Source organism: Dioscorea cayenensis, chromosome 15 (assembly GCF_009730915.1).
Source record: "Dioscorea cayenensis subsp. rotundata cultivar TDr96_F1 chromosome 15, TDr96_F1_v2_PseudoChromosome.rev07_lg8_w22 25.fasta, whole genome shotgun sequence".
NCBI lineage: Eukaryota > Viridiplantae > Streptophyta > Magnoliopsida > Dioscoreales > Dioscoreaceae > Dioscorea > Dioscorea cayenensis.
Genome location: NC_052485.1, coordinates 6577552 through 6721730, shown reverse-complemented (window position 1 = coordinate 6721730; position 144179 = coordinate 6577552). Strand labels below are relative to the sequence as shown.

General features: G+C 35.7%; 4 protein-coding genes and 1 pseudogene across 8 annotated transcripts; 1 reads left to right on the top strand and 4 right to left on the bottom strand.

Moving 5' to 3' along the window:
• Positions 1-48092: 48092 nt before the first annotated feature.
• LOC120277029 (UPF0481 protein At3g47200-like) lies at positions 48093-52288 on the bottom strand. Its single transcript, XM_039283774.1, has 2 exons — positions 52212-52288; positions 48093-49769 (listed from the first exon to the last, which is right to left on the bottom strand). The coding sequence occupies exon 2, from the start codon at positions 49709-49711 to the stop codon at positions 48224-48226; it is 1488 nt and encodes a 495-aa protein (XP_039139708.1). The 5' UTR covers positions 49712-49769; positions 52212-52288; the 3' UTR covers positions 48093-48223.
• Positions 52289-77786: 25498 nt separating this feature from the next.
• On the bottom strand, positions 77787-79564 carry LOC120276946 (probable disease resistance protein At1g61310). Its single transcript, XM_039283687.1, has 2 exons — positions 79359-79564; positions 77787-79209 (listed from the first exon to the last, which is right to left on the bottom strand). Exon 2 carries the CDS (start codon positions 78998-79000, stop codon positions 77975-77977), a length of 1026 nt encoding a protein of 341 aa, XP_039139621.1. The 5' UTR covers positions 79001-79209; positions 79359-79564; the 3' UTR covers positions 77787-77974.
• LOC120277646 (probable disease resistance protein At1g15890) lies at positions 79404-93812 on the bottom strand. The gene is made up of 3 exons (XM_039284503.1): positions 93717-93812; positions 79757-80494; positions 79404-79541 (listed from the first exon to the last, which is right to left on the bottom strand). The coding sequence occupies exons 1-3, from the start codon at positions 93810-93812 to the stop codon at positions 79404-79406; spliced, it is 972 nt and encodes a 323-aa protein (XP_039140437.1).
• Positions 93813-96477: 2665 nt separating this feature from the next.
• Positions 96478-103300, top strand: LOC120276715 (DNA-directed RNA polymerase I subunit 1-like). 5 transcript variants are annotated; one of them, XM_039283392.1, is made up of 10 exons: positions 96478-97012; positions 97087-97144; positions 97252-97319; positions 100573-100787; positions 100922-101188; positions 101304-101439; positions 101921-102118; positions 102230-102312; positions 102401-102506; positions 102627-103300. In XM_039283392.1, the coding sequence occupies exons 5-10, from the start codon at positions 101156-101158 to the stop codon at positions 102698-102700; spliced, it is 630 nt and encodes a 209-aa protein (XP_039139326.1). In that variant the 5' UTR covers positions 96478-97012; positions 97087-97144; positions 97252-97319; positions 100573-100787; positions 100922-101155; the 3' UTR covers positions 102701-103300. The 5 variants fall into 5 exon arrangements, 2 of the variants coding, with proteins under 2 accessions (XP_039139326.1, XP_039139327.1); XM_039283393.1 differs by lacking the exon at positions 102230-102312 and having other exon boundaries at positions 96480-97012; positions 101921-102126; positions 102627-103298; XR_005541362.1 differs by lacking the exon at positions 102230-102312 and having other exon boundaries at positions 96483-97012; positions 102627-102941.
• Positions 103301-105540: 2240 nt separating this feature from the next.
• On the bottom strand, positions 105541-109567 carry LOC120277645 (annotated as a pseudogene).
• Between the last annotated feature and the right edge of the window lie 34612 nt (positions 109568-144179).

Here is a 144179-nt window from a genome sequence, read left to right as displayed (position 1 = left end):
TCATTAATGGAGGGCTAATTTGTTAGATGTTTGGGCATAGCTAAAATCTAAGGTTTATACTTTGACAATGGTTGTGGATGCTTATGCGTTTTCATTTCATTAATTGCAATTAATATTTTCGTATCTAATTGCGTGTTTCTATTGAATGATTGCTATTGTGGAGAGAGCCCCTTAGTTTCATACGTTCGATGTGCTTGATGATGAGAAAAAAATTCTCACCTAGTATAGACATGCCGCAATTCGAGGGGATTGTGAGTAAGCCTCTAGTTAGGGTACTTTGGAGACCCCGTCTCTCTCAATTTTCCGGAGTGAGTTAGTGATAATGTCTGCGCTATTTGCAATCATGTGGAATAGATTTTAGGAGCAATCACATCTCTACTTTGTATTCTGATTATGGGTAATCTCTCTTTTCGAAGGGAATTATCTACTTTAGAGATTGTCATTAGCTCACGGTGAGGTTTCACAAAGTGTTAATATGATTGTGTGGATGTCTGAATCAGCTTTGCGCCTATTTAGTTACTCTTCGCCTAAGAAATCGGGGTTTAGTATAATTTAGAAAAATTAAATACTATGCATCATAACCCTAGACGGATACTATTCTAGAATATCGTTTCTTCCCCTGACTTCTCTTCTATTTTATTTTCATATTTCTTTCTTTCATTCTCTTTTGTTTACACACACTTCATCCATTTGATAAATCTAATTTTTGAAATTAGGGCTATTACTAGTATTAACTTTCTTCCCTGTGGACCAACACTTTACTTTACACACACACTATTATTACACGATTGCCACATACAATTTTGCCACTATCATATATCAATGTGAAATGTAGTGTTGGGAATCTTTTGCTGGATTGGCTCATTTTTTTAAGAATCATTTTGTAAAAATCACATAATATAATCTATAGATTTTGTGAAGTATTTTTATTTTTAAGTGGTGGGGGTGGATCCTTAAGGGGAAAAAGAATCCTATAAGGTGGAGAGTGGGCCTTCGTCCTCCCCAATTTTCTAATCAGGGCAAGGACGAGGAATACTCCAAGATAAGGGAGTGAGTGGGGGGGACTCCCAGTCCCCACCCCATGCCCATCCCTATTTCTCTTAAAAACAACTCTCATACACACATGCCTTAGAGAATAATTCAAATTTGTAATTGGTGAATATCTTATATTTTGTTAGAGTTGTTATTTTTTTTATTTTAGATATTATAAATTCGATATATTTCTTATTTAAAGGCAGGCTAATTTATTAATTTTAGTGCAAAAGCCCAGAAGAAATTTATTCTTAAAGAACCCTATATTTATAATTATTATTTTGTTATTTTTTCCTTTAAAATTTCAATATGGTATCTGAGCTTTGTAGATTTTAGAGGACTTGTGGATGATCAAGATGGTTAGTAGCAATACGGCTGCTTTGACCAAGGTGAAGAGAGATTGTTGGCAGAAGGAAAAACCTCAATGTTTCAAATGCAAAAGATTTGTGCATCTAAAAAAAATTGCAAAGTTACAAATGAAGAATACAAATTTTGTAGTAAAGAAAAATTGAAAATGAACAAGATTTTTGTAAACAATGAATTTTCTTTTCAACGTAAGAAAAGAGTTCAACTCTTATTATATTTATAGAGTTCGTTACAATAAAAGATATTACAAGGAAAGAAATGAGAAAATTCAAATCAATCATACAATGAATGGAAAAATAAAAATTGAATCAATCAATTCCTATCTTGGGTTATCACTTGCCATTATTTTTGTCTATCACTTGCCAAGAGTGAATGAGATAAATGCTCTTGTTCCAACTTACTATTTTGACATGATTGAGTCTCAATACCATTCCTTGAATTATTCTCATAATTTTCCATATTAGGAATGACATCCATGAATTGATCAGCTTCATTATAATCTTTCTTAATACCCTCCCTCAAACTATACCTAGGTTGGAGACATAGTTTGCTATGGAAATAACATAGAGTGACCTTGCATAGCGATTTTGTGAAAATATCCACATACTTAGAAGTAGAGTAGACATGACGAGTAATCAGAAGTCATGTTGAAACTCTTTCACGAACAAAATGGTAATCTAATTCAATGTGTTTACTACGAGCATGAAAGACGGGATTGACAGTCATGTGTAATGCACTAGAGTTATCATAAAACAATATGGGTGGACGGGATTGTGGAACTTGAAGGCCATGTAAAAGAAACGTGAGGCAAGTTAATTTTGTTGCTATATTGGCCATAACATAATATTCTGCATCAGTACTTGAGTGTGAGATTGTTAATTGTTTCTTTGCACACCAAGAAATAATGTTTCATCCCAGAAATGTGCAAAAGCCAGTGGTGGACCTTCTTGTAGTAGGACAACCTGCCCAATATGCATCAAAAAGGCAAAAAGATCAATGTAGTATCTTTAGTTAGATGCAGACCTAAAGTGATAGACCCTTTAACATATCTTAAAATACGTCGAACCATTTTCATACTAGCAATACTTGGTGATTGCATAAATTGAGAAACATAATTAACACTAAAAGAGAGATCAAGTCGTGTAAGTGTTAAATATTGTAAAGAACCAAAAATGCTACAATAAAAAGTAGGACCAAAGAGTGGAGTATCATCATGAAGACCCTTGGTTTTAGATTCCATTGGTGTAGTCATGGGTTTGCAATCTAGCATTTAAGCTTTGCCAAGAATAGTTTGAACATAGTGAGTTTGAGAAAGATGCAAAGTGTTGGTATATCGTTGAACTTTTATGCCAAGAAAATGATGCACTGGTCCAAGATCTTTCATGGTAAATTCAGAAAGCAAAAGTGTAATAAAGTTAGCAAGTAACTTTGCATCATAACCTGTTAACAACATATCATCAACATAAAGAAGTAAGACCAATGTGCCATGCGATGAGTGTAGAATAAACAAAGATGGATCAAACAAACTACAAAAGAACCCATGCATATTCAAAAAATAACTAAAACGATCAAACCATGCCCGAGGTTCCTGTTTAAGGCCATAAAGAGCTTTTTGAAGTTTACAAACATGAGAGGGAAACATAGGATCATGCATACCTGGTCGTTGTTCCATGTAAATATCTTCATTTATGTGACCATGGAGAAAAGCATTTTTAACATCAAGTTGCCTAATATCCCATTGTTGAACCAAAGAAAAACTACGAACTAATCAATTAGTACTTGGTTTTATAATGGGAGAAAAAGTTTCGATATAATTGATACCGTCAACTTGATGATAGCCTTTTGCAACCAGCCGAGCTTCCAACCTATCAAGAGTGCCATTAGCTTTTAATTTGGTTTTAAACACCCATTTTGATCCCACAACATTCATATGAGATTCTATAGGAATTAAGGTCCATGTTTGATTTTGATGCAAAGCATCGAGTTCATCGAGCATGGCCTTCCTCCACCTGTCATGGTGAAGTGTTGTTTTGACAGATTGTGGCTCACTTTGTATATCACCACATTCAAGTGTTAATGTATTTCATGGATTAGGCTTGTAAATGCGGTGTTTTTCTCTTGTAACCATAGGATGAGATGTTGGTTGAACCTGTTCAGAAGGATACAAAGTGTTAGAGTTTTCACTCATCAAATTTTGACTCACTGAATCATTGTTCACTATGGTAGAAGAAGTCACAAGAGTCATGTCATGATCTTGGGATGAGACATCAAGGACAGCAGGTTGCAGAGTGTGATCACTATCATGATTTAAAGGTGACTCAAGTGAAACATCTGAGTTGGTGTGTTTTGGTACAATTAATGGCACAGTTGAAACATTTAAAGGTAGTGAAATAAATGTTATATCCACCGCGGTTGATGGAGCAGTCTGAGATGTTGAAGCAGGAAGCGAAGGATTGAGAAAATCTGTTATGCAAGTATTAGAAGGTGACAATGACTCCTCAATTTGCTTTATAAGGAAACATATTCTCATCAAATAGGACATGTCTAGAGACAAACATCTTGCTAGTTTTTGGATCGAAACACCGGTATCCTTTATGCTTGTCAATGTAACCTAGAAAACACAAAAAATGTTTTAGGATCAAACTTATTCTTCTTAGAATCCCATGTATATGGATAACATCTAGTTCCAAACACACGTAAAATAGAGCCATTAGGATGAGCACCATATAAAAGAAAATAAGGTGAAGTAAAATTAATAGAGGAAAAAGGAAAACGATTGATTAAAAAGGCTATTGTAGTAAAGGCCTCAATCCATAGAAAATTAGGTAATCCACTATGAAAGATCATCATCACCCCAAGTTCTCTTATAGTACAATGACGGCGTTCAACGATGCCCATTTGCTCAGGTGTACAAGGACAAGAAGCTGATGAACGATTCCCTGTTGTTGAAAGTGTGAAATAAGTTTTTTATTGACAAACTCACCTCCACCATTAGAATGAAAAATCTTTATTTTTTTATAAAATTGGCACTGCACATAACTTTCAAAGGCTAAGTAAACATCAACTAAATCATATTTGGCACGAAGAGGAATTAACCAAATATAAAGAGAATATTCATATACAAAACAAGCATAATATTGAAATTTGCCAAGAGATAAAATAGGGGCTTGTCCCCAAATATCACAATAAATTTTTTTTCAAAAACATCTTTACCAGAGGAATGAGAAAAACTAACTGGTAACATGCTAAGTTTGCCTAATTGACAACCTTCACAAATAGTTTCCATGTTTTTATTTAGGTTAACATGAATTAAATTCTTGGTACATAAAAATTGAACAACTGAACTTTATGGATGTCCAAGACATTGGTGCCACAATTCGTCAGTGCCTGAGTTTTGTCTATTAGAAAAGTGTTCTTCCTTTGGTTTAGATAAAACATAGATATCTCCTTTACATTACCACATTAGCAATGTTCGACCAATTGCTCGTTCCTTAATATAAAACAACTTGTCATTAAATTCACAATTTAAAGGATATTATGTTGTTAACTGACTAATAGACAACAGATTTTGGGTTAATTGAGGTACATGTAAGACATCATGATGAAATAAATCATTCTTACCATCAAAAACTAAAGTATCTCCAGTTGCATCTATCTGTAAAGGAGAACCATCACCAATGAAGACTGAATCATAACCAACATATTTTTTAAGATTTTGTAATATACCTGAATGTGCAGTCATATGATTTGAAGCACTAGTGTCTGTTGTCCATTTGACATCCGCAACTAAAGTATCCATGGTGAGAGCAGCAAGAGCTTGAGGAAGGTCCTCATTATTAACTGATTGTTCTGGTAGGCTCCAATATATTTTTGCAAAATTACCAAGCCTTCCCCAAAGCTGACAATGCTCATTCTTGTATAACTCTCTTTTTGTGCTTGACATTTGTCGTTTACCAGGACATGGTGGTTGTGAAGTTGATTGTTAAATCTTTCTGGTTGTTATGAGTTATTTCCAACAAAATTTGAATGTTGAAATTTGTTGTTAGTAGCCTAAAAACCTCTACCTTTTGATGTGAATTGCTTGCTTCGATGATTGCCGTTGTTGTAAGTTTGTTGCCAGGTTTGGTTACGTTGTCCATAAAATGCATATGCTGGTAAATTAGAGGCATCAAACCATGTGTTTTGTTGTTTATAACCTTGTAGGAGTGGCACAACTTTAGAATAAGACACCATAGGAGGTTTGAGCATTGCCATTGTAAAAGACTCGTATTTCGAACATAGATTAGCAAGTAAGGAATAGACTTTTGCCTTGTCAGGCACTGAATTTCCAATAGCTGCAAGATTGTCACAAATACTTTTAAACTTCCTCAAGTATTCTGACAAAGGCTGATTTAGATCTTTTTTGAGATATGTAAGTTGCCGTAGAAAAGTAAATTCTCGTTCTTGTGAATCTTGAGCATATTCTTCTTTCAATGCATGCCAAACTGATTGTGATGAGTCTAGGCCAATGACGAGACCCCAAAGCTTCTTCGGTGAGTGTCCCGATAATCTACCCACGTAGGAGACGATATTCTTTTCTCCATTTGAGGTATTCTTTTGAGATCTTTTTTCTCATTGGTTGAAGTTTCATCTGTTGCAGTATTGTTATACATGGATGGTCTATTTCTTTCGTCTATGAGGAGCCCAACCATATCTTGACTTTCTGCAAGAACGAGTAGTTGTTCATGGCACAAGGGATAGTTTTTTGGGGTAAGTTTGAGTGTAACAAAGTTGGCAACATTCAAGGAAATTGTGGAAGCCATTGTTTTGCAGAATAGAACTCTATTATCTCACTAGTGTCTTTGGTATCATAAAGAAAAAATGAAAATGAACAAGATTTTTGTAAATAATCAATTCTCTTTTCGACGTGAGAAGAGAGTTCAACTCTTATTATATTTATAGATTTTGTTATAGTAAAAGATAATACAAGGATAAAAAGAGAAAATTCAAATCAATCATCCAAGGAATGGAAAAATAAAAATTGAGTCAATCAATCCTATTTTGAGTTGTCACTTGACATTATTTTTGTTTGCCACTTGTCATGAGTGAAGGAGATAAATGCTCTTGTTCCAACTTACTATTTTGACATGATTGAGTCTCAATACAATCCCTTGAATTATTCTCATAATTTGCTATATTAGGAATGACATCCATGAATTGATTAGCTTACTTATAATCTTTGTTAATAAGTAGAAGTGGCTGAAGTCATATGGCTTGATGTGGAGGGATTTACCATCGTTTTAGAGTTGCAAGACAGGAGGGATTTACCATTATCAAGTGGTCCTTAATATATTATCTTCAGTGCACGTGGTAGGCCGTCAATGCTCTACGCGTTAACCTATCTCACATAGTAAATTCTTATGGGGTTATTAAGCCATCGTAATTAGTGCACCACAATATATACTTGTCCTTTTGATAATACCCTTGTGGGAGACGCTTGCCAACTTTGAAATAATAAAAATAAATAAATTAATAAAAAGCAAAGTGGCTATTTTACAATGAGAACAATTCATGAATATTGGTGCCCTTGAAAAGTATTTTTTTTTTTTAATAGGTATGTTTTATAGATAGATATAATTTTGTTATTTTTTATAGATAGATATGTTTGAAATTTTAATATATTATGGATTGTAACGATACATTAGGATAATACTATGCTTTCAATTTGGTCAACAATTAATAAATGCAAGTTTTCCTAGCATGGAAAAGCTTTATATAGTTCTCTTTTCAACCAAAAATTTCTATCGCCCAAGTTATACGTGGCCATTTTGAATTGAAACCTTGGAACCGAATCGGAACCGAACCGCCAAAAACCGGAACCAGAATTGGAAAAACCATAACCGTCCTAAAACAAGAACCGGAACCTTCATATAAGGTTCGGTTATGGTTTCAAAATTTAAAAACCGGCAGTTCAAATCGCCGGTTCCACTTGAATCAAAAGATTCAAAATATCAAATTACTTAGTTACATATATATTATTATATTATATAAAATAATGTTATGACTTATGAAATATGATTAAGTTTGACCGTTTAAGACTTTGACTCGTGTGAATCGTTTGAATAGGTTAGGTCTGAACATTTGAATTAAACCAATTGATTAAGTTTTTATTTTGTTGATTTGTTTTCTCTTTTGGCCGGCCCTCTCTTGAAGACTTGAAAACCCTAAATCCCCTCTGATGAAATCCTAATCCTAGATCTCTATCCAAGGGTGGAGGGCTGGATCGATCTACAGATGTAGAAGCTCGACCAAATGGTGGAAAAGATGGGGAGGAGCAAGCTCGAGTGGCAACGAGATGATTGGGAGTTTATCTTCAATGGATTACTGGAGACGGTTCTTCCATAGCTCGATCTCGGATATCTTTGACATGATAGAGAAGACGATCATGATTGCTGCCTCCGATCATTCTGATTTCTAAGGGGTTCCTTATGAGACGGGATGGAATTGCTGTGACTTTCTTCGCTCATCAGATTGTGGAGGTGAACAACATAGCCAAAAAAAAATAGCCTGAACTGTTTGAACCGTCAAACCGGAACCGCTGAACCGAACCGCCAAGAACCTTGCCTAGGCGGTTCGATTCCGGTTTAAAGTTTTTTGGAATCGGAACCGGTGGTTCGGGAACTGTAACCGGCAGTTCCTGAACCATGGCCATGTCTACTTTAAGTACCATTTGCTTGTTGGAATGTATCCATCTAAGCCACAATTGTATATAACTTTGGCGAACATCATATATCCACAATTCTACAAAACTAAATTAGGTGTACCTAAACCCAAAACTAAGGGGTTTCATTATTATTAGCATTTAATTTTATACCACAATGACTACATCAATAACTAAAACACAATATTTGAGTAGCAAATAAATTTTATGAATTGCTGTAAAAGAACAACCAGAACTAGGGGTGAGCAAAACCGGGTATCTAATCCGGTTTTTAAAATCAGATCGGGTACCTGGTTTTTTGGATCGGCAAAAACTCGACTCGTACCTGACCCGGTTTAAACCAGGCACAGAAAATCGGGTATCCGGTTTAAATTGGATCGGATATTGGATATCCGAATCCGAATAAAAATTTTATTTACTTCATGGATTTGTTTTATACTCCATCCGTTCCTTTTTATCTGTCGTAAACATATGTTCCTTTTTATCTGTCATTTTCTAACATCAATAAGCATTTATTATTTTTTTTTTTCCAAAATTACCCTAACACTCTATTCACTTCTCTTATTGGAATTAAATATGAGAGAGAAATGTGAAGATATAAATTAGGGGTAATTTTGGAAAGATAGCAAACTTTTTATAAAAGTTTGTGAAATAACTAAATTTATTGGTATGTGAGATTCGGTTAAACACGACAGATAAAAAGGAACGGAGGGAGTATAACAATATTACATAAAAAAAAAAATATGAAAAACTTATAACTTAGAGTTAAACTCTTATTTTATTCTCCACACAACAAAAATCATAACAAAAATAATAAAGAGTTTTATCAATTTTAGACATTACAAAAAAAAAAAGAAAATCAAATATGATCATTAGTTGCTAAAGAAAAGAGATTTGAATAAAGGCTAGAGATAAGAGGCGAGGTAATGGTTGTTAGGGACTGGGAGGCAGTGATTTGGAATTTTTTTTCTTTTTTACTTTTAACCACTATAGAATTTAAATTTATATATATATATATATATATATAAGTATATAACTCTTTAAGTTATTTGATTAGCATTTGGATATATTTGGATATTTTTTTATTTTTAGCACTTGTAAAATTTAAATTTATTAATGTATATATATATATATATAACACTTAAAGGGTTTTGTTTTGTTTTTTTTTTTGAATAATAGGCGATAAGCGCTTTTTTATGAATATAAACAGTACCGAACAGTACTGAAACCCGGTTGTACAGTGTATGTACATTACATAATAATATAAGAATCCCGGGTGAACAGTATATAAACAGTACTGGGAACAGTACTGCTGGGGGAGGGATTTGAATCCATGACCTTTCTCTTTACACTTTGGTGTCATACCATTGGGCTATCCAATGGTTGACACTCTTAAAGGGTTTAGATGAGGGATTTGGATTTTTTTCATTTTTACTTTTTAGACCATATAAAATTTAAAATTATTATATATATATAGAATATAATAAAATTAAAAACCGGATCGAATTCGGATACCCGATTTTTAACTTCTCTCGACCCGGATCAGACCCAGTTTTAATCTAAAAAATTCGAGTTATAAAATCAGATATCGGATTGGATCTGGATTTTTTTGCTCAGCCCTAACTAGAACACCTTTTTATTTGGAAAAACACACACATGGTACACACTCAAACAAATGCAATACATACCAATAAAAAATATCCAAACCAAAAATAAAAATAGAACCAATCCATATAATTTCTAATCATGTTGGGTGAAAATAAGGAAACCCACTAAAAAATTAACTGCTCTAAACTAAGCAAGAGCAACACCACAACAACTATCATTTATATAATAGCCCAAGGATTACTGAAATAGTCCCGCATAAATTTAGCCAGCCATCAGTTCCTTTTCTTGTTATGAAAGATGTTCACATCATGACAAAATTCATGAAGATATTCCCCTTCTAAAACATATTAAATATGGTAGCTCAATTTGTTGAAAAGCTCTGTTGCAGCTTCATCAGTGTTGAGTCTATTGGAAAGAATTCCTTTCAAGTAAAGCAAGTGCGCATCATTCGGAGTATCAATGATGTAATCCATGAAAATTGATAAACACTATATAGAAATTAGAGATCGAAAGGAACAACTTTTGTATTCAAAGTAAAGTTCAACACTGATTCAATTTTCTAGGAAAATTCACACAAGCTTGGACTGTATTAAGAAAACCAGAAAAAACTCATCTATCTATAATGAGAAAAAACATTCATATACATCTGTCAAAGTTTAGTAACTAAAATGATATGAACTAGTTGAGTCATAATGCAACGTGTCGGGCTCATCTTAACTCCACCGCTTGACCATGATTTTGCCTCGAACTTAAACTATCTCTTGATCCTTTAAATCTGAGCCGTTCTTCAGAAACACAATCCTTGGCTCCTCTATTGCCTTGAACTTAAACATCCATCTCTGATTGATTTGATCTGGACCACACAATCACAGGACCAACCCCGATGCTAGACTTGTTCTCCTACCTCAACTTATGTACAATCTTTGATCTTCCAATCTCAGCCGTTCATTTCCTTCCCTCCGATCTCCCAACTGATTCAACTAACTTTCAAACACCTAAAAAGACCAAGCTACCCTTCACTTCTTAGCTTATTACACCAGGACACTTTGATTTACAATTCAATGCTTCTTCACTTCATCTCTACTGAAATCCTTTCATCTTCAATCAATTCTAACAGAATCCCCCCTTGATTGAAGTTGACAAACACCCATATCACCTCTAAATTTCTTGTGTTTCAGAATACTTAAACATTTTGTGAACATATCAGCAACCTGCACATCAATTGAACAATAATTCATTTGAATCTTCTTCATTGCCACAAGATCTCTGATATGATGAAATTTGACATCCATGTGCTTTGTTCTTCCATGAAGAGTTGGATTCTTGGCAATAGCTATGCAGTTCTTGTTGTCACACCAAATTTGAGTTGTTAATTCACAATTCAATCCACAATCACCAAAAATTTTCTCCATCCACAAGCTTTGACAACAAGCTAAACTTAGTGAAATATACTCAGCCTCGGTAGATGATAAGACCACAATTTCTTGTTTCTTTGAAGCCCAACAAACAGCACCTAAGCTTAAATTAAAGACATACCCTAATGTGCTCTTTCTATCCTTTTTATCACCACACCAATCACTATCACAATAGCCTTCAAGCACACATTCAATTCTACTGTTATACTAAATACCATAATCAAAAGAACCAGCAACATACCTTAACACTTGTATAGCAGCTCCCAAGTGAATTTTTTTAGGATTCTGCATATACCTGGACAATTGATTTACTGTAAACACCAAATTAGGTCTGGTTTGAGTCAAGTATAACAGTTTGCTAATCAATTTCCTGTAGATAGTTGCATCTATCGCTTCTGCATCTTGAATAAGTTGCATTTTGGTAAACTGACTCATTTTCACATTCATAACCTTGCATCCCTACATATTGAACTATTTCAGCATTTCCTCTTTTGTGACACATGCACACCTTGCATACTTCGATGAATTTCAAGTCCCAAAAAATACTAGATCAAACCTAAGTCTGTCATTTGAAATTCTTGCTTCATAGTTGCCTTAAATTCCTCCACCATCTTTACTGATGATCCTAAACAGATTAAGTCATCAACATATACACGTACCAGCAGTATCTCAACTTCATCCCTTGTCTTCCTAAACAAAGTGTGTTCTGTCTCACTTCTACTGAAATTATGAAAATTAAACCAACCATCCAACCTTGCATACCAAGCCCTTGGGGCTTGTTTCAAACCATACAAGGCTTTAAACAGTCTGTACACTTGATTTTCCTTTCCTTGCACTTCAAACCCCTTTGGCTGTGAAACATATACCTCTTCTTCAATTGTGCCATTCAAAAACGCAGATTTAACATCCAATTAATGAATTGGCCAACCTCTTTGAGCTCCAAGTGCTAACAACATCCTAACTGTCTCCATTCTTGCCACAGGAGCAAACACTTCTTCATAATCAATTCCAAACTCTTAAGCATAGCCCTTAGCAACAAGCCTGGCTTTATACTTATCAATCTCACCATTTGGCTTCAATTTAGTCTTATACACCCATTTAACTCCAATAACATTCTTCCCTGCAGGTAATTCATAGAGTTTCCTAGTATTATTTTTTTGAATTGTCTCAATTTCACTTGACATTGCTTGCCTCCAATGATATGATTTTTCAACTTCTTCATAACAACTTGGATCAGTCACATTCAAAGCAAAGGAACAACTCTCATATAAGTCTTTCAATGTTCTCACCTTCTGTATTGGTGAGTCATCAATACTGGAATCAACTTCTGAACTCTTATGAGCCATAGAATTACCATTCCCACTGCTGCTACTGGCTCCTGAGCTTGATCCACTTTGATTTTCAGTTTCCTGAATTTCTGCAAGTGAATCTGCTTTTCTTTCTTGTAACACAATCACCTTAGACACCTGATCATCCTCCACTGCCCATTGCCAAGTTTCTGATTCCATAAATTTGACATCCCTACTGATCAATATTTTCCCAGCATCTGGTAAATATATTCTGTAAGCTTTTGCATCTGAACAGTAACCAACAAAAATCCCTTTTACTGTTCCATCATCCAATTTTTGCAATTTCTGACCAGGTACATAAACCAAGGCCATACAACCAAACACCCTCAAATGAGTCACCTTTGGTTTCACATCAAACCAGTCTTCATGAGGTGTTTTCCTTCACACTGCAAAGGTTGGAGACACATTAGACAAGTAAGTTATTGTCACTATTGCCTCAGCCTAGAAACTCTTTGGAAAATTACTAGTTTTGAGCATGCTCCTTGCCTTCTCAACAAGAGTCCTATTTTTCTTTCAGCAACACCATTTTACTGGGGAGAATAGAGGGCTGTTAATTCATGTTTAATTCCCTTCTGTCCACAGAAATCCTGAAATTCTTTTGATAGAAACTCTCCACCTCTATCAATTCTGAGAATTCTCAGCTGATTTCCAAACTGTCTCTCCGCCATAGTTACAAATTTTTGAAAGCAGTTAAATACCTCATGTTTGAACTTCAAAATGTACACCTAGCACATCCTTGAGAAATCATAAATGAAGAGTAAAAAATATTTACCTCCACCATTAGATTCGGTTTGCATAGGACCACATACATCAGCATGTATAAGATGAAGCCTTCTTCTAGCCCTCCATGATTTACCAAACTGAAATGGATACCTTGTTAGCTTTCCAAATATGCACCCTTCACAGAAATTCTTCTTCTCAATTTCAGGTAAGCCCAGAACCATTTCCTGCTGTGCAAGCACTTTCAATCCCTGAAAATTCCAATGCCCATACCTCTTATGCTATAACATTGCCAATTCCTCTTTCTTCACTAAATTGACTTGCTCTTAACTAGGAAATTCCACAGGAAATAGGTTGCTATTATTCTTCTGAATTCTAAACAAAATTCTCCCAGTGCTTCCATCTCTAATTGTACAACCACAATTTATACTGAAATTAACATCATAGCCTCCTTTATTGAGGTGTCTCACACTTAATAAATTATAAGCCAGTGAGGGAACATACTGAACACCATCAATCAATCTTAGTTTGCCATCAAACATTCTGATTACAACTGAACCTCTACCACACACATCAACCTCTTTATCATCACCAAGTCTAACTTTATGCTGCAATGTTTCATCTAAATTATGAAATAGCTTCCTTCTTCCTGTCATGTGACTAGAGGTCCCACTATCCAACAGCCAGATAGATGGACTTTCCATTCCTTGTCCATTATGAACCATAAATAAATTCACATACTCACTAACATTTGATGTATTGGAGGAACTTCTAGCTTCATTTGTGTCTCTATCTTGTGCAGACCAACAATGTGATTGATAATGACCATATTTCTTACATTTAAAACAGTGAATATTTTGTAATCCTCCTCTACTGAATCCTCTTCCAAATTGCCTTTAACCTCTTCCAAATCTGCCAAAAGCCCTTCAACCACCTCTGCTATTTTCACTGAAATTCTACTGTCGTTGCACATTTGTTCTCTGATCACCTCCTCTTGAATTATCACCAACTCTTCCTCTACCTCTGAAACCTCCAAATCTTTTTCTTCCTCTCCAATTAGCTCTACCACCTCTTAAATCTCCCTGCATCACAAAGGCCTCATGTCTTTCAGATCTTTCATTAAACTGATTAAATATGGCCTTATGAGCTTGAACAAAACCACTCAACTCATCAAGAGTCACTTTGGACATGTCCCTAGCCTTTTCAATCGAAGTCACAGCATGTACAAATCTTGATGATAAGCTTCTCATCACCTTCAAGACCACATCAGAATCCTTTAATTCACTTCCCATGCCTCTGATCTGATTTACCACAGCCAACACTCTTGTAATATAATGCTGGACTGTCTCATCTTCCTCCATTTGCAATAAATCAAACCTCCGCCTCAGAGTTTGCTACCTAACTGACACCATCCTTGATGTCCCCTGATTGTCATTTTTGATGTGATCCCAGGCCTCCTTAGCTGAATCAAATCTCATAATTCTGTGTAGAATTGTTTCATCTACTGCCTGTTGTAACAAAAAAAGGCCTTTGCATCATCTTCAAGTTCTTTTTCTATTGGTTCTTCTGCAGTAATTCCCTCTTCTATCACATTCCACAACCTCTGAGACCTAAAGAAGGTCTTCATCCTGTAACTCCAGTGTTCATAACCTTCACCTCTGAAAACAGGTAGAAAGTATGAGATATGTCTGGTGTTGGAGAAGAAGATAAGCTAGAAGCCATTTCTTTAGTGGATTTAGTCTCCTCCTTGCTCCTCAACACTCCTCAAATCACCTCTCACAAACACATAGCTCAACAGAAAAAACCACACCAACTACAGTAAAAAATTCAACAACAAACAACAACTTCAAACTCTCCAACACCTCACACAAAGATAAAAACAACAAACTACAAACAACAGCCTAGAACTCACACCATATAGCTCTGATACCACTGATAAACGCTATATAGAAACTAGAGATCGAAAGGAGCAACTTTTGTATTCAAAGTAAAGCTCAACACTGATTCAATTTTCCAGGAAAATTCACACAAGCTTGGACTGTATTAAGAAAACCAGGAAAAACTCATTTATCTCTAATGAGAAAAAACATTCATATAAATCTATCAAAGTTCAGTAACTAAAATGATATGAACCAACTGAGTCATAATGCAATGTGTCGAGCTCATCTTAACTCCACCGCTTGACCAGGATTTTGCCTCGAACTTAAACTATCTCTTGATCCTTTAAATCTGAGCCGTTCTTCATAAACACAATCCTTGGCTCCTCTATTGCCTTGAACTTAAACATCCATCTCTGATTGATTTGCTCTGGACCACACAATCACAGGACCAACCCCGATGCTAAACTTGTTCTCCTGCCTCAACTTATGTACTCTCTTTGATCTTCCAATCTCAGCCGTTCATTTCCTTCCATTTGATCTCCCAACTGATTGACCAAGCTACCCTTCACTTCTTAGCTTATTATACCAGGATTCTTTGATTTACAATTCACTGCATCTTCACTTCAACTCTACTGAAATCTTTTCATCTTCAATCAATTCTAACAAAAATAGCATACAAGGTGACATGGGTCTCAACACCAAGGTAGCATTGCTCAAATGCTATCATATTTCTAAATAAAGTATCAGTGTGGTCATGCAAATTGAGCTATGGGATTTCCATTGTGCCATTGATATTAAATGATGTGTCCAAGAAGTTACTTGCATTCTCCTTCTTGACAAACTTGATTCCTGCCTGCCAGAGCTCAGTAGCATTTGGGATCCATTCATGTGCCTTCATACTTGGTTTGATGCTTAGTGGATTGTTAAACTTGGAAGGAACAAGAGTTGAATGAAATAGGTGAAGCAAGTGATAAACTTATATGACTTTTGGTAATTCAAGGGAAGCTTAGGATTTGGGATTGGATGAATGTATATCATTGAAGAGCTTAAAATCAAGGTCAACTAGATCGAGACTTTCATCACCTTGAGCAATGAGCAGATCAAAGAGTGTGGTTAAGACATAGAAGGGGATCTGATTCTCAAATTTTAATAGATCAAACCGAAGAATGTTCCATGTCCAAAGCATGCTAGTGGTGGCAATTGAAACTCCTCTTCCTATGTAGTGGTTGCTAACAATATCTCTCTGGCATCACCAACTTCATCCTCTTTATCATCCTTTTTGTCTGCAGGTGGCTTTTCCCCAAATAATAAAAGCTGTAGTATGAAACAACCATTAAGCAGCATGACTTAAGCCAAGCTATGAACATCAGTTAAGTTTTCCAATTCATGGGAATAACAGCTCTTGACTTCAGAGTCCAATTTTTTCATTGCTATCAAACATTTCTCCAGTAACTCAGTGGCATTGTGCTTGCTCCGGTTTCTGAAGAGGAAGTGATGCAAGCATAACCACTTTTGGTTTTTCAAGGCGACCACATCGTTGTCGTTACTTGTAGGCAAGCGTTTGTGGTGATAAGGACCAATGGAGATGAGTAGAGGATGATAGGCATCTTCATTGTGTAGATAGATGTTGTCCTGGATCTTGAATATGGTCAATGGCTTGTTGCATGGTCTTCTTCCACGTTGCTTGTTCGTTGAGCTTCTAAATTTCTTGATCCACGCAACATCACGATCATGATCATGATCAATGTCTATCAGGTGCTCATCGGGCAACCCCTACCCCCAGCACTCATGTCATTGTTCTTCAATGGTGTAATCTCATCCATATCAACTTGGTGCTCGTTGGCCAACCTCCCACCCCTCCCAATCTTATGCTAAAACATAGGAAACAAAATTGAATTTAATTAAACAAAATTTAGTATTTGAATTCTGAAAAGAAACGAATGGAGGAAGACTTTATTCTACATTTGATAAAGAATTTAGGGAAAATTACCTATTAGTCCCTAAAACTTTTTGTTTATCCCAATAAGTCCCTGTAACCAAATAGTATATCATGCAGTCTCTCCTTTTTAGAATTATTTCCATTTCGTCCCTCCCGTCATCTTTGCCCATTTATATATTTGAAAAACCCCACTTTACCCTTTGCTTTTGGGAGGGAAATCTGGTGCCATGTCTTTCAAGGCAGCATGTTGTTTGTACTTTGACATCCCTCAAAAGTCTCTTCCTTCCCTTTTGTCTTGCTTGAGAAGCTTGCATCTTCTTCATTTCATTTTCTTTTCTTCCTCCTTGGCCTTGGTTTTGGAGTGATTCTCCTCTTTTATCACCCATCTCTACTCACCATCTACGTTCTTCGGCGGCAAGCTAACTTCACAAAGCTCTATCCCAAAGAATGTGTGAAGGTATTTCTTAGATCCCCATCAAGATGCATATCTTGGTCTTAATGCAGGGTTCCTAGTATCACGTTCATTAGTCCTTAATGTATAGTGGTTTTTCTTAATTAATGGTCATCATGAACATGTTTTACAGTGTTACGAAGTATAAAGGGGATGGTTATGTGTTACATTTCACTGAATTGACTGGATGGCAAACATTATTTGAGGAGATATGCACATATTGGGCTCTCGAACCTCCTACAATGCGAGTTAAGTATATAATACCAGACGAGCACAAGACAATGTGCTCCATTAACTCAGAGGATGACTTTCAGAACATGTGTAATGTTCATCGTATATTCAAAAAGACCATGGTGAACATGATCATAGACATTGTGAACGAAACAATGGAGGCCATTTGTACTTCACCAATGTCACTGTAAATATCTTATTCTTTTTGGGTTTGCACTCATTTTTGTATAATGTGGCAAGGATTTGCATTATGTTTTGTTTCCGCATATGTGGTCATTAATATGTGTTTGGATATAGTATCGTTTGTTCAGTATTAGTTTTATTTTGTAGCTATTAGTTTTTGTTATTGGCGAAGCTTATTTGCAATAACTATTCAGTTTTAAATTGTTGTTGTTTATTTATTTTACTAATTGTTTACCTAATGCATATAACAAGGGTACCAGCATCGCAAAATACACTGGTAGTGACACATGGAGGAGGCATAACTATAAGTAATTCTTCACAAGATACAGAAGCTTAAATTTTCATGGTTGGGCAATGCTTTGAAAATGCACAAGAATTCAAGGATACATTGTGCGACTTAGCCATCAACCGCAATTTCAACTTCAGGTTCATAAAAAATGATAAAGATAGAGTTATTGTCACATGTGCTGCCCAGTTATGTCAATGGCGTGTCCATGCCTCAAGAGATAACAAGTTCCCCACATTTAGAATCAAAACAACCCAAAATAGTCATACATGTGGTGGGGGTATCGGCACAGCATCTCATCCGAGGGCTTCTAAAAAATGGGTTAGTAGGCAATTAATGAGGAAATTATGAGATCGTCCTCTATACTGGGCTGTAGACATACAACGTGATATATTGCGTGACCATGGCGTTCGGCTACCATACAAGCAAGCCTGGATGGGTAAAGAGGTGGTAAAGGGAATTCTGTGTGGAAGCGACATTGCAAGATATGATCTGTTGATATTGTATACAGGTGAGGTTTCTGAAACCAACCCAAGTAGCATCGTTATCATTGAGAGGGATGGAGAACACTTTAAGCGTGGTTTTTTTTGCTTTCATGCATGTCTTTAAGGTTTTAAGTGTGGTTGTAGACCCATGCTATTCCTCGATGGCACTCATTTGCTAAGTAAATATGGTGGCATCCCACTAGGCCCAACTGCAAAGGATGGTAATGAAGGTCTATTTCATCTAGCTTTTGATATTGTTGATAATGAAACTGACGATAACTGGACGTGGTTCATTTCCACTCTAGGCGATGCAATATATGGTCAAGATGACTACCACAAAATCATTACATACATTTCAGACCGTTCTAAGGGACTTGTTAATGTTATTACCAAAGTCTTCCCCTCTTCCCCACATGGGTACTGTTTGCGACATCTCTAAGCAAACTTTTTGAAGGCTAATGGTCACCTAGGGAAAGGATTAAAAGATGAGTGTTGGAGCTTGATTCTTAAGATTGCATATGCATGCACATCCTCGGAGTATGATGCAACTGTGGGTACGTTGTCAGCGGCATCAACACAGGCCCATAATTGGTTATTTCAAAAGTCGAATATGATGCATTAGTGTAATTAGTTGTTTAGAGGATAATGTTAGGGCGATATGTATTCGAATGTGCAAAGTCTTTCAATGCATGGACTAAGGAGGCACGACATCTACCTGTCTGTAATATGGTCGACGCAATAAGGTATGCATAGAAATAATTTAATTAGAATACTGTGCCCAGTTATCGTTCTATTTCAGCTAAATGTATTTACTTTCAAACATTCTCATGTAGTATCTATATTAAATGTTTGACTTTTGGCTTCACCATGTGGTTTTAAACTGTAATGAGTACTTTGCGCTTTTGTTATTTTGTATTTACTTTTGGTGTATAGTTTTTACGGTTGTTGTTCCTTTTTGTATTTCTTGCAGAGAATAGTTATTTTAGTGTTCCTTATTTATGCGTAGTGTTTAATATTGTGGCTTTTCCATGGTTTTTTGTTATATTCGCAGTAGTAGTGTTTACTCTCTCATGTGTACTTCCCACCTAGTTAGGTTCAAGATGATGAACCTAATGTACAAGGGCGCGAGAATTGCATGAAATGGGAAACCCATCTTTGCCGGGAGATTCACAAGAAGATTGAAAAGACTATTGAAGAAAGCAGATGCTTAGTCATAGGCCGATCTGGTGGTGATATTTTTGAAGTCGTGGACAAGCAGGTCAACTATGTCGATTAACGTAATAGAACCTGTTCGTGTCATCGGTGGGAGGTGTACGGTCTTCCTTGTAACCATGCCTGTTGCGTAATCTTATAAACTGATGTAAACATTCATCATTTCATGGAAGTCTACCACACAATCACATTGTACAAAGAAGCTTATGAGAGTTCAATATTCCCTGTACCGGATCACGACAAACAGATAGATGAGGGTCAACATCTCCGTATTTGTCCACCTATCTCAAAGAAGAGACCTGGATGACCAAGAAAAAGCAGGATTGAATCACAAGCATTTGGTGTTCGTGACTTACTTTGTAGTTGATGCCACGAAGTTGGGCATAACAGGGCCACATGTAATGAAGTAATCACAAACTGACCGTGTCCTTTGTACCCATCTCTTTTGTTTTTTGACCACTACAATAGTATGTTGAATGAATGATAGCTATATATATATATTATATATAAAGTTCGAAGTTTTTTTGACAATACACGAACTTGAACAGGTTCTTCAAATAATAAGCGGATACAGGAAAAATCAAAAAACAAAATTAAAAACTGAAGGTGATCTATGAATAGTAAATTCAAAGTACCAAAACATAACGGGTAACACTAAAAACTGAAGGTTTTCTAAGAATAGTAAATCCAAAGTGTCAAACCAGAAGATTAAAGCTGTGTATTGAAGGTCATCTATGAATAGTAAACTTAAAGTACCAAAATCGGCGATCACAACTAAAAATTGGAGATATTTATTTGGATTAAAAGGCAAAGTAAGTTCACTAAATACTGAAGTACTATATCCACTGACAAGTAGCACAAAGCAATAAATAAAAAAGTCAGATACGAATTTGTTCCATACAATATTCAAGGTAAACTAAATGTCTTATGTTCACCATTGTTCTTTTTTCACTTGGCTGAGGCTGGGGCCAAATCAATAGGTGTAGGTGCCTCTTCACTCGGCCGGCTATGTGGATCTATGTGCATATACGGGGCAGTGACTGTATCTTCGGGCAGGGGTTCTCCTTGGTCAGTGTTGGCATTTTTAGGTGTTGGCTCAGTTCCAATCACAATCTCTGAAATATCTACAGATACATCTTTGTATACGAGCTCATTTGCAAGCACAACTTCTGAGTCAATTTCAGACACCTCTTCGGCTATTACCTCGGTCTTTTGAGAGTTCCACATAATACCATCCTCCATAATACGTGCAGCATACTCTAGCTGCACATGCGGGACATCTGATTAGGGGAGATACAGCTCTTTATCATTCAACACTTGCTCCATAAACCGCATTAAATAAACTGAGCAATCCACACTATCCATCCTTTGTTTTGGACAACCATGCATATGAGTTAGTGTGTATGCCATAGTTTCACTAATACCAAGCTTCTTCTGCAAATGCTCTTCAAACAGTGCACGCTGCAAGAAGGAAAGATATTACACACACATTTAAAAATGAAATTAAAAACCAAAATGATCAAATCTTGTTATTACCATGGCTACTGCATCTCGATCATGAACATGTCCCTCGATGGAGTTATAGTGCAAGTACTCCTTCTTAACTTTGTCAAGAACAAGTAAGTGATAATGCTTGTTCCATATGATTGGCATGAGAATTAATTCTATGGCGGGGAAATCTTCCACCGCAGGGCCCATCATTCTTTCCATTCCACCGGGCGAATGTTCTTGCCTAGATAAAGCAAGGGCCATTGGGTGGGTGATTGTAGCGGTCATCTTATTCACATTAAGCGATTTCTTCAAAGTATCAAGTAGCATGAGAACAAAGATGTCAACTACATCGTCTGACACCAGATGTTTGCCATCAATTAATGCATACAGATGAGAACAGGATGTGTGACCCTTCTCGCTTGTCCAGACCATTGTGTTGATGTAATATACAAAAATCAATTAATTTGGTAGCCGATAATGTGATGCATGTTCATGATAGTGCATATATATGATTGAAAACTAATGTGGTATGCCAAATAATAAGCAGTAATTCTGAATATTAAACGCTTAATGCAAAAAGTAAATATTATGTATTAATAAACATCAGCAAGTTCAAATATTGATTACTCTAGCAGAAAACTGGATTGCAACTCTGAATTGCATATTTAAAATTCTAATATAGAACATTTGAACAAGGTACTTACTCGTCAATTTTTCAATTAAGGAAAATGCTTAGTGACAATTGGTGTATTTTTTGAGCCGGCCAAATGCTTAGTGACATTTGAACAACGTACTTACTCGTCAATTTTTTTATTAAGGAAAATGCTTAGTGACAATTGGTGAATTGAAATCGGTATGTATATAGAGTCCCCCGTTTTTAGCTGTGCTAGCGATTCTATCTCATTGTCGATGTCCTTTGTTGTTTGCTTGTCCACTTCACTTAATTGGGATGGAGTTGGTGCAGCTCGTTTCCTACCTCTGGGTGCTGGTGCATCTTTTACTTGCATAACTTTTGTTGGTTGTGTGGTTGTCGATGTCTTTGAGGCTTCTTGTAGTGTTGTTTTGGTTGCTCTTGGCTTCGATGCCACTCTCTTGGATATTTTCGCTGGTGGAGCTGGGCCAATGTCATCTGTTAATTGAGATGGTACAACATCTTCTTTCTCGTTGGTTCAGTTTTTCCTTTCTTCAAGAATAGCACGCTTCGCATGAAGAGCTATCACTTCAGCCATCAATGTTTCGTATTTGTTATCTTCCATTTGTTTCGTCGCTGGACTCGAACATGATGATTTTTTGGCCTCCCTTGGTGGGCTCACTGACTTTTCACTTTCTTGATATGTTGTACGGGAGGCCTCTCCCCCTTGTTTCCTCTTACATTTTGGTTTCAATGCCTTGATGAATTTTAGTGCTTTCGTTGCACTAGATAGAACCAAACTTGTCCTTGCAAAGCTTAGCTCAATCTTTCCCGAACCAATGAGGTCAACTTCAGATTGTCGCTCTGGCATAAGTGGGGAAAACTAGCAAATACAACAACAAACATTAATATGGACACATACACATTATTCTCAAAACGGAACATCTAATCAAAAAACTAAATACATGTATAAGATACTAAACTGGAATCAATATAAAAAACAAGAACCGTGAATATTAAACGGTTAAATGTGAAACAGATCGGTAAATATGGATACTAACAACCTATGAGTAAAAGCAATCAAAATGACACAAAATGAGAACAGTAAAAGGAAATACTCAATGGATTCTAATTTGCATACCTCTTTTCCATCCAATGACTCAAGCAAGGCACTCACACCTGCTTGTTTCTTGATACTGGCTTCACCGTAACAGAGAATGAGTGGTGTTCTTCCAAAGTAGATCTTCTTCCCAGTCCTTGTTACTTCATAAAACCAAATTGTCAGTGCAACTGTACATCCTCGCAAATACCCAATGCATGGCTACTTCCCAGAACATCTATCCTTTACACGGGCGGCTGCATTGGGTAAATCATCCATAATCCACCTGTAGGTGACTTGGGCCCATGCATATTGATCCAGTGTTGACAGGTCTTCCACATAGTAGGCTAACCATGCTGGAGATGTACATGAAGTGGTGGGGAAAAATAAGGATCCCATGATATATACCAACAAAAGGAAAAAGCTTTACAAAACTTTCTTCTTTCTTGCCTTCTTTCTTGCCAACTAGACTCATTAAAGTCCTCACCAAGCACTCCCTTGTTCGGTTTAATCCTTTCGTTAAGAACTCCTCCTCTAGTGTGCAACGTTCCTTCTTCCTTGAGAAATCTATTGCGACACCGTCACATTTTAATCCAAGTATCATTGAAACATCTTCATGACGGAATTGTAAATAATTGTCTCCTAAATTGAAGGTTTTGGTCCGTGTATCAAAAACCTGCATCAACGCATCCAATACAGTACGCTCTTGTGCTATTGGCTCAATATCCATCAAATGACTAAATGGCATCCCTCAAAGTAACTCCCAGTGTCTTCGTGTCATCTTCTCTTTCAACTGACGTACAGTGTCCATGAGTGGTGCTAAGTAGCAACGCCCATTCACCAAATTTCCTGATTGGCTAGCCATAACTTTCCTGATTGTACAAACAATACGTACACATTTGGGTGATTATTTTGAATGACAGTAAATATGTTTGTATAAAACTGGATACATAAAACAACTATATCCATTCCACATATTAAGTGTTATATTTGAATGAACAACAAAGAACAAAAATAAATATTAAATGCTAAAAAGTACTATCATACATAAAATAATTCCAATAACCAAATTAATAAGATACAGACCACAAATGTATTTTGGTTTTGATATTAGTGATTTATAACTAACAATCTACATACAGAACATACTGAGAAAATTCTGCAAACACAGAATATTAACAAAATTCTGCAAACACGGCATAATAAGATTGGAATTCAGTGATTTATAACAAACAACCTGCAAGGATTTTGGACAAGAATCAACTCTCTTACACAAATGTATACAATTTTGTTCGTTTCATTGCAAATTAAGGCACAAAGTAATCACACTAACCAACCATTGATAGAAATTACAAGATCACATGTTTTTGAAGAAATATAGTTCATTCACCAAATGATTCCATGCTTCATTATAGAATGCACAATAAAAATAACTAACCTAACATTGCCCAAGAACACAAACGATTTCGGCCATGGAAATCATAGGTCTTTCATACATGCTTGTAACGATGGCACGGGAGTAGCGAGATGGTTCAGTCAAGTGCCTCTTCTACGATCTCTGACGGCAATGAGTGCAACTCCAGTGATGATGGCCTTGTAACTCAAATGAAAGATGAAAAGCCTTCACTTGTCTCGGGAGAAGAAGAAGAAGAAGAAGTGGGGAATGATGTGATGGTTATTAGGTTTTGTGAGAAATTTCTCATTTTTCAAAGCTTTCAAATCAGTTAAAATTGAATGGGCAACATGGTAATTTCCTTTGAGAGATAACGGTGTTATCCATCCGTTGGGCTTAATAGAAATTATGTGAAAAAGGAAGGACTTTAAAGGGATTTGGCAAAATCAAGAGATTTTTTGGCCATATGGTAGTGTTTCTTGGACCTTTTGAGCAATTCCTTAAGAATTTATTTTAAACAAAATTCTTAATAAAAACAAAATAAAATAATTAAACCAATGACTGTATCATCTATATCTTAGAGTCAACATACTCATCAAATATGTGTTTTTGATAATTTTCTTTTACATAGTTACAACATTTTATCCCGCGTCTCAAATTAAATCTAATTTTCATCAGTGTTACATATAAATGAAAAATATTTCATTATCTTGATTAGATTCAATCCAAAAAAGTTTAAGTTAATAAAATGAAAAACTAAATTTTAAATATTTATATTTACTAATGCCAGCCCAACAAACAAAACATTCAAATAACAATCAAAATTCATACTTATTATGCTACACGTGTGGACTAACAAGCCGGTTAACATGAAATTTTTTTATCTATATATAGTTACACACCTAGGTAAATAATACATACCTAAATGATTTTTTTTGTTTTTTTTATAATAGACGACAACCGACGTCCACTTAAAGACTTGTTAAGGGACATGCAGGTACAGAAGTGCATTAGTTTCAATGGCTTATCGACCCCCTAGGAACTTATTAACTCAGCTAGGTATTATATAAATAATGAAAGTTCGTCACGCGCACACCTAAAAGATTTGTAAAAATTCTACCGAGCTAATAAGTATCGAGTAATACAACTCCGAAGGGAAAGAATACAATATCTTTCACAGTGGACCCAAATAATACCTGAATCGGAAACAGTAAATAAATAGTACTATTATAATATTACATGCGAGGGATTCGACCCTACACTTGCTCCTTTATTGTCTATTTAGCTAACCATCGCTCATTAGGCAGTGGTTGTCTTCTAAATGATATGAAAAGAAGGGTTTCTAAAGCCATGAGTTTTATGTTACAACAACATTAGTATTCTTTAAAAAAATAATAATAATAAAATAGCATTAATTAATCAGATTTTGTAAAAGTGGGTGAACTATTTTTAAAATAAAAAATAATTAGTCAATGGATGCTGGTATAAAAGGCTATTTACAATTAAAATTTTGATTACTTGGTGCCAAAAACAACAAATTAAAAAAAATTAATAACATAAATTAATAAACATAACTGAGATAAGTTCGTCTAGTTCAAAATATAAATATTTAAGTCAATTTTACTTTATAGTTGAATATAAGTTATTTTTTAATTTTAAAATAAGTTATCGCAAAGGTTAATAACATAATACGCATATAAATTTTCGTTGATAATTAAAGCACATGAATCCCACAAACAAAATTTTTAAAAATTCTTTAAAATAAAAATTAAAAGTAATGAAGTTGAATTTGAACAAGCCAACGTAAATGCTATTGGATAGGATTTTACATATTTTTGAAAGAGTATAAAATTAAAAAAATAAGAAAAATTAATTAAACTCACATGAAATGAGAAACCTCGACAAGTTGGAAGTTGTTACATTAATCCATGCCGAGTTGTCTTATTTAATCCGTTGGGTTGGGTGACTATCAAGAAATGCACAACTTAATATGGTTTGGGTGACCATTAAGGGATGGATGTATGCTTCAACTGAAAGAGAGCACGAATGGCTCTTTAGTGCTTTGAAGAAGACTTCATCATATATATTATGCCTCATCTTTTGTCAAAGTAAGCTGTCTAGCCGATAAGAAAAATAAGGCCGTGCACAAGCCTTAGTAGAGCAAATAGGAGCGGGCCTATACACACATGGGTGCTGGGACCACCAACACACAACTACTACTCACACTCCTAGAAATGTGCCCTCACCCAAGATTTGAATTCTCACCACTTGTGAAAAATTATATTAGAGACCCGACTACCAATAAACCACTTGGTTGTTAGTTATGTCTCATCTTTGGTATTCTTCAAGTTTAGTATGGTACCATTCTCTTATTCTTTGCTATAATAGTACTATATTACAATTCTATATAAATTTAAATGCATCTTTTTGTCCTTTTAATTTCCTTAAAAATTTATTATTATTTTTATACTTTTCAAAGGTTAAAGATGAGACAATCTCATCTAATTGTCAATTGATTTCTCATTGTCATGCATTGAGAAAGCATAGTACACACATACATATATATAAATTATATAAATTATGAACGGACCATGATAACATCAAATAGGATTCATATATGAATTTTAAGTAGAGAAAAATAACCAGCAATTACTCTATTGTAGGCATGCATGCCATGCATTTAATAATTTATTTTTAAATTATTGATAAAATAAAATTTTCTCAAATAAATCTTAATCAGATGCTTGAACTTCAACAAAGAGTGAGGTCCATTGAACAGGAGCTCAAATGAATGATCAGTCTATTTAAAAATTAGCAATGGTTTTTTTATTTTTTTTATTATTTTTTTTTTTTTTGTAAAATTAGAATCCTAATGCTGGAGTGTAAGGAAGGTCATGCGACACCCTTGGCATCAGTGTACCCAAGAAACCCTTCTTACCATCCTGTACAAAATCCACGAGCATTTGAAAGCCATGTTGTATATTTTATTTGTGTTTTTAATAATAAAAAAGTATGCTCAACTGATATTGATATCAATATGTTCCCGGCTTGTTTTTTTATCTAACTTGTTTTTAATCATTAAAATAACCTTATAAGAACTTTATTGACTAAAATGAGTTCTAAAATATCACATTAAAGCAATGATTTAAAAACCGGACCGGACCGGCCGGTTCAACCGGTTCAACAGGGAACCGCCCGGTAAATCGGTCCGATTAGTGATATAAACCACTAAAGAACCGGACTGGCTAATTTATTAATTTAAATTATTTAATTATTTTATTTATTTTATAATTAAAAACTTAAATAAAGTTAATAAATTCATTAACTCGGTCCAAATTTTAAAAAGCCAAAAAAGTCAAAAAAATAAAAAGCAAGATGCATAAAGATATTAATATATTATAATTTATTAACATTAATTTTATGATTAACTTATAATTTTACATTAATCAATAATTAAATCATTAAAGTTAAAGTGTTAAACTAAACATTTGAATGGTTTGATTTTTATTTTTTAATCATTATTGTTGTTGTTGTATACTTGTATACTTATAATTTATTTTATTTTTTATTTTTTAATATTTATTGTATAGTTGTATTCTTGTATATTTGTATTTTGAAAATTTTAATTTTTTGTAAAGTTGAGACTTTGTCACCTTATAAAGGTAATTTAACTTTGCAATATGTAATTTTGTATCTTTTTTATTATTTTTTCTTTATTTTTTCCTTATTTTTTTTCCTTAATATTAATATTTTTAATTTTTAAATATTTATTTATTTTAAAAAATTAAATCCGGTTGAACTAGCTGGTGCAACCGGTTCAACCAGTTGCACCAGAACCGGTTGCCTAACCGGTTCAACAACTGGTCCGGTTATTAAAGCATTGCATTAAAGTCATATCGCCATCTAATTGTTGACTGGAACTTTTAAAAAATAAAATAAAATATTAGTTTTTTTTCCAAATACATTTTTTTAAAATTACAAAAGTAAAAACTTTTTTGTTTTTATAAGCCCATTTTATATTATTATTATTTTTAAAAAAACTCATAATTTTTGAACTGCAAGTATTTTCAAAAATATATTATTACTATTATTATTTATACATCTTGATTTTTTAAGCCATTTTTTTAAAATTATTATATTATTAAAATTATTTTTTAAAAAACTTATTTATTTTAAACTGCGTTCATTTTAGAAAAATACTTTATTATTATTATTAGAAAAATACTTTATTATTATTATTATTATTGGTTTGTGCATCTTTTAGTTTTTTAAGTCATTTTTTTGAAAAATTAAATTCCCCTTGAAAGGTGTCATCAATGTATATTATTTCTTATTATGCAAGTATATATATATATATATATATATATATATATATATATATATATATATATATATATATATATATATATATATAACTTGACGAAAATCATGCATATGTGTATTCAAAGTTAAAAACTTATGTAAGTAATTAAAACACAAAATTAAATATAAAACTTCTACAAAATAAATTTGTAGTTTTTATATCTACAATAAACAAAAGTAATGCTATTTCGGCCGAATTGATAATCCAAATTATATGGATGCCAAGTAGGCATTCATGTCAACATCTGTGCCATTTCTTATCTCTCTTTGAAAAAAGATTTGACTTTTTTTTATAATCTTTTCTTTTAATGTTTTATAATTTTTAAAGTTTAGGGATTTATACTAAATTTAAACCCTAATACCCTAAAATCTTAAACTCAAATACTATAAAATATTATACCCAAAATTCAAAAAACCTAAATGCTAAATAATAAACTATAAACCCCATGCCCTAACCCCTAAACAGTAAATCACAAACCCTAATAAGAGATTTGTGATTTACAATGTAAAGTTTAAGGATGAGGTTTATAGTTTACCATTTACATTAATACTTCAAAGATAAAAGAGAAATTAAGTTTTTTATTTCACAAAAAAATAGGATGACGTTGATGCTCAGTATCTACGTCATTTAAACTATCACTTCGGTGTAAATATTATTATTGAATAAACAAACCTGTTCTATATAAAATAATGATGATAACAACTTTTGAAAATAAACGCGGTTAAAAAAATTATAATTTTTAAAAAAATAATAATAACATAAAATAGGTTTACGTAAACAAAAAGATTTCACTTTGTAATTTAAAAAAAAAAATATTTTAAAAGAAAGCCAATATTTTGTTTTTTCAAAAGTTTAGGCGGTGACATGGCTTGATTTGACATTTTGGAATCTATTTGGTAAATAAAGTTCTCATGATAGATTGAAAAAAACTCATATGTTTCACTTGATTTTTAATTTAGGTTTTTGAATTTATAATATTCAATTGTAAATATGGATAAACCACTTAGATTAGAAAGAACAAAATAAATACAACTACCACTAGATGTTGTAAGAACAGTACAATAAAAGAGAACAACAACAGGGAGTCGAAGCCCCTAAAGATACAACAAACTCAAATGCTAGCCAGTGCCAGGGTCATGCTCCTCATCGGTAGGCAGTGGGTCACCGAATTCCTTCACACGTGGGCCAAGAAACTCCAAACTTCTTCTGATAGTAGAGATATCTTCATCAATCTTCGCCTTAGCTCCTTCTGCGATAGATGAACATCAAGATACAAGCATTCGATCAATATTCAGAACGACACAATGAGCTGGCAATACATTGGCATTGAAAATACAATCATTCCTAGCTAGCCAAATATTCAAGATTATCGCTTTCACAACTAAGTCCCCAAACTCTCTTTTAGCAGGAGGCAGGCCTGCTTTCCACTGGCCCCAGAGGTCCTTCAGCAATGAAGGTGACTGCGGAAGATGCAGGAGTCTGATAAAGTAATCCCACCATGTTTAGCCAATGGACAATTAATGAACAGATGATCCACGGATTAATTTCTTGAAAAATCACTAAACTTTGCCATATTTTCACTTCAGTCATCCAACTTCAAAATGTATCAAAGTGATCACTCAAGTTACAGAAACTTTCACCGGACAGTCACCCGAGATTTTCCGGTGCCCAATAGCCTATGTGGCAGCTGAGTCAGCGACTGATGTCCACATCATCAAGCATATGTGGCTTGTCCACATCCACATCAAATTAAATTATTGAGTCATCAAAACAATAGACACCTTAGCCTTTTCTTCTTCTTCTTCCCCTCCGATTCCTCTTCTCTACCCTCTACTTCTTGTCATTGTTCGGGAGATTTCTGATCTGGTGATCAAAGTTTCTCTACCCTTTTCATCTTCATTCCAACGACTAGATCGGTACAGCGACGATGAGCAGGAGCGAGCCCTCTTTCCTCTGCCGTGACTAGATACTGGAGGGAGTCATAGGTGATGCCAGTCCGGCGAACTAGGCTTCTATAGAAAACATCATCCTGAGAGAATACTCATACCATGTCATCGGAGTGAGATCGGTTGCTAGGGGTGAGGATGAGGTCGAGCGATTAAGAAATGGAAGAAAGATATGTGGAGAATAGAACTTCATCACCGTCATCTTCATTGGGGCAATAGAAGAAGAATCAAAGAAGAAGGAGACCAAGACAGGGCTGAGGTGTCAAGTTGTTTTGCCAACTCAGCAACTTAATCTGACATGGACAAGGCATGCAAGCCTAATGGTGTGGATATTAGCCGTTGACTCAGCTTTTAAGGTGGCCACGTAGACTACTGGGCAACGAAAAGTCTCGAGTGACTGCCCGGTAAAAGTTTTTGTAATTTGAGTGATCACTTTGGTACGTTTTGAAGTTGAATGACTAAATTGAAAATAAGACAAAGTTGGGTGACTTTTTAAGAAATTAATCCCATGATCCACCGATTCAGATTCCTCATTGCACATAACACACATATCGGGCGGCAATCTGTTGCACCGTCTTCGAGCCAGATTTTCTAACGTTAAAATTTTGTTTTGCCAAGCCAACTAATTAAAGAGATTGACTTTCTTAGGGAACCAGTTTCACCAAAAAAATCTGGACACCCAGCGAAGGGAAAAAGATTAATATTAGAGGCGTAAATTCTTTTTTACATGAGCTTAAATTGTTTGAACCCCCAGCGAAGGGAAGAAGATTCTCCTGGTCTAATGGGCAATCGGATCCAACTTGGGTGAAACTTGACATATTCTTAGTTAACAGTGATTGTGCGAACTTACTCCCTAAGATGATTTAAAATAGTCTGCCGAGGCTGGGGTCCGATCATGTACCTATACGTCTTGAAGTGGGTAACCACTGCACAAAGCCCAGAACTTTTAGGTACAAACTGGCTTGGTCCACTGTGGAGGGTTTCCACGATCTAGTCAAGAACTGGTGAGAAGAGTGTTCTCCTAACGGCTGCGGTGCTTTTATCTTGGCCAAGAAAGTGTCAAGGCTTAGGTGTCATCTGCGACACTGGGTGAAGTTCTCATTTGGATCCATCAAATTCAAGAAGCTTGCTTTGCTTCATGATTTACATGCTTTTGATTTGGCTAAAGAGTCTAGGACCTTATCGTCGTCTGAATTTCAACAGGAGGAGGAAATTAGATTGAACTTATTGGAGATTCGGAAGCAATAGGAGTTATATTGGAAGTAGCGATCTAGAATCCAATGGTTGAAGGAGGGGGATGACAATACTAGCTTCTTCTATGCGGTGGCAAACGGCCATAAGAACCGTAATTTCATTCCTAATATCAGCTTCAATGGTGTGACAACATTTAAACCGAAGGAAATTGGGAAATTATTCACTGAGCACTTTCAGCAACATTTTGGGCTTAAACAGAGGTCAAGATTCAAGATCGATTTCAGGAAGCTTCTTGTGAATAGGAATGTGATCAACTTGGATCATCTGGAGAGACCATTTATGCTTGAGAAAATCAAGACTGCGGTCTTTGATCTGGGAAAGGACAAAGCGCTGGGCCCTAATGGCTTCCCCTTGCAGTTTTTCAGGCAATCCTGGGAGGTAGTAAAGCTCGACATGTTGAAACTGTGTGAGGATTTCTATTTTGGAAGAGCAAATTTAGAACATATTAGCTGGGCTAGCATCGCTCTCATTCCAAAGATGGAGTCACCGGAGACACCTGGGGACTTTTGTCTCATCAGTCTTATCAATTCCTCCCTTAAAATTTTGTCCAAAATTCTGGCTTCTCGCTTGAGCAATGTTATAAACTCTTTAGTGGACACTGATCAATCGGCGTTCTTGAAAGGTTGATGCATTTTAGATAATATTGTCACGGCGTTGGAACTGATCTTTAGTTTACATAAGCGTAGAAACCCAGGACACATCTTAAAAGTGGACTTTGCCAAGGCTTTTACCTTGTGGACTAGGATTTCCTTTTTGAGCTCCTGCTGGCTCGGGGGTTTGGGAATCGATGGGTGGGTTGGATCAAGAGTATCTTGGTCTCCTCGAAAGCTTTGATCCTGGTCAATGGATCCCCAAATGGGTATATCAGATACCACAGAGGTTTGAGGCAAGGGGATCCTCTGTCTCCACTTTTGTTCGTTTTAGTAACCGATGTACTCAGCTCGATGTTCACCCACGCGCTTAATGCTGAAATTCTTCTTGGTGTACCTCTGGAGGAGTTTGGTAGTAAATGCAATCTGCACTATGCTGATAATCTCTTGATTTTAACTTCTGGCGGGTTGGAGAACCCTAGATAATTAAGCTGATTCTTCTCCTGTTTGAAGGGATGTCTGGGCTTGAAACGGACATCTCAAAAACTTGCCTATTCTCAAGTATATGATGGATCCTACTTAGGGAGTGGCTAAGGTGATACAATTTAACTACGGTATGACTCGTTGGAATTTACACCCCCCTCAGACAGGAAGAATCTCTTTCTTTTGGAAAGGGATTCTTTCATGCTTGCTGGCGCTCAGGGGATGTTTGTTAAAGGAACCCTTTAACGGTTTGGAAACACTTTTTTGGAAAGATTGTTGGATCAATGGTAGGGCGCCAATGTATGTGTGGCCAGTCGAGTATAGGGATTGTTTGCGGCCAAATGGCACTGTTAAGGATCTTATCCACCTGTGTGATGAGATTCCTTTGATGGAAACCCAGGAAATGAGACATCTCCGCGATCAGGTAAGGATGGGGGTTCATCCTCATCAGACGCGGGATAAGATCTGGTGGAAACTCTCAGGAAATGGAACATTCACTGTTAAATCATTCAATTGCTTTTCAAACCATAAATTAATTTCATCTCTTTTTATAATTTAGCATTTAATTATAAGGATTGCATGATCCCACCCTTTTCATCGAACCAAGCCAATCGTAGTAAAATAAAGGAATAGATAAATGATATATCAATAATTGAATTTTTCAGTTCAAAATAACATATCAATTTATAGGAGGATTTGATTGGTCGATGCCAAGAATCACCAAAACTTTGCAAAACTCTTGTTCTAAAATTTAATAATATAAAGCAACTCAAATGTAAAGGTTTCCAACTTGAGAAATGAAAGATAATCATGTAAATCTCAAAAGTTCACATGATTCCACCTGTCAAAGCATTAAATCAATTATTTTCATCTAGACAAATGATTAATACACAAAGTGGAGAAATAAAAAAAAATATACACAGCTGAAATTTTATATGTGGTTCCTTCTAGGGAAATGCACAAGCTTGAGGAGTCTATTGTTGCGGTTCGGCGCTGTATCCAGTTTTCAAGCCTCCCTCGTGAGGAGCCGGATCCCGACAGGCACGACGAGTTTCCCGGATAGTTGTCCTCCTGATTTGCTGCTGTGTGTTGGAGGAGTCCCTCTTTCCTCCTCCCTGTGTTTCAGTGCACTGTCTCGTCTCTTAGTTTTTGTTTCCCCTGTTGTGTGCTTTTGTTTCCACTTCTAGTGGAGTTGTTTGTCTGTTTTGTTTCTTTGTACTGTTTCTCTCTCTTTTTAATGCAATTGTGGTTTATCCACTTTATAAAAAAAGAAGAAATTTTATATGTAACAAAAAGGGTTTGAGATGCTATTGTTGGTGGATTATTTACTTGGGTAGCTTCCACTCTAACTCACTCTCAAAAACCAAATCAACCTTTCTTGGAATACTTTAGAAATAGCATTGGCCAATTATAATTGCTCAAAACACTAAATTGAAACCCAACTTATAAGCATTTAAGACGATCACTTACAATAAGCATGAATCTAGTGAGAAGATCTAATAGCAATAGCTTCCCCAAGACAAAGTAACTAATAGGTGCTAGGGAAAAACATAATGTCATTGAAAGGAAGAAACACAAACATATATGTATATATATACACATATAGGTATAGGTATAGGTATCTAAGGTTTAACAAAAGATTAAGAGCAACTAAACTTGGCAAGCTAAGATGAAAAAATTATACGTCTACGAGGCTTACAATCAAGACCAAAACAGCTATTGTACTTAAACTAAGTAAAAATTCAAGCAACCCGAGCCAAGAGGTATAAAAGAGCAATATAAAGGAATTTATATGGATAACAACTAGTTTTAAGGCATGGCTAGCAACCAAAATTCATAGGGGCATTTCAACAAACTTCTCATGTGTATGATCAAAAGAGTAAGTGATTCCACCACTTGACAATCAACCCATGCTAAGCAATAATACAATCATGCTACAGTGAAAAGAAACCAAATCACGGCGGCGAGGGATAAAAGGAATAAAAAATAAAGGTTGACCAATTGACTTTGAGTGGGGCCCACAATATCTTTTTTGTCAAAAGAAACTATGAGATATTTGTGTTTTTTTTCTGAAATTGTATTTGCTTATATATTTTGAATACATACTATTTAAGTTTTAGTGGATTATTTATTGGGTTATTAACCTCATAAAATTTTGTTAGAAGATTTTCATATTAGCAATAACAAGAGTAGCTAGCTAACTAGTGGATTAAGATTAGTTTATGTGTCATTTTAAAGATTTTCTTAATTGTTTTTATGCTTTGATTTCTTTTGATTAATGTTGGAGTATTGAGAGTGTTGTAGTTCTTATTTGCAATTTTGATGAGTGGATTTTTATTTGTTTGTTTGTTGAAGCATATCAAGATTATTTGTATGAAATGATAAAAGTGGATAAACCACAAATTTATTAAAGGAAAACAGCAGTACAAAAGAAAAGCAGGGTACAATAGGAAAGTCAACTCTCACCAGGGGTGAGGAAGGAAGAAGAAGAAGAAGAAAACAAACAGGAAAAAAGAGGAACTAAGGAGACAGGAGGTGTCAACAGACATCTCAGGCCTGCTTAGACAAACAACAGGAACACCTACTCCAGAGCAGCACCAGTGTCATGATCGCCAGCAGAGGTAGATTCTCTAGCGCTAAGGAAGTTGAGTGAGTGCTTGATTTTCTGTGAAGCTTCATTTAGATGATGCTGGTACCTATCGGCAGCTGTGGGGAACCAAGAGATAAGCATGTTAGCAGTCTTAAAAATAATATTATAATGCGGTAAAGCATTCGAATGAAAAATACGAGAATTTCTTTCAGTCCAGATATTCCAAAGGATAGCTCTGGAAATAAGATCGCAGAGTATTCGGTGCTGAGGAGTAAGGGATGATATCCATGTGGTCCAGAGTACAGGGATCGAATGTGGAGTAGAGTTAAAGTCCAAAGCCTGGGAGAAAAAAGCCCAAATGCGTTTAGAGAAAACAAAACTAAGGAAAAGGTGGTTTAGGTTTTCAGAAGCGTTGTGACAGAGGACGCAAGTATCAGAAATGTTAAGATTGATGCACCCTTTTTTGAACAGGTTTGTAAGGGTGAGAATTTTGTCCTCTCCCATAAGCCAACAGAAGAGGGGGATTTTTCTGGGGCAACGAAGCTTCAAAAAAAGAGGGTAAAGCGGACTTTGCGAGCCTCCATCAATAAGAAATTTGTAGAAAGATTTGACAGTAAAATTACCACCTTTCTCAAGGGCCCAAAGGGTAATATCATCCTGATTATGGGAACATACAGGGATAATGTCCAAGAGTGAGGATAGCATATCAGGAGAATTCCCGGAAAAAAGGATCTCCGGGTTGTTTAAATGTTGGGCAAATTGCCTGATAAAAATCCAAGGTAAAGTGCAAAGGGAGAAGAGGTTTGGCCAGATGTCTTTGAGAAGGAGTCCGACGTGCCAGCGGTTAAACCAAAGAGAGGTTTGAGAGCCATTTCTGATGGATTTGTTAATACAGGAGCGGAAGACAGGTAAGATGGTGGTCAATCCAGCCCAAAAGAACGATTTGTGTCTTGGTGGAGTATGATGCAAAAAACCAGCTGGAGAGTTGGAGAAATAGTTGGTGTGAATAATTTTGGCTAGATAGCTGTTCGGGTGACAAGAAAATTTCCACCACCATTTCCCGAGAAGGGCTTTGTTGAAATCCTGAAGATTGAGAATTCCCCATCCTCCCATGTTGCGAGGTCTAGTGATCCTGTTCCAGGCAATAAGTCTGATTCCTTTGGGGCCTAAATCAGGACCTTTCCATAGGAAGTCTCTTCGAATTTTATCAATTTCTTTAATTACCCAGATAGGAAGCTTGAAGACCGACATCCAGTAGACTGGGACAGTGGAAAGGACAGAGTTAATGAGGGTAAGTCATCCTCCAAGAGATAAGTACTTTGCTTTCCACGGTGTGAGTCTAGATCGAACCATGCTAGTAAGCTTTGTCCAGTCAGACCGCCCGGGTCTTTGACCAGAGAGAGGAATCCCTAAGTAGGTGATAGGGAGCCAATTCCTGGAGCAATTAAGAATTCTAGCAGAGGATAAATGTGGTTAAAGCCAAAGTTAGGTTAGTATAAACAGCTTTTCAAGAAATTTATGGTCAGACCAGATGAACCCTCGAAGAGGTAGAGTATAAGCTTAATAATGAGAAGATCATCTTGTCCTCCAGCAGAGAAAATTAAAAGGTCATCCGCATAATGGAGATGACAGATGTTAAATGACTGGTTCAGGGGGACACCCACTAAGACTCTGGAGTTGAGCGCGTGAAAAAACATGGCGCTCAGGACATCTGCAGCAAGGTCAAAGAGCAAAGGGGATAAGGGATCACCTTGTCTTAGGCCCCTTTTGCATATCAGATAACCCGAGGTACATCCATTAATAATGAATTGGGATTTGGCGGTACTAAGGATAGCACTAATCCAGAGGAGCCATCTGGAGCCAAATCCTCTAGCAGCAAGAACATCAAGGAGAAAATCCCAGTCAAGAGAATCGAAGGCTTTTGCAAAGTCAACTTTGAAGACATAACCTAGAGTTTTCCGTTTCTGTAGGTTGAAGATAATTTCTTGAGCACCTACAATATTGTCTGCAATACATCTTCCTTTAATGAAGCCGGATTGGGAGTCGTCCACAAGGGCGCTGATGACAGTGCTAAGCCGGTTAGCAAGGATTTTAGATAAGATTTTGCAAGTGGAATTAATTAGACTGATAGGTCTAAAATCCGTGACTTCACCAGGGGATTTTTTTCTTAGCAATAAGGGCAATATTGATCCAGTTGATACGCTCAAGATTTAAAGATCCCTCATAGAAGTCTCCGCAGAGTTTGACTAAGGAATCTTGAAGGAGAGTCCAGTGTTTCTGAAAAAAGAGGATAGGAAAGCCATCAGGTCCTGGGGCTTTATCAGGATTAAGGTCAAAGACGGCTTGCTTTATTTCATCAAGGGTGAAAGGAATTTCCAGATGGGAGAGATCAACTCTTTCCTTATAGTCAAAGAGAAAATTCCAGTCAATAAGAAATCTGTTAGTGATAGGGGTACCAATGATGGAGCGAAAATGATCAGTGAAGATTTTACCAAATTGATTAAAATCATCAATCCACCGATCATTGTGAAATATTCGAGCAATGTGATTGTGGTTTTTTCTGCCATTAGCAATCTGATGAAAGAATTTGGTGTTGGTGTCCCCTTCTCTAAGCCAAGTTATTCTGGAACGCTGTTTCCAGTAAATTTCCTCTTGATTAAGTATAGAAGAGAGCTCATTGCGGATTTGTGAAAAACGAGTGGATTCTTCCTCTGTGAGTGGTCTGTTTTCACTAGTAAGATCGAAGGAATTAAGTTTGGAGAGTAGTCGATCTTTAAGGATTTTGGTAGCTCCAAAAGTGTTTTTTGACCATGGACGAAGTTTAGATTTGAGATAAGCAAGTTTCTTGGATAAGATAAATGCTCCACATCCAATAGGATTAATTTCCGTCCACCAGTCGTTTATAAAAGAGATAATCTGGGGATCAGAGTACCAGAATTTCTCAAATTTGAAAGGTCGGGAATGAGGTAAGTGGTCGCCAAAATCCAGGCAAATGGGGGAGTGATCCGAACCAAATCTGGGGAGGACGTATTCCGAGGTTCTGGGGAAAGAAGTGGTCCAACAGTGAGAATAAAGAAAATGATCGAGTCTAGCACAAATGGAGTTAGATTGACCATTGGTCCAGGTGTATCTTCTCCCACTAATGGGTGGATCAATAAGGTCAAGTTCACCAAGGAGATTTTAGGAGGTAGAAATGTCACTTGGGTTAAAGATCCCATTATTTTTATCTTCAGGGGAAAACACAGTATTGAAATCACCACAAATTACCCATGGAGTGGAAATAAGGTTTCTAATATTTCGAAGTTCGTTCCAGAAATCAGGTCTGATGTAGCGAGAGTTTGGACCATAAACACTAGTACAAGCCCACGAGAGATTATTAAGTTGACTAGTGAAAATAAAGGAGATGGAAAAGGATCCTTTATGTAATAAAATACCAGAGACTTTAAAGCTATCCCAGGCAATGATAATACCTCCCGCAGAGCCTTGTGCCGGGAGATAATCAAAAGAGTCAAAAGATTTGCCTCCAATTAAACGCCAGAGGGAGATATGAATTTCCTGAAGTTTAGATTCTTGAAGACAAACAATATCCGCTTTAGAATTTAAAATAATGTCCTTAACTAGATGGCATTTAGAAGGTTTACCAAGACCTCTAACGTTCCAGCAAAAAATTTTCATGGGAAACAATTATGTTCTAGTTCTAGACCTTGGAGATTGTCCAGGTGACTGGAGAGTCATGGAAGCTCTTTCAGTTTCAAGAGAACGAATTTTGTTTAGGCATTTAGATTTATGAGAAGGCGATCCTAGGAATTTAATGCCACAAGAATTACTATAATTAAGGAGTTGTGCATCAGTCCAAGAAGAAAATACATAATTAACAGGGTTTGGTGTACCTTCTCTTGGGTCTTCAGGAATTTTTTTCTTGGAGGATCTCGGGGGGATAGGTACGAATCCTGCTTCTTCATTCCAGTGCCCGGAAGGTTTCTTTGGTCTGTCACTCCTTCTGATTTGCTTAGGATCGGTAGGAGGAATTTTAGGTAAGGAAGTGTTGGAGGTGATGACTGCAGTAGAGGAGACAGGTATGACATCGGTCGTATGAGCATCAACCTGTTCGATTGTGTTAGGGGTTTGTTCAGTGAGGAGGAGACATTCCTCCTCAAGGAAAGAAACATCTTCTGCCAAATCATTATCAGAGAGTTCCTCGTCTTCACCCCAATCGAGGAGGTCTTCGTCAGAGTGGTCTTCAAGTGGAGGATCTGTGGTAGTGGAGTCTAGAGCATAGAATTTATCAAAGTTTATGCTTGGGACCAGAGTCCATCCCCCTTGAACAAAAATCCATTTATAATCCTCAGGGATGGGAATTGATGGTGGGAGAGGTTTGAGGTGAGTTAGTAGGTTCCCCTGATCAAGAAGTACAGATGGATCTTTGTCTGGAAAAACAGTGGAATTCTTGACTGTTGCAGAAGCATCATCACTAGATAATAAAATAGTGGAGTCAGATTGTTTATTATCTAGAGGGATTGATTTAAGATCAGTTGGGGGATCAGCGATGTGTGAATCTTGAGGCAGCCCAAGCATTAGAGAAGTAGGGCTTGTGGGCTTGACTCTGGGCCCAGAGTCAATCAATAGTTCGGGTGATTTATTTGGGATCTGATCACCATAAGATGAAAGCTCAACTCGAGGCAAAGTAGAAGCAAGTGCTTTGCTGGAATCTTGAGAGGATCGATCCCGAGGCAAGTGAGACGATTGCAAGGATCTAAAAGTGATTGGAAAATTCTCATCCCGAGGCAAATCGACGGTCTGCGAAGGAGGGACAAACACGTTGCCACTGCATGGCAATAGTTTGTCTCCTCTCTCGGGAAACACCCGAGAGATCACCGGGATCTCAACGTGACCAGCAAGCTGTCGGTTGGCGGTATGAGAAGATTCGCCACCCTGAGACCCACTGGCAGAATCTCTCGGCGGTTGGCCAAGACCGGAGCTGTGCTCTACGGTCTCGCCAACAATGGGATCATCGAGAAATGGCTGAAGAGGCTCTTTGCCCTTGGTTTGTTTGGGAACATAAACCAGGTTGCGGGGAGCTGGAGTAGTGGTAGTAGAAGCCGGGCCATTAACGATCCTAGATCGAAGGGTATGGACGCCATCATCTTCCAGTTTGACGATGAAGCTCCTCACGCCGACGTCAACAGTGATCTTGATCGGGAAAAGAATGGAAGGTTTGAGTCTAACAAGGGTTCTGAGGTATTCAAGCATGATATGTTCCTTCTTTTGGACGTAGATTAGGTCGCCGATGGGTCGAAGAACCTCGACAATTGAATCCCAATTCCAACAGTGAAGTGGGAGGTTGGTTATGCGAATCCAATTATAGTTTTCGGCGGCGATCGCATGCGATCCGAATTCTGCAGTCCAATGGGATAGGTTGATGCAGCAGCGGCCGATCGGAGAGGACAAAGTCATTGGGCTTCTCTTCACGACCGTAGCTGTGTCTCTCGCTGTATCCATCGTGAGGACGAAGTCATTGTTGAAAGGTGTGATATGTTCGCATGAATTAGGACCCAAACATTGTGAGATGGAAGAGTGAAGAGAACGGACACTTGCGTTGCTGGAGATAACCCTGATTATCACCATTTTTTTGAGATCATCTTTGGATTTGAGAATGGCTTCAGTTATAGGAAGCGAGACACGAAGAGAGGCGGGAGAAGAGCGGACAGGGACTCGGAGAAGAGGTTTTAGTTCCACAGGATTATTTGGCGAGAAGTGTTTCGATCTGACCCTGGGTTTCTTTGGGTCCGATCTAGGTGGGGGTGTGCGAAGCGGACAACAGGATGCAAGATGACCCGAACCGGCACAACGCTTGCAGGTGAAAAGGTGCCTGCATTCCTCGGTCTTATGCCCAGATCTGAGGCATTTTTTGCAGAGAGTACCAGAATCCGGAGAACGGCGACGCTTTAAGGGGGCAGACAAGGTAGGGGGTTCAGGGAGTGGGGGGGAGCGAGCAACGTCGGCATAAGAGGTCCCCTCTCACACCGGCGAAGCTTTCGAAACCAAAGATCTTGATGAAGTCTGAAGATGAGTAGGAGGAGGTCTTGAGAATGACGGAAAGGGACGTTGGTTTCTGTAGTGTCTTCCGCGAAGACCTCCATGAGAGCTACCCTGAAACTGCCTGGAGCCGCCGGAGCCATCCTTGAGGTTGGTAGGTTCATCGCGAGAGCTACCAAGAAACCTCATCCCGGCTGAGAGTACTGTTCAAAACGTCCGGTCAAAACATCGCGAGAACCTTAGCCCGAAGATTGTATGAAATTTGGAGGTTGTTATATTTTTATTACTTTCCATGTAAGCTTATTTAAAATGTTTTTAGGCCTTATGCTTATGTGGACATGCAGCCATTTGTCATATGTTTGCTTCTTTGATCATGGTTTGGGCATCATGGTTGTGAAAATTAAACTAGGATATATATATATATATATATATATCAAACAAAAAGCGAAAGAGGAAAAGCAATTTACTCAAGCCGCAATAATCACATGATAGAAGTAATTACATTACATAGGGTAACTAACAAAAATATATTTATGATGGAAAAGCTAAAAATGTAACTACCACAAGGCATATCACGAATACAGAAGATTACAACTTTATCCAAATGATCATAACATTTTGACAATCACAAAACAAAAGGAGAGAAGTGATGCTTGAACGCCCAATCCATGTCATCCCATAAGTTTCATGGTTCGACACTTATGTAATCAAGATTCTTAGCACTGTGAAGTCCAAGTGGGAGGTTTCTCAAGTTCCAACAATTTCTCAACAAAATTACTGCAATGGAAGGAAAAGAAAGTTCTCCCTCATAGATGGATTCTAAATTTGGCAAATCATCAAGATCCAATGTCTTGAGGCTTTGGAAAGGAGTGCCCTCTTCAATCATTGTATGATGATCACCAGCTATAATACACCTCAGTTTACGACATTTGCTTATCAAGAGAATCTGAAGAGATGGTAGCTGAGCAACCCAACACAAGCTAGTCAAGTTGTCGCATTCAAAGATTTCCAAATAAGCGAGCTTGGGGAGAAAATAACTTGGTTCTAAATCTTCCCAAATGACATCCCTTAGCTTAGGGAGAAAAGCTAAATATAAGATTTTTAGTTGAGAAAGGCACTAAGAAATTTTATCCTCTGTTGCCATGACTAACTCCTTCAATCCGTCAATTGAGAAGATATTGAGTTCTTGAAGGTTTTCCTTGCTGTTGTTTCCAAGTAGGGATCAGGATATGCTGATTGAAGTTAAATATTCATCATAGACTGTCAATTTTACTCTTTGCTTAGGAACATATGAGAGTTTTCCCGATGCAGAAAGGCATCTTATGTTGAACCCCACTCCTTTCAAATTGCTTAAGCTTAGCAAGTCATCAAGATATGCTCATGCAACTGTAACACATTTCAGTTGGTTGATAGTGAGTCAATGATTTCAAATAAAAACAATATAAAACATATATATATATATATATATATCAATTGCTCAAATAAAATTTCCAATTTTTACATATTTGGCAAAATACTAGTTTTAAGCCATCAAAACATAAAACTCCTCATCAAATAAAATTTTCCAAAGAATATAATCTTTGTGAGAGGCTGCCCTCCTAAGAGAGACAGTTGGGCTTCGCCCTTTCACCACAATCCAAAATAACTAGTAATGTAAAACCGTTTCCAAATCAATGGTCTAAAAGCACTCTCCGACTTAGCGGCTGTCGCAACTTCATTGAGAGACATCAAGGTCTTCATAACCATGACATTGGCCCACTGAGAATCCGTGTGGTGACCCTGGACTTCTCACATAAATGAACCCTATTAATGGCTCTACGCACTTCTCGACGAGAGGTAAACTCAGGGTTGACCACGCTGCCTCCCATCAAGTCGGACCGTAGAACCCCCACTCAGTGTCGGACTAAAGTCCGTAATCACCATAAAAAACCCCGTAAAAGCTCAATAGTACAATACATGCATAATACCCGCAAAGTCCAGATCCAGGACACCATCCCTATACCATGAATGAAAACTGATTCCAAAAGCATTGACAGTAAAAGCCATTTAATATGCATACATGGTTTCACAAATCATCTCAAAGTCAAGGTATACATAACCATTAAAAATAAATACCTGAAATGAATAATTAAATCATAAATACAGGTATTTTCCATAGTTGAAACTACATATAATCATACCAAAGAAGATGTATTAATACGATTGCTATGACACAACAAATTGCAAATAAATATAAGTATCCTTTAACAATATAAATTATTAAACATAATAAAATGAAACAATTAAACAATTATATCAAAATGGCTAAAATAGTAACCATTGAGTAATTATTTCAAAATTGTAGCCAGTACCAACTCACCTGGTCTCCATTGGGTTTCTCGCTAGACCTAGAACTTCCTCTCAAGCTTGAACCCCACCTAACAAGGGGACAGAATAAAATAATAAATAAAACATACTACTGACCGAAATGAATTCAAAAGAAAATACAAGAAATAATATCTGACTCTCTAATTGGGCCCATTTACTCCAACTGGTTCAAACCCGACCTTGCATAATCAAATTGGCCTCCAACTTGTACTTAGACCCAAGGTTGTGAGACCCGGCCAAGCCTAGGGGTCAAGGGCCGATGGGTTCAACCGGGTTGAACAGGAGTCAATTATAAAATATTAAAAAAAAAATATTATAATAATTAATAATAATTTGAACAAGAGTCAATTATAAAATATTAAAAAAAATATATTATAATAATTAATAATAATGTAATCTACATTTTAATAATTAAAGCACAATTAATTAAATATAATATTTAAAACTTTAATTTATATATTTTTTAAAATATATGAAATCCAATTAAATTTAATGTTTAATATTTTAATTTTATATAATATCATTAATTTTAAAAAAAATAAAAAATATATAAAAAACCTAATAATTCTCTCAGGACTCTCATCCTTTCTCGGGACTTAAAAAAAAAATTCACGTGCTCCCCTCTTTCTTTCTCTCTCTCTCTCTCTCTCTCTCCAGCTGCTCTCTCACTTCCTATCCCCACCGCCATTTTCTTTTGTTTTTTTTCCCTTTTGCCACTGCTCACTTCCTCTCTAGCATTCTCACTCCATCGGTCCTCACTTTTCTTTTTAACCCGTTTGATCAGCCCGGGTAAAACGGTTTCCAGGCAAACCGGCAGGGTCATTCGATTTTTGGCCGAGTTATATGAAGGCCAAGTCAAATGGTGTAATCGGATCGGCTTCATGGACAATTTTTGGTTTTTCCTGTCGAACCAGCAGGGCTGGTCCGAGTTTGACAACCTTGCTTATACCAACTCAATTTGGGCTAAACCCTCATGAACCAACCTGAACCAACCTCAATTTTATTGAACCAAGTTCAATTGAATCAACCAGCATTGAACCCAAAATTAAAATCCTGAATAAGAGTGATTCAAACTAACCAACACTAACTGAACCCTCTTGGTCCAATTAGACTTAAACAACCTGAATCCAACTCAACTTAATCCCACATTGAGTCCAAATCAAATCAATCCTCAATTGGTTGCACTAAACCAATTATTTAACCTCATTCAAACCCAAATGAACCCAACCTACTTCAACTTGGTTAGCCAAACCCAACTCCCATCCAATTTAATGAACTAGGCTAAACCAAATCAAGCTCACTTCATTTGATTTGATCAAGCCCAACTCAACCAATTTGGCTAAGCTCAACCACTTAATTTCCAACCATTATCATCACCATCTTCATCATCAACTTAATTAATCAAAACAAACCCTAATCAAGGTTGCTACAGTAATCCAGAGTAAAACTGAGAATTCCTCCCCCATTTCAAGCAAAATCCATCTTATATACAAGGGTTTTTCCAAAACAATAATTATCTCACAACAACACTTCTTCAAATTTCATCATCTTCTTCTTCAACAAACCACCTACACATACATACACACATCCATGAAGAATACGACACCAAGAAGATTCTTACCAAGTCATGAAATCTCTAGTGAACTACCTCCAGTGATCTCCAAATCCACTTCCTTAAGCCTCCCATTTTATTTTCTTTTTTTTTTTCCTAGTTTGGAAGACCATCAATGGAGAAGAAAGACTTCAGCTAAACCAATCAACCCTTCTTTTCTCTTTACTTTAATTTCTGCCGAAATTCTTTCAATCCCTGGTAATAAAAATGGCTTACAAAAGGTCCCTGAAAAGTCACCAATGGTCCTTGCACCATAAAATAGTATTTTCAAAAGATCCCTACCAACTTATCTCTCAGTTCTTGGTCTCTAGAAACACTTCATGTCAAATCTTTTTAATTACTTGTGAACCCAAAATCTTCTATAAACTCTTACATATAAATCCTTGTGTTTTCCATTTGGGCTCCTCCATAGAACTGCTCTACAGAACAGGCTCACTACAACTATGATAATACCCTGAATATAATTTTCATCATGAATCCAAAGATTCAGGGTATTACAATGAGCCAGTTGACAAAACTGAATTTTGGGTCGTAGAGGAAGAACCGAAAGAGAAACTTGACTATAATGAATTAGAAAACATGTTGGAGGAGCAACCAAGAGGTAGAAACAATCAACTAAACTATCTAAAGGTTAAGTTTCTAACTCTTTTTTAACTATTAATTGTATTTAATATTAATTCTTCATATTCATATGCATATTCATAAGTAATAATTCATGAAATGAAATTTTAGGTGATGATGAAGAAGATGATATGATGATCACCAGGATAGTGACCATGAAATAGTCGGTTTTCAACGAATGGCTAGCAATAATTTGGATGAAGAAGATTGGCTACCATCCCCACCTCCACCCCCTGCAAGAAATTAGATGAAGATGCTGTCATGTGTTTTATTTGCTAAACCTTTTATTTTCATGTATACATGTTGTTCTGACCTTTTTAAATTTTCTTTCATGGTGTTACAAGTCTTGTGACCATGTTAAATTTTCTTTTCATGTTGTTGTGACTTTGTTAAATTTTCTTTCATGTTGTTGAGGCCATGTTAAATTTTCATTCATATTATGACCTTGTTAAATTTTCTTTCCTTGTAATATTGTTAGATTTTTGTACTATTATTTAGATGTTCTTCTTTAACATTGTGTTTACTATTTGATATTATGTGATGAATAAGGTGTAATTCTTGTCAATAGTTTGAATTGGACTTGGAATATATGTGAGTTTGGAATTTTGGATAATTGATATCTAGATTAATATTCATATATATATATATATATATATATTATAATATAATTATTACCTCATCCGGTCCAACAGATTGACCCATGACCCAATTGCTTGACCGGTTCACTTCCATGTCCGGTTCTAAAAACATTGGCCTCATCTAATTAATTTGTATTTTTCACTACATTATAAGATTTTCTGCTAGCCATTATTTCTTTCCTTACTCTTCCAACAAGAGATTATATTTGTATGCAGGTTTAATTGCAATTTTTTTTTACCATATATATATATATATATATATATATATATATATATATATATATATATATATATATATATATATATATATATAATTTCAATATTTATTTTGTTTGTATATTTTTAAAATAATCATTACCCATTTCATATTCTCAATGTTTATTTTTTTATTTTTATTTTGTAAATATTAATTATTTTTTATTTTTGACGAATAGGCGACAAGCATCTTCCATTTTCAAAATGACAGATAGATAAAAAAAAATGCATCAATTACAGTAGCTTACTGACCTTCTAGAAAAATCTCAATACCTTGCAACCCTGGAGGAGTGAAACCACTGTTTCTCTTACGTGGGACCCACACTCGGGCCCATAAACAATATTGCTAAATAGTGCACATTGCATGGACAATACTGTTAGGGGAAGGATTCGAATCCTTGCCCTCACCCTTGAATATTTGTGTCATACGATTGGGCTATCCAATGGTTGACAATATTTTTTGTTATTAACAATCACTTTATATATATATATTATATAGAAATATATGTTAGAAATTTAAATATATTGTGGATTGTTACAATATATCATGGCAATACTATGCTTTCAATATGCTCAACAATTAATAAATGCAAGCTTTCCTAGTAAGTAAAGCGATAAATATACTTATCTTTTCAACCAAAAATTTCTATCCTCCTAATAACATTTGTTTTTTGGAATGTATCTATCTAATCCACAATTGTATATAACACTAGTGAACTTTATATCCACAATTCTACAAAACTAAATTAGGTGTACCTAAACCACAAAACTAAAGGTTTTGATGATCATTAGCATTCAATTTTTTACCATAGTGACTACATCAATAACTACAACATAAGAATTGAGTGGAAAACAACTGTAATGAATTACTATAAAAGAACAACTAGAACACCTTTTTATTTGGAAAAAAACACACACTCAAACAAATGTAATACATACCAATAAAAATAATACCCAAAACAAAAATAAAAATAAAACCAATCCATATAACGTCTAATCATGTTTGGTGAAAATAAGAAAGAACATTAAAAGATGACTGCTCTAAGGTGAGCAAGAGAAACACCACAGCAGTTATCAATGATATAATCGCCCAAGGATTGCTGAAATAGTCCCGCATCAATTTAGCCCGCCATCGGTTCCTTTTCTTCTTATGAAAGCTATTTACAGCATCACAAAATTCATGAAGATATTCCCCTTGTAAAACATAATAAATCTGGTAGCTCAACTTGTTGAAAAGCTCTGCAGCAGCTTCATCAGTGCTGAGTCTATTGGAAAGAATTCCTTTCAAATGGAGCAAGTGCGCATCATTCGGAGTATCAATGATGCAATCCATGAAAATAGCATACAAGGAGACCTGGTTCTCAACGCCAGGGTAGCATTGCTCAAATGCTATCATATTTCTGAATAAAGTATCAGTGTGATCATGCAGACTGAGCTCTGGGATTTCCATAGTGCCATTGTTGTATGATATGTCCAAGAAGTTCCTTGCATTCTCCTTCTTGACAAACTTGACTCCTGCCTGCCGGAGCTCAGTAGCATTTGGGATCCATTTAGGTGCCTTTATGGCTCGTTTGATGCTAAGTGGACTGTTAATCTTGGAAGGAACAAGAGTTGAATGAAATAGGTGAAGCAAGTGATGAACTTTAGTGGCTTCTAGTAATTCAAGGGAGTCTTGAGATTTGGGATCGGATGGATGTATATCACTAAAGAGCTTAAACACAAGGTCAACCAAATTGGGACGTTCATCACTTGGAGCAATGAACAGATCAAAGAGTGTGGTTAAGACAAAGAAGGGGATCTGATTCTCAAGTTTTAACAAATCAAACCGCAGAATGTTCCATGTCCAAAGCATGCCTAGTGGTGGCAATTGAAACTCCTCTTCTTCTGTGTGGAGTGGTGACAGCATCTCTCTGGCTTCACCAACTTCATCCTCTTTATCATCCTTTTTGTTTGCAGGTGTCTTTTCCCCAAATAATAAAATTAGCTGCAGTATGAAACAACCATCAAGCAGCATGACTTGAGCTAAGCTGTGATCATCAGTTAAGTTATCCAATTCATGGGAATAGCAGCTCCTGATTTCATCACCCAATTTCTTCATTGCTATCAAACATTTCTCTAGCAACTCAGTGGCATTGCCCCTGATCCGGTTCCTGAAGAGCAAATGACGCAAGCATAACCACTTTTGGTTTTCCAAGGTGATCACATAGTTGTTACTTGTAGGCAAGCGTTTGTGGTAATAAGGACCAATGGAGATGAGGAGAGGACGATAGGCATCTTCATTGCGTAGACAGATGCTATCCTGGATCTTGAATATGGTGCATGGCTTCTTGCCTGGTCTTCTTCCACGTTGCTTGTTCACTGAGCTTCTAAATTCCTTGATCCACGCAACATCACAATCACGATCAATGTCTATCGGGTGCTTGTCGGGCAACCCCCTATCCCCACCACTCATGTCATTGGGCTTCAATGGTGTCATCTCATCCATATCAACTTGGTGCTTGTTGGCCAACCTTCCACCTCTGCCACTTTTTTATTTGGGTTAACTGCCAAAAGTGTTAACATGAAATAGTAAAATTATCTTGTAAATAAATAAAATATAGGAAATAAAATTGAATTTAATCAAACAAAATTTAGTATTTCAATTGTGAAAAAAATTATTCAAGAAAAATTTCATTTTACTTTTGATAATGAATATTTTGTTTTAAAAAAATTCATTATAAAAACAAAATCAAATAATTAAGCCAATGACTATATCAACATTTATAGGATGAGGATACATTTGTATTGAGGATGATAACTTCATGTTTGTGTATATTTTTAACACGTGTTTATCCACATTTTATTAAAAAAATAATAAATAAATAAAAACAAAAAATAAAAAAATAAAAAACTTGTATGAAATAAAGCCAACTCCAACATTGAGAATGCCATATTGAACCTCTTTTATATTAGTGAAGGTTGCATTATTCCCTTTCAATTTGTTTTACTCTCAAAGTATCTTTCTGTGGCTATTAAGAAACACATAATTTTTCAGGAAAAGGCAGAAAGGAGTCATATCGTCATCTTTTCATACTCGTACTATGGAGAAAAACTATAGACGCTTATTGTAGAAGTAGGCACGGGCCGATTAACCGGCTCGGCGGGCCTGACCCGCTGGGTTGCACTTCACCAGCCCACCAACCCAGACCCGATCTGGCTGGGTGTAGAACCCGCATGGCCGGGTTGGCCCGTCGAACCCGGCAGGTCCGGGTCATAAAAAGCCGGGCCCGAAACCTGCTCGGCTTCCATGTTGATCTGGTGGATCGGCTGGCCCGACTGGTCAACCCGGCTGGTTGGGCCAGGCGGGCGGGGCCAAGTTGGCCCACCCAATAAAAAAATTAAAAAATTTATTAAATTTAGAAAACAAAATAGGAAAAACTTCAAAAAAATTCAAAAAACGGATTGACCCGGCGGGCCAACCTGCCGGGTCACGGGTTGGGCCAAGCCCAACCCGTCACTGGCCCGTCTCTATGACGGGCCGGTTACGGGTTGTTGGACCGGCGGGCCTGGTTGCCGGACGGCCCGTGCCCACCTCTAGCTGTAACTGATCAAAACAAATAAATAAGTCCCTGCATAAATTGGTTAGATGACTGGTTATTACAATGATCTTTATATAATCATTTATTATCATCTATATCTTTGAGTCAACATACTCATCAAATATGTGTTTTTGATAATTTTTTTTTACATAGTTAATACATCATTGTATCCCGCGTCTCAAATCAAATCTAATTTTCATCAGTGTTAATTATAAATGAAAAATATTTAATTATCTTGATTAGATTCAATCTAAAAAAAAATTAAAATATTTATATCTACTAATGCCAGCCTAACAAACAAAACATTTAAACAACAATCAAAATTCAAACTTATATTATGCTACACGTGTGGACTAACAAGCCGGTTAACTTGGAAAAATTTTACCTATATATAGTTTCACCCCTAGTTAAAAAATACATACCTAAATGATTTTTTGATTTTATAATAGGCAACAAACCCCCTCCACTTAAAGATTTGTTAAGGGACAGCATGTATGGAAATGCATTAATTTCAGTGGTTTATCGACCCCCTAGGAATTTATTAACTCAGCTAGATAATACATAGGTAATGAAAATCCGTCATGTGCATGCCTAAAAGATTTGTAGAAATCATATCGAACTAATAAGTCCCCAACAATACAACTCCAGAGAGAAAGAATACAATATTTTTCACAGTGGAACAAACAATACTTAAGCCAGAAACAGTGGATAAACAGTACTATTATAGTCTACGTGTGAAGGATTTGACCCTACACTTGCTCTTTCATTGCCTCTGTGACTAACCATTGCTCGCTAGGCAGTGGTTGTTTTCTAAATGGTATGGAAAGAAGGGTTTCTAAAAACATGAGTAAAATGTTAAAACAACATTAGTATTCCTTAAAAACATAAAATAAAATAAAATAGTATAATTAAACTGTTTTTGTAAAAGTCGGTGAACTATTTTTAAAATAAAAAATAATTAGTCAATAAATGCTGGTGTAAAATTCTATTTACAATTAAAATTTTGATGAATTGGTGCCAAAAAGAACAAATTAAAAAAAACAATAACATAAATTAATAAAATAACTGAGATAAGTTTGAACAAGCATAAATAAGCTCAGACTTTTTATTCTAGTTGAAAATATAAATATTTAAGTCAATCTTACTTTACAGTTGAATATAAGTTATTTTTTAATTTTAAAATATGTTATCAAAAAGGTTAATAACATAATACACATATAAATCTGCTTTGATAATTAAAGCACATGAATCCCACGAACATAATTTTTAAAAATTCTCTAAAATAAAAATTAAAAGTAATGAAGTTGAATTTGAACGAGCCAACCTAATTGCCATTGGATAGTATTTTAAATATTTTTGAAAGAATATAATATTGAAAAATATATATAAAAAATTAATTGAACTCACATGAAATAGAGAAGCCTCGACAGGTTGAGGGCTATAAAAAGTGGTAAGCAAATCAGGTTGGAAGTTGTTACATTAATCCATGCCGAGTTGTCTTATTTAATCAGTTGGGTTGGGTGACTATCAAGAAATGCACAACTTAATATGCTTTGGGTGGCCATTAAGGGATGTATGCTTCAACTGAAAGAGAGCACGAATTGCTCCTTTGTGCTTTGGAGAAGACTTCATCATATATATTATGCCTCATCTTTGGTATTCTTCAAGTTTAGTATGGTACCATTCTCTCATTCTTTGCTATAATAGTACAATATTATAATTCTATATAAATTTAAATGGATCCTTTTGTCCATTTAATTTCCTTAAAATTTTATTATTATTTTTATAGTTTTAAAAGGTTAAAGATGAGACAATCTCATCTAATTGTCAATTGATTTCCCATTGTCATGCATTGAGAAAGCATAGACACATACATATATATAAATTATGAACAGACCTTGATCACATCAAATAGGATTTATATATGAATTTTAAGTAGAGAAAAATAACCACCAATTACTCTATTGTAGGCATGCATGCCATGCATTTAATAATTTATTTTTAAATTATTGATCAAATAAAATTTTCTCAAATAAATTTTAATCAAAATCCGAGGTGATGCTTGACCTTCAACAAAGAGGGAGGTCCATTAAACACGAGCTCAAATGAATGATCAGTCTATTTAAAAATTAGCAATGGTTTTTATTTATTATTATTATTATTATTATTATTATTATTATTTTGTAAAATTAGAATCCTAATAATGCTGGAGCGTAAGGAAGGTCATGCGACACCCTTGGCATCAGTGTACCCAAGAAACCCTTCTTACCATCGTGTATAAAATCCATGAGCATTTGAAAGCCGTGTTGTATATTTTATTTGTGTTTTTAATAATAAAAAAAAAATTTAAATGAATAAACCACTACTATTAAAACGAAAGATTAGCACAACAGGCTCAACCTAAGATAGGTAGAGAACAAAAAACCAAGACACAACGGATAACAAAACCACTAGGTGTGGTCACAAGAGAACAACAGAGGAAGAGGAACAAATGACAAAAAGAGGAAAAGTGACATCTACAAAGACCGCAGGAGGTTCCTAACCCGTGCTTGGATCCTGTAACTCCCTAGATGCCGGCATCCCCAAAGACTCCTCAGCACGAGGTCCCAGAAACTCCAAACTACGTCGGATGCTAGTCATGGAATCTTTGAGCTTCGCATGAGAACTGTCTGAAACTAAAGAGAACCAGAATAGAAGCATTTGATCAATTTTCATAATGACATCATGAACAAGCAACACATTGGCATTAAAAATACAATCATTTCTAGCAAGCCAAATATTCTACACAAGTGCTTTTACCACTAAATCACACATATCCCTTAATGGAGGTTGCACAGACGACCTCCAAGAACCCTAGAGATTGAGCATCGAATTAGGCAGGTCAGGGATCCTCAACAATATAGAGAAATAGTCCCAGATTGGACGAACAAAAGAACAGTGGATGAATAGATGATCCATTGTCTCAACCCCACAGTGACAAAGCACACATGTTGCCATGGGTAGTTTATTACACTGATGCTTCTCAAGATTATCCAGCGAAAGAACCTTATTCTTTCACACCAGCCAATTAAAAACGTGAATCTTCCTAGGGCAACAGCTACACCAAAAGAATCTCGCCATAGAATAAACCCCATTCCACGTGAGCTTCCAGCAAGTAAAATGTAGCCCTACACTAATCTCATGTTGAATGCAATCCCGCAAAGTCGGCAAACAACTGAGCACACCTTTCCAAAAGAAAGAAATACGGCCCGAATGCCTAGGAAACAAGTTTCAACGTGACAAGTTATAATTGAAATGTATCACCTTAGATCCCCACCAACTTATGCTTATCATGAACTTCCACTATCACTTCCCAAGCAACTCCTGATTGAAGGAAAGCAGGTCCAAAATCCCCCACCCCCCTTGGTCATGTGGTGGGCAAAGGTTTTTCCGGCAAACAAGTCTACAAGTTGGCTGATCAATGTTTGGGCCAGCCCACAAAAAAATCCCTTCTTAACCGATCAATCTTTTTAATCACTCAACAAGTAGCGGATAAATAGACATCCAGTAAGTTGGTAATGCAGATAAAACTGAATTTACCAGGGTAAGGTGACCGCTTAAAGATAAGAACCTCCCTTTTCAAGCCGAGAGTCTATTCCTCACCTTCAGAATAACTCCTTCGCAATCTTGTTGACTGGGCCGTCTGACCGAGATCAGGATACCCAAATAAGTGACAGCAGGTGATCAATTTTACAATTTAGGGTCTCAGCAGTATCCACCTCCAGGTGCACACCCAAGTTACTTGTGTAGAGACAAGTCTTTGAAAAGTTAGTTGCAAGTCCCGACATTTCTTCAAAAAGGAATAAAATTAATTTCACAATTCGAAGATCCTCCAGCCCGCCTGTAGTCATGATCAAGAGGTCATCGGCATAGTTAAGGTTACAACGACTACCAAAATCTCCAATAGGCACGCCAACCAAAATCTTGGATCTCAGAGCATGTGTAAACATCGCACTTAATACATCCTTGACCAGCACGAGCAGCAGATAAGACGGCGGATCTCCTTGTCGAAGCCCACATTTATATCGGATGTAACCATTTGGCGAACCATTGATCAGAATATTGGCCTTCAAAGAAAACAAAATACACTTGATCCAGCCGATCCAAGGAGCTCCAACCCAGTCTCATCGCCAAAGCTTCGAAAGAATTTTTAGAGTGGAGTTAATAAGACTAATTGTTCTGAAGTCCCCTGGCTCCTCCAGGCCTCAATCTTCAGGATGAGAGCAATGTTTTCCCAGTTAATTCTTTCTAAATTGGCGCTACCATCATAAAAATCTTGACAAAGCTTAAATATGTCCAATTTGATGGTGTCCCAAAACTGTTTAAAAAATTGAATCGGGAACCCATCTAGTCCCGGGGCTTTGTCCCCACCAAGCTCAAAGACAGCGGCCTTGACCTTCTCCAACGTGAACGGCCGTTCTAACATTAGCAAATCTACGGGCTCTTTGGAGGTCCACTTTAAATCTAAAGATCCACCGATTCCCAAAATGTTTCGAAATCGTTAAAAAAAAAATTCTTTCCAATCTCACGAGAGTTCATGAGATCAATACCCTCTGACGTAAACAAGGAATGAAATTCCTATTCTTACGTCCATTAGCAACCACATGGGAAAATTGTGTTTTCATCTCCTTCCTTCAGCTATTGCAAACGAGCTCTTTGTTTCCAGTAGATCTCCTCTTATTTGCGAATAACACCCAACTGCTTAAGAAACATCTGTTCATGTTGCGACTCTTGTAAAGAAAGCCGTCTTGTTTCTTTAAGAATGTTAAATCTTTCAACCTCTTGCAGCAAATTTAACGTTCTAAACTTGATAGAGCCAAAGCTAAATTTAGCCCAGTGACGGAGGTGCTCCCTAACAACTGCCAATTTTTTGGGCAAAATAAAAGCCGCACAACCCACCGGAGAACAATCGCCCCTCCCCACCATGATCAAGTCTCACCTAGGTCGGGTCTGCTTGCCCATTAGTCTAGGTAAATCTTCTACCTATAATGGGTGGTTCTAGCAAGTCCAAGTTCTGTAGAAAGGTATTAGCGGTCAAATTGGGAGCCCCCGTCAATTTATCTTCCAAGGAAAAAATATCATTGAAGTCCCCACAATTGACCCAAGGTGTTTGCGAGGTCACATTGATAGATCGCAGTTCGTCCCAAAAATCTTGTTTTAACCTCCTAGCAGTAGGCCTATACACAGAATTACAGCGACAACTAAAGTTATCTTTCTTAGAAAGGAAGTTCACCGTCAAACTAAACGCCCCCATCTTCTCAACATGTCTCATTAGGAGAACACTGTTCCAACCAATGATAATACCACCCGCTGACCCATTAACCTGAACAAAGGTGAATTTGTCCAAGCGAGCAGTCGAAATCATTTCCAATTTTGATTCTTGCAAACAACAAACTTCAGCAAAGTACAAATTTAAAAAATTCTTAACAAGAAACCGCTTAGCTGGTCTCCCTAATCCCCTAACATTCCAATTAACAATATTGATCAAGACACTTAGCTATCGCAGACCTCGGAAGAGATACCCGCTAGTCCCTTGACAGGGGTAGTACGTGACTTCTCAAGCATACGAATATGTGCAACACAGTCATGAGCAGATTCAAAAAAACTAATGCCACATGCATTACAATAGCTAGTAATTTGAGCATCAAACCAATCAACAATTAGAAAGGGTTGGAGGGCATACCTTCCAAGGTGTCTCCTAGAGTGACTTTCTTTTTGGCCGATTTAGGTGGCTCAGCAATAAACCACGCATCCTTATTGAATCTTGAAGAAGGTTTTTTAGGCCTTTCACTTCTCCTGGTTCCCTGTGAATGCTCAACAGTAACAGCCTCTGTTCTACCATGTAAATTTGGTAAGAGAACCCTAAGGTTTCGTTCAAATTCTGAAGTAGAATCATCCTAATTTGAAGCAATTTCCAGAGAAGTAACACCCCCAGAAAGAATTTTTGTACCTCCTGAAACCTTAGAATCCAAAGCCACATTATCAATCCCTAGAACTGTATCTGCCACAATCGGGACTATGGCTCAAAAGCTAGACAAGAATTTCCATTTGAAGCCAACAAGTGGTGTCATAACAGGTGGTTCAAGGTAAACACTCAAATTTCACATTGGTAAATTTGACACCATCTCATTCAGCTGATCATTTGAATAAGCTTCTATCCTTTGAAGCCCAACACCACTTTGTCGTGGCCCATCAACCACCTAAGGTCTACAATCAGGATTTGGAGTTAATTTTGGTCCATCTCCCGGCCCTGGATTCGACCCAACCATCCCCAAAGAATTCTTCAAAGAGCAACTCGGACTCTCCAAACGTTGGCCTAGTCCTTGGCCCAGATGTTGGTCCAAACTATGGCCCAACCCTGGGCCTCGAAGCTAGCCCAAACTCTGGTCGACCGATAGCACTTCACACATTAACACCGAGTCCACATGGCTCTCAAGTAGATCCGGGCCCACACGTGATCCCATCCCCACTTCAGCCTCCAACGGGTCCGACACACTTAACAACTTCTCATCACGTGGCACCAAAACCGAATGAGGTTTAATCCCCATATGATACCTGTCTCCATACAGAAGATTCATCACCTTAGAAATCCCGACCTTAGACATAGCGAGGTGGCCACATGTCGCTCCCCTATGAAGCTACGCATTTATTGGCCGGACGTGCCAATGTTCGACAAGTCTGTTCCTCGGGCCCAACCCTCTCGACTATTCACCTGGCTGCTCGGGAGACAGAGCTCTCTCCTGACCACTGGTCCCTCTCCAGAGAACAGAGTGTCCATCGGTCCCTATCCCGGACGCCCACAAACGAGCTTGAGGCACCACCTCACCAGAGTGGGAGCAAGGCTCAACCTTAACCTTCGAAATCGAACCATCAACTTGGTGGGAGCAGCACTCGACCACCTCCGGTATCACCACAGGCAATGGCTCCACTGGTGCCTCAGATTGCCCGACTAGAGGCCAGCACGTTCTATCCTCACCTCCTGCGTGAGCCTCCATGCAACCCTTTGGTGATGGCTAGAAACCATAATCATACCCTTTGGTGACCTGACGACCGACAGTAACATTATTCCCAGCCTCCGATAGCACATATTGTCCCAGTTCTCTACTAAACATTGGGAAAAGACCACGATCTGAAGTAATGAGCACCAAGTACTTTGTTCTGATTAAAGGGCCGTTAAGTCAGTTACATGGAGGGTACGTGAGTAGGGGAATGGAGGCTGCTGACTTGGACGAACCTTGTTCGTCAAGACAGAAAAATAAAAGAAAAAGGTGGAGGAGTTGTAGACTCGCGGGTTATATTACACCAGGTGAAGTGGCAAAGGAGAGGGCTGTGAATGGCCAGGCAAAAAAAGGGGTAGTTATGATATCTGGCTCCTGATTGGGTTGAGAAGGGAGTTGGTTAAAGGAGCAAGTGAGTAGTATAAAAGGGGGAAAAGAAGGATGAGAAAGGTATTGAAGAAGACAGTGAAAACCTTGGGCCTTGGAGAGCTTTCCGGTGATCTTCTCCGGCGATCTCTTTGAGAAGGGAAGTATTTCCCATTATCTACTATATTTCCTATATAGTTCTCTAGATCTATCATTCTATATATCTAGTTGTGACTGTAATGGATGCTATGTTGATGGTTTGTACTTGATTGGTTATTGTGATGATTTGGATCTCTGACAGAAATTATAGCTTACTGCTTGATTGATCTCTTTAATCAGTATAATATGATGATTAATTGATCTCTTGACCAGTATAGCATGATGATTGTTGTGGTGGTTTCCTGTTATTTTGGTGTTCTGTGAATCAAATTCAGTGATAATCCATTGATTTGAAGTTCTTGTGAATTCATTCACAACATTTTGGTGCTTTCGTTGAGCCTCTATGGCTGAGAATACTAGAATGAAAGAATTAGCTTCGAAGGTGGACACTATGATGATTGTGATGGAGCAGAGGATCCAAAGGGAGGATAGGATGATGACTGCTATAGAGCAAAATGATGAGATGATGAAGATGTTAGAACAATCAATGATCAATATGACATCTATGATGGAGGCTAGACAGAGTTCAAAGATAACAGGACTGGAAGAACTCAATTCTGCTGGGCATTTAGATTCTCGAGAGGTGGAAGACAGTATGAAATCCCAATTATCCTTTCCAAGATCAGTCAGAGTTGACTTACCAAGATTTGAAGGAGAGAATGTTTTACAGTGGATTTTCCAGGCTGAAAGATTTTTTAAATACTATGGGGTGAATGATGCAAGTCGGTTGGAGATATCATCAATTCATTTTGATGGATCGGTGGTGCCTTGGTTTCAGATGTTGGAAAAGGAAGGGAAAGTAACAACTTGGGCAGCTTTGGTGGAGGCATTGGAAGATAGGTATGGCCCTACTATATTGGAAGGTCCTGAATTCACTTTGTTCAAGTTGATGCAAGAAGACTCAGTTGAGAATTATTATACCACTTTCACTGAGTTAGCTAATAGGGTCGATAGAATAGCCCCAGATAAAATGTTAGCTTGCTTTATAAGTGGCTTAAAGAAGGAAATTCAAAGGGAAATCATTCTTTGGGAGCCTGCTTCATTGTCTAAGGCAGCTAAATTGGCAAGGATTTTTGAAGAGAAATATGTGCAGGTGAATAGATCAGGGGTTAGGAAGATGAACTATTTACCAGACATTTCAGCTGTGAAGATAGCTAATACTGGAATGAAAGCCTTACCAGCACCAAATCCTTTCCAAAATTCTCAGCAGATAGTCAAAGTTCCTTTTAATTCTTCAAGGAGAATCAGTTTTAATGAGATGCAACTTAGGAAGGCAAAAGGATTGTGCTTCAATTGTGATGAAAAATATTCTCCAACACATAAGTGCCAAAACAAGAAGTTGTTACTGTTGCGGTGGGATGAGGAGCCAACAGATTCTACAGAACCAGGTTCCAGTGAATTTTTAGTGGAGTTGGAGCAGAATTCAGATGACAAAGAAGAGAATGATAGTCCAAAATCTTCTCTGAATGCAATGAGCAGTGCTGTAGCTTCAGGAACTATGAGGTTTACAGGTCAAATACAAGGACAGGCAGTCAAGGTATTACTTGATGGAGGAAGTGATGACAACTTTATACAGCCCAGGATTGCTGAATTTTTGAAATTGGAGGTATAACCAACTACTCCATTTCGGGTGCTAGTTGGTGATGGTAATTCATTACAGGTGGAAGGCAAAATTGAGAAATTGAAGATTAAAATCCAGGGGAAGACTCTAACATTTCCTGTTTATTTACTGCCAATTGCTGGTACAGAGGTGATCATGGGAGCAGCTTGGTTAGTAACAATTGGGGCTCATGTTATGAATTACCGAGCACTTTCATTGCAGTTTTTTTTAGATGGGGAGTTTGTCACATTGCTGGGGGAGAAGGAAAGTGGTCCTCAATCTGCTTTAATCCATCAATTGTTTAGGTTGAATTCAGTGAGATCAATTGCAGAATGTTATCAGCTCACAGTGGAACAGACTGATAGAAATAAACAGAAATCTATTTTATCATCAGAACCTGCAGGAATTGAAGTAGATTCCAAAGAAATGCTTGATTTTTTATTTGAAGTGCCTGACAATCTGAAACAGATATTATATCAGTATCAAAAGGTCTTTGCAATTCCTAGAGGGCTGCCACCATCAAGGTTATGTGATCATAGAATTACATTGCAACCAAATTCTGGGCCTGTGAAAGTAAAACCCTACAGATATCCACATAGCCAAAAGACTGAAATTGAGGTGATGGTGAAACAGATGCTTCAAGAAGGGTTGATTGAGCCAAGCAACAGTCCATTCTCTTCTCCAGTCATATTAGTGAAGAAGAAAGACGGCTCGTGGAGATTCTGTACTGATTATCGAGCATTGAATGCCATTACTGTGAAGGATGCTTATCCTATTCCAGTTGTAGATGAATTACTTGATGAGTTGAATGGAGCTAATTTTTTTCCCAAGCTGGATTTAAGGTCTGGCTATCATCAGGTGTTATTACACAAGGATGACAAATTCAAAACTGCATTTAGGACCCACCATGGTCACTTTCAATGGGTTGTGATGCCTTTTGGGCTTTCTAATGCCCCAGCAACCTTTCAGTCCCTGATGAATGGAATATTTCACTTTGCTATGCGTCGATATGTTCTCATATTTTTTGATGATATATTAATATACAGCAAGGATTGGGACAGCCATTTGAAGCATGTGGAGGCAGTGTTGATGACACTATTGGATAATCAATTGTATGCTAAACTATCAAAGTGCAATTTTGGATTAAGGGAGATTGATTATCTTGGGCACACAGTGGCAGCAGAAGGAGTTAAAATGGAAGCATCAAAGGTAACTGCAATAACAAAGTGGCCATCACCAACCACTATCAAGCAATTGAGGGGTTTTTTTGGGATTAAGTGGTTATTATAGGAGATTCATCATGAACTATGCAAGCATAGCTCAACCACTAACAGATCTCTTAAAAAAGGATAATTTTTAATGGTCTACTGCAGCACAGGAAGCATTTGAAAAGTTGAAAGCAAGAATTGTCTCAGCACCAGTACTCAAATTACCTGATTTTTCTAAGGTATTCATCTTAGAAACTGATGCATCTGGGAGTGGTATAGGGGCAGTGTTGAGTCAAGAGAGACATCCCATAGCTTATTTTTCAAAAAAAAAATTTCTACAGCTATAACAAAACAGTCTGCATATGTGAGAGAAATGTTTGTTGTTACTGAAGCTGTCAGTAAATTTAGACACTATTTGGTTGGTCACAAGTTCATTATTAGGACTGACCAAGAAGCATTAAAACGTTTGTGTCAACAGACCATTCAAACCCCAGAACAACAAAGGTGGCTGCCTAAACTGCTAGGATATGACTTCTCTATTGAATACAAACCGGGTAAGGAGAACATTCCAGCCGATGCATTGTCTAGAAGCCATTATTTGGCTTTGTCTTCAGTGAATTATACCCTGATATCACAGATTCAGGAGCTGCAGCAGCAGGATTCAGTTTGTACAAGTTTAATCTCAGCAATACAGCAAGGCCAAAATGTAGATACAAACTTTTCTGTGAAGCAGAATATCTTGTGGCGTAATGGTAAAATTGTGGTGCCAGATAATACTGCTATTATACAGCAAATTTTACAGGAATATCACTCATCAAGGCTGGGAGGACATGCAGGTTCTCTTAGAACTTTTGCTCGTCTAGCACTACAATTTTATTGGAAAGGTCTTAGAAGGGATGTACATGACTTTATCAAAGGTTGCATGGTATGTCAGAGGGCAAAAAGTGATCACACTCATCCGAAAGGATTATTACAGCCTCTTCCAATTCCACAGAGAATTTGGGAAGAAATAGCAATGGACTTCATTGTTGGTCTTCCTAATGCAAAGGGTTTTACTGTCATCATGGTAGTGGTGGATAGATTGTCAAAATTTGGCCACTTTATTCCTTTGAAGACAGACTTTTCTAGTACCTCAGTGGCTACAGCATTCATTCAGAACATTGTGAAGCTACATGGAATTCCAAAGTCCATAGTAACTGACAGGGACAAGGTATTTCTGAGCAGATTTTGGTCATCTCTTTTCCATGCTATGGGGACCACATTATCGATGTCCACTGCTTACCATCCACAGTCTGATGGTCAATCTGAAGCACTAAACAAATGTTTGGAAATGTATCTTCGATGCTTTGTTTCTGACAATCCAAGACAGTGGCTGGAGTTACTTCCATGGGCACAGTTCTGGTATAATACATCATACCACACCAGTGCAGGCATGTCACCATTCAACATAGTGTTTGGAAGAGAACCTCCATCCTTGGTCACTTATAATTCTGCTGACAAAGATCCTCCAGAAATTGCCTCTTTGTTGCAACAACGGGATCAGGTTTTACAACAATTGAAATAGAATTTGGTGAAGGCTCAGACCAGAATGAAGAATTTAGCAGACAAGAAGCGTAAAGATATATCTTTTACAGAGGGACAGTGGGTTTTTGTTAAACTTCAACCTTACCGACAGCACTCAGTGGCTCTTCGAAGAAATCAGAAATTGGGTTGGCGATACTTTGGTCCTTTTCAAATTATCAAAAGAGTTGGGGTTGTTGCATATCAATTGGCTTTACCATCTGAAGCTCGAATTCACCCGGTGTTTCATGTGTCATTGTTGAAGAAATGTGAAGGTGAACCAGGAGATTTGGCGAATTCTATGCCTCTTCCTTTACAAACTTCAGCAGAAGGGCCGCAAACGCATCTAATTTCAGTTTTACAACACAGAACAATTATCCGAAAAGGGAAGCCAGTGCAACAAGTTTTGATTCAATGGGAGGGGTTAAAGGAAGAAGATTGTTCATGGGAAGATGAGGACAACTTCAGAGACTATTTTCCTTCTCTTAACCTTGGGGACAAGGTTTTATTTAATGAGGGGGGTAATGTTCTGATTAAAGGGCCGTTAAGTCAGTTACATGGAGGGCACGTGAGTAGGGGAATGGAGGCTGCTGACTTGGACGAACCTTGTTCGTCAAGACAGAAAAATAAAAGAAAAAGGTGGAGGAGTTGTAGACTCGCGGGTTATATTACACCCGGTGAGGTGGCAAAGGAGAGGGCTGTGAATGGCCAGGCAAAAAAAGGGGTAGTTATGATATCTGGCTCCTGATTGGGTTGAGAAGAGAGTTGGTTAAAGGAGCAAGTGAGTAGTATAAAAGGGGGAAAAGAAGGATGAGAAAGGTATTGAAGAAGACAGTGAAAACCTTGGGCCTTGGAGAGCTTTCCGGTGATCTTCTCTGGCGATCTCTACGAGGAGGGAAGTATTTCCCATTATCTACTATATTTCCTATATAGTTCTCTAGATCTATCATTCTATATATCTAGTTGTGACTGTAATGGATGCTATGTTGATGGTTTGTACTTGATTGGTTGTTGTGATGATTTGGATCTCTGAGAGAAATTATAGCTTACTGCTTGATTGATCTCTTTAATCAGTATAATATGATGATTAATTAATCTCTTGACCAGTATAGCATGATGATTATTGTGGTGGTTTCCTATTATTTTGGTGTTCTGTGAATCAAATTCAGTGATAATCCATTGATTTGAAGTTCTTGTGAATTCATTCACAACATGCTTCCTCATCCCAAGGCTAACATTGACCTCCATCGGCAGAGAAGCACCGGCTCGTCGTCGCACCAGCACTGATATACAAGAACCTTTTATGCGGCACTGTTGCCTAAGATAGAGCCACCAACTTCCCTGCCAGTGGAAGAACCTCCGCGATCATGTTCCAAGTCCACTTATGAAGTGGAAGATTCCACAACTTCATCCAATGCCCCTCACCGGATGCCCTCCCGTCCATCCCCAGCTCTGCCGACCACGGGGCCAACTTCAAACCACAAGGACCATCTTTAGTTGAGACGTTGAAGCAGCCGAGCTTGTAAACCTCTTTGACCTCATCCCTGCTCACCAGAGGAACAATGAAGTTGGGCCCTGCAAGTTGTTTGTAAATAATGGATGGAGTGATCTCCAATACGCTAGATTCATTGACTTAGCCCACGACGATCGAGAGGATAGTACCTTTGCTAACTCCTCCCGAGTGGTTGCAATCTCAAACGAGAGTGGAAACGAGACAAAAATCCTACCAGTCCTACATTTATTATGCCTGCAAGGAGAGGCTGGCTCATGAGCAGTAACCCAGGGCTTCCGAAGACAAAGAACTTACCACTTAAGAGAACGTCTTTTTCGGGGCTTTAGAATTAGGTTCTGTGATTGATGCTGTCACACGAGTAGCTTGCTGTAGCTCGCCACCATTGCTGCCACCTGCAACACTTTTACTGTTTGAATCCCGCCAGAGGTCATGCAGGAGGCTCATCGTCCTCAAAAGAAAAGTATTCAAATGTCTTTTGAATAATAAAAAATTATGCTCAACTGATATTGATATCAATATGTTTCCGGCTTTTTTTTTATCTAACTTATTTTTAATCATTAAAATAACCTTATAAGAACTTTATTCACTAAAACGAGTTCTAAAATATCACATTAAAGTCATATCACCATCTAGTTGTTGACTGGAACTTTAAAAAAAAAAATATTAGCTTTTTTCCAAATACATTTCTTTTTAAAAAAATTACAAAAGTAAAAACTTTTTGTTTTTATAAGCTTATTTTATGTTATTATTATTTTTAAAAAACTCATAATTTTTGAACTGCAAGTATTTTCAAAATTTTATTATTATTATAATTATTATTAGGGAAAATTACTGTTTTCACCTCGTGAATTTCAAAAATTCCCAAACAGCCCCGCCAATTTTGGCAAACCGCGGACAACCTTTCTGTTATTATTCGACTTCCCTTTTACCCTCTACCATTCACTTGAAATGCGATCATGTTATGAAATTCCATTTTTGCCCTTGAAAATGGAGGGAAAAAACGGGCACTCACATCAACTCCAACCTTTATACATACAATTTTGCATTTTTTTTGTTGCCTTTTGTCAAACAAAGTTTAGAAGGCTCATCACATTTTCTTCTTCTTCTTCTTCTTCTTCTTCTTCTTCTTTTTCTTATTCTCCTCATTTGGTTTGTTATATTTGAATTCTGCCGGTTTCTTGATAAGGTGTGAATTTCTTCAATTCGAGGGTTATTGTTCACGGCGCTTACATACGTGAGTGATTGGGTCTTGATGTTCCCCGTGTCAGGGTGAAGTTTATCACACCCCATGGATATAAAACGGTTTGTCCAATAGAAAACGAGGTTGACTTCCAGTGGATGTGCCATTGTCGATCTTGTCGAGACAGACACTATGCCATTGTCGAATCCTTCTGAAAATGAGTTTTTCTCGTTGTAAGATTCTTCTCTTTTATGTTTATCTAGTTGTATAAGTTGAAAACCGTTTAACGTCGCCTGTCTTTATTTAAATACATTATTTTTATATTTAACATTTGTCTTCTTCGTTTAATTTATTTGTCAGTATTTAACTATTTGCATTACCGTTTAAAATTGTAATGTATCATTTAACCATTTTATATCTCTGCTTAAAATATTTATCTTTTCCGTTTAAATAGAAGTGTTGTTAGGTGGCCAGTGGCAAATTTATGGTATCCCATGCACAATAATTAATGACGGCATTAAATTTTCTAAAATTTGACATATATCTCGGAAGATCCCTTTCTCTTTCTCGTTAATGAGAAAAGCTCGGTCCCCCGTGCGTTTCCCTTTTTTTTCTCGGATCTGAAGCGTCAACCGGCTTACGGACTTCACACCATAAATGAGAAGGAAGACCACTTCCCCTGGACATCCCCTCCTACTCGTCCTCTGCTTCTTCTCGGATGAGTTTTATCTTCATGTGTCCTGGATATTCGTTTAAAGGATGTGTCATGATCATCTTCTTCTGGAGAATCAATCACGCAACAAGTTAAACTTTCTTTTCCTGTTCAAGTCAGAAAGTCCGCCTTATTGCCTGAATGCGGAGGATGACGGGCAAGCAATTAAGCGGGCATTTTGACTTGATCAGGACAAGAAGTTTAACTATCTTTTCACTTATTGCTTTATTGCGGAGGGTTATATTTAAACTGTTTAACTGCCTTTTTTAACTGTTCGTGTTCTACGTTGTATAGGTTTAGGTTGATGCACATGTTATGCAACCGCCGTGAGCATTTGAAGGTAGAGATACTTGTTGAGGAAAGCCGAAATCTTAATAGACGAACTAGGATCGACTCGCAAATGTCCGATGTCCGTGAAGACATTGTAAATGTTGTGGATGTTGTAAATGTTGTAAATATTTTATTTGAAATGAAACAAACGTATCTGAGTGTGAAATTTTGATATTTAATCAAAGGTCATTGTAAATGTTTAAATATTTTAAATGAAACAAACTTATTTGAGTGTCAACTTTTGATATTAAAACATTTTTAGAAACAAAAAAGGCATTATAAACAAACAAAATGTTAAACGAAATCGCCTTACTATTTAAACAGTGACAACAGTGTTTAAACAAAAATAAATATGTTTAAACAGTGACGACGGTTTAAACAAAAAAATAAATACGTTTAAACGATATACAAATTATTTAAACAGTGAACCGATAGTTTAAAGAATATATATAATTGTTTAAACGTAAAAAGATTGACATTTAAACAGAGACCCATGAGGTACCCAAGATGATTAATGGAATGTCTGTAACACGATGTTTTGGAAAAATATCCATCTTCAACACGATGTCGCAGAAAGCATTCAATTTAAACAATAACATATATTTTAAAACAGTTAAATCAAAATATATAAACAGTTTACATATTGGTTTAAACAACATAATGTCAGTAACAACATTCAATTTAAACAGTGAACAAGCAAGCTGCTTAAGTGTTCTCTTCATGGAGGCTCTGTCAGTGAACACAATGTCAGTAACAACATTCAATTTAAACAATAACATATCTTGTTAAACAGTCAAATGATAATATTTAAACGGTTTACATATTTGTTTAAACTATATAAAAAGGTTTTAAATAGTGAACCAATATGTTAAACACTGAATCATATTTGTTAAACATTAAAGATTGATATTTAAACAGAGATAGAGCCATGATAAGTGGAGTACTTTCCTTCGAGCGATGACAGGTTGGCTTCTATCGTCCCTTGCTTACTTCCCGCCACTTCTCTCTTGCAGTCGACCGGTCGCTTGCAAGGACTTCACACCGCAGCATCTTCCTTACAAGCGAAGAAAAACTTCGAGACAATGGTGGAAAGCGGCAATGGTGGAAAGCAACAATGGTGAAAAACGAAGAAGAACTACGAGCCAAGGACCGCAGTAATGATTGTCTCTAGGGATTAACCATTGTCGGTCACTTCAAGTGGGTCCATGTAATGAAATACCTTTTTTGCCCTTTAAAATGGTGGGAAAAATACCGCCCAATCACATAATGTCTGACTTTATGCATACAGTTGTGTATTTTTTTTTTGAAACACATTTTAGAAGGATATTTACATCATCTACTTCTTCTTTTTCTTCTTCTCATTTGGTTTGTTCGATTTGAGTTCAGTAGTTAAATTATGAATAGTTTTTGTGGCATTGCTAGATACAACGGGGAAGGAAGAATGCTAATGTTCACGGCGCTGACTTCTTGGGAGTCGGTGTTAGTTGAGATATATGAGCGATGGAGTCTCGATGTTTCTAGTGTAAGGGTGAAGTTTATCACACCCGATGAGTATAAAACGGCTTGTCCAATAGAAAACGATGTCGACTTTCAGCGGATGTGTCACGTTCACTCGATCTTCAAATGCTCTGTAGTCGATCTTGTTGTGGAGAAAGACGATGTGGCATTGTCGAATCCTACTGAAAACGAGTTCTTCTCGTTATAAGATTATTCTCTTTTATGTTTATCTAGTTGTCTAAGTTCATTACGGTTTAACTTTGATAGGCTCTGTTTAAATATATTCTGTTTGTATTTAAAGTTTATCTTCATCGTGTAACTATTTGACTTAACGTTTAGATTATGATTTTGTCATTTAAGCACATTATGTCTCTGTTTAACTTATGGATGGTTTCGTTTAAACTGAAGTGTTGGCAGGAATTCAGATTTTGCGAGCGCTCCCAGTCAACTCCATGGCGAACCTGACGGTGTGGGATGCCTTCCTTCCTCGTCAGATCATTCTGAAGTGTTGTCGTTGGATATCGGACAACGAACGTATTGAAGGCGTTGAACATTTCAAGGACACACTTCGAAATTTTGCAATCAAACGGAATTTTGACTTCAAATTCATAAAGAACGAGAAACACCGGGTAACTATGGAATGCGCTGTCGTTGGTTATGAATGGCGCCTTCATGCATCAAAAAAATATAATAAAAATACTTTCAGAATAAAGACAATGAACCTTTCACACACTTGCGGTGGTGGAGTGGGATCGGCCTCACACCCGAAAGCCTCCAAAAAATGGGTAAGCGCACGGGTGATCCGGAAACTCAAAGACCGACCCTTGTATAAAGCCATCGATATTCAGAAAGACATGTTGCGGGAACATGGTGTCCACATTCCATACAAGCAGGTTTGGTTGTGAAAAGAGCATGCCCGGGTGATGCTCGACGGCAGTGACATCTCCAGCTACGATTTGTTGCTTTGGTACGTGGATAAGGTGGTTGACACAAACCCCGGCAGCATTGCGATTGTGGAAAGAGACGGTGAGCGGTTTAAACGTGCATTCTTTTCTTTCAGAGCGTGTATTGTTAGATTCAAGAAGGCTTGCAGGCTGCTACTGTTTGTCGACGATACCCACTTCCTTGGAAATTATCGGGGTACTCTACTGGGTGCTACAGGCAAAGATGGAAACAATGGTTTTTTCCACGTCGCCTTCAGTATTGTCAACAACGAGACTGATGCCAATTGGACTTGGTTCATATCCAAGTTAGGTGATGCTTTATACGAGGAAGGAGATTATCATGAGATAATTACATTCGTCTCAGATAGGTCCAACGGCCTTGTGAACACTATTGCGAGAGTCTTCCCTTCTTCCCCACATGCATACTGTCTTCGATACTTGGAGGCCAATTTCATGAAAACCAACGTCAGACTAGGGAAGGCATTGAGAGAGGAGTGCTGGTCTATATACTTGCGTATTGCATGGGCATCTACGGCTAAAGATTTTGATGATGCCGTGAATGAACTGCAGGCCACATCACCCGAAGCCCATCACTGGTTGATTAATAAATCGAATTATCTGTTCAGAGGCGAACATTGGGGTGAGATATATTCAAATATCGCGGAGTCGTTCAATGCTTGGATCAAAAAAGCTCGGCATTTGCCGGTAATGAAGATGGTCGACTCCATAAGGTATTCGAATGTTCATTTTCACTTAAGAATTCGTATTATCTTTTAAAATAGTTTATAAATATTCAAATATCTTTTTCTGTGTTTAACCATCTACATCATTGTTTAATTTATGATAATACTATTTAATAAAGTGTGTTTATGTTTAACTATCAATGTCTTTGCTTAACCTTGTCTGAGATTTATATTGTGCGTTGTACAGGTTCAAGTTGATGCGCATGTTATGCAACCGCCGTGAGCAAGCGAACAAATAGGAGACCTGCTTGTGCTTGGACATACATTCAAAGGTGGAGATACTTGTTGAGGATAACCGAAATCTTCGTGTTGGTTGTTGTGTCGATGATCGTTATGAAGTGCTTGACCAGTGCAGCTACTCTGTAGATCTTGCCATCAGAACATGCTTATGTCGCAGGTGCCAAGTTTATGGTATCCCATGCAAACACGCTTGCGCTGCAATAATGTAGACAGACACTAGCGTTCATCGATTTATTAGCGGCTACTTCACCGTCGACAATTACAAACTGGCGTATAAGGAAGCTATATTCCCCATACCCGACCGATGACAAGCCTACGGACGGAAATCGTGAACTGCGCCTGCGACCGCCTGTGATGAGAAGGCAACCTGGGTGTCCTAGGCCAAAGAGGATCGAGTCACAAGCCTTTGAGGTCAGTGAGTTACGTTGCAGCCGCTGCCACGGCTCCGGTCACAATCGTAGATCTTGCAATGAAACTATCGCCGACTAGCCATTGTAAAACAGCTGATTTTTAAAAATAAACAAACTTAATTGTGTGCCAACTTTTCATTTTTAAACAGAGAAAACCTTATTCTTATAGTTAACACATGTATTTAAATAGAGACATTGTTATTTTAAACGGTAAATAGTTATTTTCACAAGTGACTAGTTCGTCTTAAACTGTAACATGGATATTTAAACAATGACATTAACAGTTAAACAATGAAACTTAAAATTAAACAATGAAAGTGCAAGTTAAACAATGATACTGGAAGGTTAAAAAAAGAGTCAAGTATATAAATATAGATACATGTAAATTTACATTGACAAAATTTGTCATGTTCTTCGAAAACAATGAATTGAATTTAAACTGGTTTACATTTGAAACTAAGACAACGTATTCTATGAACCCGCTTTCGAACACTCCCCTTTTGCAGTGATGTCAGTTGCCCTTCCCTCCTTAAGTATGCAGGAAACATACTTTAATCACAGATAAGGGACGTCCGTCTGCGATAGCCGTAGCTTCTCATCGGCGAGTAACTGCTCGATTCATTGCATCACATAGACGGCGCAGTCGACACTTCCTTGTTTTTATCGTAGGGTTTCAGTGTCGTGAACAAGTGGGTGCTTTGCGGTCACCGACTCGCCGAACTCCATGTCGATACAAAGGTCGAATAGGTTCCGCTGTGGAGGCTGAACTCCATGTCAAACACAAATTATTAAAGCACTTACCATATCTAGCGCGTCTTTATCGTATTCCTTGCTTTGGCATGAACAATAATGCATGTATTCTTGTTTGTCATTGTCAAGGATGACGACATGGAAGTGGTCATTCATAATTATCGGGAGGATGATAATTTCAACATCATGCAAGTTGCGCGCGACATCTCTGATTATAGCCATAGTGGTATCATGTGCGTCATCCTGCATTGACATAAACAACGCCAGTGGTCGTGTGATGGAGGCGCGCTTCTTATAACGATATGGCACTATGCTCAGCGAATTTTGGATTATACATACAAAAGCGTTCATCACATCTTCTGCGACCATCTCCTTCCCCTCAAACAGATCAAATAGCCTGGACCGTGTGGTGCTCACAAAGTCATTCTTTCACACGACGCTGCTACGGTTAAACGGTAACAGAGATACGTAAACATTATTGTAAATATTTAACTGATACATCAACCATTTAAATTCTATGTGGAATATTTAAACGTTAACTATATAAATTAAATAGTAACATATAATACTTTAGATTCTATCTGGAATATTTAAACGTTAAATATATAACTTAAAGGGTAACATGCAATAGTTTAAATGCTATGTGGGATATTTAAATGTTAACTATATAACTTAAAGGGTAACATATAATAGTTTAAACAATACCATAAAAACATCAAACTTACTTGTCCATAGGGCAGTTGAGGAAGATCCCTATCAACTCATGTTCGTAATTGTTGAGGCGCGATTAGCCAACGTACTTTTCTTCTTCGGAATAAAGACTTTCCGAACTTCTTCTATTTTTTTATTGGCATTGATCTTCTCTCTCGTCGCTATTTCGGCACCATTCCCTTCACCCTCGTCAATAGCTGTTTTGGGATCATTATGTTGCACTGTTGTTGACGGGCACGACAGCAGCATCAAGCATCATCTTCCTTCGATGCGGGCACGACAGCAGCATCAAGCGGAGACATATCCTTACATGCTTCTTGTTGTTGTGGGATTGTGTCTGTCTTCGATGTGACACTGTCGGCCGTTGGTTCCACCGTCACTATGATTTCGTTGACAATAGAGTCAACGACCTTCTCAACCGTGGCCACGGCAACAACATCAATGGGAGACACAATGTTAGCTGGTTCTTGTTCTTCAGGGATTATGTCCATCTCTGATGCCGCACTGTCAGCCGCCCATTCCACCAGGTTCATGATTTCGTTAACAACAGAGTCATCGATCTTATCAACCGCGGCAATGGGAACATCATCTGCGATCTCCTCCACCGTGATGGTCATGTCATCAACTGTAACATCATTAGCCGCCGATAGTGCTGCTATTGTTTCATCATCAATAGGCGGTGGAGACGGAGGCATTATTGTTTTCCTCTTTTTCGCAAGCCTCTTCGAATGAGGCCATTTTCGAATGGCCTCCCTGATGATGTCGTCGTCGTCGAATTCCGACGCCACGTCCGTCCCGGGTGCTTCATTGGTTCGGAGGGACTGCGCAGTCGATTGTGACCGGCCTTCTAATACTTTAACCCGAGAGACAAGCTAAGGGAACTCGGTCATCAATATTTGGCAAGCCTACAGAAGAGTTGCAGTGACATCCTCGCCTAGTGCCGTCGGGGACGCTGCCACGGTCGGGGGAGAGGGGGGCTGCCACGATCGGGGAGACTGTCGATGTCATCGTCGGTGGGGGAGTTGCAATCAGGAAGGGTAGGGGAGGGCTTCTCCGGCATCGAGTAATGTGGGCACGTTTTGGGCTGGAAGTAGGAGAACGGCGTCGAGCGCGCATGGAAGAGGTTGCCCTCTTATCTTGTCTTCGAGCAAATGGTTCTGGAGCAATAGCATCCAACCAACGGTAGGCCAGAACAAATATATCTTCATCAGCATTCGCCGGAACCAGCTCAGGAAACTAACATGTGTAAACCAAACAATCTTAGCGAAATCATTCAGTTTAAACAATAAAAACTATAGTTAAACATTGAACTTATATGTTTAAATATTATAGCATAAACGTAAACAGAGAACAAAAGTTTTAAACATTGAAGAATACTTTTTAAATGGTAAATGATAAAAGTTAAATGGTAAATAATATGTTTAAACATTAACGTCTACTGTTAAGCACATTGTTCATGATTTATTACCTCTTTTCCTTCGCGAGATAGCAAACTGGTTTCTATCATCGTTTGCTTCCGGTAAGTATTTTCATCATAGAACAGCATCCTTGGGATCTTGCAGAAACAGACTTTATTTCCAGTTCCGGTCAGCTCGTAAAACCAGATGTTAAGCGCAACCGTGCAACCCTTAATATACCCTGTGTTAGTCTTCTTCCCCGCGCATCTAGCTTGCACTCGAGCGGCTGCTTGTGGAATGTCCTCCATAAGCCACTTGTGCGTCGCCTGCGTTCATGCGTATCGCCCCATGCCAGGTAGATCATCGACATAATCAACGATCCAGTTAGGAACCTAGCAGGAGGTATTTGGGAAGAGGATTGTACCCATAAGGTACACCATCAGTAGTTTCGCAAAATTTTCTTCTTCTCCCCTCTGTCCAACGAGTTGCTGAAGAGTGCTCCTGATGGAGTCTCTGTGTCTCTCGTAGGTTTTGGATAAATACCTCTCTTTGAAAGCTGAGCGTGTTTTCTTCTTCTGAAATACGACTACGTCTCCTTCGCAACGCAGACCAAGAACGAGGGCCACATCTTCAGGCATGAAAGTCAGCATGATTTCCCCGATCCTGAATTTATTGGTGCGGCTATCGTACCTTTGCAACAGAGAATCAAGAAGGACCCGCTCTTGGAATACAGCTTCCAACTCAGTAAATGCTGCAAACGGTATCCTTCGGATGATCTCCCAATGTCGAGGGATCATGTGAACTTTCAATTCAGCCACGGTCTCCACTACCGGTGTCAAGTAGCATCTCCCATTAACTAGATTGACCGCCATAATCACAAGCCTGCAACAATAACAGCACATTCAGCCAGCCGTATTCACAAATTGTTAAGCGGAAATATAAGTTGTTAAACGGTAAACTCTCAATTCTTAAACAGTGATATCACTTGTTAAACAGAGACCTATATTATTAAATAGGGATACCAATATTTAAACGGAGACGACAAAACTTAAACGGTAAAAGCTCATTCTTTAAACGGAGACCTCATTTGTACAACTGCAACCACATCAATTGAAAGGGGAAACGTTCATTATAAACATTACACAAATCACAACAATCGAAAAACTATTTCGATCGGGTACATAGACAAAAAAATGTAAAACAAAACAAAAACCCTAGCCAGAAATCTCCTGCAGACTAACAAAAACCCCGACAGATAAATCCCTCTGCGAGCTTCAATGTCTTCCAATAAAAAAACAAAATTACAAAAACAAAACCGAAAATGTTTCTTTTGTAATGTAATAGTTAACATAAAAACCATAATCAATACCTTAGATTGCAAACTGATGAAATGCCGAATACTTGCGCAGGTCTTCTCCTTCGAGACACCGGTGGAAAGGAAAAAAGCTGAATTTTACAGAGGACATGCCAAAAAAATTGCTGGAGACGCGAGTTAAGAGAAGACAAGCAAACGGCTCAAATGGTCAGAGCCCTAAGAAACCACCCCCAACTTCCTCTCACACCACCGAAATGGCTGCAACAACGACTTCCCGTACAAGGGCATTTTTGTCCATAAAATTTAAAAATCACTCCGTTAACCACCGTTACATACTTTTGGGGTTTCAAAATCATGGAGTGTAAAAGGAAGGGGGTTTTGGGGATTGCAAAATTAGGAGGGTTTTTTTTAGTAATATGGCAAACTTAGGGTTTTTTTTTTTGCAATTTCCGATTATTATTATTATTATTATTATTATTATTATTATTATTATTATTATTATTATTATTATTATTTATACATCTTGGTTTTTTAAGCCTTTTTTAAATTATTATATTATTAAAATTATTTTTTAAAAGACTTATATATATTAAACGCGTTCATTTTAGAAAACTACATTATTATTATTATTATTATTATTATTATTATTATTATTATTATTGGTTTATGCACCTTATAGTTTTTTAAGTGTTTTTTTTTTTTTTGAAAAATTGGATTCCCCTTGAAACATACCGGTGTGCCATTAATGCATATTATTTCTTATTATGCAAGTATACATATAACTTGACAAAAATCATGCATATGTGTATTCACAGTTAAAAACTTATATAAGTAATTAAAACCCAAAATTAAATATAAAACATCTACAAAATAAATTTGTAGCTTTTATATCTACAATAAACAAAAGTAATGTTATTTCGGCCGAATTGATAATCCTAATGATATGGATACCAAGTAGGCATCCATGTCAGCATCCGCGCCATTTCTTATCTCTCTTTGAAAAAAGATTTGACTTTTTCACATTCTTTACCTTTAATGTTTTATAATTTTTAAAGTTTAGGGATTTATACTAAATTTAAACCCTAATACTCTAAAATCTTAAACTCAAATACTATAAAATGTTATGCCCAAAATTCAAAAAACCTAAACACTAAATAATAAACTATAAATCCTATTCCCTAAACCTTAAACAGTAAACCACAAATCCTCATAAGCGATTTGTGATTTACAATATAAAGTTTAAGGATGAGGTTTCTAGTTTACCATTTACATTAATACTTCAAAGATAAAAGAGAAATTAAGTCTTTTTATGACAAAAAAAGATAGAAAAGAATAACATTGATGCTTAGTATTTACGTTATTCGGACTGTCAATTTGGTATAAATATTATTATTGAATAAACAAACCTGTTCTCTATAAAATAATGATGATGATAATAACTTTTGAAAATAAATGCAGTTAAAAAAAATTATAAGTTTTTAAAAAATAATAATAACATAAATAGGTTTATGAAAACAAAAGGATTTCAGTTTTGTAATTTTTTTTAAAAATATTTTTAAAAGAAAGGCAATATTTTGTTTTTTCAAAAGTTTAGGCGGTGACATGTGGCTTGATTTCACATTTTGGAATCTATTTGGGTAAATAAAGTTCTCATGATAGATTGAAAAAACTCATATGTTTCACTTAATTTTTTTTTTCTTTTTAAATTTAGGTTTTGAATTTATAATATTCAATTGCTTTTCAAACCATAAATTAATTTCACGTCTTTTTATAATTTAGCATTTAATCATAGGATTGCATGATCCCACCCTTTTCATGGAACCAAGCCAATCATAGTAAAATAAAGAAATAGATAAATAATATATCAATAATAGAACTTTTGGGCTCAAAATAACATATCAATTTATAAGAGGGTTTGTTTGGTCGATGCCAAGAATCACCAAAACTTCGCAAAATTCTCATTCTAAAATTTAATAATATAAAGCAACTCAAATGTAAAGGTTTCCAAGTTGAGAAATAAAAGATAGTCATATAAATTTCATGATTACACTTGTCAAAGCATTAAATCAATTATTTTCATCTAAATAAATGGTTAATACACAAAGTGGACAAATAAAAAAAATATAAACAGCTGAAATTTTATATATAACTAAAAAAAAAGTTTGAAATGCTATTATTGGTGGATTATTTACTTGCGGTAGTTCCCACTCTAACTCACTCTCAAAAACCAAATCAACCATTCTTGGAATGTTCTATAAATAGCATTACCCAATTATAATTGCTCAAAACACTAAATTGGAACCCAACTTATAAGCATTTAAGACAATCACTAACAATAAGCATGAATCTAGTAAGAAGATCTAATAGCAATAGCTTCCCAAGACATGGTAACTAATAGGTGCTAGGTAAAAACACAATGTCATTGAAAAAAAAAATACAAACACACATATATACATACATATAGGTATAGGTATCTAAGGTTTAACAAAAGATTAAGAGCAACTAAACTTGGCAAGCTAAGATGGAAAAATTATATATCTTCGAGACTTCCAATCAAGACCAAAACGGTTATTGCACTTGAACTAAGTAATAACTCATGTAACCCAAGCCAAGAGGTATAAAAGAGTAATTTAAAGAAATTTATATGGATAACAACTAGTTTCAAGGCATGGCTAGCAACCAAAACTCATAGGGGCATTTCAACAAACATCTCATGTGTATGATCAAAAGACTAAGTAATTACACCATTTGACAATTAATCCATGCTAAGCAATAATACAAGTATTCCACAACTATACTAAAGGAAAAAAGATTCTGACAAAAAAAAAAGAATCTCAAGGATAGAACACATGAACAACAACACTTTCAACAATCATCAAGAAACACAAGGCATGAGGCTTAGTACTTAGGCACTGCCACAACCATGAAACACCTCACCTACAGTCTCTTCTAACACCCTAAATCGCAGAGAAAAGGAACGATCTTGGCCTTTCCAACTCATCAACATAGGTAGTCTAAGAAGGTGCAATTGAGGCAAGGGCGGCATGGTCGTTGGAGAGGGGAAGCATGCCCTAGAATGTAATGTGAAAAAGAAGAGAAAATCACGGGATGCTACAATGAAAAATTTTTGTATTTGCCTATATATTTTAAAATGTAAGCTTGTTTAAAATGTTTTGAGGCCTCATGCTTATGTGGACATGCAGCCATTTGTCATATGTTTGGTTCTTTGATCATGGTTCAGGCATCATTGTTGTGAAAATTAAACTAGGATATATATATATATATATATATATATATCAAACAAAAAGCGAAAGAGAAAAAAAACAATTTATTCAAGCCACAATAAACACATGATAGAAGTAATTACATTACATTTACATAGGGTAACTAACAAGAACATATTTCTGATGGAAAGCTAAAAGTGTAATTTCCACAAGAGATATCACGAATACATACAGAAGGGTACAACTTTATCCAAATGACCATAACATTTGACAATCATAAAACAAAACTGGAGAAGTGATGCTTGAACTCCCAATCCATGTCATCCCACAAGTTTGGTGGTAAGACTCTAATGTAAACAAGATTCTTAGCACTGTGAAGTCCAAGTGAGAGGTTTCTCAAGTTCCAACAATTGAACATAGTAATCACTTCAATGGAAGGGAAAGATAGTATTCCCTCCTCATAGATGGATTCTAGATTAGGCAAATCATCAAGAGCCAATGTCTTGAGGCTTCGGAAAGCAGTGCCCTCCTCAATCATTGTATGCCGATCACCAGCTATAATACTCCTCAGTTCACGACATCTGGCTATCTTAAGAATCTGGAGAGATGGTAGTTGAGCAACCCAACACAAGCTAGTCAAGCTGCCGCATTCAAAGATTTCCATATAAGCGAGCTTGGGGAGAAAATAACTTGGTTCTAGATCTTCCCAAATGACGTCCCTTAGATTAGGGAGAAAAATTAAATATAAGCTTTTAAGATGAGAAAGGCACCAAGAAGTTTTATCCTCTGATGTCATGACCAACTCCTTCAATTCGGTAATGAAGAAGATACTGAGTTCTTGAAGGTGTAACTCGCTGTTGCTTCCAAGTAGGGATGGTGATATGCTGATTGAAGTTAAACATTCATCAGAGTCTATCAATCGTACTCTTTGCTTAGGAACATATAAGAGCTTTTCCAATGCAGAAAGGCCATCTATGTTGAACCCCACTCCTTTCAAATTGCTTAAGCTTAGCAAGTCATCAAGATATGCTCCTTGGAAGAAAAAGATGCCAGTTGAATATAAATCCAATGCATACAAATTTTTTAGCCTTGCTATGAGATCTTGAGGAATATCATTTAGTTCTTTTGCTCCACCACAATATAGATACTTCAACTTATTCAAATCTACCAGAGCCGAAGGTAAAGAAATGAGAGATGAGAATGACAAATTGAGATATTGCAACTCATGTAACATGCCTATCTCTTCCGGCAAAAAGGTAACACAGGTTTTGGATAGATCCAAATACTTGAGCCAGTGCATTGTCACAAAGAAGCTTGAAGAAATATGGCAGAGTTCTTTATTTCCTTCGAGTATAAATGTTCTGAGCTTATGGAAATTAGGAGATTCATGCAGTGATCCTATTCTGTTATATGCCAAAGAGATCACTTCCCTGCCATTGAGATCTTCAGGTAACCTTTCTAAGTTACTATGTGGTTTCACTAACCATCCTCCATTTTTTTCCTGGCAACCTGAAATTATCCACAATGCAAGATCTCGGATCAAATCATGGACCTTCAAATTGCTTCTTAATTCACTACGGTCAAAAATGTTGAGAGAAGAACACAACTTATCTCAAATGTACACAAGCTTACTAATAATAACTCTAACTTGTTCTCACCTTGGATGAAACCAAGTGTCAATTAAAATATAGAACAAGAAGCAATTAAGGCATAGAGTGCACCAGATTTAGTGTATCCTCTTGAACAAACCAAGCTTCGGTTGCATCTACAGATCTGCCAACAAAGGAGAAGAGGAATTGATGAAGTTCTGCATCTATGTTGATGAAGAAGGTCACAATGTTCTGTAGATAGAAAAGAGGGCAACAATCACATACATTCCATCATTCTTTTTCTTACTGTAAACTTTACGAACACTTTATAAGTTTACAAGTACTAGATCAAAAGACACATATCTCAAGACAACCAACTTAACATACACCACATGATTTAGAAAACACATCTCAAGACAAGCTATTAAGCATAGACATAATACAAGTTTATTTTACTAACAAAAAACCCCCTGTTGCATTCCTGATTTGAGTAAGCATGCTTCTTTAAGAATTCCAATAATAGTTTCACCCTTGATGTAAGCTTCATTAAGTTCATCAAAATCATCTAATAAGCCATGCCCCATCCAACACTCTATAAGTTCATCTGTAGGTATTTGCTCATCCTCACCCCATAAAGAACAATACAAGAAGCACTGCCTTAAATTATCGCTCTCCAAACTGTCATAACTGATCTTCAAAATAGGAAAGAAGTTTGATTCCTTCATACCTGGAATGTTCTGATATTTGGACTTTCTCATCATGGTGGCAACATACTCCCATTCTCCAGGTGTCTTCTTAGTAGACATCGCTTTGCCTACGGTGACAAGAGCAAGCGGAAGTCCAGCGCATTTCTTTGTGATATCCGCTGCATGATGTCGGATTTGTTTATCAGATGCAATGAACTCTTTACCGGCTTTCTCTTTGAACAAACTCCATGCTGCATTGTCATCCAGGCACTCCATTTTTTTCTTCTCATTAGCTTCCATGCTACCGCAAATTGCCTCGGACCGTGTTGTGAAAACCACCATCCTCTTCTTCTTGTCTTGAGCATGGTGCCGAATGTCAGGTACTCCAATCGTCTCAAGATCAAGTGAGCTCCGAAGATCATCTAGCAGCAACAGAAAACTCTTTCTCCTCAAGAAATTGCAAATTGCACCAGCATCAGCATATGACAATCCCAAATACTTAGCGATATCAGATCGAATCTTTTCAACATTATTCCGAGAAAACAAAATGATTTCAAATTCTCTGCATAAATGAGAAGACAAAAAAGGAGCGAGTCTCCATGCTTGCTACATAATCAAGGAATGAGATGCATACAACAGAGTTAAAAACTACTTAAATATTTTTATAGTCATTTTTTTATGATTTCAAATTTAAAAAATTTAAAAATATTAAATAACTTTATTGTTTAAACTTGATATGTATAAAATATATATCCATCTAAAAAATTTTATTTAGGTGTAAAAAACTTGTTATATCTATATAATTAGCAAATAACTCAACTAGTATTTACACACTAAATTAACAAATAATACAATTAAAAAACAACTCAGAACAAATTCATAATCTAAATTTATTTGTACAACAATTATTTAACAAATTATATGTGAATAATTAATTTTTCATAACAATTAATCACAACAAATATCTAATAGTTTTCACAAAAATTTTCATAACAAATAATCAAAAAAATATTTAACAAATATCCACTAATTATTTAACAAATATCAAATATTTTTAGACAACAAATAATCACAAAAATTAAAAAATTAAATTAGATATAAAACAAATAAAAAATAAAATACATAATAACTTAAAATATAAATTCACAAGAGATTGAGAAAAAACTCACAAACTGCAATGTTTTTTCTAGAGATTTTGAGATAACAATTGCATTTTTTTAGGGTTTTATCTATATTTATATTTATTATTACTATTTTTATATTAATATCCTAAAAAATTGATAATTATATATTGATAAGTTGAATAAAAAATATATCTAAATATAAAATTTTTAAAAAAAATATTTGAAAATCGGTTAGCCATATTATTTATTATTGTCACCCAATATCATTTTTATTTAATATAATAATTTTATTATTTTTATTTAATTTATTTTAAATATTGGTAGAGTTTAATATTATGAAAGCTTACGTATTTGGAAAACATGGATTTATTTTTATTTTTTTAAAAAGGAACTTCTCAACTGAGAAGCTGATAATATTAAAAAGGAAAAGGCAGAGCCAATACACCCACAACTGACCAACAAGAACACAGAAGGAGAAGGAAATTAAAATACAAATCCTAACTTTTTAAACGATCTCATAATCCAAAAGGGTAATTCCCTGCCATCAAGGAAAAGATTAAGATGATGATAGTTGAAACCAATAGAAGCTAGATTAACTGCAGGAAGCATCCACGCAGATGGAATGGTGTGAATCTTTGGGCAACCGAACATGTCCAGCAAGAAGTTAATATTGGAGATTTGAGGATGACAGCGCCAGAAGACCGACTGATCCGGGTTCAAAATAGTTTTACTGAGATCAAAATGGTCACTGAAAATGTGTTTGATGGGAGTATTAAAATCCAAAGAGATCTGCAATTCGTCAATGTTCTAGATGATTTATTGACATGAATGAATTTGAGATATGAAACTTAATAAGGCTATTCTTCAATGTTCTAGATGTACTTTAATCCAGTAACTAACTTCTAGCGCCTCGTAATATTTTTCCATGTATGTATATATATATATAATCATATTTTCAACAATTTCAAACCGAACATGAAATCAGGTATGTAAAACAGTCTCATGGTTCCATGAGTTCCATACATGTGGTATTGCACATCAGGGAACCTCAATTAGAAACTAAATTCTTTTCATATATATATATATATATATAATTAATGATTTATAAGTATAAATTTGCAATGTTTAGCGTATTTTGTTCAATACTGGTATAACGGATTAAAGTTGTTTTTTGGCACTATATTTTACTACACTTTTTTTTTTTTCTGTTGTTACATTTAAAAAAATATTAATTTAAAATGTATGTATTATAAATTATATATTTATTTTCATTTTCACTGTCTTATAAGTCACAATTCCCTAAATATATTAACTTTTAAATCTTTTGGATGTGATGGCCGGAATAGACATGATTTAGGTGGCGTACGGTTGGATGTAATTTTAAATGCAGTGGATTTTCAATTACAATATAACTGGAAATACTTGATTTTTAAAATATAGTGCAGTCAAATCTTGTATTTGGCTGGATGTAACTGGAATTACTGTATTATAATATTTTATATTTGTTTAGAAGGATTTGTAAATCTGGGATTGGAAAACATGTATATAAATGTATGTAAATGTGTGTACATATGTATAAGTAAATGTAAATGTGTGTGTGTATACATATATACATACATACATACATACATTGTATATATGTATGTAAACATACCATGTATATCTATATGCGTGTGGATATGCATACATGCATATGTATGTAAGTATATTTACTAGTTTAGCCTAGAGGTGGGCACGGGTCATCTGGCAACCCGGCCCAGCCTGGAACCGGTCCGCCGGGTCACTGATCCAGCGGGCCGGGCCAACAAACCGTAACCGGTGACGGGCCGGTTCTGGATTGTCCAGGGCAGACTCGCTTTTAGAACCGGGTTGCAACGGCTGCGACCCGCCAACCCAACCCATTTTTCGAATTTTCTCGATTTTTTCTTTTTGAATTTTTCTAAATTTTTTTAGAATTTTTTTAATTTTCGGGTCGGCCAACTGGCCCGGCTGTCGAGTCAACATGGGCCGGGCTCGTTCGGGCCCGGCTTCTCGTGACTCAACCCGCTCGAGTTTGAGAGGCCAACCCGGCCTGGCGGGTTCTACACCTAGCCGGGCCAGGTCTGGGTCAGTGAGCCGGTGAACCGCAACCCGACAGGTCGGGCCCGCTGGGCCGGTTAACCAGCCCGTACTCACCTCTAATTTAGCCTGTAGTTAACCCCATTAACTGTGGATACATGCTGGTTTAATTGATGAACAAAATATTCATATAAGAACATGAGATCGTTGAAAAAGTAAATCTTATAATGACATTGCAAAAGATGAAGTATGTATGCCCCATTAAAGGGATGCCGGGTTGGTAATATACTAAATAAAACTTTATCCATAAATAGTACATAACTAAATACTATAAAATATTAGATATAGAAAACCATCCATATTATATATTATGATTATTTTATAATTAAGAAAGGTTTACAAAAGTGTATGAACTATCTTATAATAAAAAATTAGCGGTGCAATGAAAGTTGATGTCTTTGAAAGGCTTTTTATAATTAAAATTTTAATGGGCTTTTGTCTTAACTAAAAGATTATGCTTTTAAAAATTAAGAGTGACAATTATATATGATAATAAACCGGCTGAGGTTGAACAAGTTCAAACGTGGATTTTCTAGTGTAATTTGAAAATTGAATATTTAATTTTATTTTGCCTTATTTGAAGAATCAATTGAGCCAATTATTTTAATTTAAAATATCTTTACCAAAAAGTAAATGATGTAACCAAAAACCAATGATATCATAAGTGTTTAAAATGCTTGAATGATTGAAATGCAATAATCCTAGGAAGAAACTGTAAAATTCTCCACTAAATAAATAAAACTAATAAATAAAAACTAAAAGTAATGGAATAAAATTTGAATCAAAAGCCTACATACATGGTTAGTTTGGATAGTGTTTTAAATAATTTCTAAAATAGAAGGAACTGACACAAAAATAAAACTCTTAAAACTCACATGAAGTAGAGAAACTTCGAGAGGATAAGATTTGTAAATGATGGTAGAAAAATCACCACCGCAAGAAAATTGCATTTTACAAACAGTTCTGTTTCTAATTTAAATTGAAACGGAATAGAAACAGAATTTTTCAATTTCAGACATTAACGGATTAGTAACAAAATCAATTCCGTTTCAGAATCATTGCTAAATTCTACTACAAAATTTATTTCATTACTAAACTGTTTCAGAATTTAACAACAAATTTGAAACGGAATATTTTCCGTTCCAAAATGTAGAAACGTATTTGAAATGGAACATATTTTGTTTTATATTCGTTTTTTATTAGAAACAAAAAAATATTCCGCTGCAAATCCGTTACTAAAATTAAGTATATTATAATATTTTTAAAACACATTAATCTATTTCAAATCCGTTGCTAAAACCCTAATTAACCAATATATATATATTATTTTTATTTTGATAATTGATATAAATAATATATGTTATAACAAAATTTTTCAACAAATAAAGCTAATAAATAATGATTTCATTAATGCATGTAAGAAAAACAAATGTGCAAAAACAAAGTATAACAAAAGAAAAATGTTAACAAATAACAATAAACTACAACTCATCTAGATGGTCAATATCATGATCATCACTAGTTGGTTGTGAGTCTTGAGTAAATTGTGAGCGCTCAAGGATTATTATACATTTTTTATGAATTTAAGTTATTATATCTATTTTTATTTTATAAATATATTAAATCTTTTCAGAAAATTATTATACTTATGTATATATGTAAAATCATTTAAATGGTTTCCAAATAATTTTACATTATTCGTTGCTACATTCAGACACGGATTTTAACTCTAATACTAATTTAGCAACGGCATTTAATTTTGCTGCCAATCTTAGCAACCACTCCCAAATCCGACTCTCATTTGCACTCAATTTATATATATATATATATATATATATATATATATATATATAATTTTCCTAGAATTCATTATAAATAATAATTTTCCTATTATATTATATCATTTATATATTTATGTTTTTTATAAAATTTAAAAATAATTTTAATATAAATGATATATGTATATATATATATAATCATGATATACTTTTAGGCAATTATTATTACTGTTATTTGAAAATTTAAGGTTTTCAATAAATTGACAAAATAATTTTAAATATAAAATATATTTTATCAATATTAAGAAATTAATTTTTTTATGAATACAATTAAGAAAATTTATAACTATTTAAATTTGATTCCAAGTCACATAAAATATGATCAAATTTTAAAACATTAATCTAATATTCATTAAAATATAATCCTATAAATATGTCTATAATATATTTTTTTAAAATATTATAATTATATATATGTATACATATACATAAAATTTATTTATCATATTTTTCATACATTTTAAAAATAAACATTTTTTGATAAAATATATAAATTAGATAATTATTGATGTCAAAGTTAGAAGCGGAGTTGAGTTCAGTTGCTAAATTTAGAATCGCGTTCTCTAATTTACAAACCAACTTGACAGCCGTTGCTACTTTTACAAATGTGTGTAAATTCCGTTTCTAAAATATAGCAACGGAACCACAAACTTTGAGAATCTATATTAGAGCTTATGAAATCCGTGACCTTTGATGCTAGGTTACCAAAAATGACTTCCAAACTATCTCTAAACAGCGTTAAACCCCTGATCAAAACTCACCGATTCAAATAAAGAAGAGACAACAGCAAGCAACTACAACCAAATCGATCGATGCAACGAGACCACCGCTTCTTATCAAAACCCAGCCAAGATCCCCATTTTCAAGAATTTGACCGCACCAAATGGAAGGAAAAAACAAGGGGAATCGATCCAAGAGGGAAACTATAAACAATCTAGAGCACCCTGCAGCCTATTTCTCTACAAATCAGCCATCCAAAGAGTGTTTGGATGCCCTCAATCATTACCTTGATTACACATTCCTTTTCATTTGTTTGGATATTTTTCTTTTACATGTAATGACTGAGGGCCAAGAGAAATCATTACCTCCCCTCGATACATAACTCATTCCCCCCACATTGGGGGGAATACCTAGTAATGAAATGTAAAATTATATTCTTGCCTATGAACAACTTAATTATTTTAAATAAATAATTACAAGAATGAAACCTCCACTGGCTTAAAAATAGAGAAATTTATATAATTTAATTATTAATTATATTAATAAAATAATTAATTAATTAAATAAATAAAACTCTAGTAATTATAAAAATTTATATTAAATGTTTAAAACAATAATTGTAGCAATCAACATATAATTAAAATAATATTAAAATAATTTAAATAATTACTTACAAAAATAAGCATACATTGACAATTAAAAGCAATTAATTAACTTCTTAATTAATTTTTTATGAAGTCATTACTGATTAAAAAAAAATTATGTGTCATTAAACATATATACATATATTTTTATTGAAGAAAGGATATAAAGGTAATTGACTCACATATCCCCTACTTACTTTTTACATTTCCAATACATAACCCCTCCTAATCAAACACAGTTTTTATTTCAATTTCTTCTCTATTACCCCATTTCCATTACCCTTTTCATTACCCCATTTCCATTCCTATTCCGTCATCCAAACACACCTGAGCTGGAATTTCTTCGAAAACGAATAAAGATATGAGCTTTGGAGCATGGAGACAAGGACTTAGAACCCACTCACAGTCGAATTTTAAAATATCTTTGAAGCATGGAGGCACGCATGGAGATACGGACTTGAACCCATTCATAGGCAGATTTTAAAATATCTGCATGGAGACACGGAACCCATTCACAGTCGGATTTTTAAAATATTTTTGGAGCATGGAGACTAGGGATGGCAATAATACCCATATCCGACCCAACCCAATCCGATCCGATCCGAGTTTGACGGGTAAAACCCAATTTGACCGGGTTTCGGGTCGGGTTCGGGTAAAACCTGACTTGTATGAAACGGGTGTTGGTGCGGGTATGGGAATTCTAATACCCGACCAGTACCCGAACCCGAACCCGACCCGAAATTAAAATTACTAAAATATTTATATAATATATATATATACACACACATATATATATATACTAATATGTTCTACAACTTAACAATTTAGGGTTTTTTATTTTTCCTCTTTGTTTGGTCTTGTAATTTTATAATTATTTTATTTTATTTTATTTTATAAAAAATTATAATTACTTTAAGTTATTTTTTTTATAAAAATAATATATTTTTTATTAATTTTTTTAATATTGGGGCAGGGGCGGGTATACTCGCGGGTACCCGATTACGCGTCGGGTGCGGGTGTGGGTTTGGGTTTTTAAAACCCGTCGGATTCGGGTTCGGATTCGGGTTCGGATTCGGGTTCGGGTATACTAGTGGGGTATCGGGTACGGGTACGGGTATGGTAATACCAGCACCCGACCCGACCCGTTGCCATCCCTAATGGAGACATGGACTTGAACCCATTCACAGTCGGATTTTAAAATATCTTTGGCTCCCGTGCTCGTGTCGGCGTGTCGTGACCACGTTATTTTCCAAAATATCCCACCCAATGTCTTATAATTACAAGAGTGCCACCCATGTTGCGCCATACATTCGTTGAAAAATGGGATAGAAAAATTAAAAAAAAAAAAATTTCAACAACATCAAACATCCCTTATGTTATGTAAACTTCCACTAAAGGCATCAATCACCTGATAGCAATGGTAAACTTTCACTAAAGGCATCAATTACCAAGTGGTCTATTGGTACTATGACTTCCATTAAAACTCTTTTGAAGTAGTGAGAATTAGAATCATGGATAGAGGTATATTTTTAGGAGTGTAAGTAATGAATGTATACAAGCAATTCCAACATATATATTAGCCATGTCTCCATTTACTCAACTAAGGCTTACAAACGTTTATGTCTTTGTTAGTGGTCTAGCAGCTCATCTTAAATAAAAAAAAATCCACTAGAGATGGAGAGTAACAATAAACTTCCATAGTGAGTTTGTATATAGCTCTAGTGAAAAGTTATTTTTTTTAAAATAAATATTAGTAGTAATAAAAATTAAATAAAAGAGCCATAAAGTTTTATTTGTTAAAAAATTTTCTTTTTTTTAAAATTTTAAAACTTATATAAAATATAAAATGTAAGCAATATATAATTAAGGAATAAGATGGGTTAAATTTAAGCAATACATAATTAAGAAATCTCATAAAAATGGCAATCAGAAGGAATTAAAAAAAATTGATTTTTTTACATCACTGAAATTTTACTTATTTGCGTGCATATTCTTAAATAAAATCAAATGCTATTTATATCTTTTAAAATTTATTTATTTTTGTATATATAACTACTATCCTACATTCATCAATAAAATATATTATTACATGTTAAATGGCAAAAAAAAACTTGCATATATTTATAATCTTAAATATTTTCTATAAGTTATTAAATTAATAGTTTTATATATTTACCCAAAAATAAACTCTTTATATTTATTATATATAAATCTTAAAAATTTATCATATTGATTAAGTCAATATTTTTACCCAAAAATAAACTCTTTATATTTATTATATATAAATCTTAAAAATTTATCATATTGATTAAGTCCATATTTTTACACACACATATATATATAAATTAAGCAAGTTTTATTCTTCACTTCTAAATAAAAATGTATAATTCTCTAAACAGTTATACTACTTTTTCAAACTTATTCTTCTAGTATTCACTTTAAATTGTAACCTTTTAGTTCCTCTACTACGTTTAAGTGAGCCATGTCAGTTCATATTTTGATGGTTTAAAATTAGGGTTTAAGGTTTAGGTGGACTATCATAGCTAAATTAAAATTACAAAAAGATTAAAATGTTACGGTTAAAAGTTAAGGAACTAAAAGAATAAGTTTGGAAAAGTAGAGAGAATATTTAGGGAATTATACCAAATAAAAATTAACATTGCTTAGAATACTTCAAGAATGTAAATAAAATTGTATTTTTTTTTACAAATTAATATTTAATATAATTGCATAATATATTTTTAAAAGGTATTCATAATTTTTCGTTTTTGATTTATTAATAGATATACAAATACCAGAAGAATTTTAACTAATATGGTTATTTTTTTAAAAAAAAGAATATTTATGGATATCCAGGTAAAAGAAATCATGAAAAAAAATCATCATAACAAAATATTCAGGGACATAAAGATTAAACTTGTCTATTGGCCAGGCCGGATTCGGATCGAGCTCAGTCCATAATTACTAAAATTCAAGCTTGTCCAAGCTGCTAAAAAATATAGGCCTTAACCCTTGCAGAATCTGCCCAAATTTGATGACTTTTAACCAAGACCCTCCCAAGCCCAACCAAATAGGTTTTCATCAAATAATAAATAAGTTATAAAAAATTAACAATAATATTAATCTTTAAACATAACCAAATGTTATTCTACAAAATCATTTAAAATTAAAATATCAAATGCACATTTTTATTCAATCACAACTGCTAAAATTCAAACCGTTATAATCAATGACAATCAACAATAAATATATATTATATAAATATATACAAAACTAATTAATAAATAATCAATGACAATTCAAACCATTATATATATATATAAGTATATACAAAATAAATTAATAAATATATTTTCTAATTCGGGTTAGGTCGGGCCGGGTTTTTAACAATGAAAACCAAACTCGGCCAGTTTTTAAAATGACACTTTTTTTGTCCAAGGCTGGTCATCGGATCTTATTTATTTGTCCAAGCCCTCTCAATTTTTGAGTGGGCTTTCGGGATCAGGCGTGTATCCTGACCCTTGGGCAGGTCTAGTAAAAGATCCTCTTCTTATTCTTTCTTTTGTTTTTTTTAACAGAAGCAATAAACTCTATATAGATCAAGGCATGTACAAGCTAAGAATTAATTATCCAACTCGCATACTCTCAGTCGGGATAAGGAGTTTTGGGTGCGAGCCAACACCAAAAACAGGTGACCTATTACTATTACTATTACTATTTTTAACGAGATTTAAACTCAAAGCTTTTGATTATTTCACTAGTACTGCTAAGCTATGAGCCATTTCATTTGTCTATGAAATGTAATTGCATCATGGATGCTGATTGACAAGGGCATAAACGCCACTTCTAATATTTAAATTTAAACAAGAGGGCAAATCCCCATACCTTCGGCCCCGGATTTGATTCTGTTGTGAGTCAGATCCGGGTTTCAAACTCTAATGATCTAGATCAGAACTATTTCAATAAACTGGGCTAAATTTTTCAGATAGTCACTTAACTTTACTATTATATCAAATCGGTCATTGAATTTTAATTTGAATCTATTTGGTCATTGTTTTTTAATTTCATTTCATCAGCTAGTCACCGTCTATTTTTCGGCTGCCCTTTTCTTATGTGGCACCGGACCAGTCCACATCAGCAGCTTAACTTAAATGGCCGCCATGTCAGCATTTTCTTCCCCATTTCGCTTCAAATTTTGAGAGAAAACAATTGCGTTCCACTTTCCAAATCTCTTCAACACATTACAAACAAGCCTTTTTGCTCATGCCTCTTTTTTGCGGAAGATCACGATGACAGGATGTGTAGTCACTACTCTTATTGCCGCCTTTGTTGTTGTTGATCCATCAAATCCTTTTGAAGTAACTTTTTGCGCACTTTCCATCTTTGGCATAGCAAGAGAGATGGGGATGGACTTCGCTCAAGGACTTGCTTCACTTTGAATGAGCCTGATAGATTCACTAAATAGGCTTGATGAGCAAACTATAGTACCTCGTGTCATTGTTTCTCCAATGCCATGATAGCTACACGCCGGCAGGTGCATCATTATCTACTTCTATATCTTTTAAATTGTCACACATTCAACAATATTGGTCTATAATCTATTGGTGATTGTAATACTCAGATAAAATTAATAGCATGATGGTCTTATTTGTCCCTGTTTCCAATCTGTTTTAGTTAATGAATTGAGAAGCTTGGTAGATGGTGATATTAGTGATCTTGTATTGACAATCATTAGGATATAAAAAATCTAGAAATCAAAACTCCATTTCGAACACTTTGTCCAATTTAGAAAGCACAATATTTATTCATCGATTTTATTTAAACAAGAGTTTAGACTCAGAACAAGCATGAACATACAAAATGATGTAATTCTGGCACTAGATTGAAGAAACCTGTTCTTCACCTGCACTACAACATTACAGAGCAATACCACCATTAGCCCTAGCCTAAACCCAAAGAGCACCCCAAACTCGAGCCATTTTCCTCTGCTACTGATCTGTGCCACACCTCATCCAGTATAAATAACACAAAAGAACTAGACATGTTCCCATACTCACTCGACACTTGCCTCTTGCTTTCAGCTATGTCTTTGGCAAGACAGAGGACAGTGACACCTGCAAAGTAGCCTTGTTGTTAGAGGATTGCTTGCTGTCTAGAATTGAGTAATCGTCATGGTGCCACACCTTGAGGGAAGCCCATCTCTCTCCTCTTCTTCTGTTGCTCGTCTCCCTCTCCGTTCTCAAGGATCCATAGCAGCTTCATCAAGGTGAGCCATGATAACATTGTTTTCTTTAAGGTTTGAAATGAAATGGGAAAGAAGATGAAGTTGACGTGGCGGAATTTAAGTTATGTGGCCAACTAAGCATGTTGAGTTGATCGTTCTGAGAATGATTGGACTTCTCCGGTGGCACATAAGTAAAGGGCAACCGGAAAAATGGGCAATGACTAGTCGGTGAAATGAAATGAAAGAACGGTAACCAAATTATTTCAAATTAAAATTCGGTGACCAATTTGATCTAATAGCAAAGTTAAGTGACTATCCAAAAAATTTAGCCCAATAAACCACATCACCGACCTTTGCGTGTGGCCCAAGCTAAACTCTTGCCCTATATAAACAACCGATCATCATCGTCTCGAAATCGTCTCTGAATTTTTCCTTTTCGATCGCTCGTTGTTATGAATTTCATTAGAAGGGTTTCCAGCATTCTCAATCTCATCTCATCTTCGATCGAGGGTTCCGGTGAAGTGTCTGTGTTCCCGATATCTTCTTTGATTTGAGGATTCCTGCGTTGCTGGTAAGGGTATGGGTGTAGGGTTTTCTATTTCGGCTTCGATCGTAGGACGAAATTGTATCTCTTCTTTGATTTTAAGGAGGAATTCGCTTCAGAGGTTGTATCGGCTTGACGGGAAGGAAAATAGAGATAAATTCTCAATCCTTTGATCTTATAGATTGTTGCTTTTGATTAATTTGTTTTTTTTATTAGATTATTGTAAGAATCATCATGGGGTCTATTTGAATCTCTCTGGTTTGAAGTTATTGTGGGGAAAAAATTTGTATGTTATATTGGAAAAAGGGAAAAAAAATCTATTTCTCTTCCTATTTGAGTTGATTTGTGTGTTTTCTTCTTTGCAATCACTTATTAATTCTAGAAATCGATTAAGAAAAAAAAACACAAGCTGTCGCTATTAAGGGGCTGTTTGGTTGGCAGTAAGTTAAATTTCATGTAAGTGAACTTACAGTGTAAATGAAAATACTATATTTCAACTTACATGATTGTTGTTTAATTTGATGTAAGTGAAAATGCTGTATTTATTTTTTATATGTTTGGTTTGATATAAGTGTGAGGTATGATCACCGCGTAAGTGGTATGGTAAAATTACATCCATTAGTTTTTATGACTAATTATTTAATACTTGTCATACAAATTAATTTAATCCAAAATAATGTAATTAATTTAACACAATATTTATTTAATGTAAAAATTTTTAATATATATTTTCTAAAAAAATTAGCATTAAATTTAATTAACAAATAATTTTTTTAACATAAAATTACATTAGAAAATAGAATCACATGTGAAAAAAAAATAAAATAAATAAACACCTTCTCTACTTCTCTGTGGCTGTCATCGGCGCCAGCGAGGGTTTTTTCTTGAAAACGATCTCCGTATCAAGGCCGAAACCATCGACCTTACTAATTTTGACAAATCGATTCAATCCAACTTTCATGGCTCCACATGGCTCTAAACAGAATGCCATCCATGGCTCTAGCCATTGCAGCAAGTATAATTATTTAACTAAATAGAATGTCATCCATGGCTTTAGCCATTGCAGCAAGTATAATTATTCAATATTCCAAATTCCTCTTTGCTCTTATTTCACTAAAGTTTACATTTTTAATGAGGCCTCGATCTCAATCACAACTCATAGATAGAACACAAAAGCTAATCAGAACAAACATAGCGTAACAACAACCCTTATTCAATTGTCAATGCACCCAAGACTTTAATTGACTGCCATAGAAAAAAACCATTTCGCCAAAAATCTTTGATTTTTTACCAAATTGGAGCTAACTTTTATTCAAAAAAAAAAATGGAAGCTAACAAAAATAAAACTAGATATGCGAGGAAAAAAATACACGGATCTAAACAAAATGAGATCAATAACTCTTAGAGGAATCAAGCATCCACACTAACCAACATAGTCACCCATGAAGAGATAATTGGTATTCGGCATCACCGCTCATGGGAAAGAGCTTGTTAAGGTCACGGAACTAGCCATGGATATCACCGCGTACAGTGATAGGGCAGCTAATGGGCTCAACGTTCCACTCCTCCACGAGGATTGCCTGCGCTTGCTCACAAAGCGCCTTCACCTCCATTTCCGGCGGCATCATTCGCTTGTCGCCGGCCTGATCTCCACCGGTTGGAGATGAAGCTCTGTCTTGGGCTTAACATAGGGTGACTGTAAGAGAAATGTTTTACAGTATTTCAACTTACAGCCATTTTTGTTGTGAGTTGAATCACTGCATAATAGGGGTGAGAAGTAACTAGTATTACAGGTAAAATGTACTTTTACCTCAAACCAAATACCAAAAAGTAACTTTCACATGTAAAACTAGTTTTTGGGAAGAGAAGCGGGGCGAACCCACTAGAGACCTCAGGGACGTGCACAAGCCTCGGTGGAATAAGTGGAGATGAGGCCGCGCTCACGTGGGCGCTGGAACCACTCGTACACAACCACTATTCACAACTCCCAGAAATGTGCCCTCAGCCGAGAATCGAACTCTCACCACTCGGTGAGAGCTCTATCGGCGACCCGTATACCAATAGACCCGCAGGTCGTTGGCCATATGTAAAACTAGTTACTTCACTTCTACTTACACCTACTTACTGTTAACCAAATAGCCAGTGTAGATCAAAAGTGAGATAGATAACTTTGATATCTCCATCGAGGGGCTTACATATCTGTTAGAGAATTGAAAAATAGGATAATCAAATTCAAGCGTTTGGATTGCGGCAAGGATTTTGATGTTGCCCTTACCAATGCCCAGTCTAATGAAGGTTCATTGTTCTAACTCTGCTCTTTGATCATCACCTACATTTCTTGTTGATTTGTGCGAAGTTCTATATTCCTTACATGTTACCATTATACTTGCATTGCGTTGTGCTGTTAGATTATGATGGTGACACAGGTCTTATATCGAGAAATATGGCAGTCATACTTTTCCGCCTTCCAGGAATGCTTCGGATGCCAATTATGCCCAAGTACTATCTCTCTCTTATTTTGAAATTTAATTAGGATCTCGACATACTTTTGGTTGAATTAATTTATTTTTTGTTTATTATTTAAACAATGTACACTACAAGAAAATTTTCAAATCGGCACAGTAAAATTGGCACGGAAACAAAATCGTGATAAATTTGTTATAGCATTTGATACGGAACTAAGAAACCGTGTCAAATATGTGAATTTTTTTTAAAATATTTTTTAATTCCTTGCCTAATACCGTGCCAAATATATAAATTTAATAATTTTACATGACAGTGCCAAATGCAATGCTAAACATATTTTTTAAAAAACATAATTATATTATTACCATGCTAAAACCCCAAATATAATAATGTATTAATATTGTGCCAAATGTCGTGCCAAAATACAAATATAATAATGTATTGATACCGTGTCAAATACCATGCCAATAATATAAAATATAACAATATACTAAGATGGTGACAAATACCGTGCCAACAATATAAAATATAATAATATACTAATACTGTGTCAAATACAGTGTCAAAAATATAAATATAATAATATATTAACACCATACCAAATACCGTGTCAAAAATAAAAATATATTTATATATTAATACGGTGCCAAATACAGTGCTAAAAATATAAATATAATAATATATTAATCCCGTGCCAAATGCGGTGCCAAAAATATAAATATAATAATATATTAGCACCGTACTAAATACCGTGCTAAAATATAAATATTGTAAATTATTAATACCGTGACAAATACAGTGCCAAAAATACAAATATAGTAAATTGATTAATGTCGTATTAAATACAATGCCAAAATTATAAATATATTAATATATTAAAACCGTCCCAAATACGGTGCTAGAAACATAAATATATTAATATATTATTACCGTGCCAAATACGGTGCCAAAAATATAAATATAATAATTTACACAATTCAAATATTTGCTAAAAAAGTAAAATCATAAAATAATTTTTTTTCCAAAAAAAACATTCATAAATTTATTAATAAATATTTATCTGATATATAATTATGTCTTTGTTTCTATTTTTTTTTCTTTCACGTGATATATAATCATGCATGTGTATGTAATGTGTGTTACTGCAATCAGTCTTAAAACTGAACTTACTGTTCTGTTTATCCAGCAACACTGTGATGCTCCCATCTGAATTTATGATTGAAGGGCAGTTCAATTTTATTGTTATTGATTTTTTTTAAAGAAAAAAGAAAAGAAAAGAAAAGAAAATATCTGGTGCAGGGGCACTCCTTCCTAAGCATGGCATAAATAAATGGCATGTGGTGGTAAAAGGATAAGAAAAGAAGTGCCCAGTCCTAAAGTTTCATATCTTAAAGAAGTCAGTCCTAAATATTTATAGTTTCGTAGTAAGGATGTACTTGTTCCCTCAGAGAAGCTCAGATTAATAAACACATGTAAAAGCAATAAATGAAAAGGAGGACCAAGAGTTCATATATATATATATATATATATATATATATATATAAAAATTTATATGAAAAGTAGTATAATTGAGATGATTAATGTACAGAAAAAAATTTGTTTACTTTCCAACTACATAGGGAATGACAATGTTATGGTGTTGTAGGCCTTTTGGGGGTTATCCATGGAAAGGGTATCAGTTGACTTACTTTCACACTTACTCTATATATTCCTCCTTTAATGTTTTAATATAATATAATACATGTTTGAGTGAAGAGTGAAAAGAAAACACTGCTTTTAATATAATATAATATATGTTTGGGATTCGAAGCCCAGATCAAATCCAAGCCCTTGGATGGACGTCAAAGCCAATCTCTCTTCTTCTTCCTCTTCACCATTCACGACCCTCAGTTGACCATTCGGTACAACTCTGTTTTTTCTTTTTCTTTTTTTCTTCTTCTCTCCCCTGTAAAATCCTGACCCCTAATCTCTCTTCTTCTTCACTATCACACTTCACCATGGATGCTGCTCCTTGAGCTTCCGGCCCCGGCCCCAACTATCTTGCTCACCAACCCTAATCCCTAGCCCTCATTGAAGCTTCCTCACAGTTGGGATCATCTCCTTCCTATTTTTTTTTGGATCTTGCTATTCGCTTCTCTCTTCTTTGAAGCCTCGAATCCCTCTCCATTTGGCGAGCGAGCGAGAGAGAAGGCACTCGAGCTTCATTTGGTTTTGGTTTCCATGATCGATTAGGGTTGGGTGTGGAGATTGCTTGATTTCTAGGCAGCACCGAAGGATTTAATCTTTGCTTGCATCTCCGAGTGGCCTTTTCTGGTTGATCAGCCTCTCAGGCTCCAAATCCTTCTCATTAGTCACTAAGGTATTCCCTCTCCAAGTTTTGTTTTTATTGGTTTGTCTAATTTCTCATATCATTATCTGTTAATTTATTCACAGAATTCTACAATATAAATTGGTTCAAGAGAAGTGGCAGGAATTGCACGTTCTCTTCAAGGTAATCCCTGACAAATGATGTTGTTTCATGGTATTTGATCTCCTTAGTGATTTTTATGAGTTTCTAATTTTTTAATTGGTTGTGTTTGTTTGAATCGGCATGATCAGATCGTATACGCCATAGATTGGAGCTTGAGATCCAATAAAATTGTTACTGCTTCGCATGATCGGAACTCGTGAGTGGGGGCTTGGATAATTATTTTTGACCAAATTTACTTCTTTCTCTTGCAGTTGAATTGATTTTCCTATACAACTTTCTGTTCATATTGGATGTTTGTTTCACGTATCTTATTTGTGGCATTAGGTAGAGATGTTGCTTGAAATTGTGATGTCAATTGTCAAGTCATTAAAAAAATTGCAAATTGGTGGAATGTCTCATCCATACTTCATTTAAGAGTTTATTATTTTTTTGCTTGTTTGCAGTGAAAGTCTAGTATGCCTAATTTTTAAGATTTTCAGTGGTGTGCCTTAATTTTGTGTGTGTCTTTGTGCAGTGAGTGGAATTTTTTGTGCTTATTTGCTTGTAAGATGACAATTAAAATAGATTAGCACACATCAAGGTGACTGATAGTGCTAGAAAAGAACAAGGCAGGGTCACACAATCATAGTAGTCAAAAGAAATCACTGCTGATGCTTTGGTGTTGCAGACTGTTTCATGCACCTTAAGTGCCTCCTTTTATTTAATTTTTCCATACTTATCTACAAATATCATTGGTTTCTTTCTTTGTGTGGATATGTGGTCTTCCTTCTGACACTTTCTCACCCCCCTTTACTTCTTTCATTTGTACTAGAATCAATGCCAGAATATTATTTTTTTTATGGTGCCTATCATGATCATGAAAGTCACTACTCTTCTTCTTCTTCATTGTTTTTACTATCTGTCCATATCCCAAACTTTTGTCTTACCACACAACCAAGGAACAAAACAAAATACTTGTTTCATTACTGCTGTCAAATAAATCATACTAGTATGTGAGTTCAAGGACTGTTTGGTACCTGTCTTATGAGTTATTTATTTTTTTCCTTCTTTGTCAATCAGCATCACACATGGCTACTTTCCACTTCTTATGATTACATTTATTTGGTGTTCAAGTACATGAAAAATTTTGTTTGAGATACTACTGGTGCTAGTCAAGGGGTGTATAAAGAAATGTCTCAATTTACATGTGCTTGTAATCTTTAGCCACTGTTAATTGCTTTTGTAGGTCAGATATGGCATATATCATTTTTAAAGCAAAGTGCCAAAATCCAGATGCAGATACTGCAGAAAAAAGTTTAGGTTAAAGTACTGTTTTGCAACAGAAATTAGGTTGAATATCTGTATGGTGGTGAATCTGAATAGCATTTTATTATTTGAATTACTTTGTAATAGCTCATCTTTTTTTTTTTCTTTTTTGGTCAATGCCCATCTATAATCTATTATTGTCTCAAGTTAAATGAGCTGAATTATTTTAGTTTTTTAATAAATATTATGAATTTGCTGCATTTACTATTTTGTTAGCTAGTTGTCATTAAAATTTTGACAGATGTTTAATTAGACAATGGGGTTCTAGTTCTACACATACAAATATTAGCCGAATGCTAGAAAGATTGAGAGAATTACATCTAATACTTATAGCAATCAAATTAATTTTTTTTTAATTTTTTGTTTTTTGTATTTATTTATTTATTAGACAATATGGACAAATCAGCACATACACATTCGAAATCCTCAATTATGTTTTAAATATGAATCAAACTCTCAATTTTCCGTATCAAATTAATAGCACTAACACTCATCTAGTGTGACGGTTATAGGCATATTAATTTATTTTTCTATTATTAACAAACAAATGCAGATAGTAGAATATATATATATATATATATATAGATAACATCAAAAATGTTTTGGTCACCATCATTGATCTTATGGTTGACTGTATCATCTTCAAAACAGTAGTGACATCCTTATGGTTGCACGTCATTCATCTTTTTTAGATTGAATAATATAAAAATGCTTGGGTGATAGTGGTTATATATATATATATATATATATATTTTTGTGTGGGGGGGAGCTACCAGAGTAGCTAAATATTATTAGACAAAAAGAAGTTTACAAATAAGATATCTAATACACCAGGCCACAAAAGAAAAACCAACAACACACACGACAAGACTCAAGCCCAAATAAAGAAACAGTAAAGGAACAAGAGGAAAAAGATCTAATTAAAATTCGAACCCCGCCTGATTAATCACCTTCATAAGCCATTTTGGTTTCTCCATGCCCATGTGAAATAAGGACAGCTGTGTCGACCGAAGACCATGTCCAGCAAGCACCCCGGTAATACGGTTCCAATGAAAAGGAATGAGCTCAATCTTAGGATGATTCAAGAAACTCAGTAGCTTCCACAAAGTCTCCAGATACTCCTTATTGTGCCAGCAGATTGCTTCCTCATAGTGCATGATCGTCTTCCAAATTTCTTCCGAACTGATATAAATATTGGAGCATCTCTCACTAGCCTCAAAGCAATGTCGAACAGCCAAACACAACGCATTTAAACCATTTTCCTAAGTGGTTATATATATTATATATGACTTTAGGTGGCCAACATATAGAAGGCCATTGAGTTCATTTTCAAAACAACTTATCTTTAGATATATATTATATCTATAAACAACTTAGAAATAAAAATTTTTAAGGAGAGATTAGCAAATTTGAGTATACATAATGATGATTGTTCATTTTGTTAAAATTATTTTATTGTAATAAAATCTCAAAATATTATTTTATCATAATAAATTTTTCAAATATGTTTAAATAGATAGTAAGTCAATTACAAGTAGAGTTGATTTTGATTTAATTGTTATTCTGGCTTGAATAATGAATATGTTGGTTTGTAAATGCAGCGTAATTATCTTAATGTGTTTTGATATTTTATTGGATTTGCATTTCATTCATCATTCATTACTTGGTTCAATTGATTTTTAAATTATGAAATGAAATTAGTAGCTTAGTTCCAATTAAAAATTTTAATTTTTGGTAATTTTTATCTCACTAAAAGGTATCTGGTTAAAATTTTAATGAAGCCATTAAAAATATTAAAATTCATGTTTTAATATTTACTCACGAAGCTAGATTGGTCGAAGTGATAAAAGTTGTACGTAGTTTCATCTAATATTTTATATTAGGTACAAAAATATCTATTTGGGGAGATCTATTATTTTATAGAGTTTTCAATCTTATTGTTTTACCTTACTAATATATATATATATATATATATATTACTCAAAATCCTCTAATGTTTCTTGCTTGAAGTGTTATAATGAAGTTTAACCAAAGTTGTATTCATTTATTATATTTTTAGGAGTTGTTTTCTAAATGTTTGAGCTTCGTGGCTTGGACTTGTTATTCATCTGTTATTCTAATTTTTTATTTATATGCCTTTTCAGGACCATATTGTCAGCGCTATACTTCTAACAAGGAAGGACATGTTTCTTACCCGTGATGAGTACAATCAGCTGCTATATGCTTGCTGTGTGCCGATTGCTGCTTCCAGTTCTCAAGTAATTAAATTTGGGGAAAAGGTTACCGTATTATGCTCAATCAACGAGATTCAGCCCCTTTTTCCTGCCATTTTAAAGCCAAAACCTTTGTGGACTGGAAAGTAGGTTCATACTTTGTGCATGTTATTGATTGGCATTGAAAATTTTTCTATTTTCTAAAGTAATTCAGTTACTAATTATATATATAAAAAAATGAGTGTTCCTGTATTTTGCTAAATTTTCTAAATTTATATAGGTCATTTCTTCAATTCTCAGCTATGTCACAAGAGGCAGGAAGCCTTTTACTGTTGAAAAAGATGGGAGAATCCCAAAAGAATATTTTGGAAAGGATCTTACTGAACACAAGCTGTTTATATTGAACAATGAATTAATACATGGAATGATTGCCAAAGCTTAGTTTGGCAAGCATGGTCTGGTTCATATAGTCCATGAATTTTATGGTGCTGATACTGCTGGAATTTTGCTTTCAATGTTCAGTCGTCTGTTTACTATCTTTCTTCAGGTTTGATTTTGAACTTTTTTTTTTTTTTCTTTTTGAGATTAGAATTTGTTGATATATAGATTTCCTTTATCTACGTGACATTAAATTTTGTTGAGAATGTCAATTCATTTTTTAGATTCACGGATTTATGTGTGAAGTAGATGACCTTTTAATTTCTGAAGATTTGGATTTGAGGAGGAAAGATATACTTGAAACTGGTGAAAAGGAAAGTGAACAAGTCCATTTGCAATTTACTAACAATAATTCTGTAGGTATGCTTTTTGTCAATTTTCTGGATTTTCAGTGGGCTGTGTTATGCGACAGGCCTTTTTATTCTATTATTTGTGATATTTGTTGGGCTTATATTTATGTTCTTTAAGCTATCATATTTCCTTGCCAGTATCTATTTTCAATTTGTGGTTTTCATTACCTTACCTATTACAAGGTTCTTGAATAATATTCCGATTCTCAGCCTCAATGAGCCATGCTTAAAGAATCCATTTATGAGATTTGGCAATACTCAGTTTTGTTATCTCAATCTGGATAGAAGTTGTACTTCAATATAGTTTCCTTTCATGTGCGTGTGTGTGTGTTTGATGTTGAGTGCTGAGTCTTTATAAGATATGGTAGTCATTTTTTCTTTTCAAATATAGAAACTCAGTGTTCCTGGTACCCAGCTTCTAATATTTATTCTTGGTGTTTGACATTTCCTGGAATACTTTTGGAGCATCATACAATCATTTTTTCATTCAGGTTCTACAGATCTGCAAAAGGAGATTGAGAAGGTTATACGAACAAACGTAGAACCTGAGACAGCACGTTTGGATAGAATGATGTCCAGTAAAATGAATGTCATAACATCTGAAGCTAATAATGCCTTGTTTCCAACTGGACTGGTAAAATCATTTCCAGCCAATTGTCTCTCTCTCATGACTGTAACTGGTGCTAAAGGTGGTTTGGTATAAGCTTCTCCTTCTTTTGTATTTTTTTTCTTCTTGTTCTTATTTCTGAGCAAAATAAATTTTGTTGTGAATATACAACAAAATAATGATTATTGCATAGAACAAAGCAATATGCGTCATCATCATTCTCAACTCCCTTGTTTGCAATGCCACCCACAAAGCTATATAGCCTATATTAGAATGGTGATTAATTAATGACTATTTAATCAAGAACAAGTTTTACTTTATTTTATCTTCTCAATTTGATGATGATTATTATATATGTGTACAGGTTCAACATTTGATTGAGAGATGTCTCATATTACGTATGAACCGTGATGATTGTGTTCAAGCTCTTGCTCAGCATGCATGCATTCAACCTCTTGTCACACTTGCTGGTATTTTTATTTATTTATTTATTTATTTATTTATTTATTTTTTAAGTTAATTTAGTAAATTTTGTTGTGAATATACATAAATATAAATGCTTGGTTTTACCAACTTAAATTTGCTTGTAGTTTGGAAAGGACTACTAAAAGAGAACAAGGGTTTCTTCCATTCATACTTGCATGAAATTTCACCAAGACATTAGTGACAATATAAAAAAATGTTGGTAAAAATCAACAATCCATTGGTAAAAGTCTCAAAACTCTATACCAACGATAAAAATACCTATTCCAACACTGCTTTTACCGTCGGTAAAAGTCTTGTAGGTATAGACTTATACCAACGGATATAGTGTTTGTTGGAATAGATTTATTAGTTTTACCGATGGAATATACTGTAACTATTGGTCATATTGTTGAGATAGCACCATCAAATTGCTTACCTTATACCAACATTAAAAACACTTATTCCAACAATTTTGTTACCATTAGTAGAAGTCGCGCGTATACATTTATACCAACTGATATAGATTTGTTAGAAAAGATTAATGGGATTTACCAACAGAATATAATTGTAACTATTGGTCTGGCCATTGATAAAGAACTTCAAATTTATTTACCTTATACTAATGATAAAATATATATTGCTATATTTTTTTACCGTTAGTAAAAATCTCATAAGCATAAACCTACACCAACGATTACAACATTTGTTGGAATAAATACATTTGATTTATCAATGACTACAACATTCGTTGCTATAGATGTATACTGAAAAATACATGTTTAGTTTTAGCAACGACAATACCGTCAGTAAAAATCTTTATATTAATAATTAATATGTCAATATAACCATTATTACACCTGTAAATATATTATTAATAATTTAATACCTCATACACAATTAAACTAATTTGCAATAAATTAAAACAATCAATGTCATTAAAAAAAACCTATCACATTACCACAAACATATATTTATAAGGTATATGTTAAAAAATAAACTACCATTTCAATCTTGATAACCAAGAGTTTTTGCAATATATGTATATATATAAATATATATTTCATCATCACAAACATATATTTACAAAATACATGTCCAAAAATAAACAACCATTCAATCTTGACAACCAAGAATTCTTGCCACAATACCAAATCTAACACAAAGATAAACTGCTTTCATTTAATGTCTAACAATTAAATAAAGCAACAAGGACTTGCTGAAGTAGAACCGATGCCATCCTCTAAAAAGCATCACCTACAAAAAAACATTTAAAAAAAATTACAAATATTAAGATGCATGCAAAAATAAAAAAAATTAAGTACCTACAAATTATGTAAAATAGAAGTTAAACATTTAACCAATTGCCACATCTTTGATAGGATAGAAAAGGTTGTAATGGTTAATATTATTAAAAATATATGTTGATGCGGAGTTCGTAGACAAAAATCTAATAATTTGCATGATGTCACAGATGTATGTCTTCATCAACTTAAGGCATGGATACCAAGATACCTGTATAAACATAGAGACTAAGCACCAATTATGAAAAGCATAAAAATCCATACCCCCAATACAATTTTCATTGCTTTTTGATTATCAGTGTTTCTGCTATTTCATCCTAAATTAACAGAAAACGCGTTAACTACAGTTGATAAAATATACTAACTGAAAAATTAGTAGAATTCCAAAATAATTTAACAATAATTAAATAAATAAATCCATATTAAAATCACCACCCAATTTCCAGCGAATTAAATTACTTATAGATAAAAGTTTTGAATAAGCAATCTTCTAACCTGATCAAAATTCTAACTCCTGAATAAGCCAAGAATCATTGCCTCATGGAGACCAGATAAAAAATATGCAGAAACAACCATTAAGTCCTCAATAGTCAATAATTTAAACTAATACAATGCAGAAGCTCAAACTATAAGCCCACATCCTATTGGCAAGATACACAGGCAAGTATCATTTTACATCAAAACTTGCATAGTTCCTATAAGGAAGCCAATCAAATGCCCATTCACTTTCATGGAATTCTACAGAATGATCAAGACAAAGAAACGTAATAGATTTTAATTATGCGTAGACAAACATGAAGGTAAGGAGAAAAGGATACATGCAATTATCTTTCTTACCAAACAGGCATTTCCTTTTGAGTTGGAAAGATGAGGTCCATTCATCCTCTTGGGTGGATCATTGCTTCCATGGTCCCCTGACTTCTTTACAAATTTAGTTTGTTTTCCTACAAGAATCAGATTGCAAATCAAACTAGATTACAGTAGCCCAGACACAAAGAGAGAGAGAGAGAAGTCGGATTGCACCAAATTTAAAAAAGTTATTGCCAGCAACCTGATTCCTCTGCCATGAAAATTTTATCAGCAGGAAAGAAAAACAGGAATTACCAATAGATTTCAATTTAGCAACTGATCTTTCCTTTTTTTGTAAGTGCTTCTTGTGCAATTCTTGCAAAATTTAACAATTAATCCATTGAAAAATGCAGTGACCAAAGAATCAGAACTACTGGTGAAAAAAGAAAAATAAGAAAACCATACACCTGATGACCTAGACCAGAATAAAGGGTAATAGGCAAGACATCTTGGTTCAACAAAATTGCTACAAAAGTACACCACTACACAATACTGTCCATCAGCAAACAAAAATTTCAACCTGTACAACTTTCATAATTCTTAATATTCAATAGTTACACATAAACAATCAAGATAGTAACAATAAAAGTTGCACCGCATAGACACGCCATAGAATATTGGAGATCCACAAGGCAATATACATTTTATAAGTGATTAAGAATAGAGATAATGCCGAGTATACCATGAGACCGTGAGTTTGAGATTATATACACTACGTGAGCACGCACATACCGGCCTTAATCATGACATTCAACACGTACTCGATTACTTGATGAACATTTTGAAATAGCTTTGTTTCTTGAGCCCATATATGAAACTGCACATGTCTCTCTAGCAGCTCAATATCAAACATCCAATAGATCTGCTATACCCCAATAATCTGCCTCATTAAGGAAACTCATGGTTAATTTCAAATCATTGTTTAATAAAATTTTCATTTTGGGTACTTACTTCAATATATCCCATTGTTCATACCATTTCAGATCATTATATCAAAATTTTTAGTTTCAAATAATTTTTATTTAAATAAAAACCATTTGACACAGAAAAGTTGGGGAAATGATATAAAGAGTGGTGATGTAAAAAAAATTAAGTGAAAATAAATAAAAAAATTATTAATCTCTGTTAAATTAGCATCATCCAAATTCCCTCCATAGCATCCATGTTCAACAAATCCTGTTTATTGAGTAATTTCTTGTCCAATATCTGCATTTGCTTGTTTTATTCTTCATTCAAATTTACTTGTATTGCTTATACCTCAGACCTATTTTCATACAATCACTCATAATGCATACCTAAAACTCAAACTATCCCAATAAAAAAACGTTAAAGATATGATGTCTTCAAATTAATATTCCTTCAAAACAAGCTCCTACAATCCTTTTACCTCTTTCCTCCTTTTTTTTTTTAAATTTTATTTTTGCCATTTTCAGGCCAATGTGTTGTGTTTTGCTAGCTGTTTAGTTGGGGACCTGATTTGTATCTCAAGTTCTACTTATATGAAGCTCATATTTCACTGTCTTGTTAACCACATGACACATTCTGTGATGTGTTAATGAATTTCTTCGAAGCAATTTCTCCCACGGACAAAAAAACTCCAAGGACTCAATAAAAGGCATTTATATCATGAATAACCAAATTATAAGCTTATAGGTCTAACAAATTCCTCTAAGTGATATTCCACCTTTATACTTCTGTGCTATTTGTTAGGAAAGCATGTCAAACGCCAATTATCCTAGTGTTAAAAGTTCTTAAATACAATTTAGTTGTCACAGTAGAATAAGGAACATATTCCCTAACTAAACTTTATCCTTTGAAGCTCAAAGGAATTGGCAGGAGTGAGCAGTATTTCAGTCGTGGCACTTCCTCAAAGAAATAGATCTTCATTCACAAAAATTTAGAGTAATTTTGACTTGCATACGTAAAAGAAAAGAAAACAAATTTAGAGGTTGAACATGCTTTACAAGCAACTTCTAACATCCTAGTAGAAAATTACAAATATGGGTATGAATATGAATACAAATACGAGAAGGTGAGTTTAAAGTTACAGTTACCTCAATAAAATCGCGGAGTAAGAAAGTGGGCATTCATCTGGGAGGGTGGTGTATGGACTGGCACATCTTGCTCACATCTCATTTCTTCTTCTCAGTCAGCGCCTCCATTTCTTTATATAGTTTTGACCATCAATCTTTTCTTCCATTTTCAGGATCGGAGTTTTCTTTACCCTGCTAAGTTAAGGTCAAGTTACATAATGATTTTGATTAGGCTTTATTTAAAATGTAAGATATCCGACCCAACAAAAGCACAAAATGACAATAAACTTCTGCGCTACTCTAAACAAGCAGCACCAAGGACAGGCAAAAACTTATATCTTATATTGTTTACTGCTTGGGCCTACTTGGGTTTCATGTCAATGATACTGAAAAAATGCATAAAAAATATGTAAAACCTTGACAAGATATTTTGTAACCAACTTTTCAAAACAATCATCTTTGCTCACTTACAGACAAAGTTACAGCCACCTGTCATCTTAGAAGTTTATAACACATGTTAGAAAGATAAACTTATGTCTAACATAAACTTATACCATGACCATAGCCAAAAATTAAAACTCTAAAATTGTTGATTGAAAATGAAGCATCAGCAAGGTTGTCACAGGCGCAAGGGGGTCCTGGGGCCTAGGCGCAAGGCCCAGGCACACGCCCGATTAACACTAGGCGCACTAGTTTCCACTAAAAAAAATTGAAAAATATTTGTTCTAAAGATTAATTTGTATTAAAGTTTTAAATGTTCTAAAGATTAATATCATAGAAGACGATCAGACATTAGAAAAAAAAACGTACATAATAATATGAAAAATAATCTTCAAATGTATAATACAAAATGCAATAATATGATATAATGCATGTATATAGTCCAAATCCTAACTTATATAATAAAATCTAGATTTTAGTGACTATCATCAAAATCATCAAATCCATCATCATCCAACATCATCAATTTCCTCTTCAAATTTATCATTCTCTTCATCTAAATAGTGGATTGGCCCGAAGAGGAGAGATGAGGTTTTGATTCTATTTGGTTGGTTGTGTGTTAATCACCCTAAATTTAAATGGCTTTGATTGTATGTTGGCCTCTTTTATTTTTAATCATCAAAGATGTGAGGATAAAATTAAAAGTTAAACTAAATATTTTAAAAATAACCAAATAAATTTGTTGATGTTACGAAGGCGCGCCTAGGCCCACGCCTTGAGCTTTGTGCTTAGGCTCAAAAGCGCGCGCCTTTGTAACAGTGCCCGCCTGACACCTATAAAGGCGCAATCTGTTGAGCCTTGAGCCTGAGGAGCCCGAGGCGCGCCTTTGACAACTATCTGCATCAGATAATCCAAAATGAAATCTAAGAATTAACAATTTATTCAACTTAAAGTTAAATAAGGACAACTTTATTTCCCTAATTATGCCATAAAACACATATTAAAATCCTATATCTTAATTGCCAATAAATACCATCTACTAGATAGATGCTTCAAAGCATAGTCGGTAATACAAAACCAATTTGATAAAATTATCTTTCACAATTGAAGGTCAAAACCATATAAAGAAAAAAGAATAAAAAGCAAGACAGATGGCAGCACTCACTAATGGTTGTTACCTAACAAGTTGAAAGTGTCTCCCTTGTTCAGAAATAGAGCAAATTTCCATTAAAAAAGCCATGATCTGGTCCTAATGTTCCATTATTGAATCATAGATCCAAGTATCAGCATTCTCAGGTTCACAATATATTTAGCTTCTGATGTTGACAACTAGAGCAAGATTTTCCACTGTTAAAATGTTTATACAGCCTAAGGCTTAATTCCTGATAATTTTGTTGTAGACCAAAATGACGCCCTTATTTATATTTTATGAACAAATTTGTGGTCAATAAATCAGATAGGAAGCATAAAGAAAATAGGATGAATAGATAAATGTAGTATATTAAAATTAATAATGGAGACCAAGTCGATCGGTGCCTTTTCATGGAATTAGAAACATTAAAAAAAAAAAAGAAAGAAAGAAAGATTCATCACCTGGATATCTAAAAATAAAAGAAAAGGCATAACTCCAAAATGAAAACTTACAGAAAACTAGATAATTAGCTCAATCTCTTCCATGCCCACACATCAAAATACAGATTTGAATAAAGAATGCCTAGTTGCAATCAGGAAAAAGAAAGGTAAAATTACCAGAAGTTAAACAAAATCCAGCAAAAGGGTATAAAGGCAGATAATGAATAGAATAATAGACAACTGAGGAACCACAACCCAATTTCAAACCCTAACCAATTAGCTCATTAGCTAAACATATAATACCATTTACTAGAAAGATCATAGAAACGGAATAGATGTGTAGAAGATGAAATCAATGATAGCTCTCTACCTTACAATTCAATCCATCCAACACATATATAGATAAATCTAAGATCAGAACGATAATTCAAATATATATATATATATATGGAAGATTCATCCTAAGAATTATAAATAAAAAAAACACAAAAATCAAACAGATTCATCAAAAATCAACGTGGAAATAAAGATAATGATATCGAGAAACACGTATACAAACCTTGTATCGCTCACGTCTCGTTTCTCCTTCTCGGCCAATGCCTTCGCATCATGACATCGGACCCCAATCCCCGATGTCATGATCACTGGCCCAGCATCCGTCGCCAAACGATACACCACGTATCCACCGTAGCCGATCCTCATCACCGAGTACTTGGACACACCGAGTTGCTTCATTGCCGCGGTGAGGCACCTGGATTGCAAGCCGATGGAGAAATCCTTGCCATCGGATCGGGATCCGCCGAAGTGGATGAGATCGGGAACGTAGAAGTTGAAGAAGCGGGAAAGGGGGCCGATCTGGCAGTCCCATTGCTATTTGGCGTTGGCGTCGAAGTCGTGGATGCGGAGGAGGGAATGGCGAGGTTCAGCGGGGATCCAGATGTGGATGATGGTGGCGGTAGCGTTGGCGGCGGACGGGAGATCAAAAGAGACGGGAATGAGGCCAAGGCGTTGGAAGAAGCGGGAGAGGAGAAGATCTTGGAAGAAGACAATCCCACACTGGTCACTGGCGGCAAGCAACGGCCGCGAAGAGGCGGCGAGCAATGGCGGTGAAGAGGCATGAAGAAAAAGTAGAGGAAGGGCCAGAAGAGGTTTTTGTTTATGTTTATTTTTTCATATATTATTAAAATATATACAATTTTTATATATAATTTCAAGTTTTATAAATCTCTCTTATTCATTAATTATTTATTATTTAAATTTAGATATAAAAAATTAACAATAAACCAATTTGTTTTAATATTAAAATTAATGTTCGATTTTTATATGATACACATGGAAGAGAAATTAATACCCTTATTTATTCATTATTTATTATTTTAATTTAAATATCAAAATATTAAAAGTAAACCAATTTAATATAACATAAAAATTAATGTTCAGTTTTTATATAATATCCGTATAATTTCATTAATTTATATAATGATCATTATCTATTATTATAGGAGAACAAGTAATACAATTATTCATTAATTATTTATTATTTAAATTCAAATATTAGAAAAATAATAATAAACCAATTTAATTTAACATAAAAATTAATTTTTTATTTTTATATGAAATACTTATAATTTCATTATTTTATATAATGAACATTTTTTTTCAAATATGCATTTTTGAATATAGATATTAAAATTCAATGTTAAAAGTAATTTAAAAATAATTAAAAAAAAATTAATTTAATTATTATTCTTAGTATATATCTCAAATTCAATTATGGTATTATTATTATTAATGCTCTACTAAATATAGATATAAAAAACTAAATAAAATTTAGAGTAATATATTGTTTTACCAATAGAATGATATCCCTCAGTAAATATCTAATATATTCCAACACTTTTAAAGGTTCGTTGGTATAGATAATCTATAGCTACTCATTTGACCATTGCTATAAATAAGTATCAGTATAGAGCAGTAGTTATACCAACAGAATAATATCCATAAGTAAATATCATATTTATTCTGACAAATTAAATGTTCCATTGGTATAGATAGCCTATAGTTACAGATTTGACTGTCACTATAGATAAAAGTCATTACACAATAATATCTATACCAACAAAACAAAATCCGTCAGTAAACATCTTATATATTCTGACAATTTTAAAATACCGTTAGTAAAAACAGTCTATAGCAACAGAATTTAACTATTACTATAGAAAAGCGTTAGTATATGGCAATTTTTTTGTAGTGATATAGCTGTAAGCTCACTCTCTAATATATATATATATATATATATATATAAATATTAAAATTTAAAAAAAATGAGACAAATTATTATTTACATTATTCATCCGAAGTGAAAAAAAATTAAATTTCTGATCTCCAATATAAGACTCCCGTGCTTTACCGTTGGGATATACCAATAATAGTCTTACTTTAGATTTTCTACTAACATGTAATAATATACATATATCTATGATTTCATATTTCATGATAAGCTATTGTACAAATGCATTACGTTTCTAAATTTATCATATATGAGTTTCTAAATTAATTATACTTCTTTTATTATTGCATATAAAGGTCAGGCATAAGGACCTGATCCTCAGAATAAGGGTTTTCTGTGTTCTCTGTTCTTGTTCTGAGTCAAGATTACGTTTTGCAATGAACCAGTGACCGAAATCTGCAACAAGAAAGCACAAGCTGCAACAAATACTGATTGGCTCACAATCTTGGTAAGTTTCCAGCATTTATAAATGTTGAATGACAAACTTGAGGTCAGGCATAAGGACCTGATACTCAAAATGGCACTATCTCTTAACTTTACTCACATACAAGTTGCTAGCTCTGCCAATTAAATTATATGATTGCTGGTCCCTCGATATTATAGATGAGAGACATATTTATACTCTAAAAGATTGTAAAGCACTTTCTTGATATTTAAACTATTGAATCATTTTATTATAACCTGATCTAAACTCCATTGATCGCCAGAGCTTTGTTATCGCAGTACTTGTGATTGTGATGGCAACATTTGCTACAGGAGTGGACTCCAATTGCTTTCAGGTTAGATTCCATAACAATGTTATAAGACTATTTATGATTTGTAATCTCCATCTCCATAGATCATCATTATTCAGTATGTTACTCCATTTCATTCATTTTGGACAATTTGCTGAATGCTAGCAGCTCAAGAAGACTGAACCTGAGTCAGAAGATAGTGTTCCATATGGATATGGTTTTTTCCATTTTGTTTTCTCGGTGGGGTCAATGTATTTTGCGATGCTTTTAATCGGATGGAATTCACATAAAACCATGAAAAAGTAAGTTCCCACTATCATCAGAGAGTTGATTAAACTCGTCATATTACTATTATTGTTGTTGTTTTCTCCTTTCATCATTTCATGTTGGTGTATCAGTTTGACTAAGATTTTGTATTATATTGCAGATGGACAATAGATGTTGGAGACAATATTACCTACATTGCCAAATTGACTAATATTATATTTGTATTCTCTACATTGCCTAGTATTTCCAGACAATCCATCAGCCATAGTGTTTTTATTGTTAGTCAGAAGATGTTGAAGAAGTTGATTAAAGGAATGTGTATGTATTGTTAATTCAATAAAATAATTTTTGTTTAGCAATTCAAAAAAAAAATTGATGGGTGTAATTCAAGAAAATTTAAATAAAATTAATTTCATATAAATTATTTTTTTATAGAATAAACAAAAGCGTGCCAAAAGGCGTGATAATTTTTTTTCCCAAAAAACTGTGCCAAATATCGTGAAAAAATATAATATATAAAATCGTGCCAAAAAACCGTACCAAATACTGAACTAATAAAACCATGCCAAAACCGTGCCAAATATGGAACCAAAGTCCGTGCCAAATATCAATGTTAATATTTGATACAATAGTAAAAAAAGGGTGCAAAAAACAGTGACAAAATTTGGCAAGGTATAAAAAGACGGTGCCAAAATTTATTTGTGACTATTCTATAGGTATAGTTAATTTTCAGTGCCAAATACAGTGCCAAAATCAATTTGGCATGGTTTTTGAACTCATTTCCATGCCGATTTGGGATTTTTCTTGTAGTGGTAGTTGTCCATCTAATGATTAGTCTATGAGAACATGATCAATGGTGGTTTTATTAACAAGTTGGTCTTATTTACTTTTGCAGCCAAGTAGAAGAAGCCCATGGCCATGCTAGAGGTTGCAAACATGATGTTCAGGGACAAATGATGGCTAATAATAGTTTTGGTATGCATGAAATTTCAAGTATCATATTTCATATTAGTAGTGGCATATGATACCCATTTCTTTAACTTTAGTTTCTGTATTGACTGCAACTCTTGATCCTTTGGTAGAGAGTGCTAGTTGATGCGAATAGCTTGGTTCCTTTGTTGATAGCTAGCATCATAGTCTTGTTATAATGTCTTACCCACAGTAATAAATGTTTCTTCTTTCCAAAAGTAGAAGGTTATATGATATAAATGTCACAAATGCCATTGCTGTGATTGTTTTTTATAAGGGCATTGTAGCAGATCATTGTACATGGTTTCTGATACTCGATCTCCTTTATCTGAATATATTCTACATGTGTCTCACATCTTCACATTAAGTTCCTGTAACTTGGGTGATTATTTACTGGATTCTAACCTAGCTAATTGTGGTATTCATCATTGAAGGTCGCCTGGAAACACCTCCTGAAGGCTATGTTTGCCACAGATGCGGTGTTGCTGGTTTGCTATTAATATATGAATTCTTGAGACATTTAGTTTTATACCTTTTTTTCACTTCGTGTGCATTAATGTTATGTTCCTGTACTCATGGTTGCATTGCTCATTGTTATTTATAATTTGTAGGCCATTTTATTCATCATTGTCCTACAAATGGTGACCCAGAGTTTGACAACGAAAGGTTTAGACCCCAATTTAGAAATTTAAGCCCTATGCTGATGTCAACTTTAAATGGCTCTTGTGTATTGCAAAGCGGGGTGGTTTCTGTCAGGCCTGATGCGTAAGATATTTTTTTTTTTGCATACTGCACTTAATTCGTACTACAAGTATGCTTTTTTCTGTATGTTAAAGCTTTTAAATGCATGAACCTTTTTCAGGGCTACACATCTTAAAGAATCAGGCAGTCTTTCTTCATCTCACTCTGTTTCTGGCCTCCCACCTGAGCTGCATTGCCCATTGTGCAAGGAACTAATGAAAGATGCTGTATTTACAAGCAACTGTTGTTTCAACAGTTTTTGTGACAAATGTAAGTGTTGGGAATAGGTACCAAATTATATTGTTCATTCTTTATATGAGATCAGTATTTATAGTGTCCATTGCATAACATTTTTTTTTAGTTTTAATGGTTAAAATTTATGTTCTTCATGGGAAATTTGTTGAACTCTTGACCTTGAAAAGAAAAATACAAAAGGTCTGCTGCTTTTATGATCTTTCACTTTCATTTACCACTGATTATTTATTTATTTTGCCAAAATTTTCCACCAGCATTTATTAATTAGAAACTTACCCATTTACTTGATTTATCTGATCAGGCATAAGGGAGCAAATAATTTCCAATTTAACATGCATGTGTGGGTCAACAAATATCTTAGCGGACAGCCTTGTGCCGAACAAAACTCTTAGAGACACCATTAATAGAATGCTAGAATCAGCAAGGCACAGTTCAGGAGTTACCAAAGTGTGGTGCAAGGTCGAGACGGTTCTGAAATGCCTCCTTTTCCTTGTATTGATTATGGTTCACTTTAATCAGTGCATTAATCCTGTTTTGATCTTTCAGATCCCTCATCTGCGTGTGATGTACAGAAAGCACCTCAAACAATCTCTCTTCCTGTTTCTTTGGAGGATGAGAACAGGGAAATTTTCATAGAGGATGTTCCTGATGTAAAGGAGAAAGACAATCACAGTATAGTGGACACTATCGCACAGAATTTAGAGGATGCTGTCAAACAATCAAATGTATCTGATGCGACAGCTGAAGATGTGAATGCGAAGGAAACACAAGCTAAGGAGAATGCTGCAATGACTGAACAAATTCATGGAATAATGCTCAATGCTGGACAAGGTAGATAATCTTTGTGCCATGATAAAGTGAGAGGAGATTAAATTTCATGGATTACTTTCACTTGGCATATCACCTTCCTAACTTATTTCTCAAATCTTTTAACCTCTATTTTCAGGAGAAAAGTAGAAGAAGAAGAAAAAGAGGGAAAAAGATTCTTCAACCTGGAAATGGTTAGTCCTCTTTCTTCTTGGATTATAACAGTTGTCAGCTATAAGCATCTTTTCTTATTTAAGTATTAGTATGAGATGATTTACAAACCTTTGTCTATTTTCTGTTGTAGTAGCAGCTAGCATGCAATGGAGCTACCCTGCAATGCCATCTGAGCCTGCATTGATCCCACTATCAGTACTGGGGAAATGATGCACTGCCATGGGAAGTGAATCATTTTGTGCAAGCATTCAGTGGGGCAACACCCTACATGGATTATCAGCAATTTCAACCTCAATACTTGTTTGGAGCTCAAGGATATAAATTGCCATAGGGCCCATACCTTCCTCAGAGGTCTGAATTTGTCTTTTTGTTTATTAATTTTTTACTGTATTCTAAATGAGAATTACTAGCTCAAGTACTGATCTGTTTTTCATTCCCTAAATTTCGCTAGTATGAAATTTGTTTGGCTCTGAAACATCTGAGCTTACACCGTGAACAGAATACTTTGTGATGTTGTTACCTTTTGAATCAAGCATCTGTTTGGTTTGACCCTGTTTTATATAGTATGGCTTGAATGGTTAACTCCATCTATTTGCTAATGATACCTAATATTGTTTGCTGGGATATGCCGGAATTACCTATGAACAAGAAATCTGTAAATCAGGAGCCACCAATAAATAGTGCATACAAGGTCAATATAGTTGAACTGAGGAGCAAGCTGCATGATAAAGGGTACTTCATTAGATGTTTCATTTTGTGCCTTAAGTTGATTATGATCTATGTTTCGTTTATTGACTTTCATTGATTTTCTAATCTGAATTTTAACATCATATATAAGCTGTTATTATTGTTATCCTCTAAATTCAGACATAGGTGTACCTAAACCACAAAACTAAGGGGTTTGACTATTATTAGCATTTAATTTTATACCACAGTGACTATTAACTACAACACAATACTTGAGTAGCAAATAAATTTTATGAATTACTGTAAAAGATCAACCAGAACACCTTTTTATTTGGAAAAACACACACATGGTACACACTCAAACAAATGCAATACATACCAATAAAAAATATCCAAAACAAAAATAAAAATAGATCCAATCCATATTATGTCTAATCATGTTGGGTGAAAATAAGGAAAACCACTAAAAAATTAACTGCTCTAAGCTAAGCAAGAGCAACACCACAACGACTGTCATTTATATAATCCCCCAAGGATTGTTGAAATAGTCCCGCATCAATTTTGCCCACCATCAGTGCCTTTTCTTCTTATGAAAAATGTTCACATCATCACAAAATTCATGAAGATATTCCCCTTCTAAAACATATTAAATATGGTAGCTCAATTTGTTGAAAAGCTCTGCTGCAGCTTCATCAGTGTTGAGTCTATTGGAAAGAATTCCCGTCAAGTGAAGCAAGCGAGCATCATTTGGAGTATCAATGACGCAATCCATGAAAATAGCATACAAGGTGACCTGGGTCTCAACACCAAGGTAGCATTGCTCAAATGCTATCATATTTTTGAATAAAGTATCAGTGTGGTCATGCAGACTGAGCTATGGGATTTCCATTGTGCCATTGATATTGAATGATATGTCCAAGAAGTTACTTGCATTCGCCTTCTTGACAAACTTGACTCCTGCTTACCAGAGCTCAGTAGCATTTGGGATCCATTCAGGTGCCTTCATACCTGGTTTGATGCTAAGTGGACTGTTAATCTTGGAAGGAACAAGAGTTGAATGAATTAGTGAAGCAAGTGATGAACTTCGGTGGCTTTTGGTAATTCAAGGAAAGCTCAGGATTTGGGATTGGATGAATGTATATCATTGAAGAGCTTGAAATCAAGGTCGACTAGATCGAGACTTTAATCACCTTGAGCAATGAGCAGATCAAAGAGTGTGGTTAAGACAAAGAAGGGGATCTGATTCTCAAATTTTAACAGATCAAACCGCAGAATGTTCCATGTCCAAAGCATGCCTAATGGTGGCAATTGAAACTCCTCTTCCTCTGTGGCGGTTGCTGACAATATCTCTCTGGCTTCACCAACTTCATCCTCTTTATCATCCTTTTTGTTTGCAGGTGGCTTTTCCCTAACTAATAAAAGCTGTATTATGAAACAACTATCAAGCAACATGACTTGAGCCAAGCTGTGAATATCAGTTAAGTTGTCCAATTCGTGGGAATAGAAGCTCCTAACTTCAGCATCCAATTTCTTCATTGCTATCAAACATTTCTCCAGTAACTCAGTGTTATTGTGCCTACTCCGCAAGCATAACCACTTTTAGTTTTCCAACATGATCACATAGTTGTTACTTGTAGGCAAGCATTTGTTGTAATAAGGACCAATGGAGATGAGGAGAGGACGATAGGCATCTTCATTACGTAGATGGATGCAATCCTGGATCTTGAATATGGTGTGTGGCTTGTTTCCTAGTCTTCTTCCACGTTGCTTGTTCACTGAGCTTATAAATTCCTTAACCCACATAGCATTAGGATCATGATCAATGTCAATGTCTATCGGGTGCTCATCAGGAAACCCCCTACCCCCACCACTCATGTTATTGGCTTTCAATGGTGGGTGCTCTTTTTTTTTTAAAAAAAAGGGGAGCTCAAGAGCTATTTTATTAGAAAAAAGATGGAGTACAGACTCAAAGACAGCCAACTAACAAAACACATGAAAAGAAAACTAAAAACAACAACAACAACTAGATAAGAGCCAATCTTCAACAAACAAATCCAGAGTTGATAAATTCCTTCATGATACAATTAGGCAGCTCAAAACCTTGAAAAAATAAAGTGAGGAGATGGAAGTTAACAGCATGATAGGCAAGCTTGAAGGCAGGAGAGGCCCTGGACTTTGGAATAACATGCATGCTAGTGTTAGAAGAAGGATGAGAGAGAGAGAGAGAATGGAACAACTATATATGCTTGAACACCTTACATGAGTGACCCTTTGGGTCTACATATAGAATATGATAAGTATACATATACGTCTATACATACATATACATGTATACATATATAGACAATACAACAATACATTTAACACCCCTCTCAAAATCAAGGCGGATCATGTGTCTTGAGTTTGGATAACATAAATAGATGATGATCACGTGTTTGCGCCCTGATGAAGAAATCAGCCACCTGGACCTCTATAGGAAGATAGTGAAGTGACACAGTCTGGGCACGTACATGGCATCGTGTGAAATGTGCATCCACACCAATATGTTTGGTCAGCTTATGCTTGACCGGATCTGCAGCAATCTGAAGGGCTCAAGTACTGTCATAGTGAATAGGAATAGGAGATGTGATCGGTACACCAAAGGCCTGTAGAATCGAACGCAACCAAAGCACCTCCTGGACAGTAGAAGCCAACGCACGAACCTCAGCCTCAGCACTAGACTTGGCAACAGTAGGCTGTTTCTTGGTCTTCCAAACAATAAGAGAAGAGCCAAGAAAGATACAATAACCAGTGACAGAAACCCGATCATCGGGAGAATTGGCCCAAGTAGCATTAGAATAGGCCTGCAACTGAAGAGTAGACTGACATGAGTAGAACAAACCACGAGATACAGTGCCACGAAGATATCGCAGTACCCGAATAAGATGAGCATAATGAACAGAAGTGGGTGCTGCAACGAACTGACTGAGAATGTGAACTGCATGGGAAATGTCTGGACGGGTGATGGCTAAGTAGACCAAACTACCAACCAAATGTCGATAGCGAGAAGGATCAGATAAGGGAATCCCATCAGAGGCACGAAGCTGCAAATGTAACTCCATCGGTGAAGCAGCAATACGGGTATCAGTCAAACCAGAGCGAGCAAGTAGGTCATGAGTATAACTCTAATGAGAGAGACAGTAACCATCAGGATGAGAAGTAATCTCGATACCTAAGAAGTAACGAAGGGGACCTAAATCAGTCATCAAGAAAGTCTCACATAACTTCTGCTTCACAAAGGTAATGTGAGCAGAGTCATCACCGGTAAGGATCATATCATCGACATATAGAAGAAGGATGGTCTGCCCACGAGAGGAAGAGTGAATGAAGACTGCTGGGTCATGTATACTCGGAGTGAAACCAGCAGCCTTAACTACTGTACTGAACCGCTCAAACCAGGCTCGTGGAGCCTGTTTGAGACCATAAAGTGCCCGGCGAGGACGACAAACAGACCCTGTAGGTACCCGAAGGCCAGGGGGAGCAGTCATGTAAACCTCCTCCTTCAAGTCCCCATGAAAAAACGCGTTCTTCACATCAAGCTGATGAAGAACCCAACTATGAATAGCAGCAACAGCAACCAAAGTGCACACAGTGTGCATGTGGGCTACTGGGGCAAAAGTCTCCTCATAGTCACGGCCATACTCCTGCTGAAAGCCACGAGAGACCCGTCATAACGAGTCTTCACACGGTAGATCCAATGACAAGTGATAGGAATGGCATGAGAAGGAAGTGGAACAAGATCCTACGTGTGGGTCTGAGTCAAAGCATCAAGCTCCTCTACCATGGCAGTCCGCCACTCAGGTAATCAAACTGTTTCCCTATAGGTACCTGGCTCAAAGACATCTGAAACACTGGTGCTAGCAGAAGCAAAACGAACAGGGGGATGTAAAGTAGAGCGATCGCGTAAAGAATAAGTGTGAGAGTGTACCTTAGGAGCTGGATCGATAGTAGGAGAGGTGTCAAAGATGACCGTCTGAGATGGAGGCTCTGTGGGACCCCGACGGTGGTATGTGAAACGAACAGGTGGGTGAGCAAGAGGAAGCAATGGAGGAGGAGAAGACACTACAGGAGACTCAGTAGATAAAGGAGGGGAAGACACTGCAGGAGACTCAGTAGATAAAGGAGGAGAGGGGTCAAGAGAGGAGTGAGAAAGAAACTCAGCAAGAGGGTTGAAAGATGGAGGAGAGGAAGACACAGGAGGAGTATGCTCAATCGAAGGGGTAGGAAAAAGGAATGACAGAGGGACAGAGGGAGATGAGGACTCAGTGGAAGAAGGAGAAGTATAGAAAGGTATGGACTCATCAAACATGACATCACGGGATATGCGAATATGACGAGTGACTGGATCATAACAACGATAACCTTTATGCTCAAGGCTATATCCTAGAAAAACACATGAAACAGACTGGGTTGTTAGCTTTGTTCTCTCCCGAGGTGAGAGTAAAGCAAAGCAGCGACAACCAAAAACACGAAGATGATCATAGTGTGGAGGTGTCCCATGAAGACACTCACCTGGACTACGACCATTAAGGTGAGAGGAAGGTTGTAGGTTAATGAGATAAACAGCAGTGCTGACAGCTTCAACACAAAAATGAGGGGGAAGAAAAGCACCTAGAAAAAGAGCACGTGTCGTCTCTAAGATGTGATGATGCTTACGTTCAGCGACCCCATTCTGAGGATGAGCCCCAGACAAGATAACCGAGGCAATGTGCCTTCAGAAGATAAAAAGGTACGAAAAGCGTAAGAGGTGTACTCACCGCCAGAGTCAGACCGAAAGGTCTTAATAGAGGCAGAGAACTGGGTGTGGATCATAGTAGAAAAAAAGCGATAAATGGACAATAACTGGCTACGATGAGGCAGAAGATAAATCTAGGTGAATCGAGTGTAGTCATCTATAAAAAGAACATAATAGCGATGACCACCTTTAGAGATAAAGGGAGCGGGACCCCAAACATCAAAGTGAATAAGTTCAAAAGGAGCAGAAGTCTGAGACACACTCAAAGGATAAGGACGTTTGAGTTGCTTACCAAGTTTACATCCAAGACAGACGACATCAGAAGGAGGAGAGACTGCTCCTAAAACGCCATGACGAACAAGGGACGACATACGAGATGGGCATAAGTGGCCAAGACGATGATGCCACTTATGATGAGACTGAACGCCGGTATAACAATGATGAACAGGTTCAGGTGAAGATGGAAGACGAAGGGAATCCAACGCATAAACTCCATTCTGATGACGGCCAGTTCCAATCACCATCCCACTGTGATCCTGCACACGACACGAGGTACGCTCAAAGATAACTTGACAATCATGATCAGTAAGCTGGCTAACAGATATAAGATTCATGGATAAACGAGGAACATGAGAGAATGAAGGAATTGAGAAATGACTAGAAGAGAAATGACCAGTGGAGGAAATAGGAAGAAGTGTGCCATCAGTAGTGCGAACACGGGTGACGTGAGATGATAAATGGGAATGGTATAGATGGGTGGCATCAGGGGTCATGTGGAGAGAAGCACCAGAGTCAAGAAGCCAAAGAGGACAGAAACTACCTGAAGCAGATGGAGCAACCTGAATGGAAGTCGCATGTCCAGTAGAAGAGATGGAGTCTGTCAGATAGGACTGCTGGAACTGCCGGAACATAGCTAAAAACTGCTAATCTGCAGGAGACAATGGAGTTGGAGAAGCCTGTGTATAGTGAGGTGTTGGAAGAAGAGGTGGAGCCGATGAAGAAACAACATGGTGAGCGACGTGTGAAAGCACAGAAGAAAATTGGGAAGCAGCAGGAGTACTGACCCTCCCTGTGGAGAAAGCCCGGAGGCGAGTTCCTTCAACACGAGCAACAGTAGATCCAAAAACAAGCATTTTTTGTTTTTGTTTTTGCTTTTGTCCCTTTTTTTATTTTAATAAAAAAAACACACGTTGTTCAAGGTGGTCACCATCATGAACTGGCTGTCTACCACTTTGTGGCTAATAATAATAATAATTATTATTAAATATATATATAGATAATGGCGGGGCCCAGTATTTTTGTTTGGGGCCTTTTTGGCTGTGTAGAGAAATATATATATAGATATATTTTTGAAATGAGATAGGTTTGCTTTCAAATGAAGTGGGCCCAAGCAAGTTGCTTTCTTGGAATGAGAAAGATGCTCGTCTGTCTTCTTGTTTGGAAACATGCTCTTCTAGATTTTTGTGTTTTGGAAAAATAACAGAGAACTTTGATTCAGTCACTGATTGAGGCTTGGATAGATCATAGTCACTGTGGCGGCGAGTTTACGAGTAGCATCAACGAGTTTACAAGCAGTGCGAGGACGACTTTGAACCATTTTTGTATTTGGAAAGAGTAGGTTTGGAAAATGTAAAAGTTTGATTCCAAGGGAAGAATGGAGAGAGGGTTGTCGACAACGGAGATGAGGTGGCCGATGTCGATGACTTGCAAGAGGATGGTGGGCGATGTGGAAATGGGAGGGCCGGGTGATGAAGAAGAAGCTTGTCGGGTGACGGGTCGGGCGGGTGAGAGATGAGGTGGCCGACATCGATGACTTGCAAGAGGATGGTGGGTGACTTGGAAATGAGAGGGCCGGTGAAGAAGAAGAAGCTTGCCTGGATGTGGGGTGCCGTGATGAAGAAGAAGCTTGTCAATGACGGGTTTGCCGGGTGATGAAGAAGAAGTGGATGAGGCAAGAGAAAGAGAGAGAGAGCTAGTGACCACGATCGAGGGTGGTGGCTGAAAAACCTAAGCGTCTGATACCATGTTAGAAGAAGGATGAGAGAGAGAGAGAATGGAACAAGTGTATATGCTTGAACACCTTACATGAGTGACCCTTTGGGTCTACATTTAGAATATGATAAGTATACATATACGTCTATACATACATATACATGTATACATATATAGACAATACAACAATACATCTAACAGCTAGGATGTCCCAAATTGAAAATCAACTGAGAAATGCAAGAGTTCCAGGTATTCAGGCGGTTGCATCTAGCTGTGTGTCTCATCATAATGAGGCTATATGATGCTGAATTGTTGATGAAGATATGCTGAATCATAATCCAAATAACCAAAGCTGCTTGAAGAGCAATGTTGATTGCTATGAGTTTAGATTCAATCTCTCTATCAGCCTGAATTAGACAAGAACCTGCCAAAAAAAAAGCTTGTAATTAGAAGTAGAGCAATAAAATCCAGCACCTCCTACCTTCGTAGCAACATTCCAGAAGTTGGAAATAAATAGGTAGGGGCCATCTGCAGAAGAAAAGTTGTTAAGAAGTAATCTTTTGCCGAACTGATCTGCAGTAGCACAGGAGAATTCCAGAACATGAACATAGGCTCGACTAGCAATAACTTGGCAAGGAACAGCTGAATCTCTGAAAATTTTATCACACCTATTCTTCCAAATAAACCAGGCAGTGGCAGCTATAACAGATTTACAATGAGAAGACAGCAGCACTAACAAGACAATCCTCCATTACAAAAAGCATTAAAAGATGACAAGTCAAATCCCATCTTTAATCTAATTTGATTCCAAATTGCATGAATATTGCAACATGAGTATAAAAGATGTTCAATAGATTCCACTTCCAGATTGCACATTGCACAAAAAGAACGAGGACCCATATTGATAGAATAAAGATAATCAGCTGTACTAATTCTCCCTTTGAATGTAAGCCACAAAAAAAGCATGCCTTTGAGGGCAACTTTTAGATCCCAAATTTTTTTTCCAACCAATCCAATTATCATTCTAGCAAGGATATTGATTTAGATGATGATAAACCTTGGCAGAAAGGTTGCAGTTAAGAGACTTAGAGGACCAGATCCAATGATTAAACCCAGAGGTATCAATAACACCCAACTTGGGAATGAATTGGTCAACAAAATCTCCAAACAACATGCCCAACTCATGAAAATCCCAATTACAGTTGATAATGAAATCTGTACTGTTGATCCTTTCTAGATCCATGTTAATATTAATGAAAGTAGGATTGTGTGATAAAGGAATTTCAGAGCACCATGGATGAAATAAAAAGAAAGTTTGGTTGGGATTCAAACCATTGAGTCTCAAATTGGGCTTAAGTTTAAAAGCAGTGTAGTAAAGACTTCTGAAAAACCAGGAGCACCCAGCAGGAATAGAATCTCTCCACATGTTAATCAGACCATATTTGCTGTGAAGAATATCAACCCAAAAGAAGTCCTCATTGTTAATATATTTGAAAATGTTCTTGGCCATAAGAGAATGTTTAGCAAGAAGGATGTTTTTGATAGCAACACCCCCTCAGATTTTGGGATAGTAAGATCATTCCAGGCAACAGCATGGATGCCCTTTCCATTGCCACTTTTACTCCAAAAGAAGCTCCTAACAATTCTATTGATTTCATGGAGGACAGAATCATAAATAGGGTATACAGAAAGATAATAAATTGGGACAGACAACATGGAAGAATTAATGAGAACAGCTTTCACAGAAGGAGATAACTTAGACTGCAACCATCTGGAACATCAAAATCTAATATTATCAATGATGGGATTGAAGATAGCTTTGGCTAATCTCTTAGGAGAAACAAATACACCAAGATATTTTGTGGGAAATGAGGCAGCTGGGGTGTTAAGAATGGAACAAATTCCCTTAGCAATTCTCTTGTTAATCCAAGAAGGAAAATAAATTATAGATTTAGAGACATTAGGGGAATGCCCTGAAATTTTCTCATATAAATCAAGACAAAGACTAATGAATCTAGCAACTTTCCTAGTGGCACGAGAAATAATCACTAAATCATCAGCAAACATGAGATGATTAAAATTATGCCTGAGCTGAGAATTAAATCCAGGGATCATGTTATGCCTAAGAGCAAAAATAAACATGGAAGTTAAGTTTTGAGAAACAAGAATAAAAAGGTAAGAGGAGATAGGATTGCCTTGACGAACTTCTCTAGCTAGTTTAATCCAGGAAGTGGGACGACCATTGATAAGAAAAGAGAAAGAGGTAGAAGTAAGGCACGTCCTAATCCAAGAAATCCAAATAGAAGGGAAATTCATTTTGGTGAGAGTGGCAAGAATTGCACTCCAGCTTATAGTGTTATGACCTTTCTCGATATCGATCTTAATTAGCATCCTAGGAAGGGTCTTTGCAATCATTTTCCAAAGTATGAACTTCCTTACGAGTAATGTTTCTGACAAGAAAATCACAATCAAAAGAAGAGAGCTGAGGAAGATCACTTGGAAGAGCGTTTAAAATATCAACAAAAGACTCTTCGGACGGATTAGACCAAAGTTGAGAGTAAAAATTCAAAAAAACATTCTCAATATCATCACGATCAGAAAATAAATTACTGTTTAAATCACTGACATGGGAGATGGAATTAAAATGCTTACGAATTCGGGTGACGTTATGTAAGAATTTGGAATTTCTGTCACCATCACAGACCCATTGCAAATGAGCACGCTGGGCCCACTTGCTCAAGTTTTGCCTTTGGAGAACAGCAAATTTAGCATACAGTTCCTCAAGATGAGGTTGAGTATCTGCATCAAAAGTGTCAGAAATTTCCAAAGAAGCAATATCATTCTCAGTATTAATAATGTCCGAGTCAAGAGGGTTAAGACCAGATCTACACCAGTTCTTAATGCTAGTATGAGAAGCATGCATGGGATTACCATTAGGAGAGCTATTCCAGATTTTACGAATAGCAATATGATAGCCAATATAGTCTAACCAATAGTTATTAAAACAACAAAGGTTAAATCTACGATTATAATTAAAAGAAATAGCTAGAAGAAGAGGAGCATGATCTGAAAAAATTCTTGATAAATGTTTAAGAGTATAGGAATTACACTTAGAAGACCAATCCAAATTCACTAAGCACCTATCAAGCTTGGCCCAACGTCTAGCCATGCCCACCTGATTATTGCACCAAGTGAACCTACGCCCAGAGAAATGTAAATCAAGAAGGTTATTGTCTTCAATAAATCATAAAAAATAACGAGCCTTACGGGCTTAATAAGAGAAAGTACCCCCCTTTATGTTCATCTCGAGTAGTGATAGCATTAAAATCGCCAATAATAAGCCAAGGAATATTAATAGAAGAGATTCTAGAGAGCTCATGCCACAAAGAACATTGAGAATGAAAATGAGTAGAGTTATAAAAAACAGAAACAATAGAACCTGTAGAAACAACCATATGGAGAGCACGCTGAGAGATAGCTAAAGGTGAAACTTATTTAATGGATTTTCTCCAGGAGACCAAAATCCCTCCTGAAAAACCTTATGCTAGAATTTCAGCCCAGCTCCAAGAGGTTGGTAGCCTGTTACAAATCTATTGAATTGATCTTCATTAGCTCTAGTCTCAGTAAGACAAATCATCGTCAGCTTATATTTATGAATGAATCTGAACGCCTGAGTAGAGATATCCCTCGTAGAGATGCCCCTGCAGTTCTAGCAAACAATGTTAAGATCTGTCATGGGGGAAGACATAATCGAAAATGAATAATAAAACCACTTAAAAGACAGAAGACAAAAGGTGAAACCCAAGAAGAACCGAGCCTCATATTTCCTTTTCTCCATTATCAACTCTACCCTTCTTAAGAGAAGGCAGAACATCGTGTGCTCCTTTTTGAGTTAGAGATTCCTTGCAAACTTCCGATTGATACTGCACTAAAATCATCATATCATTTGGTTCATTGTCCTTGGACATCTCTTCTTCACTACCTTCAGGGGACTCATCTTCATCATCAAGTGTATTGTCAGGAGGGTCCCCATGCAAGGCCTTACCAATATCATTAACTAGCATCAAATGAGAGGAGTTCAAAGTAATATTCTCCTGGCTAGTATTCAGAGACAAGGAGATATGGATAATAGGAAGAGGCTAGGATGAACGGGTAGGATTGATCCGACTGCCTCGAGAAACCTGCAAGGCTATCAAATTAGTTTGGGGAATAACAATGGGCTGCTGATCAGGATGTCCGCCTGAAGACAAATCTCGAGAAACGACAGAGGTGGAGTCCCAAGAAATCTCTAGTATACAACTTTCGGCTAAAGTGTTAACCTGCAGTGAAATGTTAGAAGGTGGAGTCAAATCAGCTTTAAAATTTTTTGAGCGTTGGGCGGGATGAGCGAGGAAGCCACCGTGACCTCTTGCTCGATACCGCCACATGTACCTCTACCAACAGTGTCATGAGGAGATGGATCATTGGAATGCCCATCGACTGCCTCGCTCGAAGTCACGTGACTAGCACGAGAATTGCCACCCCAACCATGGGCTCGACCACGCTGGCGGGCAACCAACATCCATGGCCCGAAATCCAACTCCAACGAGGAATCCATAGGCTCCATTGAGATATCAGTATTAGAAGGATCAGGGCAAGTATTGTCCTTTTCTGATGTCCGAACAGCAGTGATTGTACTAGAATTGGGACCTACTATCGGCCTCCAATGAGCTAGGAGGGATAGCTGAATCCCATTGTTTCCAGCCCCCGCCACTCACGGACACGAATTGGTACCATGCTCAATCATCCCGTATGAATAGCAAAACATAGGAAGCCTTTCATATAGAACTAGAATGAAGACACGGTGCAAAGCATCTCCAATCTAGAAGCCACGACATAGAGGTTTAGATATATCAATCTTTAAACAAACTCTTGCAAAGTTAGAATGAGCCAAAGAAATATTAAGATCATCCATTTTGAGCAAAGGACCAAGATGACAAGTAATCAATTCAAGGGTTTCACCAATCCAGAAGTCCACCGGTAGATTGTGTAGTTGCACCCAAATGGTAGCTGTGTTAAGTTTGGCGAACGGCGGCTCGAAGAACGGCTTCCATGGGGATAACTGAAGTATAATTTAGTTGATGGACCACGGTCCATCCTGAAGAAGTTTCCGCATAATCTCTTGAGATCCACATCGAATCAAAAGGAAACCATTAGGTAGATCGGAAATAAGAATCTCACTGAAGTTGGCCATTTAACCATAAGGATTTGCTTCACTTGGTCGAAAGGCGGAGGTTTCCCTAAGAACTTGCCATAAAGTGAGTGTTGGAACTTCATTCGAGCTCTAATTAGGGCTTCATCATCAATCTTGATAAACTCCGAAGAGGACTCTTGAATTTTATGCAAATTTCAGGGTTGTGGAGAGGAGAGCTAGCAATGGTTCGGGTGGTTTGAGAGGCGATTTAGGCCCAAGACTTGGAAGGAGGTTGCTGTGAAGAAGGTTGTTTTTGTCCCCCGTTCGCCATGGCAAGGGGGGAAGATGGGAAAAAAAATGAAGAAGAAAGTGAACAGTGAACACTGGGTGCTCGTGGGCCAACCTCCCACCTCTACCATTCTTGTGCTTGGGCTAGCTGCCAACGGCGTTAACATGAAATGGTAAAATTCTCTTGTAAATAAATAAAACATAAGAAACACAATTGAATTTAATCAAACAAAATTCAGTATTTCAATTTTGAAAAGAAATGAATAAAAAAAATTTTATTCTACTTTCGACAAAGAATTTATTTTAAAAAAATAAATTTTTTTATCAAAAATAAAATAAAATAATTAAGCCAATGACTATGTCAACACAAGACGAGGGCATATTTGTATTGAGGATAGTAACTTCACGTTTGTGTATATTTTTAACACATTTTTATCCACGTTTGATACAAAAATTAATAAAAAAAAATCGTATGAAAAAAGCCAACTCCAGCATTGAGAATGCCATATTGAACCATTTTTTTATATCAGTAAAGGTTGTTGCGGCTATTAAGAAACACATAACTTTTTAAGAAAGGCAGGAAGGAGTCATATTGTCTTCTTTTCATACTCGTACTCCCGAGAAAAACTCTAGGGCTTGTTTGGGTTGACTTTAAAAAAAAAATATTTTTTTAATCTGTAGAAGCATTTTTTTTTCAAAAGCGTTTTCCAGAATAAATTAAGTGCTTTTCAGTATTTTATGTTTGACTAAGTTAATGAAGAAAAACTTTTATATCTTTGAAGTTGTTTGGATGTTGATTTTTAAAAGGGCTTTTAGAGGTGTCAAATTATTAAAATGGACATTCATTTTGTTTTCATTGAGTTACATTGCTATTAATAATGATAATGAAAACACTAATGATAATAATAATGATAACTTAATGTATTATTATAATTATAATTACAATTATTATTTAATGTGTTATGATTATAATATGAAAGGAACACCCAATTCTCTTGCAAATACAGCCCTTTTTATCATTTCTTCACATGTACCCACAGTAGTATTCAAGTAATGTCCCATGATTTCGCCTGTTTCGGCATGTTCTTTATAAATTGCTTCGACACAAAATAAGAAATAGTCTCTCCAATGCATAAATGGTTGTGAGTTCACATTTTCATCATCCTTAGTAAAATTAAGTCCATTGCGTAGACATTCATAAACGGCTCTATTGTAATTATAATAATAATTATTACTATTATTATTTAAAAAAATCTAAAATTCTAACTCCGTCATCGGGATTAGAATCCCCTTATTAAAAAAAAACCTAAATTCTAGCCCCGGCATCAGAGTTAGAATTCCCTTATTAAAAAAACCTAAAATTCTAACCCCAGAATCGGGGTTAGAATTCCCTTATTAAAAAACCCTAAAAAAAATCTTAAAAAACCTAAACAAAACTTAAAAAGATTATTTACTTAATATATATATTAATTAAATCAATAATTTATCAAATTTAAATATTATTTTAAATATTTAATTATATTAATTAAAATTAATAATGATAGTTATAATAATTCGAGATCACATGAGATTTGAACCAGAGAAAATCAAAGCTGAAGATAAATCACACGAGATCTATCTCTAATTTTTTCAAGAACATCGCCGGAGTCTGATCGTAAAGCTCTCTTCACCAATCATTCATTTGCAAGCCACTAGCGATTGGCATGTCGCGGACGAAGCTACCTCCTTCCCTCTCTTTTCTTTCTTCCTTTCTCTATTCCTTTGTCTGGATGAAAGAGTGGATTAAAGAGATAGAGACAAGAGGTAGGAGAAGACTGTTATGACTGAGGGCATTAATTTCTTTAGTTGTTGAGGGTAAATTGGTAATTAGATAACACCTAAAACAACTTTCAGAAGTGCTTTTTTTAAAAGCACCCCTTTACTAGCTTCTGGAAAAAGCTGAATTTGGTCTTTTTTAACAACTTCTGCTATTGCAGATAAGCTAATACAAACAACTTTTCTTCCACCCAAAAGTGCTTAACTTATAAAAAAGTGTTTTTGGGTTTCTCAGAAGCCAATCTAAACAAGGCCCTAGACGCTTATTGATGTAACTGATTGAAAATAAATAAGTCCTCACATAAATTGGTTAGATGACTAGTTATTACAATGATCTTTAAATTTAGATGAAATCATTTATTATCATCTATATCTTTGAGTCAACATACTCATCAAATATGTGTTTTTGATAATTTTTTTACATAGTTAATTACTACATCATTTTATACTGCGTCTCAAATTAAATCTAATTTTCATCAATGTTACATATAAATGAAAAATATTTAATTATCTTGATTAGATTCAATCTATAAAAATTTAAGTAAATAAAATGAAAAGCTAAATTTTAAATATTTATATTTACTAACGGCAGGCTAACAAACAAAATATTCAAATAACAATCAAAATTCAAATTTGTAACGCTACACACGTGTGGATTAACAAGATGGTTAACTTGAAAAATTTTTACCTATATATAGTTATACCCCTGGTTAAATAATACATATTTTAATGATTTTTTTTTATAATAGGCGACAAATGCCTTCACTTAAAGATTTGTTAAGAGACAGGCAGGTGTAGAGATGTATTAGTTTTAGTGGTTTATCGATCTTCTAAAAATTTATTAACTTTGCTAGACACTACATGGGTAATGAAATTTTGTCACATGCACGCTTAAAAGATTTGTAGGAATCATACCGAGCTAATAAGTCCCCCAATAATACAACTCTGAAGAAAAGGAATACAATATTTTTCACAATGGACCCAAACAATACTTGAGCCTGAAATAGTGGATAAATAGTACTACAATAGTATTACGTGCGAAGAATTCGACCCTCTACTTGCTCCTTCATTGCCCCTTTTGACTAACCATTATTCGTTAGGCAGTGGTTGTCTTCTAAATGATATTAAAGAAGGGTTTCCAAAACCATGAGTATAATGTTACAGCAACATTAGTATTCCTTAAAAAAAATAATAACAAAATATTATTAATTAACCAGTTTTTTTAAACTTGGGTGAACTATTTTTAAAATAAGATATAATTTGTTCAATGGATGCTGGAGTAAAAGGCTATTTACAGTTAAAATTTGATGACTTGGTGCCAAAAAGAACAAATTAAAAAAACAATAATATAAATTAATAAAGGTATAATATCCGAATTAGTCCCTCTACTTTTCTCTCTCTTCTTTTTTGGTCCCTTTACTCAGAAATGCTCCCCACTAGTCCCTCTACTCTTAAAAATGGCCTAACTTAGTCCCTTTAATTTGCCCTTAATCTATTCCCATCTAGTCTCTATACTCTTGAAAATGGCCTAACTTAGTCCCTTTGCTCTTAATCTCTTTCCATCTAGTTCCTCTACTCTTGAAAATACAGTCACTAATTGGCCCATTTTTGAGTAGAAAGGACTAAGTAGAATCATTTTCAAGAGTAGAGGGATTAGTTGGGAGCATTTTTAAGTAAAGGACCAAAAGAGAAGAGAGAGAAAAGTAAAGGGACCAATTCGGGTATTGTATCATTAATAAAATAACAGAGATAAGTTTGAGCAAGCATAAATAAACTCATACTTTTTATTCTAGTTCAAAATATAAATATTTAATTCAATTTTATTTTACAACTGAATAGAAGTTATTTTTTTTATTTTAAAATAAGCTATCATTATCAAAAAAGTTAATAACATAATACACATAAATTTTCTTTGATAATTAAAGCACATGTTTAATGAATGTAGTTAATCCATCTTTTCAAATAATAATAATAATAATAATAATAAGTGTTAATTGCCAAATACCCCTTGAAAGTTTCGTCTATATACATTTTCCCCTCTCTAATTTTGGTATCCCCAAAAAACCCTCCTTTTCTCTCCACTTATTTTTAAACCCTTCAAGTCGTTAAAGTGACTAAGCGGAGTTGGTTGGGAATTTTTTTGATAACAATGACCTTCATCTACTAGCACAACCTTTTTTTTTAATACGGGCTTTTATCTACTTGTAAGAAAGGTCTTCTTCTAACCGGAGTCTTGGTTGTCATTTTTTGGCATGTTTGCTTGTTCCATTTGGAATCTGGGAGATCTCGGGTTGGGCTGGCAGATCCGATCTAGAGATTGGAGTCACGGTGGAGACACCTAGATCCGCCGGCGACAGCGTGGGAGTTCGACGGAAGTGCACCATCGCCGGAGCGGACCTCAATCGTTTCTTGGATTTATGGGTGTTTGCGCTGTTGTTTTATTTTCGTGGCGGCAATAAATGATAGACACAAAGATCAATGGTTTGAAGTCGGAGAAAGAGGTCGTGGAGATCGTTGGAGAGGTTGAGGAGCTAGTGGCATTGGGAGAGGAGAAGGAGAAGAGTGAGGAAGGTGAGAACCTGGAGAATCATACTAAGTTTCTGGTTGAAGAGACAAAGGAGAGGGAGAATGTAGTTGCGGAGGAGATAGACAGAGATGAATTAGGAGAAAACTTTAGATTAAAGTATGTTTCTGTTTAAATATATGTGTTTTCGTGTAACTTAGGTATTTTCTGTTTAAAAAAAATTGTTTATGTTTAATAATATTGGTTCATGTTTAAGTTACAGAGTAGCGTTTAACACAAACATACAATTTTAAACGAAAATTGGGTTACTTAAGCAGAAACTGGGTTATTTAAGCGGAAAATAGGTTAGTTACACACAAACATACACTATTAAGTGGAAGCAGACTAAGTTAAGCTACTAGTACAATAATACATTATACTTTGATTAATTTAGATCCCAAAACTCTTTAGAAATTATTGGATTAAAAATTAAAATTAAAATTAAACTCAAATTCAATTGGTCTTTTTTAATAAATGCTTAAAATAATGTTTAAAAGAAAATATCTTGGAATAAGAACTTTAGGGAATTAGAACATAAAAGAATCACCTTTTTATGGATATATGGATAAATCTCTAGACTATTTTACCATGGATTAATTCTTGTTCTATAAACTTTAGACTATTTTACCAGTACTCTTTTAAATCTTGTAGATTCCAATCAATATTTTCTTCGGAAATTAGAAGTACATTAAACATAAAGATAAATTTTAACGTTTTACGTTTAATAATAGTTATTTTTGTTTAAGTTATTTTTATTTCCATTTATCAATTCAGGTTTTTGTTGAAGCTAACACGTTTTCGTTTAATAGTCTCGGTTACTGTTTAATTTACTCATTTTTGTTTATCCGGTTATGTTAGATCGCATTGTTAAATGTTTTACTTTTAATTTGTTGGGTTTCAATAGTTTTACATTATATGTTAATGCGTATCTAATTAAGTTTACTAATTTTTGTTTAATAGTTTTGGTTTTTGTTTGCGAATACACTTTCTACGTTTAACAATAGGTTTTTGTTTAAGTTATCTTGTTTCTGTTTAATAATTCGGGTTTCTGTTTAAGGTATCGCGTTTCCGTTTAATAGTCTTGGTTTCTGTTTAACAATAGTTATTTTTGTTTGAATTACCTTGTTTTCTTTTATCAATCCTGGTTTGTGCAATCAACCCCATGATAAACATTCCGACAATTTCAAATTTATCCATACAAAAAGAATCGACATAAATCGGATGAATTTGAATTAAAAAAAACACACACATACCAATTAAGAATCTCCAAGGGGATCGACATAAGTTCTAAATCGTTCCTTCCTCTCTTATAAAACACCGAATACCCTCCCCCTCCTCATCCTCCTTCTGTTCGTCCAATTTCTTCGGTACTCTAAAGTACAACACATCACTCATTAGTATATCGATTCTCATCGGCCTCTTCCTTTTCAAAGCCGAGCCTTTCCCACCGACTTCATCATCAAGGCAAACCCGAAGAACCCATAGCAACAGAAGGTGGTGATGAAAATGGTCGAAGGCCACTAGAGATCCGCGGTGAGGCTCAAGGTCTTTCAAAAAATATTTGAAAGATGGGAAAAAACTGGGTTATTTTAAAAAAGATGATGTGCTTTTTTCCACCATTGTTGAGGGTAAAAATGGAATTCAATCAAATGAATTAGACGGAATTAGCTGAAAGGGGAAAAAATGAAGTGAAACAAAAAAGGAAGGGCTGTCCGGCAAATTCAAAAGTCAGAGTGGTTGTCTGGGAATTTTTTAAAATGTTAGGGGGTAAAAAAATAATTTTCCCTAATAATAATAACACATAAATCCCATGAACAAAATTTTTAAAAATTCCTTAAAATAAAAATTAAAAGAAATGAAGTTGAATTTGAACAAGCCAATCTAAATGCTATTGAAAAAACATAAGAAAACTTAATTAAACTCACATGAAATAGAGAAACCTCGATAGGTTGAGGGCTACAAATAGGGGTAAGCAAATCAGGTTGGAAATTGTTATAGTAATCCATGCCGAGTTGTCTTTATAATCCATTGGGTTGGTTGACTATCAAGAAATACACAACCTAATATGCCTTAGGTGACCATTAAGGGAGTAAAGTAATCCATGCCGAGTTGTCTTTATAATCCGTTGGGTTGGTTGACTATCAAGAAATGCACAACCTAATATGCCTTAGGTGACCATTAAGGGATGTATGCTTCTAGAGAAAGTGGGCACGAATCGCTTGTGCTTTGGAGAAGACTTCATCATGTATATTATGCCTCATATTCTTTGCTCTAATAGTACTATATTATAATTCTATATAAATTTAAATGCATCTTTTTGTCCATTTAATTTCCTTAAAAAATTATTCTTATTTTTATACTTTTGAAAAGATAAAATGAGACAATCTCATCTAATTGTTAATTGATTTCTCATTGGCATGCATTAAGAAAGCATAGACACACACACACACACACACACATATATATATATATATATATAAATTATGAACAGACCATGATCACATCAAATAGGATTCAAATATGAGTTTTAAGTAGAGAAAAATAACCCCCAATTACTCTATTGTAGGCATACATGCTATGCATTTAATAATTTATTTTTAAATTATTGATAAAATAAAATTTTCTCAAATAACACCCAACAAGGCAATCTAAACAAAGACATCCAGTAAGTTAAGAGGGCCGATAAAACAGAGTTGATAAGCGTGAACCGACCTCCCACAAACAGATGTTGCGTCTTCCAAGTAGAAAGCCTCCTTCTCACTTTCTCGATTAGATCCTCCCAATCTTGCCTACGGGGCCTTCTACCTGAGATAGGAATCCCCAGGTATGTCACTGGTAAGTTTCCAACCATACAATTTAATGTGGCCTCTATCGCCAAACTAGGCAGCCTGCCCAAATTATTCGAGTACAGGCAAGTTTTGAAAAAATTGACTTCAAACCCTGACATCCCTTGGAAGACGAAAAGAATCAACTTACGATACGAAGGTCCTCAAGACCCCCAGTTGTTAAAATCAACAAATCATCTGCATAATGTAAGTTGCACTTGTTGCCCAGCTCTCCTAGTGGAACACCCACTAATATCTTAGAATACAAAGCATGGGAGAACATTTCACAAAGAACATCCGTTACCAAAACAAAAAGAAGAGGAGATAACAGGTCTCCCTGACGAAGCCTTCTCTGATAATGAATGTAACCTTTTAGGGATCCATTAACAAGGATGTTCGCCTTAGAAGATTGCAAAATATTTTTAACCTAGCTCACTCATCTTCCACCAAATCCTCTGGCGACTAGCAAATCCAACAAAAATCCTAATCCATCGTATTCGGAGGGACTTTATTTGGAGTGGTCCAGATCTTCGGTCTAGATGTAGGCTGGTAAGCTGGAGGTATCTATGTCATGCTCGGGACCAAGGGAGCTGGGGTATTTTAAACCTAAGTACTTTTAATCAAGCGTTGCTGGGGAAATGGTGGTGGAAATTTGCTACTGATAAGAGTTGGAGTGAAGCTATAGTTATTCAATTTAATTATAGAATTGACAATTGGACAAACAAGGAGGATCTCTTTCTTATGGAAAGGAGTGACTAACATCCTACCAATTTTAAGGGGGTGTATCAATCAGATTGTTCATTTTGGTGATGAAACTCTTTTTTGGCGGAATCAGTGGATTAACGGTCGGGTACCAATGTTTCTGTGGCCAAATATGTTTTGAGACTTCCAGAATCATAGGGCTACACTGAGGGACTTGGTACACTTGCTCGATGAAGCTTCTTTCTCAGAATGCCCTGATACGAGGATAGTTAGGGACCAGCTTTATTCAGTTAGAGCTGGCAACAGAGACAAGAAGTGGTGGTCACTCTCTGTGAACATGGCATTCTAGTTGAAATCTTTTTATAACTTTCTTAATGATGGGGGTTTGCACTGCCCGATTGCTAGATGGTCCTGGCGTGGTAAATGCCCTAGGAAAATCAGCCTTTTCAATTGGTTGGTTTGGAAGAATAAGATTCTCATGCTCAAAAACCTTGAAAAATGAAGATGCAACAAGCTCCCAACAACAACTTGTGTAATGTGTCATGGAGGGGTAGAAACTGTTGATCATCTATTCCTCCATTGCTAGTTAGCTAAAGATGTGTGGGAGTATTTCATTCGTTTGCTTTATATACCTGATCCTCCATTGTCCATGAGTCAACTCTAGGAGCCATTGTGAACCCATATTAGGCCAACGGTTAAGACAATAAGGGATTCGGTGGTGAAAGCTTTTGTGTGGAACATCTGGCTTGCCAGAATTGATCGAATTTTTAATGATAAAGTTGTGGCTACTTTTACCATATTTCAAAATGTGATTGCTTGATTATTTCATGGTATTTAACAAAGACTGAGGGCGGCAGAGAGAAGGTTGAAGACTCCATCTCTACTCTCAGACACAGTATGGAGTTCTTGGACCAGCAATTAGTGCAGGCTAGTGAAGATTTGATAGCTGAGGAGGCGAGGGACCAGGTCGTTGGCTAGATCGTCTTGAGAGTGTTTTGGGCAGGGTTCCAGTCCAGTGTGTGTTGTTTATTCTTTTAGGGTGGGTCATGTTTTATTTTGTGTTTTGTGGCCTTTGGTATGTACCACATCTAGTGGTTGGCTGTATATTTTCTTTTTCTAGTAACCAAAGTGGTTTATCAACCTTTTCCAAAAAAAAAAAAATCTTAATCAACATCTGAGGTGATGCTTGACGTCTTTCAACAAAGAGTGAGGTCCATTGAACAGGAGCTCAAATGAATGATCAGTCTACTTAAAAATTAGCAATGGCTTTTTATTTTATTATTATTCTTTTTTGTAAAATTAGAATCCTAATAATGCTGGAGTGTAAGGAAAGTCATGTGACACCCTTGGCATCAATGTACCCAAGAAACCCTTCTTTTCATCCTGCTATTTTTTTAAAAATATTATATTTTTTAAATAAATACCAAAATGCGCACTTAGATAGATAATTACCAAAATGCGTACTTAGATAAATAAATAATTACCATGCTATTTTTTAAATTTAAAATGAGGTAAAGTTGGCACAAAAAAGGATAAATTTTTAACATATACTTTTAAAATTTAAAATCAGTTGTTTTAAATATTATATTTATACTTAAGTCCTTATAAATTTTTTAATTCAAATTCTTTCTTACAACTCTATTTAAATTTTGACAATTAAAACCTCTAACTATAAAATTTTATAACGGTCAAATTTATAATGGTAACAAATGATAATTCCAAAATCTGCAACTGTCAATAATTATAACAGTCAAATCTGTAGTTGGCAGTAATTATGATGGTCAAACCTACAACCATCACACGGCCACTGGCACTGTTTATGTCCACGTAGGAAGACGCGGCTGACATGACTTGTGCTATGATCGGAGATGCCGCACGTACCTATATGATGTTGACATAGTCATCCTCCCAATAATCATGAATGACCACTTCCATGTCGTGGTTCTTGATAATGACAAACAAGAATACATGCATTATTCTTCATGCCAAAGTGAGAAGTATGACAAGGACGTGTTTGAAATGGTAAGTTCTTTGATAAATAGAGTTTGATAAATAGTACTTTATTAATCGGGATTCTAACCTCAAATTATATATTTCGATAGTGGAGACTATTCGACTATTGTGTCGATATGGAGTTCGGTGAGACGGTGACTCTACAGTACCCACTAGTTCACAACAATGAAACCCCATGACAAAAATAAGGAAGTGTGGACTGCGCCGTCTATGTCATGCGGTTTATCGAATAATTACTTGATGATGAAAACCTACAGCTACAGCAAATGGACATCCCTTATTTGAGATTAAAATATGTTTCCCGTATACCTATGGAAGGGAGTGCAGCTAGCATCACTGAAAAGGCGGTTCTTTGACTAGGGGGAAACATAGTTGACCTAATATTGTGTTCAAATGTAAAACTGTTTTATTCTTATAATTTAAATTCTATTTATTGTTTTCCACTGACATGGAAAGGTTTCTCATGTAAATTTACTTGTGTTCGTTTAATGTTTGTATACTTGACTTTCTTTGTTTAAGTTTCAATTTTATTGTTTAAATATCAGTGTTCCTCTTTAACTTTCAGTTTTTTTGTTTAAATACCAATGTATCTGTTTAACTTTCTATATTAACCTTTAAGAAAAAGCGTTTCGGATTAACTTTCAGTGTCTCTTTTTAAATATCAAAGCCAATGTTTAAAGTTAAAAGAATGACAGGTAAATAAGATTGTATCTGTTTAAATTTTTGTTTATTTACAATGCCTAGTCGGCCACAGTTTCATTGCAAGATCGACGATTGTGACTGGACGCATGGCAGCGACTGTAACGTAACTCGTGGACCTCAGACGGTTGAGATTCGATCCTCTTTCGTCTAGGATGCCTAGGTTGCCTTCTCATGGCAGGCGAACGCAAACGCAGTTCTCAATTGTCGTCTGTAGGCTTGTCATACTCGGGTATGGGGAAAATAGCTTCTTTATACGTCAATTTGTAATTATCAACGGTGAAGTAGCTGCTAATATATCGATGAACATTAGTGTTTGTGTACATTATTGCAAGGCAAGCATGTTTGCACGGGATACTATAAACTTGCCATCTGCGACATGAGCAAGTTTTACGCGATAGATCTACAGAGCTGCTGCACTGGTCAATCACTTCATAACGCTCATCGACACAACAACCAACATGAAGATTTTGGCTTTTTGCAACAAGTAGCTCTACCTTCGAATGTATATCGGGGCATAAGTAGGTCTCCCATTTGTTCGCTTGTTCATGGTGGGTGCATAACATGCGCATTAGCTTGAACCTGTATGACATAGAATACGTATACTTAAACATTGTTAAACTAAGACACTGAAATTTAAACAGAAACAAACAGTTTTAAATAATAACAAACTACATTAAGCGATTACCTTTAAAGTTAAACATAAATAACATTATTTAATTAGAAACAAACAAGTTTAAAAAATAATAACCATTTTAAGCGTTAAATAAAATCCACATTCAAATAACGTATAGAGTCGACCATTTTTGTCACCGGTAAATGTCGAGCTTCTTTGATCCATGCATTGAATGGCTCTGCGACATTTGAATACATTTCACCCCAACATTTACCTCTGAATAGATAATTCGACCAATGTGACATATCTGATTTATGAATCAACTAGTGATAGGCTTCGAGTGATGTGGCTTGCAGTTCATTTACGGTATCATCGAATTCATGGATGCCCACACAATACAAAAGCATATAGACCAGCACTCCTCCTTCAATGCCTTCCTAAGTCTAACATTGGCTTTCATAAAATTGGCCTCCAAGTGTTGGAGGTAGTATGCATATGGGGAAGAAGGATAGACCTTTGCAATGGCATTCACAAGGCCCTTAGACTTGTTTGACACAAATGTAACTATCTCTTCATAATCTCCTTCATCGTATAAAGCATCACCTAACTTCAAAATGAACCACATCCAATTACATCAGTCTCATTGTCTATAATACCGAAAGTGACATAAAAAAACCATTGTTTCCATCTTTGCTTATGGCACCCAATAGAGTACCCTGATACTTTCCAAGGAGGTGGATACCATCGAGAAATAGCAGCAGTCTGCAAGCCCTCTTGAATCCAATGATACACGCACGAAAAGAAAAGAATGCACATTTAAAATGCTTACTGCCTCTTTCCACAATCATAACGCTGCCAAGGTTTGTCTCAACCATCTTATCCATGTACCGAAGTAACAAATCATAGCTGGAAATGTCGCTGCCATCAAGGATCACCCGGACATACTCTTTACTCAACCAAGCTTGCTTGTATGGAATTTAGACACCATATTCCCGTAACATGTTCTTCTGAATGTCGATGGCATTGTACAAGGGCTGCTCCTTGAGCTTCTGAATGACTCATACGCTTACCCATTTTTTGGATGCTTTCAGATATGACACCGATCTAATTCCACCACCGCAAGTGTGCATCGGATGCATTGTCTTGATTTTGAAAGTATTCTTATTATACTCCTTCGATGCATGAAGGAGCCATGGACAACCAATGGTAGCATATTCTACAGTCACCCGGTATTTTTCATTTTTTATGAATTTGAAGTCGAAATCTATTTGATAGCAAAATTATGAAGTGCGTCTCTGAAATGTTTAACGCTTACAAAATGTTGTCCGATATCTAACGACAACACATCGCATTGATCTAATGAGGAAGAAAGGCATAACACACCGTTAGGGTCGCCATGAGGTGGAACAGATACGCTCGCAGAATCCGAATTCCTGCCAGCACTTTAGTTAAAGTGGAAAACGTTAATATTTTAAGTGGAAACACAAAATCTTAAACGGAAACTAGATAATTTAAATGGTAAAATAATATTTTAAAAGGAAACAGAAAATATTAAACAGAAACAAATATTGTTAAAGGGAAACTGGGCAATTTTAAAAGAAAATTAGACAACTTTAGACGGAAACTAAGATAGGACATGGATAACAAAGCAAAGCTTATGGTTTTGATTTGTTTTATGCGGAAACATATGGTTTAAGTGAAAACTGGATTATTTAAGGGAAAACATATGATTTTAAGCTGGCACTAGGATAATTAAGCAATAATTAACTTCTACGACTATATAAACATAAAATATAAAGGAGAAGAACTTTACAATGAGAAAAAATCCTTTTCAGTAGGACACAACAATGGCACATCATCTGCCTCAACCACTAGATCGACTGTAGCGTATTTGAAGAGGGAGTACACGTGACACATGCGCTGGAAGTCAATCTCGTTTTCTATCGGACAAACCATTTTATGTCCATCGGGTGTGACAAACTTCACCCTAACATGGAAAACATCTAGTTGTATCTAGCACTGATTCCACTAACACTGATTCCCAAGAAGTCAGCGCCGTGAACACTAGCACCCTCCCTCCCCGTTGTATTTAGCAATAGCACAAAAACTCTCCATAATAAACTTGCATTTGTATAAATTATTACTCTCTCTAGCAAGATGATCAATGTGAGGAAAAGGAAGAAAATCTCACCTTATTGGGCAACCAATCAGTGTTTTGAAAACCGGACCGGACCGACCGAAAAAACGGGAACCGGACCGCAGTCCGGTCCGGGTTAATACTGATTTTTGACCAACTTTGGAACCGGTCAAACCCGGATAAAACCGGAGAACCGGCCGGTTAAACCAAACCTGGGAAAAACCCGGTTTTCTGATTTTTTTTAAATCAGTTTTTTGAATTGGGTTTAAAGGCCAAGCTTTCTCAATCTCTTCTTCATGTTCTTCTTGCTCATGGACCTTGTCTTTGTTTCTTCTTATGTTTATTGTTGGCATGTTGGGTGGTTGTTTTTTTTAATTTTTTTACTTTATTTGGTTAAAAAATTTGGCATTAATGAAGTTGTGTGTGTGTATATATATTACTTATGCTGCTTTTATAGACTCTTTTAGTTTACAAGCATGTGCTGCTATTTTTTGGAGGTCTGGTTTTATGTGGAGCTGTTGGTTTTGTTTTTCTGTTAAATTTTTACTTCTTTGCTTATAAACTTGTAATCTTTATCTTTTATAATAGATTACTGTGAGTATTATATTAATTAAATCAGAGAACTATATATTATTAACCAATGGAAGGCTCTGTGTTGATGAATTTTCCTGTGGTTATAAATCAAACATTCTATATATTCTAAAGGATGTATGAGAGTAATTCACATAAAAAAAGAGTATATTTTCTCACAGGTTTGACAGCTATAATGTTGTTTTATACATGTTAAACATCATATTCATTGTGTCTGTCAGTTTAATAAAGGATGCATCAATGATATATTTTCTTTTGAAAATTTGAAAAACTGTCTAGGATGTATTTTTTTATCTCAAATTAGCTTTGTTGTTATTATCTTATCTTTTAATATATATTATTTAATTGTTATAAAAAATATTTATAATTTTATATTATTTTAAATATATATTTATGATGTCATCCGGTCCAACCGAAACGGGTCATCCGGTCGGACCGATCGACCCGTGACCCAAATATGAGACCGGTTCACTCCCCGGTCCAGTTTTAAAAACATTGCAACTAGTAGAACTCCAACAATCCAAGATGATGAGTCTTCCAAACTTTGTTTGAGAAAACAAATGCAAAAACAATGCAAAAAGGTATGTAAAAAGGTCTGACATGATGTGATTAGGCGGTTTTTTTCCCACCAATTTCAAGGGCATACAAGGAATTTCACAACATGGATAATGCCCGGGTGTCCTACAGGGGGCAAAAAGCAAGTGAAACAATAACGGAAGGGTTGTCCGGAGTATTCGAAACTTGTAGGGGCTGTTTAGGAAAATTTAAAATTCCTGAGGGGTAAATAGTAATTTCCCCAAATTACAGGAAAGTACTGAAACATCCCTCCCAAGTTTTTATTTTCCCTCTAAATCCTTGCAAGTTTCCCATTTCTTTTTTAGTCCTTCCTTTATTGGGCATTTTCTTTTCAGCCCTTATTCCCTAAACGAAGTTAGTTGGGTTGTTAAATAGGTATGGAAGTTACCATAGTGTCCTTCATGTATGGAGAAAGTTCCCAGATGCGCGAAATGATGACTATGCCCTTGAATATCTTGTAGCCGCCCACAGTTGGACGGTTGGATTTGCGAAGCGTTGGGATCCGTGACCTCTTATCTCCAATGGTGGCACAACTGTTCGTCTTCTATACATCATGGTGAAGCTGGTGGAGAACCCTTTTCCCAACAGTCGTCTTCCTCATGAGTGTCGGCTTTCATCTTCTCCTAATCTATTGTTCTCTCGATGAAGGCTAGCCATTGAAGAAGTTTCTCAAAAGAAATCGCAACCGAGAGGTGAGAAAATGGGCCTTTAAGCAGGTGGATGATAGTGCTATGCATGGTTATTAGATGTTGTAACATTGCTTCGTTTGTGTGTGAAATACGACATTATCATGATGATACATATTTACTTTAGATTGTCATTTAGTTTATGCATCTTATTGTGTAATTTTTGAGTTCTTGTGTAACATAAGGTGTTCCTGTGTACAATACCTTATTCGTGTGTAAAATAAGTATGCTCATGTTTAAGATATTTATGTTTTTTTTTTGCTTTTATTTCAACAACAGATGATGGTGACGATGTTTGTAAATACACGGTGTTACCTAGCTCCTATTGTAGAACTGATCTCCGTATTGAGGAAGGAGATGAACATGCAGTATTGGGAGATACTCCGAGGTACTCCTTTTGCCCATTTCATTTATTTCGCATCTATCATGCAGGAAAGAGGGGTGATTAATGAGCTATTGTAATAGTATGATGATCACACCCAGCACTTCGAGATAGGAGAGTGCATGCTGTCATTCAGGCCAGAAGATGTAGCACTCATTCTCCATCTCCACTGCGAAGGGGATATCGTGTCGTTCAAGCACGATAAGGTCCAATACTAGTTTAAGGAGACATTCCTCAGTAAAATGCATAATCGTCACCTTGACGCAATTAAAGACAACCTATACATGCTCATGCGAAGGAAAGACGGTGACAAGGAGACATTTGTGAAGCTTCTGGTGGTCTACTTCATGGCTACTATCTTCTTCCCTAGAACTTCTCTTAATGCGTCAATTTTTACGGCCAGGTACGCTAATGATCTTCCTTTACTTGGTCGTTATGCTTGGGCCCATACCATTCACAGGTGGTTGATGACTGATTTTTCAACAATGGCAAAACGTGTACAAATGCAGTGCAAAGGAAGCTACACCACCGTAGGTTACTTGAAAAGGTGCACCGTCGCCCTTATTATTTAGTTATGTGAGGTAACTGGCAGTGTGAAGAAATAGCAGCTAGGAAGGACACCCCGTATAATGTGTTATAGGGAAACCAGTTACATCAAGGCGACTTCAATCGGTCCTCTGTTGAAGTCGCTTAAAGGGAGAGAAGTAAGTTTGTGATCTACCTGTG

Bases quoted from the DNA above. Each gene is read 5' to 3' on its own strand.
- LOC120277029 (XM_039283774.1), bottom strand. From the start codon at position 49,711: ATGGATGAGATGACACCATTGAAGCCCAATGACATGAGTGGTGGGGAT.
- LOC120277646 (XM_039284503.1), bottom strand. From the start codon at position 93,812: ATGCCGCCGGAAATGGAGGTGAAGGCGCTTTGTGAGCAAGCGCAGGCA. The intron at 80,495-93,716 runs GTACGCGGTGAT...AATGTTGAAAAG, and splicing joins CCATTAGCTGCCCTATCACT to ATTCGATCTGATATCGCTAA. The intron at 79,542-79,756 runs GTTTTTTGTTAG...TTCTATCTACAG, and splicing joins AATCAGGAATGCAACAGGGG to AACATTGTGACCTTCTTCAT.
- LOC120276946 (XM_039283687.1), bottom strand. From the start codon at position 79,000: ATGCACTGGCTCAAGTATTTGGATCTATCCAAAACCTGTGTTACCTTT.
- LOC120276715 (XM_039283392.1), top strand. From the start codon at position 101,156: ATGTTCAGTCGTCTGTTTACTATCTTTCTTCAG. The intron at 102,119-102,229 runs GTGGTTTGGTAT...ATTATTGCATAG, and splicing joins GACTGTAACTGGTGCTAAAG to AACAAAGCAATATGCGTCAT. The intron at 102,313-102,400 runs GTGATTAATTAA...ATATGTGTACAG, and splicing joins ATATAGCCTATATTAGAATG to GTTCAACATTTGATTGAGAG.